We start from the raw sequence: 144,179 nt of genomic DNA, 5'->3' as shown, positions 1-144,179 counted from the left end.
CATAATCGTCCTTCTAATCTCATCGTCGTTTGGAATATAGCGCCTGGTGATTACGCGAAGAAACTGCGTAATTGGACGTCTTAACCCGGGCTTTTTCGGCTTATATTTTTAATTGTCCAATTATGTCTAATATTTTAATAAAGTGTCAAATTTAGTATTCTTGAGTTTCATTGCACAATTTATGAATTTTTGGTAATTTTTTGTCGCAGGAAAAGTACCGGGAGCCAATACCAATACCTGTTCGTATTTGGTGTATAACTTTTCCATCCAAGCTCCGATCGAGACGATTCAAATTTCTAGAGAAAGATGAAAGGATTATCTACAACTTTTATCTTTGAGTTTTATGAGAATTGGGCTCCAGGAAGGCCAAAATAGACCGTGTTCATGAAGAACAAAAACCAAAAATATATAAATATATATATATACTTGTGTTGATGTGACCCGGCCATGCATGGCCGGGTCGGGTCGGGTTAGCTACCAGCGGGTCATAGGTTTTTTTTTCCCTATCCTATTTAAACCTTCTTTCCTTCCCCTGTTCGGTGTGCCTCCGCTGCACCCTCTACACTCCCTCTCGTTTCCCCACCCTCTTTTCTCTTCCATGGCCTCCCTCGGTTTCCTTTGCTGCAACTTCCACCCGCAGCCCCTACTGCACAGCTTCGGCCTCCTCTCTAGCAGATACACAGTAGAGCACAACAGCTCTGCAAACTCCTCGGATCCCCTCTGCAACTCCCATTCACAGCCCCCAGGCCAGAGCTCCTCCTTCCAGCCTCCTCTCCAGTAGATACACAGCAGCTCTGCAACTCCGGCGATATCTCCACCACTGCCAGCCGAGCACAGCCCCTGCTACAGCAGCTACCTGCTGGAAGACCTGTCCACACCAACAGACAACTTTAGCCTCCAGCCCCACCACTCTTGCTCAACCTGCTGCAAGACCCGTGAAGCACCACAGCAAGCAAGCTGCCTCTGCACGTCTCTCCGGCCTGAAATTCCTCTGTTCTCTCTCTCTTATCTTTACTCTTTCTTTTATTACTACTAATTAATGAGTTGAAATATTGTTAACTTTTTATTTGAGTTTATTGTTATTTTTAGGTTTTGAATATTATATAGGGTGTTCCATTATTATTGAATTTTAATTGTTTTTTTTTATTCTCTTTCGGTTAAATATTTTTCCGTAGATTAGTTTAATGTTCCAAGTTATTTAATTAATTTAGTTAGGGTCAGTTCCGTCAAAGTTCATATTTTTTAGTTTTGTTAAAGTTCGTATTTTTATTTTTCGGTATCATTCAAAGTTTAGGTTTTTAATGTGTTTGCATTTTTGTTCGAGTTCTTGGTTTGAATTATTGATCCATATTAAAGGTTTGATTTTTAGTGTGTGTGTGTATGTTTGATTGAGTTTCCGTTGCATGTTTTAATTCCTTATTCGTAGTTGCCATCTTTACTAATATGTGTTTAGGTATTTCCTTAAGTAGACTAGGATTTCCATATTTGTTTTTTTTATTGCAAGCATGAGTGGCTAAGTTCAGTAACTCGGGTTGTGGGTCGATGTCGTTTGTGTTCCATGGTTTATTAGTTATCCTATAATATCACTGTTAAACTTTTATTTGGTTAAAACCGAAAATTGAAGGAATCGTTGATAAATCGCAAGCTCTTGCTTCTTGTTTTTTTGTTGACGTTAGGCACATCAAAACCTTGAATTAATCTAGGATTTTAATCAACTTATTTTTACATAAAAATTCGGTTGATGCGTAATAAGAGTTTTTATTTTCTTCCGTTTGGAAGTGGCCAATTTACTCGATCTTTAGTAACAAAATTTCATCTCATTAATGCCTTGATTGGATTAACAAGAAGAGGAGTAAGGCCTAGGAAATTAGTAAACGGTGGAAGCAAACAGACGTTGAACCCGTAACCCGAGTGTTTGGTAAAATTGTTTCAGTCAATCTGTTTAGTTTTGGTTGCGTTAGTAGGTTTACATTTTTGGGAAATTGATAAAATTTCATTCTCATTTTGATAGTTTACTCAAGCATCTCCCACTTTGTTTACTGTTTTCAAAAGCATAAAAGACCAAAAATATTTTCAACCCATATTTTACAGCAACAGGATTTCACTAAACTTTCACAAATACTTTGATACTCAGTGGTCCCTGTGGAATACGATCCTAGACTCATCCTTGATACAACTTGACACTTCTGCACTTGGAAGCATAACTCAGAACGAGTCACCTGGTTCCAAACCTCAACACCCTCTCTTAAAGATGTTAAATTCCATAGCCAACCTCTCATGTACTTTCTCTATAATCTCAGTCAACTTTGCATCACTAGCCTGCGCGGTTTTAATACGCTCAAATAAAGTCGACTGGATCACCAAACTAGCAATAAAAGCTTGATGATCACCAGACACCAACTCTATACCAAGGCTTTCCAGATCCAGTCTGATATGATGCTGGGCCACAACCGCAGATACTGCCGCAAGCTCTAACTTTCGATTCAACACATCGACCACCACATTAGTTTTTCCCGGGTGATAACTGATGGTGCAATCGTAGTCTTTAATCAGTTCAAGCCACCACCGCTGCCTCGTGTTCAACTCCTTCTACGTGAAAACGTACCTAAGACTTTTGTGATAAGTGAAAATCTTGCACTAAACACCATACAGGTAGTGTCGCGAGATCTTTAGTGCATATACTACAGCAGCCAATTCCAAATCATGCGTAGGGTAATTCTTCTCGTATTCCTTGAGTTGCCAAGAAGCATAAGCTATTACCTTACCCTATTGCATAAGCACACATCCCAAACCCTTCAGAGATACATCGCTATAGATCACAAAACTGTCATCCCCCGAAGGAATGGTCAAAACCGGAGTAGTAACCAATCGCTGCTTCAACTCCTGGAAACACTGCTCGCAATCCTCGGTCCAATAAAATTTCACCCCTTTCCTGGTCAATCATGTCAGAGGTCTAGAAAATTTAGAGAATCCATCCACAAATCAACGATAATACCCTGCCAGTCCTAGAAAACTCCAAACCTCCTGCACACTTTTCGATCTCACCTAGTCAACCACAACTTCAATCTTGCTAGGATCAACTGAGATACCACCTTTAGACACCACATGGCCTAAAAATGCAAAATGATTCAACAAAAACTCACACTTCTTCATCTTGGCATACACTTCCTCTCCCGTAGAATCTGTAGCACCAACCTCAAATGGTTTTCATGCTTTTCCGAACTCCTCGAATATACCAGAATGTCGTCAATGAACACTACTATGAACTGGTCTAGGTACTTATGGAAAACCCTATTAATCAGATCCATGAACACTGCTGGAGCATTCATCAACCCAAACGACATGACTAAAAACTCATAATGGCCGTATCTGGTTTGAAAAGCAGTCTTCGAAACATCTTCAGATCGAACCCTCACCTGATGATACCCTGACCGTAGGTTGATCTTCGAAAAGACCTGCGTCTCCTACAACTAGTTAAAGAGATCATCAATATGAGGCAATGAGTAATGATTCTTCATAGTCACTTTGTTGATCTCACGGTAATCAATGCACATGCGTATTGGCCCATCCTTCTTCTTCACAAACAAGACTGGAGCTCCCTAGAGTGAAACACTCGATCGGATAAAACCCTTGTCCAGTAATTCCTGCAACTGCTCTTTTAACTCCTGAAGTTCTGTTAGAGCCATCCGGTACAGAGCTTTAGAGATCAGTGTCTTTCCAGAAAGCAACTCTATCGCAAACTCCACCTCGCGATCCGGAGATAAAATGGGTAAATCTTCAAGAAACACATCCGGGAACTCGTTAACCACTCGAATATCTTCAAACTTCAACTCGTCTTGCGTCAGTTCCCTCATGCAAGCTAGGTACCCCTGACATCCGTCCAAGAGTAACCTCCTTGCCTGCAATGCCAATAGAACCTATGGCATCAAACGCACACATGATCCTACAAACTGGTACACCTGCTCCCCTAGAGATTTGAACACTACCACCTTTCCACGACAGTCGATCACAACATAACTAAAGGACAACCAATCCATCCCTAGTATGATATCGAACCCAGACATATCGTATACCACAAGATTCGCCGGTAGCAACCTTCCCTAAATTACCACTGGGCAGCTTTCTAACATCCTCCTACAAAATGATATGCACCTAGATGGTGTAGCTATAGACAATTCTTCATTCATGACTTAGGTCTCAACCCCACATAGTTTTACAAAATTAGTAGATATAAAAGAGTGGGTCGCACTCGAATCAAATAAAACCACAGCTCTAATTAAAAGCAACATCATAGTACCTGTCACCACATTCCCCGCATGCTCAGCATCCGTTAGAATAAGCGAGTATTCCCTTGTCGAAACTGTGTTCACCTGATACGTTTCCCGGGATACCTGATTACTCCCTCGATTCTAACTCGAAGTGGGCGTGCCCCTCTTTGGTGTGTGACAATCTCGAGCCATGTGACTTGACTGGACACAGTTGTAGTAGTTACCCTCAAACGGCTGGCATTCACCATCATGCCATTTGTGGCACCTGATACAACGATCACGCGACTGACTTACCTAGAAACTCTAACGCTCAGTATTCTGATGGTAACTCAAGCCCTTGTTCCTCTTCTTCCATGATCCTTGGCGAGATCCAGACTAAGAACCAGAAGGTACTTCCTGATCCACCTCATCCTCCCGGATGTCGGTCTCGATCACCGTGACCTTATCCACCAAAATCAAAAACTCACGGATCTAAAGCATACCCACTAGTTTGCGGATGTCCTTCCTCAGGCCCTTCTTGAACCTCCAAGTCTTCTCATACTCGCTCGAGATCAAGCACCACGTGAAACGGGATAGCTCTATATACCAAGCAGTATACCCCCACACCGTCATATCTCCCAGTGTCAGAGCAGAAAACTCATCCACCTTTGCATCACGTATGGAGACCGGGAAGTATCTCTCAAAGAACACTTCCTTGAAACGGCTCCATGTCATCTCTATAGGACCGGCTCTCTACTTCTCCAGCAGATTCACCGCAGTCCACCATCGTCCCGCCTCCCCAAACAGCTGGAAGGTAGCGTAGAGGACTCTCTGCTTATCTGTGTAGTGTAGGACCTCCAGAATTCTCTCGGTCATCTCAACCCAGTCCTCTGCTATCATCGGATCAAGTCCTACTGAGAACGTTGGAGGGTGCATACGTGTGAACCTCTCGATGGTACACCCCTCAACAATAAGAGAACGTTCGCGTCTCCTAACACTCCGCCCAATCTCCCGCATAACTTGCCTTGTCAACCCTTGAGGCACAGATGGAGACTTATCACTCGTAGTCTCCTCGGAGCCACTTTCCAAGTTGTTATCCTTGGGCTCCATTCTTAAAATACAATAGGAATATATTAGTACTCCTATGTCATGTACAGTTAATGCAATCATTTACAACTAATCATGTTAACTACCATCTCATGGGTCCATGTCTACCCTATAGCACCAACACGAAAATCATCAATGGTTTGCCATGATTTTACTGAAATCGTCATTCTAGGAAAAACACAAAACACCGCCAATAAGTCCCTGTCTAGCAAAAAAATAACCCTCGACCTACTCTACCTTTTTCGTACCTCCTATACTCTAGTATGTACACATAGCTACGCCTAACCAAGTCTACAAGACCTAGCAACTTGGTTATCTCTGATACCAAGCTATCACGCCCCAAACCCGGAAATGTAACCTAGGGGTGAATTAGTAACCTAACTTGTACCTGTATCAAACAAAACACCAATGATACACTAGAATGAATGAGGGTCTGACGCCGTGGGGTTTTCGTACACCCTATACACATTCACATATATGAAAATATGCAGTGGAAACTGTTCTTTCTATACATACATTGTACCATACCAGAATCTATACAAAAATGAGTCTAGCTCCATAATACAAAACATAAACCCGGGTGTCAGCCACAACCCAAAACAACAACTCAGTTACAGTCTTAGTACTGACACATGTACTTCCCGCAGAACACTGACCACTATGCTCCCAACACAAGGACACTAGTTTCGATTACTCGAAGGACCTAAAAAACATGTACGTACGATAAGGGTGAGACACTTCTCAGTAAGGCAGATCCAGGTTATATCAGTGTGTGGCATATGAGTGTTATCATGATATAAAACATACACAGATTAATATAGTTCCAGTATTTTAGCAAACAAAGCAATACGATCTGGCGTCGTCATACCCTTCGGCCTAAGCTGGACTGTCCAGTGGTATTTCACACCCTTCGGCAAAATCCGGTGCCCCCGGTAACCTAGCATAGCATAAGCCCACAACGTTGAACCGGTGCAGATGTGGTGTTTTCACACCCTTCAGTAAAAATTAGCCGATTTAGTGGTATTGCGCACTCTTTGGCAAAAGTCGGACATCAAAACCTAGAACAATTTGGAACCTCGTTCCTATTTCATTTCATCAAAACATAACTCATGCATGTTCACATAACAAATCAATCCACACTCATTTGGTAATCTCAACAATCATGATTTTCAAAAAATAGTTTAAAACAAGTCAAGGCATGGCCATCTCTGTAACACAATATATATATATATATATATATCACAATATATTCACGATTTTCCAATGAAACCAAAGATGCAACCCAATGCCCCCTTTTTTCCAAAACTATAACATGAAAAATCCATAAGTTTACCTATTAGATTTCCCCAAATGAGTAACCAAAACACACAGAGGACTGTGAACCATAGTTCTACCGAGTCCAATTTTTAAAAAAATTGACATAAACAGAATCCCCTTACCTTTCCCCAAATAACTAAACCCGAACTCTACGGCTCCTAAATAGCGAACTGAGTTCCCAAAACCTATAAATCATAGTACAAAATATACTCACAATTCCATTCCCTACAAAACTACCGGAACAAAAATGAAAATCGAGCCTTACCTCAATTTTGGGTCAAATCCTAAAAATGCTCGAAATGAAGGTCCGTTCCACAAATCTCGAAGAGAATCCTTCCCTGATCCTCGTAGTAACATCGGATCGTCGATTCTCAACGTAAGACGAAGAAATCTAGAGAGAAAAAGTGGAGTTCGAGTTCTTAGAGAGAGAGAGAATTTTGATCTCGTAGCCATGAAGAAATGGAAATGGATATTTATAGCCCTTTGACTCGGCCAACCTCATTGACGAGTCGACGAGCCAACGAAGGGAGTTCGTCAACGAAGCAGTGGCCTCGTCGACGAGCCTGAGATTTCTGGCGCCTCGTTGACGAGCCTGAGATTTCTAGATTTTCCAAAATCCCTCGGCTTCTCCTCATCAACGAACACCTAAAAGTCGTCGCCAAACAACAGAAGGGCCCTTGTCGACGAAGCCTGCTCAATTTACCATTTTACCCTTCTTTTATTTATTTATTCCGTATATCACAGTTCGGGTTCTTACACCCTATATACTCCAAATTACCAATAAAACCCTAAAATACCTTACTTACCCTGGTTTTTGGAGTGGAGCTTGGAAAGCCCAGATAAAAAATCCGCTCCACTGGACTTGTGAGGAATTTCTCCTAGATCGTTGTGGCGGCTTCTGATCGTCAAATCAGGCGATGAACGATGAGAAATCGTAGAGAGAGTGAGTGAGAGGCGTAGGTTTTGAGAGAGAGAGAGAGAGAGAGAGAGAGAGAGAAATGAAATTTCTTACTAAATAAGCAACCTAAAAATCTATTTATAAGTTGTTAACCCAGCATAATTCGTCGACGAGATGGAGCCTTCGTCGACTAACTGCAAAAGAACGTTCATCAACAAAAGAAGGGGTTCGTCGACGAACTGTATGTTTGAAATTCCTCTCGATATCTCTTTGTCGACGACGCTTGAATTTCGTCGACGAACTGTAGAAGGACATTCGTCGACGAAAGCAGGGAATTTGTCGATGAACTACTGCTTTCCTTTTTAAAATTTCCCTTTTTCCTTTTCTTTATTTATTTCCTTATTTCTCAGGTTTGGGTTTCTACACTTTGTATTGCAAACTCCTTAGTTGAATTTTAATTTCAGCAATATTTGCTTTTAGTAATTAATCAGCCTTTACAATTACTATTCTATTGATGATCAGTGTATATTCAACTCTAATTCAATTTTTTATATTGAAATCTAGCAAGTAAACTTCAAGAATCAAGTTAAGATAGTTTAGAAACAAACTTTAGCTTTTAAACTCAAACTCATAATTTATTCTTCTACTTCAATCAATGAAATACAATTTTTAGAGATTTGATTTTGTAAAACTTTTAGTTCAAATTACCTTTTCAGTTGTTTATTTTCAAAAATCATACTTTTTATTGAAAATATCAAACCAACCAACCATTTATAGTATGCTAGTTTCAAATAATGATCAAAACCAAGATTCCAACAATTTCCAAAGTTCAACAAGATATAAAAATCATACACGCATATAATATTCTTACAGAAAATTAAAGAGAGTGAGGAGAAGAGCTAAGAATTAAATTTTTTACAAGGTTTGGCCTTCAACCTTCGTCCTTACCCCAAGCAACCACTGTGAGGATTCTAACTTTCTTACTTAGGCAAAGTTACAACCTATCTCCTTCTCAGGTAGAGATCCCTCTCTAACAAGAATACCCTTTTTTGTTAGGCAACAATCCAACAACCCTGAATTGTAAAAAAGAAACAATACAAAGAAGCAAGTGTTGTGTCGTATAATAAACACTCTTAGTTAGAGCAGATTTGTACAAGTTAAAGATCAAAATACTACAACAAAATAACAATATAATGAATGAAGCTCAAGAAGATATCACCAGGGTTTTGTCTTTAGATTTGAAAATCTCAGTGAAATAGCAAGAATCGTAAACTTTTAATCAGCAAGAACTTTCAGCAAGTGTATTCATCAAGATAGCTTTGAATATATAAGAATAAGATTGATTGCTGCTTGTTGGTGTTTTTAATCCTTAGGTTTAACATGCATTTATAGATAGAAAAAGTGAATTTTCGTATTCACCAAGTTTCTTGCAATGTTTCCCAAGTTTTCTCAAAGTTTGGGGGCCAAGTAATCAATTTTGGAAACTTTCCCTCGCTGTTTTAAATTTGAAAATACAAAGGTTAGTCGACTGTGATTTACAGGGTTAGTCGCCTGATTCTTTATAATTTAGCAAATTTTCAAATACAGAATGAGGTGAGTCGACTATGCCTATGAGGTTAGTCACTTGATTCTATTATGTCTGCTCAATTTTTTTTTCAGCATAAAAATGTCAGTCAACTGATCGAATCAGGTCAGTCGCCTGATCTTACAACTTTCAAAAAACTTTGAATTTAAACACTTTAATCTTTAATCTTGGAAAATTTAAATGAGACTTTAAAATATTTTTCGGGGTTTTCAAAAACAGGTCTCTAAGTCAAATAATGGTTCCTAAGAGCTTCAAACATTTATATCGAAATTTGCAAAGTACTTACATGAGACTTCTTAAGACTATAACTTTCTAAACACTAAGTCTTCATGCCTTTGCTTCCATTCTTTGACTCTATCTTAACTTCCTTCTTCAATAGACTTTAGCTTTATCAAATCTTTTATCTTTGAGTCAAAGCTTTTAATGAACTTTATCAAGCACTTGATTGCTTGAACTTTTTATCAAAAACACTTGAATCCTGAAACATCACTTAACCAAATATGTTAAGCTCCCTTTATTTGTTATCATTAAAATAAGATTCTTAAGCTTTATTAGTCCAACAAGATGGATAAGATATCTAATTCCTAATAGGGTTGATTTAATTGAAAGAGTATACAAAGCAAAAAAAAAAATTTCAAAATTTGATATGAAATATGGGTTTTGGAAAATACAGGTTGCTGAAAAAGATAGGTACAAAACGGCTTTTACGGTATCATTTGGTCAATATGAATAAAATGTTATGTCATTCAGTCTCAAAAATACCCCTAGTGAATTCCTGAAGGTAATGAATGACATTTTCAATCCATTTACTCAATTTACAATAGTTTACATTGATAATGTTCTAGTTTTTTCAAAAAAAATTTACCAACATTTTAAACAAACAATTTGTTAGGATTGTCAAGGAAAATGAACTAGTAGTTTCTACCAAGAAAACAATCTAATTTCAAACAAAATTCCAGTTCCTTGGACACAGTGTTGAAAATGGAACAATAACCCCAATAAACAAAAGCTTAGAATTTGTTGATAAATTTCCTAGTGAAATAAAGGATAAAAAACAATTGCAAAGGTTTTTGGGTTGTTTAAACCATATCTCTAAATATTATAAGGATTTAATAATTATTTGTGGACCATTATTTGCAAAATTAAAACAGAATCCTCAAGATTGGACCAAGGAGCATAGTGAGGTAGTAAGGACAATAAAAACCCAAGTTAAGAGTTTACTGTGTATGAACATTTTCGATCCATATGCCTTCAAAATAGTTGAGACAGATGCAAGTGACCTTGGTTTCGGTGGAATTCTAAAACGAGTCAAGAATGGTAAGGAACGATTGGTAAGATTTCATTATGGTACGTGGAACAAACACAGAAAAAATATTCAATAGTTAAAAAAGAAATCTTAGCAATAGTCCTTTGTGTTACCAAATTTCAAGAAGATCTTTTAAATCAAATATTTTTTTGAGAGTTGATTGCAAGTCAACGAAATTTGTTTTAACCAAAGATGTGAAGAACTTGGCATCCAAGCATATTTTTGCTAGATGGCAAACCCTTCTCAGGTTGCTTGATTTTGATATTGAGCATATCAAAGGAAAAAGTAATTATCTTCCAGATTTTCTAATGAGAGAATTTTTACAGGGACATTCGTGATAGATTCTTCGAGGAAAGTTGGCTGAGACAAGTATGCTAAAAAAAGTTCTCCTACCAATCTTAGAGGAACAATTTATCTAACAATGCAGAAAACAATATGTTTCTCTTCTCGTTTAGAGGATTCTCCCTCAAACAATATCAGAAGAACAGTTGCCCCAATAGGTTTACCTGTAACAATTTCTTCAAAAAAACAAAAATCAGTATCTCCAAAAAGTTCTCAATCCCAAGCTATTTCAAGGCCTATATCAGCTATTGAATTAGCGAACTTTTTTTCCCCGTTAAAAGAAGGTTTCCCATCGATCCCTTCAAATTTTTAAAAACAATTTTTAAAGCTGCTATTGGAAAAGAAAGTCCTTCGTCATCTAAACTAGCTTTGCCATCTCCCAGCCAATCATTAGATTACAATCATCCTTATTTCCAGAAGGTTTATTTGAATTTTCAACAAATAAGGAGGTTGACTGGATCGGCGCAGGACAATTGGGTTTTTCTATTACACTGATTAACCATTCTAATTTTGATTTTCTTGTTTGTTTGATGCCGGAGGGGGATGATTTGAAAAAAATACGAGCTGGGTCTTATGGGAATTGTTGGATTTCGGAGTCGGGAGAGGAGATTGGGCATTGAAGAGTGACTGGGTTTTTGTTGGAGGCTGTTCTCGTTTTGTTTTGCTTTGCTTTCGTTTTTTTTTTTCTTTTTTTCTTGTGTAGAATTTTTTTGAGGGTGTGGTAGAGAAGGGACCAAGGGAATGGTAGTTCATGTAAATTTGGAGGTGATAAGAGATGGGTTTCTTCGAGTTTTTTACCAAAATATTTTAAAAAAAAAATCAAAAAACACAAATATGAAGGAAATTGGGAAAATTTACACAAATGTACCAAACTGACTTTTTGGTTTGGGCTTTAAAATAATAATAATAATAATAATAAAAGTCAGCCACAATTCTTGACTGTCAAAAAAAAAAAAATTAACAACCGACTTTCCATAAGTCGGTTTGGGCTTTAAAAAAAAAAAAAATCAGCCGCAATTCTTGACTGCCAAAATAAAAAAAAATTGAGAACCTACTTTTCAAAAGTCACCCCCCCAAAAACCAAATCCCAACCCCCCACCCAAAATCAAATAATAAAATATATATTATTTTTAATTTAAATAATAATAAAATATATATTATTTTTCAAATTTTAAGATTTATAAAAATTTGTAAATAAAAAAAATATTTTTAAGTGTCATTTAATATAAAAATATTTTCTACTTTTTATTTATTTTTTAAATGAATTAAAAAAATAAATAAATTTTTTAATTTCAAAATATTATATAAAAATGAATACAATAACAAAAAAATTGAAATAATTTATTTTTGAGAATAATAAGACAAAAAGGACATCTTACTTCCTAATTACATAAAAAAAATTATTTAAAAAAACTAACTTCCATTTTTTTCTCAAAATAGAAAATTTGTCTCTAATTTTAATTAATCTTTCCTTTCCCCGCTATTCTACTTTTCTTTCGAACCAAATAGGACCAATGCACTATAATGGAATCTATCATTTCTTCTACCAGTACAGCCCGAAGGGACCTATGTGGGGCAACATCGTTTGGGCTCACTCCATCTCCAAGGACCTCATCAACTAGGTCGCCCTTAACCCGACCATCTACCCGTCCAAGCCCTTCAACATAAATGGATGCTGGTCCGGATCTGCCATCATCCTCTTAGGCAACGAACCCGTCATCCTCTACACCAGACTCGACCCCTAGAACAGGCAAGTGCAAAACTACGCTGTACCCGCTAACCTATTCGACCCGTATCTCCGTGAATGGATCATACCCGACAACAACCCCCTTGTGGTTCCCACCTCGAACATGAACACGAGCGCGTTTCGTGACCCGACCACGGGCTGGATTGGGCGAGACGAGCACTGGAGAATGGTTGTCGGTAGCCAAAGGAAGCACCGGGGAATGACCTACTTGTACCAAAGCAGAGATGTTGTGAATTGGGTCAAGGTGAAGCACCCCTCCACTTTACTCCCAAAAACCGGAAATGTGGAATGCCCAAATTTTTACCCAATTGTAGTGCACGGGCGTCACGGGTTGGACACATCGGTGATGGGAGAACACGTGAAGCACGTGTTATAATTTTTTTATATCATTACATTTTTCTTCCATTCCATTATTTCATTCTAATTGTTTTTTGTGCCTAGATTTTTGTGCAAGCTTTTTGTTTTATTTTTTTTTTTTTACTCCAAACTGACTTTTGAAAAGTTGGTTAGGTAAGAAATATTAAATTTTAAAATTTTCCTATATAAAATATACATAAAATAATATGTTAAATAATTTTTTCATTCTTAATTATATATTAAATAATTTTTTTATGTAATTAGGAAGTAAAATGTCATTTTTTGTCTTAATATTCCCAAAAGTAAATTATTTCAAAATTTGTTGTTATTGTATTCATTTTTATATAATTTTTTGAAATTAAAAAATTAACTTACTTTTTTTAATTCATTTGAAAAATAAATAAAATGTAAAAAATAATTTTGTATTAAATGACACTTAAAAATATATTTTTTATTTATAACTTTTTATTTAAATATTAAAATTTGAAAAATAATATATATTTGAAAAGTCGGTTCTCAATTTTAATTTTTTTTTTATTTTGGCAATCAATAATTGCGGCTAACTTTTTTCTTTTCTTAAATTTGAAAGCCCAAACCGACTTTTGGAAAATCAATTCTCAATTTTTATTTTTATTTTTATTTTGGCAGTCAATAATTGTGGCTAACTTTTTTTTTTTTTTTTTTTTTAAAGCCCAAACCGACTTTTGGAAAGTCGGTCGGGTACATTTGTATAAATTTTTCCAATTTCCTTCATATTTGTGTTTTTTTATTATTTTTTAAATATTTTGGTAAAAAACTCAGGTTTCTTCGACACTATAATGGGCCTTATGGATTTGGATTTGGGGTGCCTGTGGGTCTTGTTATTGGGTATTATCTCTTCATCTACTTCCAGCCTACTGTCGTTGATGATCCTGTTGTTCATCCATTGGCTGAGCAAGACTCGCAAATTTTGCAACAGTTACTTCTAGAAATACCTCTTTGGGTGAAAAATCCATATTATGATCGTATTGATTGTTTGAACAAGTTTATAGAATATATGTGCCCTACCTGGACAAGGCAATTTGCAAAACTGCAAAGGACATTGCAAAGCACCTTATTGCTGAGCAAATTCCAAACTATAAAGTTGAGTCTGTTGAATTTGAAGAATTGACGTTTGGGTCTTTACCTCCAACTTTTCAAGTTGTCTCACCGTTGCAGCAGTGGAGTCGTCGGTGCTTGCGCGATCAATTTGATGAAGCCAATCGAATGGCGATTTCTTATCTGATCAAGGCAAAATTTTACTAGGTCATCTCTGATCCTTTTGCCTTAATTTTCACCATTCAAATTATGATTCTGAGCGTTACAACTTCATTTTAATTTCTTGGACAATCGTCTCGCCGCTGCAGCAATGGAGTTGTCGGCGCTTGCGCGATCAATTTGATGAAACCAATCAAATGGATATTTCTTATCCGATCAAGGTGAAATTTTAGGAAAAATTGCATGTTTAAATTAAATAAAATTTTTGGAAAGCAATCGAACCAGATTTTAGTTATACGCGCTTTTCCCCCAGCGGATTACTTAAATAAAAATTTTAACATATAAATTTGTTGAAATTATTATGGTATGTTATTGTGAGTATGTTACGTAATACTAGTTTATGGAAATATGTATATAGTGGGATTATTGTGAAATTATAAAATGACAGGTTTGATATGTATATGGGGATATGACAATTTAATTCCATTAATCATGAAATGGCAGGTTTGATGTGGATATGTGAATATGACATTTTAATTATGTTTTATGGTAAGTTAGATTTTGCATTTAATTGAAAAATATGAAGTGGTGATGCTTAGTATAGAAACTCTGTGTGAAGTCTATACTGATACCGAAGGTCTGTGTGGCGTATATATATAAAGTGGTGATGCTCAGTATAGAAATTCTGTGTGAAGTCTATATTGATGTCGAAAGCCTGTATGACATATAAATTGAAGTGGTGATGCTCAATATAAAAACTCTGCGTGAAGTCTATACTGATGTTGAAGGCCCGTGTGATGTATAAATTGAAGTGGTGATGCTCAGTATAGAAACTCTGTGTGAAGTCTATACTGATGTTGAAGGCCTGTGTGGCATATAAATTGAAGGAGAAGACTTGTGTGGCATATAGAAGTGCTATAGAAGTGTAAATTAAATTATTTGTGATATGTCGTAAACCTTACGCTAGTAGATTTATTATAAATTGTTTTACCTTGTGTGTGATATGTCGTAAAACTTACGTTAGTAGACTTATCTAACTGCATCATATTGATTATACTGATGTTGAGTATATTTAAGGGTAATATAAGAGAATATATAAATAATTGTCACAATATAACTCATCTGCCACACACTGATAATAATGTATTACGTCTTATTAAGACATGTCTCACTCCATCATTATATATCATTTTTCAGATGCCCTGCAGAGTATGACAGTAATCAGAGTAGCGCAATGGAAGCGTAGGTAGGATAAGGTTGTATTTAGAATGGATCTTTATTAAATTATGTTTTTGATATATTTAGAATTATAGGGGTATTAATTGTGATATTGGAAATGATATTGTTATATTGGGATAATTAGTACTCTAGTAATGTGTATTGGAGGTCTTCCGCTGTATGAAACTATTTATTTCATGTGGTATTAGAGAATTTTAAATATGAAATTTTTTTGGTCGCTACATAGGGGACTTTTGACATATCCCGAACATCACCGTCTGTCCTTGGGTATAAAGCGGTAGACAATTTACATTGATTATTCTTAAATTTACCCTAAGACAACCATAATCTCCCTATATTTTTGTCCACAAAGCCACCCTGAGATACCAATCTCCCTGCAGCCCTGTCCTTGCGAATCTCCAAACCAAGACTCTTCTTGGTTGTACCAAAAACCTTCATGTCAAAACTTTTTTCTCAACGTAGTTCCCAACTGATTAGCCTCATTCAAAGTCTTCGCATCAAATAACATGTTATCCATATAAAACAACGAAAACATCACCCCCTTGCATCCTATCACTCTCTTCCCTTCTAGAAGTTCCTCTAATTTCCACATTTCATTCTTTTGCAATAACTCCATCACCTCCACCATAGCACTCATCCATATATTTTTCCTTTTACTGTGACCGCATCTTGAAAAATAGTAGAAACCTTGCTAGTAGTAATGAATGCATAAGACATTAGAACATCAAATTCATACCTAAGTGGTGGCCTAATAGTGCATCTGGATTCATTGTGATTTTGCTGGTCTTCCATGAACAATGTCATCTTTGCCCTGAGTCTGTAACTCTACCTGCATCACATGTTCATTGCCGATACAATTTTCTAGCACTTGTTTTTTTTCCTTTACCTAAGTACACTACACCGTGGCTTTCTCACCAAAAACCACGTCTCCACTGATCACCACCTTGTTTGCCATTGGATCACACAGCTTGAACCCACATTTCTTATACCCCATTAAAATGTACCGTTTAGACATTTCACCAAGCTTAGATCTTACCTCACTAGAAATGTGCATGGCTGGACCTCCAAACTCTCTCGACCCATAGTAGTTTACTGCATAACTTGTCCAAACCTCTCCTGCAACTTTCCTATCTAGTGATACCCTTGGCGATCGATTAATCGAGAAACACGCCATACTAACTAACTCTACCAATAAGTTCATTGCGAGCCTTGCATACAACTTGACGTGCTGCTCACAAAACTCATTGAACTGAACCAACTTACTCAGTTCCAATGTCTGACATGATGATCTTTTTCCGATTTGGTTTTCCACCTCAGCCACAACTTAAACCTGGAAAACATCTCTAACTTGTATCACAAGAAGTACACCAAGACCTTTCGTGATAAACTTACGAAATACATATGTCCAACTAGTGATGCTACCATCACTGATCTTTAAACATATGAATAAATGTAGTCATCCATATGCCCTAACTGCACATGCCACAATAAAGTGTCATCTGACTCGAATTCATTACTGTAGCTCCACCTACAATTGTGGTACCCTGTAGTGTATAATTATTTTCCACTAACTTCTGTCCCTTCATCACCATCAAGTCGCCTTCACACACTTTCATTGTCCCACTTTCATACTTGTAAATATACTCATTATAATCTAAAGTGCCCAATGAAATCACATTCTTCTGTAAATTCGGTATATGCCTTACATCACATAAAGTTCTCACAGCACCATCATATATTTTAATTATGACATTTCTCATTCCAACTATTTTGCATGAAGTATAATTTTCCATTAGAACAAAACAATAATTAACTAACCTATAGGTGTTGAACCAATTTCTATTTAGTGTCATGTGAAAGAACATCGCGAATCTAGGATCCAAGAATCCATGAGGCGTTCTAAATTCGATGAAATAGAAAGCATATCACCATCATTGCTTCCTGAGTCTCCTTCTTCCACTACATTTGCAAATCTTGATGAACCCTCTTGATTTTTAGCATTCCCCTTCTTCCACTCCAGACACTTCGGTTTTATATGCCCAATTTTCTTGCACTTAAAACACCTTATGTCCTTCTTCTTCTCGGACTGCGACCGAGATCCGCTTCGAAACTTGATTCTCCCACGTTCCTAGTTACCCTTTATCACAAGCCCTTTACCATGTGAAATTTCATCGCTAACCTTCTTTCTTTGATGAAAACCCAACAGTGTGATTGTCACCTCTTCTAAATTCAGGGTTTATTTGCCCCATGTTAGAGTAGTAACCAAGTTCTCATACGTTTGAGATGCAGGTAGGGAATTCAATAACATGAGCACCTTGTCATCTTCTTCGAATTTCACATCAACCTGCATTAATTCACTTACAATCTGATTGAATGCATTGATGTATTGGTTCAAATCCAAACCTTCCACCATCTTAAGCCAATGCTGTCACGCCCCGAACCCACCAGGTGGAGCCCGGGGTGAGATGAAACCATTCACAATCTTTGATACCATTATCGCACCTAAAAATAGAGGACAACCTAAAATACCAGAGTACTATATACAACCCAAAAAGGAGTATCCATCCACATATATTACATAACCAGAAATTCTAAAACATAATTATACATATTTTAGTTCTTACTACCACCCGAAATTTACCCAAAATTCTCAGCCCTGCCCCTGAGCTTTCTAAGCTCGATCACCAGAATGACCTAAAAAGTCAATAATTCCTCAGGGTGAGACACCTCTTAGTAAGGAAAAAAATAAACTGTAATAGTGTGGGGCAGAGGAGTTTTAATATATATATATATATATATATATATAAAATATAAACTCATTAATTAATCAACAACAACTGGCAAGACACATACAAACTATAGTCACACAAATAAAACCAATATTTATAGCCAAAGTTCATGAGGATTAGGAAGATTACACGCCCATACATGTACCTTCCCTCTGCTTTGATACCATTTGTAATCGTACCCTTTGATTTGGGTATGGTTATAATTGATACCGATCAGGGCACTCACCTTTCACAGTAAGCCCTCGGGCGGAGATATTTACTTTACCATAAATATTTATGCATTTAAGTTCACACACCAATATACACACATATTCACATAAATCATTTCACATAGTTTGCAAACATATACGCCACAGTTCATTCATATAAGATACAATACATTCCATTGAGCTTAGTACGTGGCTCACCTAAGGCAGCTGCATACCTTGCAGTACGTGGCCCACATAGGGCTACAACGTACAACCCAGTATGTGGCCCACATAGGACAACTGCGTACTACACCATACGTGGCCCATGTAGGGAAGTTACATATTTCATTGTACATTTACGTACGTGGCCCACATAAGACTACTGCGTACCATCTCAGTACGTGGCCCACATAGGACAACTGCATACTACACCATTCGTGGCCCACGTAGGGCAGCTACGTGTCTCATTGCACGTTTATGTTCACAACGGATAGTATTCACAATCAACCTATATTCACCATCAAACAATGTTCACAGCCAAGCAATATTTACAAGCATACAGCATCCACAACCAATCAGTATTCACAATCAGGCAGTACTCACATCCAGACAGCACTAGCAAGCATACGGTATTCACAATCGTTCAATATTTACAACCAAATAATTAAAAAGGATTATTTTCATGCCACACGGTTTTTCCCAATTATGATTTATAATCAAAATCACTATTTTCAATTACCTAAATTGTTCAGAAAATCATACTATAATTATCCGGTCCCTATACTCGAAAATAACTGATTCAAATTTAATAAAAGGTCTGGTATAATTTTATTCCCCTTACCTATTCCTCCAAGCTCTGCCTAAATCGAACGAAAAACGAAACCCTGTATTCCAAAAATCCTTACTTAATCAGTTCAACCCCAGAATATTTATCATTTAACATCTCCTAAACTCACACACTCCCAATAATTAATTTAATATTAAAAATATCCTACTTACCCTAATTTTGGAGTGGTGCCCCAGAACTCCAAATCAAATTTCTGCTCCGGCTAACTTGGAGAGAATCACCCCAGGAACCTCATGGTGGTTTCCGATTGTCAAATCGGGCTAAATCCAAGCCAGCATTGAAGAAAGAAAGTGGTAGGTCCAAACCCTAGAGAGAAAGAGCGAGAAAGGAGAGAGAATATGCGGAAGAAAATGATCCAGAACCTAATTAAAAGCTGCCCTTCGTCAACAAGTCTAAAAGGTTTGTCGACGAACCGAAGAAGGACATTCGTCGACGAGAACATCAAGTTCATCGACGAATCCATTAAAAAATTGAATTTTCCCTATTCTCGGTATCTCTTCATCAATGAGCACGTAGACATATACCGGCTCTAAAATTTCTATCAAACAGCTGCAGGAGAATCCCTTTCCATGACATAATACAACACATCATCGGCCAAATAAAGCCTGATAGTCGCCACAACCTTTGTTTCCAATTCTTTCACACTTGTTTCATCCGTGCTTTTCTGTTGAACTCTGTATAAAGCATTCATCATACCTTACTACACTAACAGATCTTTAACCCTTCTCTGCCATAAACCGAAGTTTCTCGTTCCATCAAACTTGACAACATCGAACTTCGCATAAGAAGTTCTAGAGACCATTACAACAATGCTCTAATACCAATTTGTTGTGAAAAACGAATGCACATCAGAATAAATTGATCATACAACGCAGCACTCAACGATGAAATATACAGAATAACAATCACACAGATTATAATGAAAGCAATAACAACGACACAAATATAATGAAAGCAATAACAATGACACAGAGAATTACGTGGTTCGACAATGCCTACATCCGCGAGAGCAATCGATAATGTAATTCTTACTATCTTGTGTCCAAATACTTGAACATCATCCATATTTACAACATATACAACATATATATAAGATTTTCCGGAAGTTTTCCCTCTAAAACCCAACCTGTCCAACGTCCCTATTCAAAATTTGAAAACAAACGCCGAGTAACAGAGTCAAACCATGAACGATTTGTAGAGATATCGTTGATGATTTAATACCAAAAGCAAACAGTCGATGTAACAGACTCATAACCGTCAACTGTTTTACTGAATCTAGGCCAAACAGTTGACAGTTGTAGGGAAACCGTCGACAGTTTCCTCCTACAAGTCAGCATTCCTGTTTTCTTCATGTTTTTTCTTTGTACATGCCTTCCACTCAATCATGTGAGCCACATATTACAACAACTTTATTTCCCTTAAACAGTTATAGTTAAAGTTTGAGACCACTATTTACTATAGGGTAAATAATTGTGTTCACTAAGTGAAGGTTTAATGTAGAGCACACTTTCATTATGCATAATTATCCCTTTTTGGTTATTGACTTTCTACATGTATGTTACATGCATAATATTAAAATGAGGGGGGAATTGTTAGTATATTTTTATTATTTTAATATTATTATTTTATAAATTAAGTGAATGTGTCTTTGGGAAAGGATAGAAATGTATCTATATTTAGATGAGTTTTTAATTCATTTGTCTCATCAATCCATAAGTCACTTAAGTGAGTATATCTTAATTTTGGCTATGTATGTAATTTATATTAGATCCATCATATTTATTAAGTGCATGGGTAACGAAGTATCTAGTGTGCCTATAAATAAACCCCTATAGTCTTGGTTCTAAACAATATAATTTATACACAACAACTTCTTCACATCATTCTCATCATTATTCACGCTTAGAGAGCATGATAACTTACAAAATGTGTTATTTAGTGGAGCATTGGACTCTTCATTTTTGTGCGAAATTGTAGAGAATAATTTGATTCAAATCGGAATGTTGTATATTGGGGAAAGTAAGTCAAGTGTAGTTGTATTGCACTGGTTCGAGGGCAAAGTTGAAAAACTGCAGAGCGCTTGTGTAATGACTAGCCTAATTTACCATATTTTTTTTTACATAATAGCATGTCAATAATCATAATAACCATAAATATAATCCACGCAGACCCGTGGGTACTGGGGAATAAACCTGTCATATATCACTGACACGCTAGCAGCGGTAAACATACTTTATATACATAACAAACCAACTGTCCAAATACAATACCAGAGTTTTATAAACCCATCATATAAATATACACACATCCCAAAATGATCATAAAGTTCCCTAGGGTCACTACCAAAAAATGCATCAGACCCTAGCATAGCGACTTACCCTTTGGCAGGGTAGATCGAACGACCACTAACGCTGCGGAGCTCTATCTGCTCCTCTACCTAGATTCCTTAAAATGTTTTAGAGTTGAGGTGAGACACCTCTCAGTAAAGGAAATAAACTAATATCAGTGTGTGGCAACATGGGTATTTCACGTGTCATAAGCATATATTGTACATAAATCATATATGAGAAATCTGTCTGATAAATACTAAATAAACATATTTGAAAGCTCAATACATGTAAAACATCTTATATCACTGTATAATACATGAAATAAATCCCATAATGGATAGCTAGCTGATGCCATGTATTACCCCCACATGACTGGGTTGTGCGGTCCGAAGGTAGGACCTAGCACTGGCTGGCCGACCATGTTAGATCAATATAATTCTGTAAGTACGATGGGTCTACCTCACCCTGGTTTGGACTGCCAGGGGGACGTCTACAACTCTGCACTGAAGTCATAATCTAAATACATACATAGCTACGGTACCGTGCTTCTGAAAACTGAACTAAACTAAGCCATCCGGGTTCTAATATCATATACTATGTTTCATATGCTGAACATAACTGTTTCATTATAACATTTAACATAATTTTCATAAAATATTTCCTAAGCTTCCAATAATCTAAATAAATTGTTAAACTCCAAAATAATTAAATTACCTTGGTTTTCCTGAACTATGCCCGCAGGATCCCGAAATTACACTCGCGGCTCTTACCCAAGCCTTGAATCAAGAATCCTAATTCCATTAAATCTATCATAAATAAAATACTATTTTAATATTTCCTAAGCCCATAAATTTCAAATAAATAATTATACCATCAAATATAACCAATTTACTTAATTTTCCAAATTTCATTCTCGCTTTAGAATGGTACATAGGAAACCTAAATTGAAAATTTACTCGAGCCAAAATGATGACGATCACGACTAGGACCTTGTGGTGGTGCCCGATTGTCGATTTGGCTAAGATCTAAGGAGAAATTGAGAAAATATGAAAAAATTACCTTACCCTATGAATGGTGTCTACGTCGCTCCTATGACAAATCCATTTCGGTAGAAATGTCGGTGGTGAAACTAGGAACCCAACGGTATTTTGTTTTCCGGTCGACCAAATATTTGCCAATAAATTGAGGAAAGAGGGAGAGGAAACGAGGAGGGAGACGAGAGACGAAGAGTGAGAGAACGTTGGGGGCTCTATCTGCAGGAATGTTGATTTCAAATTTTGAAATACCCAAGGAAGAATTGTTTATATAAACAACTTAAGTTATAATAATTTTACATTATATACATACATATATATATATATATATATATATATCTTATCCTATTATTTATTTTATGAATTCAATTTAGTAATATTTAATTAATTCAATTTAATAATATTTAATTAATTAATTATAATTAATCTTTATTTATTTATATATATATTTTTTCTTTCATACTATTCCTTTTATTTGTTTATTTAATTAATTAATTTAATAATGTTTAATTAATTAATTAATTAATAATAATAATTACTTTTTTCCCGGTTACTATATTCTCCCCTCTTTAAAAGAATTTTGTCCTCGAAATTCGCTACCAGATCTCTTTTTTTTTTCACATTTATAAAATTTATTAACTCACTATATTTCATACAATCCAGTATATATATATATAGCTTCATATAAACTTCTATATCATCTACAATTAAATAAAAACATTATTTATCTTAAATATAAACTAGTACCTGCACCCTTGGCAATATCTACCTCAGTTGGGATCATTGAGTACACTCGTGCTTGACCACCTCCATCTCAGGATACTTGTTGGTTTCCTCTGATCTAGTTTGGTACAAGTGTCATAGGCAACGGTTCATGACAGTTCCTTCTAATGTGCCTCGGTTTACTACACCTATAGTAGTTAGAAGTCCTGATCCGGCATTCACTCTTATGCCTCTTATTACATCTCTAACATTGAGAGTAAGACAGATTATCCTGATAACCAGAATAACCTCGATAAATCATCTGGAAAGAATATCTAAAAATTCATCATCTATGGGTAAAGAAGTTTGGAATTCGTTAACTTATATATTTCTTTCATTGTTATTACAACCCTAGAGATGTGCCAAATTCTATCCTTTCACAAGCACTCAAGATGTCAAATATGAGAGCTTATTAGTTAAGAAAACCCTCACTCCATTTGGATTTTTGAATATTATTTTCTTTTAAAACAAACAACTAGGTGTATGATCAATAGATGACCACCAATGGTTAGCCTTATCTTAACTAGAGAACTTGCAATAATGACTCATACTCATCAAGGATCAAACCTGCTGGGACATCTCAGACTAGGATTGTAATCATTTACTCATTAGATCAATTGTATAAAAGACACTTCACACTCTCATCATAACTTGTGATTTGTTTGAGTAAAAGTTATATAAACTCCCAAACATTCCCTGTAATTCTAATAATCCAATTCCTTTCAATACCAAACTAATGCACGGGCTTACACTTTTAAATCAGGGTAAGGTATCATTTTCCTACTAAATTGGTTTCTAGATTTTTTTTCTTGCTTCCAATAGTTTAAGATTCCATTTTTAGTCTATATTGGCAAAAGTTGAATATCAAAATGTAGTTGGAAAATATCTTCAATGAAAAATAGGGATTGCAATTATGGCAAGTCTAAATTCTGGTATATTGACTTCAAGTAAACCATTATCTTGCTCCAGTGATTGGACAAATATGCAATAAACACGTACCTTGGTTTTTGGTACATAATACAATACTAAAGAAGTTATTTAGTCAGCTATGATCAGTGATCGGACATTGTCTGGCAGCATAAATCTTGTATAAAATGGACCAGGAAGGAAAGGGTGTCATTTAGAGAGTTACTAATGGTAGAAGGATTAGATTCTGAAGATGGCTTCAAAAGCCATATTCAACTACAAATAACCACAGAAGATTTCACATGAAACTGTATACAAGTTAAATCCCAATTGAGTTGATGCCTAAGCGGTTAAATTAGTATCCCACTGCCAAGTAGGATTTGCACAGGTTAAAGCGAAAAGATAAAGCTCCAGATCTTAGCATACATGGTTTTATGATTTTTCTTTAAGTAAGTTGATAAGGATGATTCTGCTAGGTGTTATTTGATTCACAGGATCCTTCAGGTTACTTGGCAATGTGATGCCCATGACATCTTTTTCTCAGGTTTGTTTTTAGCTTATGGTGATAGCATCACTTCCCAGAGAATAAGGAATTTCCATAAAACATAGAAGTCAAATTGTTGCCCACTTAGTATCTTACCATTTTATGGGCATCTTAATTTTAGGATTACACTGTCCTCACTATTTTGGCCGACTTATGGAAATATGAAAATATGTAGTCGATGCACACTCTCATCAACTCATCTTCCTTCCTTATAAAAAATACTAGCGCTCCCTAGGGTGACACGCTGGGCCTGAAAAACCTTTTATCTAACAATTTTTGCAACTGTTCTTTCATTTTTTTCAGCTCTGCCGGTGCCATTCTGGCGCTATTCTTAGAACTAAATCAATAGCAAATTCTACCTCATGTTCAAGAGGTAGTCCCCGCAAATCCTCAGAAAATATATCAGAAAAATCCCTCACTACCGGGATATCCTCAACCCTCGACTCCCCTTCTAGTACTTCCTTCACACAGGCCAAAAATCCCTGACAACCCTCCAACAAGAACCTCCTCGCCTGAATGGCGGATAACAACTGTGGTGGGGCGCGCACACATGGCCCCACAAATCTATACTCCTGTCCTCTTGGAGGTTCGAATACTACCTCTTTCTGATAATAGTTAATACTGGCCTAACTGACAGCTAGCCAGTCCATTGCCAAGATCAAAATAAACCAGTGCCTATAAAGCACTGCAAGACCAGCAGACAATATACTTCCCTAAATATCCACTGAACCATCCTTAAACACCCTTCTACATTTTTCCATTATTCCTATTGGTGTGGCTACAAATAATTTGATGTCTAATAATTAAGTTCCCATCTTACACAGTCTGATATATTCCTAAGAAATGAATGAACACATTGCTTCTAAATCACATAAAATAATAACTTTAACTAAAATTATAACTTTACTACCTATCACCATGTCTCCTGCCGCCTCAGTATCTCCCGGCGTCAGTGCGTAAACTTGCACCAGAGTAATATTTATCTGTTGTCTGCCTCGAGGTACTGAATAGCCTCCTCTATATGGTCAAGGAGCAGCCACTATCCCTGGAGGTGCCTGAAAGTTTCTCAAAATATGTCCAAGCTGATAGCACCGATAACAGACAACTTCCTTCACTCGACACTCTCCCGGGTGTCTACTGTAGCATTTGGGACAAGGAGGGGGCATTGGTCTATCTTTTACCGCTCGACCTCCCATCCCTTGTCTCTAACCTCCTCTGCTATCTTACCTCCTCCACTGCCCCCGGCTGAATCCTACCTAAAAATCTAGAGGCACGGTCCTCTTCCTTTGACTCTGTGCTGCAATACCTCTCTATAGGCCACTCTCAATCACTGTGGCTTTATCAACTATCTCCGAAAAGTCTGGGTCTAGAAACCTACAACCTGCTCATAAAATCCCTGAATTAGGCCTTCCTCAAACTTTCTTGCCTTCCTTCCTTATCTGGCACTAAGTGTGGGGCAAACCGGAATAACTAGATAAATCTAGCTATATGTTGCTGTACTGTCATATGCCCATGTGTCAAATACAGAACTGTGCCTCCTTCGCATTTCTAACAGTAGCGGGGAAGTATTGCTCTAAGAACAACTCCCTGAAGCAGCTCCAGGTCTCTACTCCTCTACCAGTCTCGTTGATCTCCACCAGCATTTGCTTCCCTAGCTAACTTGAATACAGCAAAGGACACTTTCTGCTCCTCAGTATAAGGAAGCTCTGCCAACATGTCCTTAATATCTTGAACCCGATTCTCAACCACTAATGGGTCAGCCCCTCCGAAAAACGACGAGGCTTCATATGCATGAACTGCTCAATCATGCAGCTCCGTTCCCTTAAACTCCTAGTCATTTCTGCCATGACCTGCTAGGTGACGCTACATAATACTACTAATACACTTAACACACTAGGATCCAAAAATAATCTTCTATGACCATTCATTTTATCATCCTCAATACCAATTTAGGATTCAATCCTACCACTCAGAAACAAGAACTGACGATAGTATCTATGGTTTTCCTGAAATCGTCACCCAAAAAAAAACACAGAAACAACCATGGAACTCCTGCCTCCAGGCCGCAAGATAGAATCCCAAATTTCTAATCTCATCCTCTAAAAATAACTTATTTATATTTCAATCTACCCATCTCATACTCTCATCAAAATCCATTCCTATACTCTGGTATTGTTTCCACTACACTCTAAAGTTTACAGAACCTAGCAACCTGGCTCTGATACCAAACTGTAATGACCTGCTTAATTTACCATATATATTTTTTTCACGTGATAGCATTTCAATAATCATGATAATCATAAACATAATCCACCTAGACCCATGGGTACTGGGGAATAAACCTGTCATATATCACTAACACCCTAGCAGCGGGAAACATACATCATATACATAACAAACCAACCGTACAAATACAATACCAGAGTTTTACAAACATGTCATATAAATATACACACGTCCCAAAATGATCATAAAGTTCCCTAGGGTCACTACCCAAAAACCCATCTGACCCTAGCATAGCAACTTACCCATCTGGTAGGGTAGATCGGGCGACCACTAACGCTGCGAAGCTCTATTTGCTCCTCTACCTAGATTCCCTAAAATGTTTTAGAGCTGGGGTGAGACACCTCTCAGTAAGGGAAATAAACTAATATCAGCATGTGACAACATGGGTATTTCACGGGTCATAAGCATATACTGTACATAAATCATATCTGAGAAATCTATATGATAAATATTGAATAAACATATTTGAAAGTAACATACATGTCATGCTATATATCTATACATGTAAAACATCTTATATCAATGTAAAATACGTGAAATAAATCTCAAGATGGATAGCTAGCTAATGCCATGTATTACCCTCATATGACTGGGTTGTGCGACCAGAAGTCAGGACCTAGCACTGGTTGGCCGACCATGATAGATCAATATAAGTTTGTAAGTACGATGGGCCTGCCCCACCCTGGTCCGGATTGTTAGGGGGACGTCTACAACTCTGCACTGAAGTCACATTGACTGCCAATATCTCACAGCCCCTTGTGGCATGTGGTAGCACTAACATAATCTAAATACATATATGGTTACGGTACCGTATTCCTGAAAATTGAACTAAACTAAGTCATCCGGATTCTGATATCATATACCATGTTTCGTATACTGAGCATAACTGTTTCATCATAATAACTGACATAATAATAATTTCATGAAAATAGCATATCATACATTACGGCCCTTGTGCCGGCATATTATGTCACATAAATTGTGGCCCTTGCGGCATTTTATATAAATTACGGCCCTTACGCCGTATCATATAAATTACGGTCCTTGCGCCGTTTTACATAAATTACAACCCTTACACCATTTCATAAATTACGACTCTTGCGCCTTTTCACATAAATTACGAAAAATATAATTCCCATACTGTTTTAACCATTTCCCGAAAATAATAATAGCATAAAGGTTCTAAAAACATAATATTTTGCTATCGCATAAATCATAAGATTTTATACCCATGCCACACAAATTAAACCATTTTCCCTAATAAAATATATATAAGCATTTCCTATAAATAGCAGTAATTTTTTCAAACATAATTTTATATCATACATAATTTTAGAAATAAAATGCTGTAGAATAATAAGTATTTTCATGAAAATTCTAACTTAATTTATTCCTTTACCTGACTTACTGAAATGCTCACATAGTTTAATCCTGAACCCGTGGCATTTTCCAACTCAAAATCTACAATTTCCATTTCCCCAAAACATTTAACATAATTTTCATAAAATATTTCCTAAGCTCCCAATAATCTAAATAAATTGTTAAACTCCAAAATAATCAAATTACCTTGATTTTCCTGAACTATGCTCGTAGGGTCTCAAAATTACACCCGCAGCGCTTACCCGAGTCCTGAATTAAGAATTCTAAGTCCATTAAATTAATCTTAAATAAAATACTATTTTAATATTTATTTGATTCATAAATTCCAAATAAATAATTATACCATCAAATATAGTCAATTTACTTAATTTCTAAATCTCACTCTCGTTTTGGAATGGTGCGTAGGAAACCTAAATTAAAATTTACTACGGCAAAAATGATGACGATCGCGACTAGGACCCTATGGCGGTGTCCGATCGTCGATTTGGTTGAAGATCTAAAGAAAAATTAAGAAAATAGGGAAAATTTATTTCACCCTAGGAATTGTGCCTACGCCGCTCCTATGACAAATCCGTTTCGATAGAAATGTTAGTAGCGGAACTAGGAACCCAATGGTATTTTCAGTTTTCCAATCGACCAAATATTTGTCAAAAAATTAAGGAGAAAGGGAGAGGAGACGAGGAGAGAGACGAAGAGTGAGAGAACATTGGGGGCTCTATTTGCAGGAATGTTAATTTCAAATTTTGAAATGCCTAAGGAAGCTTTCTAGCTTCCTTTGTTTATATAAACAACTTAAGTTATAATAATTTTATATTATATATATACATATATATATATATATATATATCTTATTCTATTATTTATTTTATGAATTCAATTTAGTAATCTTTAATTAATTCAATTTAATAATATTCAATTAATTAATTAATTATAAATAGTTTTATTTATTTATTTATATATATTATTTCATATTATTCCTTTTATTTAATTAATTAATTAATTAATTGATTAATAATAATAATTACTTTTTCCCCCCGGTTATTACAGCTTGAATCTCCTTAAAAAAATGAGATATTTTTGCCTTAACTTAATTGTGAATCATGTTTGTGTTTGATTTGAGTTTTTTTTTGTTTGTTAAATTTGTATTAAATTTCCTAACATAATATAAAACCACAAAACTATTTAAATACACGCTTAGAGGCACATGCTAATGCATCTATAAAATGCAATTACGTTGGGGTGATTTGGTATCATTGTCAAAAATTAGAAAAACAAAAACCAAAAACCAAAAATAGAAACTAAGAACTAGAAACCAAAAACCTGATTTGTTAATATTTATAAAACCAATACAAATTAAAAACATAATTATAAAATGCTCATTTTCATCTTTAAATCAAAATATTATAAAAATATGATTAAAATAATAAAATTACAAACAATATACATTAAAAAATTGCTATAATAAAAATTAAATTTATTATAATTATTTTACTTAATTGTTCTACTTTCAAAAATTACTTTACAATAAAAATTTTATTGGACACAACAATTGAAAAATAAAAAGAGTATTTTGTAATTGACTTTATTATTATTTTTTGAAATTTATATATATATTTTTAATTAAATAATTTAATCTAAAAAAATTATTTCTGAATATTAAAATTTTTGACAACATATTACCAAAACAATTAAAAATCATAAAATATGGTTTTTCAGTTTTAGGCAAATAGCTGAAAAATCGGCAACAGAAATAGAAAACCTATGATAGAAACAAACGTATTTTTGTAATATATTTTTTCATTATAGAGAAATAGAAATAGAAAACAAAAAGTAGCAATGATACTGAATAGGCCCATAATTTCTTGCGTCCCACACTTCCCATGATTCATTTATGCCTCTTCTATCAGCCAAATATGAAGAATTGTTAGATTTTATAAAGACTTTTATAACTTGCACAAATTTTTTGCATTTGTGTACTTCTTTAGGTCAAATTTATTTTATTCATCAACTATCCAACATCATCCACGAAAGTGCTTTAATAATTTGATTAAGAATTTTATAATTTACATAAATTCTTTGCACTTGCATGTTCCCCTTGATTTGCCCATGCTTTCTTACCTCTCGAAGGCCAAACATTCATTCATGAATGTTGATGCTACACTTTGGGTGACTACACAATCAAACTTTGATTTAACAAAATTAGAGTAGAAAATTTTGCTTTTAAAAAAATTATCTATTGTTTATTTATAACATTTTATAATATTATGCTTTTTTTTTTTATATTAATAAGTTTTGCAAATTTAATTTCACTGTTATATATTTTTGAGCATGTCCCTTCTCGATACAAGATCTCCAATAGAAATTATATATATAGATTTGTCTACCTAAGATCTTTGCAAAAAAAAAAAAAAAAAAAAATCTCATAACTTACTGAAAAATTCTTTAATTTTTTTTAAAATCATTTAATAGTGTAAATGCTTAATATAAACTTGGACCAACTTTACTTTTTTTATTTTATTTTATTTTTTTGCCCCCATGACATGGCGCTTTGGAAAGACATCAATTAGTAATAAGGAGTATTGGAGGTTTAATTTCATGTAGATACACTCACGGAGCCAACGGTACCTGTAGATGGTGAGAGTTTACTCTGTGAGCCAGTAGGGACCGTAGATGGTAAGAGTTCACTATATGAGTCAGTGGAGACCGTGGATGGTGAGAGTTTTCTATGAACCAACGGTGACCGTAGATGGTAATGAAAATGTGTCTCGAGAGTTGAGTTGACCGAACGTCCAATTGATGCACAGAAGTCGTGACCGTATCCGGATTTTACCCTGATTAGCGAGACCTGGAGGCAGAGGACGCTGATCCGTAGGTTTAGTGCCGCATTAGGGGGTCCAAAGAGCTCATTAGTGGCTCCGTAGAACAATTTTCTATGTAATTTAAAAAAAAAAAAAAAAAAAAGAACAATTTTTTTTTAACAGGGCCTCCGTAGAGTGCATAAAAATTATAAAATCGATGGGAACTCATTTACCTTCTTCTTCGCCTTCTTTTTTTAATCCAAAGCGGCGTCGTTTAAGATTTAGCCGGTCTTGCGAAATCAAAGAGCACAGAACAGTGAACAGAACCAATCCCAAATCGCAGCTGCAAACCCTCCTCCGTCGCGGCTGCCACCGCTGGCTCTGAATGGGAGCACCTGGAACAACCATGGAAGAAGTAAGCAAGAAGACGACGACGAAAATGAGGCCATGCTTTTGGACTTGGGCTCTAGCTTCTATCCTCTTCAGGCTTATTCTCATATACTTCCCCACAAATCTCAACTTGTCTTCTCGCCCCGAAGTCTCCACCCCTCTCACCAGCCTCCGTCGCCGTACTGTCCCCCTCCTCCCTGTCTCTCTCTCCTTATTTCTGTGACATTGTTCTAATTTTTTTTTTCTTTTACTTTTTAATTTCAGTGGCCGAAGGACACTGGTTGAAACTGTCATCAATGTCGCCTTACGCAGGTAACAGCTTCAAATGAAAACATTTGCATTTATTTGTTGGTATTGATTTATTTTATGATCAGTCTTGGATTCAGCTAGCAAATGTTTCTTTATTCGTTTGCTCGACAGGGTCCATGTACCATGGTTCCCCTTTGTTGCTGTCACTTCTTGGGCCGCTCACAGTTAAAAGGTGCCGGTTTAGCTTGAACAAATTATTAATTTTCATGCTCAGACGACGTTGGGGTCTTTTAGATTGACTGTGCCTGAAAATTCATTTCTGGGTTCAACTGTAGACGGGATTTTTATTGAACTATATTGTCTAATAAAACAATTCCAGTGCCTATTATATTGGTTTTGATATAATTTTTTTGCGCCGATGCAGAATTGAAGGGCAACCGAATTTTATTATTTGCAGGTGAGATGTTTGCTATGTTTCTATTACAATGTTTGTCTACCATCGAGTAATCCATTGTGATACATCCCGAAAAATAGCACTTATTTTAATTTTATTTACTGAAAGAAGTGTTTCTTTTAATTTTATTCCTTTTATTTCCCTTATTGATCCTTTCCTTAGTGCTTTTATGTCTTTATTGTTCATTTTCAAAAACTAAAAAACGACAAATGGCTAGAGGCCTTGATTACTGCTGATGCTCCTTGCCCCTCTCCAGTACCTCATGCTTAATACATTTGATGCCAATGTATGGATTATAAGTCTTTTTTTAAAAAAAATAAATAAATAAAAAGGGGAGGGTTTAGCAAGCCCGGGCTAACATTTATGTGATTCTTTACTTTTTAGAATTTTAAGGATATCGTGTTGACTAGCATGGTTGGTTGGTATTCCTTTATTGATATATTTCTAGAATTTCACTTACAAATTTGCTACCTCATCATCATTCTTTATGCAATGATAATATTTGAGCAGTTTGAAGCTTTTAGCAATGTATCTGCCCCTTGTACTGCATCAGTTTTTGTTTTAAATGAAACATTGAAACTTCTGCAAACAGTTGCTGCCATCAATCCTAATTGCCTGTTTATTTTCCCAAAAGCATTGAGATGGAATAGAAAACAGGTAAAGGGATTAGACAGTTTAAAGAAATTAAGTGTTGCCTTGTGGCTTTTTTTAGTACTTTGGACCCCTCGAAACCATTTTGACATGCTGCTGATCACTGTATGTGTCAACCGCTAGCCTTTGACTGCAGTTTTGGTGGAATTGCAATATAAAAGCTGAGGGGATCCCTTCCTGCACTTCCACTCCCAGCCATTGTTTTAGGTCACTGAAGTAAAATATAATTCAGTTAATATCTCTGGTTCTTTAATTTTGAAGATCTCAGCGAGCATTTCTTACCTTTTAATAATTTTATTATCTATTTTCAGTTTTTCAGGGGGGAGAAATTATTATTATTATTACTATTATTATTCTTATTATTGTGTTTTGTGAATAAATAGTATGATTTGTTTTATGCACCTATACTTATAAATTTTTTTATGCACGTGCTCTCTTTCAAATGGCTTTGTTCTTTGTCTTCCCATTATTTGTTTCTCTCATTTATTTATGCTGTTAATGTCAACGTAGTTTGGATACAGTTTGCTTTTTGTGATTGCAGATTCTTTCACTGCAATGCTTATCCGTGCAACTGGTCAGAATCTTCAGACAGCATATGCACAAACTTTGAAATCACTGGACATTGTGAAATTGCTGGGAAGTTCAGGTAATTTCCGTTTTTAAAGTGGCCTGAGGGCAATCAAAGTGTTGCGTAGCAAACTCAGATAAATAATTTTGTGGTTTTCCCTTTGCTACTCCTTTCTTCTTCCAGGTCTAAAGTATCATGCTTGATTCTGCTTCCTAAATTTTTTAGCAAACTTTTTTCTTTCCTCCGTGTCAATATTTTCCTGAGAACCTCTTTTTGAATAACAGCAAAAGTTGAACACTCGCGTTGGTTTCTTCAACTCCCCATAAAGCTTAGATCCTCCACTTCATGAAATCAGCAACTTGAGGATCAAGAATGGCTTTATTTATTTATTTTTCTCAATCAATCCTCTCATCTACCTCATGCTCATTAATCCTCCAGTAATATTTTCCTTGCTTCAACTACAATATGAAAATTTTTGTTTTCTGTTGATATAATTTGACACTTATACCCACTAACCTTCACACACACAAAAGCTGATAGTTACAGTGTTCATGCTATGTACAGAGGTGTTATCTTCTGGAGATATTGCTGCTCTCGTATACTTGTGGAATCCTCTTACAATAGTAGCATGTGTGGGTTCATCAACATCCCCGCTCGAAAATTTGATCATCATGTTGTCTCTCTATGGAGCATGTACACGTAAGTTGCTTACAAACATTTGTATTGTGGGCGTTTTAGTGTCTAAACTCTTGCTTTTATTTTGTAGTGAAGCCTGTCAATTCATGCATGTCTTCCTGGGTAAAAAATTTTTTTATATTTTTGTAAGATATTTCTCATTGTAATCCACGATGGGTTTTTGTTTTTTGAAGTGACTAATTGCTGTACTAGCCTTTTTACACGAGCTAATGCATGGTTCTTGCGTTGTGTTCTCTGTTTACTGCTTTGTAGTTTGTGCTTGTTGGATCCTAGATCAAGTCTGCAGCTAAATTTGTTGGAATTGGTGTATTCCCAAGAGCGGGGGTGAATTGGGTATTAAAAATTTTGTCTTAGGTTCAATGTCCAGCAATGGTATCATACAACCTAGAGTCTGTCTATGCAATCCAAAATGCGCAGATAAATATAATATACGGAAATCAAATCATGCGCAGCATTCACAGTCTAATGAAAATAACATACATGTGCAGTAAATAAATAGCGGAATTAATAAATAGACACACGATATGTTATCGGGGTTTGGCCAATACTGTTTACGTCCCCGTGTCAGCTTGCAAGCCTGAGAATTACCACTATTGCTTACTTAATGGGTGGAGCGGCACCATTTACAATTAGGTCAAATTACCAGGGCTGACCTCAACCTTTACAAGTTTTCCTTATGGGGCAGAGAAGGCCCTACCGATCCTTACGGGTTAGATCAAACCCCCTCAGGCCACGCCTGGAATACAACCAATTCAAAATATAAAGTGTGTACAAAATGAGTACTTCTCCAACAAGCAGATTTGTACCAATATCAATCAATGCACATCCACAAGATAAGAATTATAAGCTCAGTGCTATATGTGTGCAAAATACTCAATCTTATGTCAATATTCAATCAAGCACAAGTTTGTATTATTAAGCTTATCTTTGAAATAGTGTATAGATGTATATCTTAATCATAGTTTAGGGTTTCAAAGATTTCCAACAATAGTGATCAAAATATCTTTAAAAAGTATTTTCTCAAGATTCTAGCACAAAGAGATATTCCAAAAGTAAGCTTATGAAAACGATTTTTGCTTAAACAAAAGCACAAGTTAAGGTGTCTTGCAATTCGAATGCCAAGACCCACAAGCTTTAAGGTTTCCCACACAATATATTTATTAAATTAAATCGGGGGAAAACCTATGCTCAACTCTCAATCCAAAAATCAAACATACAATGAACACAATGAGAGTTTCTAGCAAGTTGGAATAACGTATAATCACTCAAAGTATTCTCACAAGGCTTGATTTAACAAAGGAATAGTAGTATGAGAGTGTATAGGTTTTGTGTTTGGAAAAAGCTCTCTTAAAGATACAGAGAATTTGTTTGCTAATCAAAATGTTAATTGCCCCTTAATTGAGCAAATGAACCTATATTTATAGTCATGGCCAAAATTATAACCGTTGGGGACACCAAGGGAATTATTAGAATTGTTTAATTGAGTTTTAAAAAATTAACCTTGTTTAACCCCAATTAACAAGTTAAAATTAGGCCAACCTGAGAGTTTCGGTCGACCGAGCCATAGGTTTGGTCACCCGAACAGACACATGAGTAAAAGTGAATTTTTCATTTTTGGGTGCCCGAAAATAAGTTCGGTCTGTTGGCCAAGGCGATTTTCCAAAATGTCTGAGGTTTGGTCGCCTGGACTCAAGTTCAGTCTGTCGAACTTCTCAGTTCGGTCGCCCAAGGGTATTTTGAACATGAGGTTCGGGAGCTCGAGTTGGTGGAAAAGTCAGGTTTAAATGTTTGGTCGACCGAGGATACTTTGTTCAAATTGGTTCGGTCGCCGTCAACACTTTTGACTTTTCCACGTTTGGTCGACCGAGGCAAACCCTTACACCCTTAAGCCTAGGTTCTGATTGAGAGTATAATTTTACCCTTGTTTTCATAGATATGATTTGTAAGTTTAAGAGGATTTTCCATAAAGTGCTTGTGCAAGGACCTAGGGACTTTCTAAGGTTTATGCTTCTTAATTTAGCCTAAAAACCTAGCGTCGGTCGACCGAAGTCTCGTCTAGGGTCTTTTGATTAACCTATGATCTGTCTATGACATTACTGAACTTATAGTCCTACCATGCATGCAGATGCATTAATTATTACAGACCTTGCATTATTATTACAGACCCAAAAGATAAAATGAAATATAAAAATACAACTTGAAACGGACAAGGGCTTCATGCTCTCCTCCTTAGCAATTCCATGGATTGCACCGAATGATGTGCTCGTTTGAGTGCTTCTCGGCTTCCATTTCTCATCTGTTATTCGTACTTAAAAAAGTAAACATGCTCAAATACTTAAAGCACACAGATGAGATATTGTGGTTTGTCATAATCAAAATAGGGATCTAACCAAAAAGTCAACAAAATTGCTTGAAACATTGTGAAGATGGTCTTCTATAGTTTTATTGCCCAAATGCTCGTCCAATAAGATTCCATCTTTTTGCAATTGTGTTTAGAGTATGTTAGGATTCGGGGAATAATGTAGTTGCTAAGAGGCTAAGAGATAGGGTATAGGACTTTTTTTTAGGGAATTTTCATAATATTTGGGACCAAGATTATTTTGTCTTTTTTTTGGGGGGTGGGGTGAAGTGGTGGTGGTGGGATCTTGTAATGATATTCTCTGGCTGATGCTGTCATAGCATGTAACACTAATTGAGCTGGTGTTTTAAATGTTTGGTCTGCAGCTATGACGAAGTAGAAAGGGAAATTATCTATCTCAATATGTAAGGAAGAGTCTCAAGAAACTTTCAACTTATCATACAGGCCTTGATCCGCCAACAATTGAGTTGGATATGCAAAAGTAGGATTATGCTAGAAAGGGCTGGTGGATATGCAAAAGTAGGATTATGCTAAAAAGGGCTTGTCCTTTTCCCATGTCAACTATTTGTCGTTTTGAAACTATAATGCGGAGGAACATGCTTTCTTGTTGTCAATTCCAGCATGCAGTTCTCATTGTCATTATTTGATAGAAATCAAAGTTATTTACTATGTGGAAACATTTTTGTCCCTCAAGAAAGTTATCATCTGTCAGGTTCAAAGGCTTGTGCCCATATGACAAGGACCATGCTTATGAAATGCTTTTATCTGCTCATATCGTCAAATGTACAAGTTTTCTTTCAAGCTATATTTGCAAAACTTTTCTTCCTAATGAGCATGTTTCTGAGAATAGTGTAGAAATAATTGAATGAGAGATTGATAGTTGTGCATTTGGAAGGAGGATTTTATGATCTATTTGTATGATACTGTATATTTTGATTCTGGTGAGTGCAGGACTAGTTCCTTTGGCAGCTTTTGGGTGGGTCATAGCGACACATTTATCTCTTTATCCTGCAATCTTAGTTATACCGGTATGCAGATCTTTTTTTTGCTTTTTTGTGATGTGAAAGTTTTGTACAAATATAAGTTGAATCACTTATTATGTCCTAGTCTCCTAGAAGTTTTCGTTCCTGCTTATGTAGAGTATTCTCCATTTGTCTGGGATATTCTGGGATATTAGTTCTTCACATGCGTGTGCGATAAAAGAAGAGATTTGCTAAGAGGAGGAGAAGGAAATGGTACAGGAAATAAGATATGGTGTCCTCTTTAAAGGAAGTTAAATAACTAAAACAACCGGGAAAAAAAAAACAGAATAATGTAGTAAAATTAAGATAAGATTTCCAATGCGTCTTCTCACCAGTTGAAGACATTCTGCTAAAGCCTCTAGAAGCCACATACATGAAGTGCATATAAAAAAACTACTTTGCAGCATAAAAATTAATAAATTTATTGGTTTCCTTTTGTTTCAGGTGATTCTTTTATTGGGATATGGCCCAGATGCTCCTCCAAGGAAATTGCTTTTGCAAAGGAACTTGAGTAAATCCAGAGTGAATTCCTCAAGTGATGGCTCTGGTTCAATGCCGTCAACGTTTTTCTCATGGAAGCCTGTGATGCATTTCATATTTTGGGCATCTACTGGGGCAATCTATTTGTTAGTTTTGTGTGGAGTTTCTGTAAATCCTTATGGTGGCTTGTGGGAGATGTTGAAAAGGTATCAGTCAATTGTCTACTCTGATTCTTTTTTTGGATCTAATTTTTGACATTTGGTGGCTGACTGTTTACTTTTATCTGTTGATCAATGTAATTAAGAATTTGTAACAAAATCAAAATTCTTCAGGTAGTAACCTTAAATAAACATCTTTTGGCTAAAACGGATGTTAGACTACCACTTTACCTAAAAACTTAAGCTATTAGGTTGTGGGCCAACAATTTATATCTATCCTTAACACTCCACTGCACATGCAGCCCGACATCGTGGGGAGAGAAAAACACATAAATGATAGCATCCATGATAGGGAATGCAGTAATTTTTAAAAAACCACACAATGAATGCAGGCAACAAGACTAGAACCGAGGACCTCCTTGTAACCACCTTTGATACCACGTTAGACTACCACTTTTTCTAAGAGTTTAAGCTATTAGGTTGTAGGCCAACAATGTATATCAAGCCTTAACAACGGAGAAGAGAGAATTGGTCAGTGGAGTGATGTCCTGTTCCGAAATTTTATTTATCTTTATAATAAACATCGGACAAGATGAAAGACTAAAATACCTTACAGAACCCATACTACAATATCTCAAACTGCACCTATAATTAGATGTATTCCTCCCCTTCAAGATGGAGCATACAAATCACCCATGCCTGGCAAAGACAAAACTGTTGAATATTCTTCTAAACAAATCTTAAGTGCAGCAAGAAGAATTAACAAAAGGAGAATTTACATTTGTGCAAGTCTGATGAAGTGGCAATCAATCTCAATATGTTTAGTCCTTTCATGAAACACAGATTACTAGCAATATAGATGGCAGCTTGATTGCCACAAATCATATCTGTAGGCGTGCTAATTGCAAAGTCAAGTTCTTGCGTAAGTGACCTAAGCCACATCATTTTACAAGCAGTATGAGCCATGGCTCTATGTTTTGATTCAGCACTTGTGTGGGTCACAGTAGTTTGTTGTTGCTTCTCCAAGTCACATGAACCAGTGGTTGACCTCTTGTGATTATCAGATTGAGCCCAATCTGCATCAGAGAAATCAACAATATCTAGATGTCAATATGGATTATGGATGAACACTTTACTAGGACTAGGAGCACTCTTCAGCGACGGTTTCACTAGATATCTGACAACTAGAATCCCTCTTTTTTCCTATCCTGTTCAGCCACCACCGTGAACCCCAGTTAGATTCAGGCATGATACACTTTTTAGTTATTGGGAGAACCGAAGTACTCCCTTTAGGATCCAGGAAACAACTCTCAGAGAACCTCCCAATTGGTTTTTCTATTAACTGACTTACTACAACAATGAGGAAATATCTGGTCGAACTACTGTCAAATAAATAAGCTCTCCAACCAGCGGCATGTGTCAGTGTTTGTCATCAAAATCCTTTCCATCATCAACTGAAAAATTTTAGATGAGGTTATGTAGTAGTATTCTGCTCCAAACATTCTCTGTTGATAAATGTAAAAAACACACTCCCACTGAGATAAACTAATACCTTTTTTTCTCCTGAGTCCTGACAATCTCAATACCAGGAAAATATCTTAAAGCACCCAAATTCTTCAGCTGGAAGTGTTTATTCAAATACAATTTCACTCCTATGCCAGCCATATCATGTCATCAACATACACCACCAGGTTCGTTCGTCCTAACGGTCCCAGATGATTTGTATAATACTGATTAAATCCATAATTGAGATGATTTGAGTTTGTGCAGGCAAGCATGAGGAGACAACATGCCCTAAATTGCTTTTGGAAGTTCACAAACCTTTCTTGAACCCTCTCCCATAGTGACAAACCTAGGAGGAGGAGGCTGCTCTGTCTGAACCTCCTCCAATAAGTGATACAATAATAAAGCACTCTTTCCAACTGAAACAGAGCATAGGCCAATGAAGTTTCACAACTAGGTAAATAAGCTTCTGAACAGAGTTTGGGCAAGTAGCAGGAAAAAATAAAAAAAGTCTCAAAACAGTTCATGCCACAAGTTTTTCTGATGCTTAGATTGAGTTGGGTACAAAGTTGGTGCTACATGGCATCTTGTGTGTATTCTTCATTGTAACAACGATGCTGAAAGTCGAGTTGTGTACAAAGTTGGTGCTACATGGAAAACAATCGTGCAACTTTTGTATAAAAAAACTGGAAAACAATGCAATTTTTTGCCACTGAACATTCACGGAAAATAATTTTATTTTCAATTTCCAAATTTTCAAATAATTGAAAAAATGCTACCTTTTTTTACAAATTTTCTAAATTTGTGTAAGAGAAGTCAGAAAACATCATTTTATTGTCTTCTAGATTTCTGATTTCTTATACAATTCTTGGAAAATTGAAAAACAAGATGTCATTTTTGTAATTACGTGGAAATCTATAAATGAAAAATGAAAACTGTTTTCCTCAACTAAACTGACCCTTTATTTTCTACCTTTTTATTACAATCTTAAAAAACCGAAAAATAGGCTTGCATTTTTATAATTCTTTGGAAAACTAAGAATGAAAAATGAAAATTGTTTTTCTCAACTAAACAAGCCTTGAACGGTTTCTAGAATCAGGCAGAAAACAACAAAGGAGAGCTTCCTTCTTGTATACCTTGTAAGTTGTTACCTTTAATCCTTCCAAGTAAATAAATAAAAAAGGAGAAATATAACCTTCTTTAGTAATTTTGTTGGCGCAAGTCATTGATTAATTATTTGAAATTATGCATAGAATAATCTCAGCGCTGAAATTAGCTTTTGGGAATATGCTATGTCACTCCCACGAGGAAAATGGGAGTGATGAATCATTTATTTGGATCAATGTTCTTTGTGCACCACCTATTTCTGTATTGGTTCCCAACTTTTTTATTCATGTTTTCCTATCTTGTGATATGGAGCTTATGCAGCAAAAATGGAGTGGATTTAGGTAATTATCAACTTTGTGGTTTGTCAAACATTTCATTACTTTTGGTCTTGTATGTCAAATATTTCATTTCTTTTGGGTTTTTGTGTTCAAAGCTCATTTTAACTCGCACAATCTATCAAAATGTTCCCATGCTTCTAGAAATCAGCCCTTAAAAATACATAGAAAAAACAAAAGAAGGCAAAATTATCAAACAAAAGCATGGATTTGGTAGGATGACAGTGGATGAAGTTTGCCCTGGGAGTTGAATTGAATTTTGAAATTGAGTATTGTTCAAGCGACACTAACACTGTTCAGGAGTCTTGTAGCAGAACTGTCACAGGGTATTTTGGGTTATTTTTATTTTTCTATGGGTCCTATTTTGAGGTATTTTGGTTTTTTATTTTTGAATTATTTTTGAAATGTTATTAATCTAGCCTATTATGTAGGGTCAAATTAGGGTTGGGCTAGCTAGAGTCATATTTAACTATATAATCTTTGAACTGATTTTCTATGTTGAACATGGTGAAGAATTTTCCTGGTTTGCTGCCAACACATTGTCCCCTCAATTTCCTTCACAAACCCCAACCGTAAATTCATTTCCCTAATTTCCCCTAATCATCCTCCACATGCATAACTTCATATTCTTATGCAGTTGCCCATCTCAGAGGTGGGATAAAAACAGTTCTTGTGGTCTCGAATGAAAATTCCCTAGCCAAGGCTGTTATATATTTTTCACTGTATAAATTTTCTGATATTTGGCTGCGGTTTGTCTTAAGTGCTTGGCTTGTACCTAAATGATTTCACAAATTACTTTCAAAGTTTATCTATGATCTTCAACATACTTTTGTTTAATAAAATGTTCTATATTATCGTTATTACCTTTTTTTTTTTAAAGAAAAAAGGAATCATAGCAGTTCCTGCATTATTTAGTTTTTTTTTTTTTTTTTTCAGCTGAATTGTGCAGGATATTGTTGTTTTTGCTGTTCTTGTTCTTTGGGGTTGTTTCTAAGGTCATCTTCAAAAACATGTGGCATAAAGTGAGGGATTTGGGGCTAGCTACTCCCATAACCAGGCTTTCACTCATCCAAACACATTTTATGTGAGGTTGCCGAGAAAGATTTGTATCTTCTTTGGAGACAAATATGGTAACAATGCAAAAAGTTTGATGATTATAGAACGGTCCACTGTGAACTGAACACTATTTGGAGACTGGTAATAAGAAGCAACCATCGCTTGCTTTTTGAGGTTTATCCTTGATTATTGGGATTAAGGAGTGGGGGATAAGCTATTTGAGTATCCAGTTTGTATGTTATGTCTTATGTGTGATAAATTCAGGAATGTCTCAGAGAATTTGTTCAGCTGCTTGTGGCAGCAAGTGGCTCTAATGTTCCTCATGTGTGCTTTAGGCCTATCTTATTAGTTTTTAAATTCAACTATCTTTTTCCGTGTCTGAGATGTGAATTCCCCACATACATGTTCATAGATTTATCTTTATTCATCTTGTTCTTTCATTTGCCGCAACATTTATAAAACATTGTTCTTCTGGCATTCAATTTGTGATTTCTCATCTTTACGAGGCTGATTATTTTTAAGCCTTGTGCTTCTCGATAGGATTAAAGACTTGTGTTAGGGCATTCAACAGAAGTACAAGTTAGTTGAAACTAAAAGTGATTGTTGTTTTTGACTCTATGCCCTTTGGAGGTGATATGTTCTGTAATATTCTTCTTATTTCACTAGTGTATTAATTAATGCTGGATTTTATTTTACCATGGAACTCAGATTTTAAAAACTGATTCTCACTTGACTGCATTGCATCTTTAGTCTAAGAAGAGACTGATTTCTCTTTCCTGTGCATTCATACTACCGAATGAAATCAACGGATCCACCAATATTTAGTAATTTTTTAACGCACAAATAGTTGTGGAACCCCATCTTTTTGCTATAGGTCTATGTGATTCTTAAGCTATGGGTTTAGTTTTCTTTGTATCCTTTGGAAAAAATTAATTTGGCTAATGCGGTTTATGGTAGAATGTTGAATGTTGTCATCATTTTTGCGATTAACTTCTATATTTCATGATTAAGTCATTTTAAACAAATATAGAGTATGTTTTTATTTGTTTGAGTAGAGTACATTGGTTTACTCTGGATTGTTATAAAAACAGATGTTTTAATCTGATTACTTCTTTAGTTTGTCCTGATTTTCTCATATTTATGGTTTCAGCACATATGGATTCATTCTTACTGTGGAAGATCTGTCCCCTAATATAGGTGTCTTATGGTGAGTCTTAAACTGTGTTATTTGTAGGCTGACATTATGACATCTAATATTGATTCTGTTGCAGTTATGTATTGAGATATTTGAATGCAGGTACTTCTTTGCTGAAGTTTTTGACTTTTTCAGAACTTTCTTCCTGATCGTCTTCCATGTGAATATTCTATTCATGGTATTGCCACTAGCCATACGGCTGAATCACCGGCCTTGCTTTTTGGCCTTTGCATACATCGCAATCTCTTCAATGCTTAAATCTTATCCTTCGGTAAGTTCTTACATCTACATATATTCTAGTTGAGTTGGATTTTTTAATTAGTGCTAGTTGCAGTAGTATTCTAGGGTCTAGTAGTCAGTTTGATGATCTTAGGCCGTTAAGACAATGTTCGTGGGTCTCAAGTTTGTTGATTACTTTCAAAAACTAATTATCTGGCTCTCTCATCCATTTCCAAGGCCAAGTTTTGGTACCCTTTGGTACTTGTTGCCATCAGATTGATTTGAATTTTGGAAAGTGTGCCATGAATATTTGATGTACGGTTGCTTTGGTAAACTTCATACGTTGGATATGGTTCATCTCAAACATCAACTCGACATTTTCTGCTTCAATTCAAAGTGCAAACACTCCAAAATAATTTGACATGCATTCTGTTATTTGATTATATGGTGACTAAAATAATAAAATGATACTTAAACTAATAAGAGAAACTGTTATGTAAAATATACTTATTATTATTTTCTAGAAAAAAAACTTGGGTGCTCTTTGATGATTTTAAATTTGGGCGCTGAAAATTTTCAATGTTGAGAATTCAGTCAGCAGTCCTAAGTGAGGTGTCTCTTAAGCTGAATAATTCGGACACCACATCTTCAGGGTCAATGATGTTGTGGAGAAACCATTGAATATGTTCAGTGTTTGGCAGTTATTATTGATTATCTTACAGGCTTTAGTTTTGCAATTGTTTGGTGAACTTCTTATAGAAGCCCTCTTCTATATATATATATATATATATATATATATATATATATATATTTATATTATTTGATAATTTGCCTTTAATTTGGGAGATGCATCCTTCTTGAAAGCTTAGGTGCCACATCATTTTTGTTTTTTATTTATTATTTCGTTGTGATACAAAGAAGAAATAGGTGATGACAATGCACATGTTTATGTTATTTTTTCTCTATGTTGGTTTTCAGCTGTTGTGGCAAAAATTGAAAATTATGATTCTCAGTTGCATCAATATGTTGCAATAGGTAATTTGCTTTTGTGGGTTAAATCATTTTATACACACTTTTAATTAAAAAAAATAAAAATAAAATAAAAATGATCTTGTGAATTTAAAACATAATTAAAATAATATCCATGAAATTCCTTGAAATGTGAAAAAATGAATTAAATAAAAAATTCCTTTTAACCATTTTTCAATTGTCATTGTTTTTGGAGAACTAAAAAGTGAGTTTAAAGATATAATGCTAAATTAAAATAATTATAATTATTTTTTAGTTTGGATTCTTTTTGTATTTTCATTATTTCAATTATTTTTTAATTGTTATTTAATTCAAGGACAAAATTGGATACACATTCAATTAAGTTCTTTGAATTTGTTTTTGTTTTGGAAATATTATCCATTACTAGTTTTCAGTTTTTAGTTGGGTTAAAGACAAGCGTGGTTACTGAACTTATCACTTAAATCCAATTCACTGTACTTTAATTCCTGCAATTGAAGTTATACAACTTCTGGAATTGGTTCAATGTCATCCAATATCCAACGTCCAATAAAAAGAGTGGATGGAATGCTGCATTGGCGTCTCATTCAACAGCCCTAAGATCCCAGTCAGCATCCATTCCTCATTTTCTCCTCTTTTCTTTTTCTTTTTCTTCTTCTTCTTCTTCTTCAACCCCATGTTCGATACAAGATCCCCCCAATAACGCCTATGCTGCATCTTCCATTTTGGCAAGAAGCGCCAGTAGCTGTCGCTACTTGATAGCAAGCACAGGGAGCAGCCGTCTGATCTCAGCGGTGAGTAGATCTAGCTCTACTCTGCAGTGATGTCAATGTTGTGGTTTGTGTACCAATAGCACTGCCAGCGAATGCCGTGGACGTGCAAAGAAGATCATTATTGATAACTTGTTATCTCTGCAAGAAACAGAACCAGAAGTTTACATGGACAAAATAATCTAGGGATTATACTAGTAATTGCTATGCAATTTGATTACCAGTTTATTTGTTCGATGACACATCGAGAAATTGAAGTTTCCCATTCCTGTCCAGTCCCTGAGGAATACCCCCAGTAAAGTTAATTTCACACAGCTGCAGAACCTCCAGCCTCAGAAAGTCCCAAATAAACTCTGGAATTGCTCTGTGGAGCTTGTTTTGAAATAGATACAACAGTGTCAGGTTCTTCAGCTGTGCAGAAGCCTCAGGAATCTCACCGAAGAGCATGTTATTTGATAGATACATGGATTTTAAACTCTTCAAATTCCCAAGCTCAGGCGTTAAAGGTTCGGATAGCTTGTTCACCTAAAGAAACAGTGTGTCTAGATTCCGAAGGTTACGGAGCTCTAACGGAATCTTGCCAGACAATCCACAGTTCACCATATCAATGCGAATTAACTCCGTCAAATCCCAGATCTCCATGGGAATGCCTCCGTCGTAGGTGTTGTATTAATCAAGATAGAGTTCTCTGAGCTTCATAAGTTCCTGATCTCCGTTGGGATGGGACCCACGAGCTCATTGGTGGTAACAGCTAAGTGCTCAAGGAACACAAACTTGCTGTACTCCCACTACTACAGCTGTGCAAAGCTTCTGAAGATCACACTGTCGGCAGCTTCGATGTGCTGTGGGAACAGTGTTAGACGTTAATGCGTGGGCAATTCACAGGGACCCTGAGCAGTATGCCCGAGAGGTTTGAAGATGGGTCTGGCAAAGGGCACAAGCTGGTTCCCTTGGGCGAGGAGGATTGCATCGGAGCAAAGACGGAGGACTCAAGACTGAAGTTTGTCGATCATCACCTCCAGCAGCAACGAGCTCCACAGTAGCTGGGAATGAGATGATGAAAGAAGAAGAAGAAGAAAAAAAGGAACAAGAGTGCAGAGAAAAAAGAGAAAGGAAAACAATGAATGAATGCTGATTGGATGCTTAGAGCTGCTGACTAGGATGTCAACGCAGCATTCCACCCACTCTCTTTAACAGGCGTTAGATTTTGGATGACATTGAACTAATTCCAGAAGGCAGATGACTTCAATATCAAGAATTAATGTCTGGTGATCAAATTGGATTTAAGTGATAAGTTCAGTGACCATGATTGTCTTTAACCTGTTTTTAGTTTTTGGTTTTTGTTTTCATAATTATGTACGGTGATGCCAATAACCTCTTAACAATCTTATAGCTGCTCGCCTGCTTTTGATGAAAATGACAGCCTCCAAAGGGCCCTGATCAAAATTGAAAGTTGGCCAATGTCATTTTACATATGCATACATCTTTAAAATTCACTTGAACTAGCCATGTGAGCAACTTGGTTATGATTATTGAGGTTTTTATTCATTTTTTTTTCGTATAATGAAGTGAATTTAATTGTAGTAACCTTTTTTTCCTGTTCAACTTTGTTTAGGTTGGCGATTCAGCTTTGTACTTGGGCCTATTGTGCTTATTTGTTAATGAATTATCAGGCAAGTTATATAGAAAGCTTCTGTTGCTAGATTATTTTTGGTTGTGTCGGCATCTAATTTTATCCATCTAATCAAATATGCAGATATGCAATTCTCTTTCTTCCTATTCTGTGGATATGTTGGTGTATTTCTCCTTAGTCCTGTGATGCACAACCTCTGGATATGGAGGGTAACTGTCTCTCTCTCTCCCTCACCCAGACACCCGCCCAGCTACACGTCTTCTTTTCAACATGTTTTATGACTTTGCAGGGCACTGGGAATGCAAACTTCTACTTTGCTACTGCAATGGTTTATGCTTGCTTGCAGGTTTGTCATTTACCGGTCAATTAAATATTAAATAGAGTTAATACCCTTGTATTTCAACTTTGCTATTCGGTAGTTCTAATTATTGGCCAAGTCAATATGATGATTTGATGTTCCTTGTGTTGGTCTCTTCGAGTTCCTTCCCAGATTATTCTAGTAGTTGAAAGCATAGGAGCGATGCTCAACCATGACAGGATGCTGAGAAAGCTTTCTGCCACAAAGCTATGAGACTGGCTAAATTTTCAGCACCTTCGAGATTATAATCACACGCATTCTGACATTCCCATCTTTCAGCTGCTTCTGCAAACGTCAGCCTGTCATGAACCATCTCATTTGGCAGGTTGGAGATTGGATCTCTCTTTGTTTAAACATTTATGCCTTCATTCTGGGGATGATATTTCTTTCTGTTCCTTCTCTGGACTGTGTATCACACAGTCTACAGAGAATGTTTGCATTGAAAGAAGATTGTTCCACATATTTTCTTGAATTTAAAAAACATGTTAATTGAATAATTTTGGCCAATCAGTAGTCTGATTCTGTACCCCCCCGCCCCTCCTGTGATGGTATTGCTGTGCCCTCTCGTGCTAAATATTAACTATATATATATCAATAAAAATATATAGTAGAAATTGTTCTTATAAATTTAAACTTTTACGATGCTCAAATAATGGGTGTCATTTATTTGGCTTTAAAATTGTTAGGACTAGGATAATATTCTAAGAGAGTTGAATCAAATGTCTCTGCTCGAAAAATTAAGACTCAAAAACTCCCTATAACTAAATTAAGCTTATAATTACTGAGTAAGAGGTTGACTTAATTGTAAGTTATTAAAATTTAAAATTTATTTAAAAATAATATATCACTTACAGAACGTGAAATATAATAAAAAATAAAAAATCAAATGGACTTTCAAATAATTATAATTGTGTTCAAATGCTCTTAAAACTCTACTTGTTTTACCTTTAAATATTTTAATTTTTTCTCAAAGAACCTCAATATGATTTGAGTTGAATCAAGTTATGGAACAAAGAGGATTTAAAAATTCATCATCGTTTGGCTAAGGTTTTAAAAGCATAGCCCAACCAAGGAAGGTAGGATCCCAATGAGTTGAGCCACTCAACACTTGACTCAATAATTGCTTACTATATCTCATTAATTGAGTTAATCGAGTTGAACTTGAGTTCAAATTTCAAACTCATAAAATAAATGAACTAAGTGATAGTCAGTTTGATAGGCTCACAAACTAGCTCATTTCTTAATTCGTGAGCTAGCTTGTTTAACTCATGAAGCAAGCTTGCAAGCTGCGTTCATTACTAGTTCATGAACTTGCACAATATAGTTAAGTCTCATTTAATGTTAAATTTATTTTTTAAAATATATTTTTTTCTCTAACTACCTTTATTAATTATCTATTAAATTAAATTACTTCAGTGGCTTGCCTCATTCATTAATTTGAAACAAGCTTCATTCAAATTAAGTTTGAACCTGAGATCCGGTCGAACTCTAACTATATATATATGTTAAACGAGCTTAATTCAAACAATATGCTTTTAAGTTTGAGACGAACTCGAGTTCTCCTTCTAGTAATCGAGCCAAACTTGAACCGGGCTCAGCTTGTTTGCAGCTCTCTCTTGACGAAGGGCCCGTTGAAGGCCGAGGCACGGGTTGGTCTGCCCAAATGGGCCATGCCTAAGCACCCTCCATGGGTGCCAAAGTCCAGCTTTTAGCCTTCTAAAATGGTTCTTGTTTTTGTGTAATGAGTTGGTGGGTTGCTCTTTTATCTTTGCCACCATTAAAAAGTCCCCAGTGTTCCAAAATCTTTTGACACTGTTTTTGTGTCATGAATAAAAACCCTAAATACTAAAATTCTCCAAAAAATAGTACGATCACCTTAGTATAGGAATACATATGTCCTATAATCGGACTAATTTATTAATATCATTATTCCATTTTAATTAGCAACATATCTACCAAAAAAAAAAAAACGGTCTATTTATAAAAAAAATGTATGATGGGTCTGAGAATAAATTTTTTTTTTCCCGTATAAACTCAAGTCTTGAATTTAAAATTATGAACCGTACAATTTAGAACATATATATAATTAATTTTATATTTTTCTTTATTGAAATTTACATTACTCAAATAATTTTAAATTTGAGATTAGTTGGGCCTTTTTTAAAATGCAACATTATTATTCAAAGTATAAATTACTATTTGATCGTTAGAATGAAATGAGGCGTATACCTAAATTATAAAAAAAAAAAAGTAATGCTATTTAATTTTGTTTCATTCTTGCATAAGAAATAAAACTCAATATTTTATACATTGAATGAGTGAATGGTGGCTTCAAGAGTTGCAGAAAGCTGATCGCGTGGGCTTGGGTGGGAGTGAATAACGAGGATTAATACGTGGTGTGCATGAATTAATGGACTGGTTTCTTTGCATATAAACTTTATGTTATAAATGATTCGATAATCAACATGTGTTTTGCGTTCAACAAATAATGCTAGCCAGCTACTTAATTTGTTTATTCAAATGATAATATGAAATGAGAGAGGCTTGCAGGTTGATGATGTATGGAACCTATGTTTAGGCCAGTTAGGATGCGAGGATATCAATCTAGCTTCAGCCTTTTTAAAAAAAAAATATTTTTTTAGTTGAGAGAGAGAGAGAGAGAGAGAGAGAGAGAGAGAGAGAGAGAGAGAGAGATGGTGTAAGTTTGACCTTATAGAAATAAAATGTTATGTATATATATGATAATATAATTTTTAAAACAATACTATGAATTTTGAAATAACGATAACAATATTTTAAATGAATGAGAGACATATGAATATGAAATAGCCAAAGAAAAAGATTCAATTGGTTGACCTTACACGATGGATTCCATTGTTAAGGTCTAAAGAGCTTGTGATATCAAAGAAGAGAATACTGCCACGGTTCGAAATCACGGTCGCGGGAAACGTCGCGTAACGGTCGCGGGTGTCGCGAGACGCGGGAGACGTGGGTGTTACGTAACGGGAAGCGGGCATAACGGTCATGATTTTTTTCACGCATGCACAACTATGCCAAAATCGAAAAATAAGCATGAAATCCATTAATACATGATTTTTAATGAATTTTAAAGGTCTTCATTCAACCTACAAATGCCTTTTAATAGTCATTATGATTTTTATATTAATTTTAGTGCACTGTTTAAAAAAAAACATATTTTTTAATAATTTACATTACTTTAAAATTTACAATTTAACAAAATAAATATGAAATTGTAAATCTTACAATTTAATTATTTAAATGGTAATAAACTTGAACTTGTGTCACTTAAGAGTTGAGACTTGACTAATTGTGCAAATTAGAATTTATTATAAATTATAGATCTAATATTAAATTATTAACTGTCAAGGACCTCAAGATATTTAAAAAAATAAATATGTAGAATATTAGTTAATAATTTTTTACTAAATATGTACTCTAAGTTTCTAAGTTCTAAATTCTAGGTTCTAACTCTCTAAGAGTTTAAGTAACTCTATAAATTTTATATTTTAAAAACTTTATACTAATTTTTTTTATTTTAATTAATAAATTCTACTTATACAATCATTAATAATTTATAATTGTTAATTTGTATTCTAATTAAATAATAAATAAACTAAATTTATATACTAATTATATTTATAAACTGAAATTATAAAACAAAATTTACAAGTTATATACTAATTAGTAATTAAATAAACTGAAATTTATAATTTAGATAAACTATAAAGTGAAATTATAAAACAAACTAAATTTAAAATTGAAATTTACAATTTATATACTAATTAAATGAACTGAAATTTACAATTTATATACTAATTATATAAACTAAAATTTAAAACAAACTGAAATTTACAATTTATATAAAACAATAAAGCATAAATTGAAATAATAAAACAACATACATATTACATACCCACTGGCCACCACCCACTACTCAGTTACCACTTACCCAAAACCCACTCCCGACTCCCACTCCCACGGAAGTTGCAAGCCTGCGACTGCGAGAGAGCTGCTGGCTTGCTGCAGCTGTAACCTGCAAGCCTCCAAATTTTGGAGGAATCGAAGGCTTGTTGATTTTTGGGTTCTTGGATAAAGGAGACGAATGACGGACTGAGGGAGACGAAACTGTACGAAGTAGATTTTGGAGGTTTTAGGGATTTCGAAACTTCAGATAAGTAGATCGAAGCTGTACATATGAAGGAGACGAAAAATCGAAGAGTGATTCAGGTGAAGAGGGAACTGAACTCAGCTTGCGGATGACAGATGTAAGGGTTCGAAGGCTCGAAGCTGCGTAACGGCCGTTACGTTTTCGTAACGGCCGTTACCCATGTGAATTTTTGGCTTGCTGCTAATGCGGCTTGAAACGGTATCGGAGACCTATTTTTCCGTTACGTAACGGCCGTTATTTAATACCATGAATATTGCGCCCTTCTCTTCTTTGGATGTGACTTAACGGGCAACAAACTTGAACTGAAGTGAGGGTGTTATTTATGGTGTGGCTCTTATACTTAGGATTTCATAAACAAATGAAGGAAGAAAAACATAAGGGTGCTACACAGTAGAGACTCGTCGATGAGTGCCCTGTCCTCGTCGACGAGGAGATACTGGGACCCAAGAAAATCTCAGAAAGTCAGAGACTCGTTGACAAGTGGACCACTAGTCGACGAGTGACCTTCTCGCTCTCGTCGACGAGTGCTCTGTTCTCGTCGATGAGTGCTTCTGTGCTGCAAGAAAATATTTGAATTTTGAATGTAAACGTTGTGACGGTTAGGGATTCAAAGGGAAGCTTCCGAGGGCTTGTTATATATGTTCTTCTGGGCATATTTTGACAAGTAAGAGAATAAGAGAGGCTAAAAGAAGGAGAGAGATCATTATATGTAATTGTATTGTGTATCTTTGATCTTAATAGTGAAATCTCTTGCTGGTTGCTCCGGTGAATATAGGCTTTTTCCGAACCACGTTATTTCTGGTGTCCTTGTTCTCATTATTGCTTTCTTTATGTTGCTATGATTGTGGAGTTGTTCTGTATTCACCATTTACATTGGACGCAAGTGTATAATTGATCCTTTTACAATAATATCATTATTCAGCTGTGCATTGTTGGAAGAGGCTTTATTTTGACAACAATTGGTATCAGAGCATGTTGTATGACCTCTGAATTGAAGGATCTTGAGCTTGTCCCACATTGGAAAATTAGAGTGGATGATGGGTGCTTATATACTTGATTGGGAACAAGACCCAATAGGCTTAAGCTTTTGGGTCAAGTTGGTGTTCACCCATGTGTATCAAGCCCACCCATGGGCTCCTTCGATCCTAATAAATGGTATCAGAGCCGACGGTTCGTAACTCTAGATAAGCGACATCGTAAAAATTTGAGACGTGAAGCTACTTCTCCTGATGTGCTAGCAGTTGGAGGACCAAGTGTGTGGCTGAGTCCAATAAGGATCATCTAGGCTGCGGATGGATCCGAATAGGGTCAAGATGTGAGAGGTAGGATTAGTTCGGAGGCATGTGGAATGCAATCCGATGCACGTAAGGTGCCAGTGGTAAGGCCCACTTGAGCAACTGTTGGAGAATTGAGCTTACTCCTAGAAGGGAGATGATTTCCGTTCAAGGGGGAGCAGTCAGAACTCACAAGTAAGGGGGAGATTGTTAAGAATTCTACTTGTGATCTTGTCCCACATTGGAAAATTAGAGTGGATGATGGGTGCTTATATACATTATTGGGCCCAAGACCTAATAGGCTTAAGCTTTTGGGTCAAGTTGGTGTTCACCCATGTGTATCAAGCCCACCTATAGGCTCCTCCGGTCCTAGCAGATCTCATGGTGCAGTAAGGCATGGTGAAGGGTTTATACAGAATTCAACTAGATAGCATAAATGCAGCGACTTGGAATGAATTGGGAGCAATCATTCGTCTTTGTTTGGCTAAGGACGTGTTGTATCGTGTCATGAATGAGAATTCTCCGTCATTAGTTTGGCAAAAACTGGTATGCCGATATATGTCTAAGGGTTTGTAAAAATCTGTAAGTGTAGTGGAGGAAAATTTAGATTGTAGTGATAAAGATATGCTATGTGTTTCATTGGGTGAGGAGTGCCTCACAAGTGATTTTTGGATTTTAGATACCGGATGCTTTTATTCTAGAAAATGGCTTGACACCTACAGGTCAGTTAATGATGATTGTATTTTGATGGAAAATGATATTTCAAGCAAAATATTTGTTGTTGGAAATGTCACAATCAGAATGTATGATGGTGTTGTAAAAGTCATATGTGATGTAAAACAGGAATCAGGTCTAAGGAAGAATGTTATTTTATTGGGTATTTTAGACTGTAATGGTTATTGTTACAAGTCTGAAAGTGGAGAAATGAAAGTGTGTGAAGGTGACTCGATAGTGATGAAAGGAGATAAAGTAGCGGGAAATATCTGTGGAGTCTCGAAAATTATAATTATTAAATGATAGAGAGAAGGAAAATTTTAAAAAGGACAAAGCAAGGTTTGTCGACGAACGCCCTGGTTTCGTCGACGAACTCCCTGTGGGATTCGTTAACGAAGTTCAGTATTTCGTAGACGAAGAGATATTGAGAGGGGGGTAATTCAAACCCATTGGTTCGTCAACAAGTTCTTTACCTTCGTCGAAGAACTCCCTTCTTTGGTTCATCGATGAGTACACGTGGCTTTTCGACGAAGTCACGTGTCAAGCCACCTATAAATACGTGGAAATTGGGTTTTTAGCGAAGGATTCAGCCTCTTTCATTTTCTCTCTCTAGAAACAGATTCTATGACTTCTCTTTAAGATTTCGGCCTTGTTTCTCCCGGGTTAGACAATCAGAAGCTACTACGATGATCCTGGGGAGATTCTTTACAACTTAGCCAGGGCAGAATTTTGGTTTGAGAAGTTTGGGCATCATCCCAAAATCAGGGTAAGTATGTTATTTTAGGGTTTTCATAGTTATCAAGCTTTTTTGAACCCAAATTTAGTATTAAATGTTGATATACTGGTATTTGGAATGATTAAACTAGGGTGTTATGATTTCAGGGTTTGGATTTCCAATCACTGCAAGCATGGGTTAAGGATCCCAGCGGGTGTTATCTTAGGAACCTAGGTAAAATGATAAATAGTTTATAGTTTAGAAATGTGAGTATGATAATTATTCTGGATATTCAGTTGGTTGACAGGGGGAAATATATCTATGTGTGTGTGTGTGTGTGTGTAATTTCAGGGTGTTGAAATTACGAACGCTACAATAGTGAAACAGGGAAATAATAAACAATTTGCAAGAAGTCTGGTAAGGGAAATATGCTATGCTAGTAAATTTAGAAATTTTATCAGTAAATTATAGTATTTGAATATGAGATATAGAGTATAAATTATACAGTTATACAAATTTCAGTATATGAGTTCTATTTATTAATTGTGTCGCTTGAGTCAGTATTTGTTCAGTATAATATTTATATAGTTTTCAGAATATCATGATCTACAATATTTATGCACAGAAATATGTTTTACTAGATTTATAGAATTATGATTTACAATATATACACATACAGATATTTTACAGTATTCACAGAATACCATGATTACAAAACCATAACACTCAGATATTACAGTTTATTCAGTTCAAATATTACAGGTCATACAGATAAGATATTATAGATATTTTAGCTCAAATAACACAGTTTATTTAGATCAGTTTTATAGTATTATGGTTATACAAAATCATGATGAAACAGTAAGATATATATATAGAATAGTATTATACAGTATCAGACCCTGATGAATCATATCAGTTATTAGAGGACGGTACCGTAGCTATTTCAGTTCAGAGTGCAACCATACGTCTCAGATAGAGTATGAAACAGTCGATTGTGCCACAGGTAGTGTAGAATGCTCCCTAGCGTCTGGACCAGTTGGAGTGGGCCTTTCGTGCTACAAGCATGTTTATGCATATAGTTAGACTATTACTGGTAGGCCAACCAGTGTTTAGTCCCGCTTATGGGCCGCACAACCAGTCATAAGTGGTTAAATCATGACATACAATTTTTCAGGGCAGTTTTCACAGTTATTTATATGTATACAAATTTACAGAATAACAACAGATATATTATAATACTAGAACTATGAATAATAGAAAGCTCAAATATTACAGTTGTATTTTAAGCCACATAGGTGTGGGTTATACTGTATATTATTTTACATGCTATCTAGGTTTCAGTTATTTATCAGTATATTATTCATGTAAACTCAGTTGCCACACACTGGTAATAGCATATTTCGTCTTATTGAGCGTTGTCTCATCCCAGTAATTTAACATTTTTTAGGTGAATCGGTTAGACGAGCAGATCAGGCTCGGAGATAGAGAGAATATTTATACTGCTCTATCTGTAGGGTAAGTGTTTTAGGGAGATGCATTCTTGAGTAGATCTTAGGAGGTTTGGCGGATGTTTCTAGAGTGATGTGTATGTATATTTTGGGGAAAATACTGAAATTATGGTATTGTATTTATATTATTATGATCTTATGTTTTTCGTTGCATAGGTGTGTTATCTTATGAACAGGTATTCCTTGGTGCCCACCTTGGGACTGAGATGTTATAGTAGATTTTTATTAAGAGTATTAGAGTAATATAATTTTATAGTATAAAAAAAAATGGTATGAATTTTCAGGTCGTTACAATATCTATGCACTACAGGATGTTACAGTTGTAGGTGAAGTTGCAGCCGTTGAATTTGTGTCAGATATCTTGTGGCATATGCGGTTAAAGCATATAAGTGACTACATGTATTCAGATGTTTGGGAACCAATGATGATAGCATCAAGGGATAGACATATGTATTTTGTGGATTTATCACGAAGGGTCTTGGTGTACTTCATGCGGTGGCTAAGGTGGAGAACCAGACCGGTAGAGATATTTTCAAGTCAAACATTGGGGCTGAGTACGTTGATTTTGTTCAAAGAGTGTTGTGAGCATGATAGATCATATACAGGGCTTGCAAGATACTTCTTGGGGAAGTTAGTGAGTATGGTGCGTTTCTCGAGTAACCGATCACCAAAGTTATCGTAAGACGAAAAATTTGTAGGTGAATTGTGGGCATGTTTTGCGGTAGACTACTCGAATGTGAGTGAATGTCCACTGGTGCACTATTCTAGTGATGGAGGATCTTGGCTTGGTGTTATGTTCAGATGGTACACTTTTCTGGGGTATAAGAAAGTGGGTGCAAGCTGGGTGATCCAATGGCAAACCAATGGGTGATTGAGGACATGACTTTTGGTGATAAAGTCATGGGGCGGCGTACTCAGGTAAAGGAAGAGAAACAAATGCTAGAAAACTGCAGTGGTAGCAATTATGTTATTCAGATGGAGTTAGGGACTCAGGGAAGAAATGCGGAGAGTTTTATCTCGGGTCAACAATACCACGGTATAAATGGGTATGTGATGTAGGTGGAGCAACATACTCAGGGCAGAGATGACATAGTTCATATTGTAGGGAGTTTTTAGCTCGGGAGACCAGCAAGATCACGGTGGGCTCATGTGTACTATCAAATCACTACTCAGGTGTGTGAGTTGGTGAGGCTTCCAGTTTGGAAGAGGGGTGATAGGATTCCGTAGAGTGATGTATCTGTGTTGTGTGAATAACATGTTATTGGCTGGAAAGGTTTTGACTGAGGCTAATCAATTGGAAACTCTATTGAAAGGTTTTGACATGAATGTGTTGGGTACGACCAAGATGGGTCTTGGTTTGCTGATTCCCATGGACAAAACTACAGGGAGATTGGTATTATCTCAGGGTGGTTTTGTGGATAGGGCTATAGGGAGATTGGTGTTATCTCAGGGTGGCTTTATGGACAGAACCGTGGGGAGACTTTGTTTGCCGTCTTAGGGGGGTTATGTGGAGAATCAATGTGGAATGTCTACCGCTCGGTACCTAAGGACGAGTTGTGATGTCCGGGATATGTCAAAGGTTCCCCATGATTGCAATTGGGTGTTTTAGTAGGCAACAAAGTGAACCGTCAGTTGTTAGTTTTGTTGAAGACTATACATGGTGCATTGGTGATATAAGGCTTGTAGCAGCGTTTGTGTTTTCTATTGTGGAAAGGTCTTGTTGGAAGCTTAGGGTGAAGTCTTCAGGTGTTGAATCTACATCTGTATCGGGGTTGATGGTAGAAGCTAAAGCTGCCATTGGCAAGTTCAAGCGGCGTTGCTTGGACTTGGTGCATGTCTCTAAGTGCTAGAAAGGAGACGGTCCCAACCGAATGTTCTAAGTTCAAGGTGTAGCAAATCAGATATGTTTTTCAGGTTCTCTTAAGGGGCGTATAATCACTAAGGTGGAGATTGTTGTTTATGGTGTGACTCTTACACTTGAGGTTTCATAAACAAATGAAGGAAGAAAAACATAAGGGTGCTGCACAGCAGAGACTCGTCAACGAGTGCCCTGTCCTCGTTGACGAGGAGATACCAAGACCAGGAAAATATCAGAAAGTCATAGACTCGTCGATGAGTGACCTTCTCGCTCTCGTCAACGAGTGCTTCTGGGCTATGAGAAAATATTTGAATTTTAAATGTAAACGTTGTGACAGTTGGGGATTCGGAGGGAAGCTTCCAAAACTTGTTATATATGTTCTTTTGGGCATATTTTGACAAGTAAGAGAATAAGAGGGGGTAAGAGAAGGAGAGAGATCATTATATGTAATTGTATTGTGTATCTTTGATCTTCATAGTGAAATCTCTTGCCGATTGCTCCTGTGGATATAGGTTTTGCCGAACCAAGTTATTTTTGGTGTCATTGTTCTTATTGTTGCTTTCTTTATGTTGTTATGGTTGTGGAATGATTCTTTATTCACCATTTACATTGTATGCAAGTGTATGATTGATCCTTTTACAACAATATCAATATTCCACTGTGCATTGTTGGAAGAGGCCTTATTTTGACAACAGAGGGCAAGACTTCTCCTTATTGCTTAAATATTAACATAAGAAAACCCTATCCATCACTAGCTTTTTATGCAAATAAGGTTCGCATAAATATACCAAAATCTCATGAAGAAGTATTCTCATGAACTGGTGCTTTAAGCACATAACCAAAATATGGTGATCATTTACCATATGACCCAAAAATATTAGACCCCAAAATGTTCGACATGCTTTTAGTTTAGGTTTTTATAGAATTGATTATGTATGTACTCCACAAAATTCCGTTGAAATATTTTTTAAAAATATATTTAAAGTTATGTGGGTTTGTCCCACATTAGAAAAAGTCAAAAAGGAAAAGTCATTAATAAATGATAAGGTGGAATATTCTCTTAAAATTGATTAAGAGATAGTGTGTACCCTAAGCATCGTCCGCACACGCCCGCGCGCGTGGGGGGCGTGGGCTGTAGGGCGCTAGTGGTGAATTTAGATTGTGACCGTTGATCATGATCGGATGACTTAAAATTAATCTTATAATTTTTATAAAATCAAGTGGTGCGATCTGAATCGTATAAATAATCTAACGGTAAGAATAATTGACTTTCCAAAATGTCTCGACCAAGGCGCAACCAGGAGACCTTGGAAATGTGACCAGATCTTCTGAGCATGAAGAATTATTGGTTTTCTAGAATGTGTCGACCAATGCTCGACTAGGTTGATGTCTACTGCCTTTTTAGAAATTTGCTTCGCGAATGAATAGATGTAACCTTTCGGAAATGGTATAATTATGTCTATTTAAAGACATAATTCACTCCAAGAATAATATAGAAATTTCATCATTCTCTCATTCACTTTCTCACATAAAATTTCCAAAACTTATATCTTCTTCAAATCTGGGTTTTGTTTTCTACAGAAATAGAACACTAGAAATTTATTTCAAATTCTTCTAAGGGTGTTTGTGATCTGTTTTCGTTTGTGTATAACACAAACTGATATCAGAATTATATTCTGGGTTTCATTGTATCCTGGAAACGTATTTGCCGACTCAATACACACCGATTTGGTGGGGGCAAATAACGTTTTAAAGTGTAACGTGCCTTGAAGCATTTTTTGTTCTGCAACATTTTCTCTATTTATTTTTTTTTACAAATTTCTAGTAATATGTATAATATTGTTCAAATTTCATATAATTTCAAATTCAAGAGTTTATATACGTTCTCAAATGCGACCAAGTTGAAAACTCAAGTGTCACAAGTAAAATGGCAGAACCATAAAAGATGAATACAATCACTTAAACATTGTATAGGTTTTTTGACCTTACACTTTCTTCTTAATGCAATATGGTTTTAAAAAAATAAAAACAAAATAACTCTCTTGAAAAAATGAACTCAATTTATAATAAAAATGCACTTAAAATAAAATCTACTTTAATTAAACTTTTTAAAAAACAATCACTTGCAATAATGTATTACTGAATTACTCGTACTCCCAATTTTAAGGTGACAATCTTTTATAATTAGTTTTTAATTTGGGTCGAAGTCTCACCACATTTACTCCTTCTAGCAAACAGATATTAAATGGCACTTTCAAGTTTCATCTTATACTCCGACTCGCCTAGATGTAGCGTATTTCATCTTCAAAACCACAAGCAACCACATATTCATTTTTTGCTTGTCCATCTTTTTGTTATATTCTAACTAGCAAATTAACTTGCCGATTGCCTTTTTTCTACCAAAAAATAAAAAATAAAAATTCAAAAGTGATCTTGCGTATGAAAGATATTAATGTTGCATTTAGAAGCATGAATTTGAGATTCTGGATTTGCATTTAAGTGAATTTAAACAAAGTGCTAAATAATTTTATATTACATCTCATATAAATTCAATACAAATCTATATTTAAGGTATTTTTAAAGATTGGTGAAGGTTTTTCATGTCACTCAATATTCTACATGTGTCAATTTGCAAAGAATAAGTTATCTATATCTAATTAATGCCAAAGTAGTAATGTTTCTATTGTGCAATTTCACTAGTTATGGAAAGTTTAATCAGTCACTTTATATTATTGTCTATATTATGTGTGTGTGCATGTATATAAAAATCAACAGCAGAGAATATGTGAACGTGGCACCAGGCACACCTCTACTATATAATATCCACTTGATGCAGAGAGAGAGAGAGAGAGAGAGAGAGAGAGAGAGAGAGAGAGAGAGTTTTAGTATTTATTTTTTCAAAGGGATTTACGTGCATTGCAACCAGAAGAAGTCAACAGGCCTTAACAATAAAGAGGAGAAGGGGTAGACATCTGTGTAATTAATTGCCTAATTGGACTTCATGAAGACCTTTCATCATTAAATTATAAACTTTTTAAAAACCCAAGGACTTGGGACTTGATTATTATTATTATTATTATTATTATTAATGGTAATACATCTTAAGCATTAAATATAATATTTTCTACGTATAATTAGTGAATTTTTACGTCTTTACACTTGGACCTCCTCCCTTCGATTATTGTGAGAGTGCCGTATTAAATAATGACAACAACAATAATAAGGTTTACAAGCCAGTAGTTCAATGTTAGAAGTTTCTTAACTACTTTTTATCAAGTAATCCCAACTTAGCATAACATTTGCTTAATAATAATAATAATAATAATGTTATTTTTATACCAACGTTAAAAATAGTTGGGAAAAATATGTCCTTAAATTTACGTTTGATTTATGAAATATCTGCTTAGAAGTGATTAAATAATTTCACCAAATGATTCATTACAATCATAAAATAAATAATAGTGCAAAATTTTTATGAATTAGTCACACGAATAGATAAAGAATTTATATTATTTTCCAATTTTTTATGTTGGATGGAATAAAACACAAACAAGTTTTTGAAATAATCGATATTTTTAAAAAAAGATTCATATAACTGATCCCACATCGGGAGACTTAAGGATTGGTTTTGTTGTTATTTGGTTGTTCAACAAAAACAAAGAACTCATAACTAGTTATTCGATGACTTACGTAGATTTAGATAAATTTTAATATAATTTTATATTATATTTTATCTAAGTCCAATATAAATTCAAATATCAAATTTTTTTCAATATGGAGTTGGTCCAAATCAATATTTCAACATCAATAGATTCATGATGTGAATCATTCATTGTACATGTGGGCCATACGCAATTAGATTTGTGCCATAGTAACAATGAGGACAGGTAGGACCTGTAACCGGTCATGGGCATTCTTCTTGCAATATTTTTTGTTTAATAAAAGGTAGCTTTGAAAGGTCAGAAAACAGGACTGCATATTGTATTGTATAATTTATTTTATAGGGTTTCAGAATAAGAGCACATTGAGCTGTCATTGTTTGTGCATCCCCCAAAGGAGACCTTTTCACACAACACCCTTGCCAAGCAGTTAAGCAATCCGTGTCATCCTTTCAACCAGATCAATTTTCCTGTAAAAAGAAAAAAAAAAAGAGACACCTATTTGCTGCATAGCCAAAAAAGAAAAGGAAAGAAAAGAAAAGAAAAAACCCGAGCATTTGAAAATCTATCAAAGAAAGAAACTGTATATAGGTGGCTCTTGAATGTACCCATTAGCAACTTATTCATCTTTAGAGCTTTAGAATAGCAGATTAGCTTTAATTTTGAATGCATTCATATGCCAAATGTTGAAGGAATCACATTCACAAAGCCCCCATGGCTACAGACAAAAGATTTATGATCCCCATGTTCATGTTTTGTCCCTCCAAATTCCATTTCTGAACTCTATGCATGCATGGAAGTTCTCCACATATTCTAATAATATGAAAGTGCCAAAAGCTATGTGCTTAATCCCAAGTTAACAGTGGTTACACAGTGAGCCACCTTTGTAAAAAAATAAAAGTAGCAGTTGCCTGCAGGGTTCAAGTCCGTGGCTCAATGGACCGGAGCGGTGCTCTATGTGCGAAAAAAGGGTTAACCTTATCACCAACTAGCTTAGCTTAGCATACATATTCTGGCAGCTGGAAGAGGGAAAATCAACAACTATTAATAAATAAGCCAAAGGATCAAGAAACAAATACAGTAGTTGCATGCATATCTAGAACACCACATCTGAAAAGCACAATTCACCAGTGATGTAGTCACTAGGATTGGGAAGAGATTATGTTTACACCCAAAGAATATCTAGGAAAAGATCTAATATTAGGTCTAAGAGAGAAAGAAGGGCAATTATATATATTTATATAGGAGGACATTTGTGTCATCATGTCTCATTGCATCAACATCACAGGGATACTGTAGAATTTAGCAAAGATATTGGGGAGGGAGATCTTAGGAAGTTGGTGAAACCCCATTAGATTCTAGCTACTACTATTAAATGATACACAAATTCTAGATTAATTTTGTGACACTGTTCTGGTCAGACAGATTTTTTGAACCTCTTTCTCTCAAAACTAGGGAAGAGTTAACTCTGTTTCTTTCTGCTCATCCTCCTTAAAAAAATGCCTCATTTCAGCCTCGTGCTTCTTCAGCTTCGTGTTCTATGTACTACAGTATCTAGCATAATGCATCAACACACACACAGAGGAGAGAGAGAGAGAGAGAGAGATGAACCATCCTGCAAGTTTCTCGTCATGCTAGGCTCTCACAGATTTTTAAGTATGCCGTGCATTGACAAGGGATAAGGAGTGGTCCGTAGACAAAAGTATTCTAAATTATTCCATTTTTCAATTACTCTATTCTTTCTCCAACTACTTGTACAGCTCCTTGAGCAAGCCAACTTCACAAAAACAGAGGGAGAGAGAGAGAGAGAGGAGCCAAGTTATTAATATTATTTTTTCAAACTAGTTGTAAGCTAATATGGGCTGCCTATTTAAGTAGTTTCTCCTCATGGGTGCTGATACACATGCCAGCGTTCGCTTCCTCTCCTTGTTGTCACACCTTTCCACCTCAACTCCTCACTTCTTCTAATCTTAACCTGTCCATTTCCTATTCTCTTAAACCTGGCCATTTTCAGAAATCAATACACTAGTTCTTCCTTCAACTCAGCAAGTACGTCCCCCCTCAAGATTGCCCTCATATTTTAAGTAAAATGTGGGCGTTCTGTGTTGGTGTTTTGGTTTTTATAAGCATCTCACATTGGGTATACAGCTGGAGGAATCCCAGATGCAATGGAAAACTCCCACCAGGTTCAATGGGATTCCCTCTTCTTGGCGAGTCCCTTCAGTTTTTTGCTCCTAACACTTCCTCCGATATTTCTCCCTTCATCAAAGAGAGAATGAAAAGGTAACAAAATTAATGTTAACCCATCAACCTTTCTTCTTTAAGTGTTCAACAATCTTATTCTTCTTCTTAACATATATATTCCTCTGCTGTCAATTCTCAGATATGGGCCAATATTTAGAACAAATTTAGTGGGACGGCCAGTTGTGATATCGACTGACCCGGATCTTAATCATTTTATCTTCCAACAAGAAGGGAAGTTGTTTCAGAGCTGGTATCCAGATACCTTCACAGAAATCTTTGGACGACAAAATGTTGGTTCCTTACATGGGTTCATGTACAAGTACCTAAAGAACATGGTACTGAATCTCTTTGGTGTTGAAGCCTTGAAAAAGCTACTTCCTGAAGTTGAGCAAGTGGCATGTAGAAATTTACATCAATGGTCATGTGAAGACACTGTTGAATTAAAGGAGGCGACTGCCAGTGTAAATTCAGGCTAACTTGTTTTTTGGCTTAATTGGTGATTTCATTATACAAAAAATTTTCAGGTGTGGAGTCTGATAATATGTATAATATGGTTTTTGCAGATGATATTTGATCTGACTGCAAAGAAACTGATCAGTTATGATCCAGAAAACTCCTCAGAGAATCTAAGGGAGAACTTTGTTGCTTTCATACGGGGATTAATCTCCTTCCCCCTGGACATTCCTGGAACAGCTTACCACAAATGTCTACAGGTAAATTAGATGTAGAACCAACTTACCAATCTCAATCATTCGAAATGTAGTCTTTCCTCTCTCCATTACTCCTCCAACCAAAACAGTACTCAGCAAAAATAATCTATGCCCTGACTTCATTTCCTTACTCAAAACACTGGTAAATGCAAATAAATTAGCTCATAAAACTTTGATTTCCCTAGAATGAGACACCTAAATACCCCACAAAACTGGAAGTATTTTTTTAATTTTCCCAATCCTGGTCTTGACTCTCCTGAATTTGTCCAGGGAAGAAAGAAGGCAATGCGGATGCTGAAGAACATACTAGAAGAGAGATGCACAATGCCCAGGAAGCGCCAGCTAGATTTTTTCGATTATGTACTTGAAGAACTTGAGAAAGAGGGAACAATTCTCACAGAAGCAATTGCTCTGGATTTAATGTTTGTGCTTCTGTTTGCTAGCTTTGAGACAACCTCCCTAGCTCTAACTCTGGCTATCAAGTTCCTTTCAGACCATCCTTTAGTGCTGAAGGAATTAATGGTTGGTGAAAATAAAAATTTACCTCATCATCTCTCTTTCAAAACTTTTATTATTTCCAGAGCTAATGTCTCCACTCCCCCACCCCTGGCCATCAGGAAGAGCATGAAGCAATTATAAGAAAGCGGCAAAATGTGGATTCAGGACTCACATGGAAAGAGTACAAATCAATGACATTTACATTTCAGGTGGGTCTAGTAGTCTAATTCTTCCCTTGTGAACTTTATGAGAAAAAAGGACAAATCATTCTAACCAGATGACCAATTCAACTAGCAGTTCATCAATGAGACAGTAAGGCTGGCAAATATAGTTCCAGGAATTTTCAGAAAAGCACTGAGAGAAATCCAGTTTAAGGGTATGGAATGACCAAAATTGCTAAATATGTCTTCTTTCCAGTTGATTACTCCAGATTTATTTATGCTGGGAAAACATTACACACATACGGATATACTCCACAAATTGATATGGATGCAGGATATACCATTCCAGCAGGTTGGGCAGTCATGGTGTGTCCTCCAGCTGTACACTTGAATCCAGTAAAATATGAAGAACCCCTTGTTTTTAATCCATGGAGATGGGAGGTGGGTTGAGCACCTGAGAATATCTTGTGCTTCTTGCCTGCATGCTGATAACTGCAATTAAAACATTGAGCTTAGGCTTTTACTTTAAAGGTGGCTCCATTTGGTCGGGTGGAAAATCCTTTTCAACAGAAAACAGGAAGTGTTTTTCAAGAAAAGAAAAATGTATCTTTCCTTATATTTTCCTTGTTTGTTTGGAGACAAAATTGCTTTTTTCTTTTCTTTGGGGCAGTTGATTTCTACTTATAGATAGATTTTTCTTTTTTTCCATCTTTAAATGTGGTACCAAACAAAGGAAAATTGGAAATTAATTTCTAAAAAAATATCTACCCCCAACCAAACAGAGCATTGAACTTTCTCCTAAAATCTCAAATTATATTTAAAAAATGCATGACATACAGGGAGTGGAATTAAATGGCGCGTCCAAACATTTCATGGCTTTTGGTGGTGGTATGAGATTTTGCGTTGGAACGGAATTTACCAAGATGCAGATGGCTGTCTTTCTCCATTGCCTGGTCACTAAGTACAGGTAAGGAGCATCCTACAATATGTGTGTGGGTGCGTTGGCGGGTGTGGGCGTCTCTGCGTGTGTGCGTGTATGTGTGTGTGTGGTGAGAAAGAGAGAGAGAGATAGAGAGACTAACTGATTTCTGAACTGCAGGTGGTTAACAATCAAAGGGGGAGATATTATCAGAACTCCTGGTCTACAATTTCCAAATGGTTTTCATATACAGATCATGGATAAAAACATAGGAAAACAGGAAACAATTAACTCTATATAAATAGCAAATCATTTGGAAGGCTAGAAGAGCAATACCAAGCAATTACAAGTTGGCATTTCACTAAACATCTCTGTTCTCAAGCTGCAAATGGCAACAGTCTAGTAATCTTGAAATGTGGAAGGTAATTACACCAGTTTTTTCCAAACCAAGAGTGAGCTACAAATTGTTTGCTCTGGTCACGTACAAAGTTTCGTCCTTTAAAGTTCATGTTCTCTCAACATACAACTGTGGAAGAAAGAAGAGTAAAACACAGTGTACTTAATTACATATGTTAACAGTGTAAATGTTTTCATTGTCATCCCTTTTGTGCAAATCAGCTAAACTGTTGTTAAAAGTTCTGCATTGCTTCATCGCCATCTAACCAATGCTTTTTCTTTGAAAGTTCAAAAAATACAACTACAAAGAAATTTTCTTTGAAATGAATGAGGTATGATACGCAGTGATGGCAATAATATCAATGCTACTCCCACTATTGTCTCTGTTTAGGATGCAGCTCACGTTTATGCTTGTTTAATTTGTGCTGTCTCTCTTCACCTTCACTATTAAGGATCGGTTTGGGTTGTCCTTTCAAATTCTGCCTTTCTTTTCTGCGTCTGTGATGCCCAACATTGCTCTCCTCCCAATCCAAGTAGTCTTGTTGCAGAATACTTGAATTCTTGCTTCTCCTGTGTTTCTGCTTGTCTTTGTGAACATGGTGAAGACGATAATAATAATCACTATCCCCTTCTGAGCGGTTATGCCTGTGCTCATGATGAATTCTTCTTTGCTTATTTCGAGCTTCATGCTTATGCCTTGCTTCCTGCTTGTGATGTTTTTTGACATAAATATGTGGGCGGTCAACATCAATTCTATGCTTCTGGGCAATTAGAATTCTTCTTCCTTCATCTGAAAAATGATCTTCCCACCAGTCGTAAAGAGGATCAAAGAGTCCTTTTTGATGTAAAAGCCAGAGTAACACAATCACTGAAATTAAAAAAAAATTGTATACATTCACTTATTGCTCACTCTAAATCAATGATTCTTGTCATCAAATTTCCAAGCAAAAGGTAGATTACCTGTTGGGAATAGAGCCAAAAGTAGGCCAAACATCACTATCCAGCTCATGCATATATACTGCATATGGCAGCTGAAGTCAAAAAAACCTGAGCATTTACTTCTGCAGAAGGAAAAACATTGAAATCTAAGACGCAGAAGCACAACTTTTTCTTGTAAAGAATCTAACGATTGAAAAAAATTTAGCCTACGAGACTTAAAAAGTAAGCACATGATATGAATGCATGGGGAATAATTTGTATCTAAACTGCTAAAATAATATGGACTACTTTTTATCTGATTTACCTTGATTTATAGATATGCATCGCTGAATATCTAATCATTAAAATATAAAAGATACATTACTGGATAATGCAAATGGTGCTTCAGACATGTGAGTCACATGTCCACGAATATGAAAGGTGCTTCAGACATGAAGACTACAAACATGCTTCAAGTCTGTAGCAGAGTCACACTGGTCAAATTACAAATAAGTAGATGAACAATTGTAACAATACATGGCTTTGTGTTTATATGGTCTCCTATCATTTTCCATAGAACTAGATATATATGAAGCTAGAAACTAGAGTTATCAGTGCTATGAAAGTGTAGAGATCATAAGGCCTAAGTACTAACTCCTTCAATTAAGAGTTTCTCAAAACCATCTTCTTCCACCTTTTTTGTTCCCCAATCTGTTAATAGGTGAAACAATAGGGTGATCCCATTACCACTACATATTTTATAACTTGTTAATTTATGGCATTCCCCAAATACAGGGACATAAAACATGACACAGCCAAACATGCACATGTGTGGAGTGAACACTCAACTAAGCCCTCAATTCCCACTCACTTTCCTTTTTCCATTTATCTAAAGACAATTTCCTCTGTTAAATCATGTGTCTAGTTAAGGAATCACAAACCAAACTAAACTCAAAATCCTTTCTTACAGTTTCATATAAAATTTGTCTATTTCTCTGACTCCTAGTCCAGTGATATACATCAGTTTCATTTGTAGTTAAGGCATAGGGTCTCAGCAATCATAGGCTCATAGCCAAGCTAATTTGGAAAGGGAAAAAAAATCATCTTTCACAATCACATAAAATTGGTTCATGCCTTCATAAATACTCCAAGGATTAGTTCAAAACAAATTTATACCAATTCCACATGTAGCTGGATCACTTGTGCACAAATCTGCTCTTGCACAACCACATTATACAGTTGATGTGTACATGCTTTAATTTACAGCTTTGCCCCAATCATGAATTTTCCCCAATATTGGACTTGTATTCATATAGTATTATTGAATTTCTGATTATCACTTGCTTGCACCTTCATAGGAGGCTGGACTCACCATGCATGACCTCTCGGGATTTGTCATGGATGTGGTATGGTCCCCAATTATCTTGCTCCTGGGATGTTTTAGAGAGTTTTGGTGTGCTTGGCTCAAATAAGGATTTGTTAACCAGGCTTGGCCACGTTAACTTCTCCTTAGGCTGCTCAAGCATCTACCATGTGTTGCTCATAATGTCTCCTCCTGCTTCCCAAACCCTGATCGCATGTTATCATCCAATTGGGCCTACAAACATCTTACTTCTCATTGGTTGCAACACCCTAACCTAGCAAACTTTCATTGGAAGGCACCACACCCTACATAAATGCCTGTATCCTCCTTTCATTTTGGGTTTTTAGAACACTATTACTGTCCAATTCTCCCTCCCCCCTTGTGTAATCTTCCTAACTATTAGATTCCTTCTAGGAACCTGAACTCCCTCACCACCATTGGTGGAACCACACATTGCTGAGTGTGGGCAATTGCCCTTACTCACCTCAAGCAAAAACATACTTAACTATGCTTCTTTTTCACATAATCTTATAGCGTTCTCCATTATGCCCCCACAAGAGAAATAGATGTGAGATCAGTTTAAGAGATGATATGGATTTTGTACTAAAATGAAAAGTTTTCTAATTAAAAAAATGATAAATATTTGCAGTAAAGTAGTCAATTTTATTTATTTTTAAAATAGGTTAGTGAAAGAGAGTCACATAGGCAAGGAGAAAAAATTACTATGTTAGAGTCAATTAGACTGCCTAACATATAATCATTAATTGAATATCCAATAATCTAAGAATTTGATTGATTATCTAAAACATGATGTGGTTAGGCAATTGTAAATTCAAGATGCTCAACATAGAAGGATATGATTGGTTGTCAGATCCCTTAGACCACCTCGACACCTTAAAAATGTTAATGCAATTGTAAGGTGCACTTGATGTCATTATGTGCTGAGCATTTGTAGCAGCCTTGAAGGGGAATGCTAGGGCATGGTACCAGACATTGAAGTCTGGCTCGGTTGGGTCTTTTCTTGAGATGGAGCAGCAATTTGTGGGGCCTTTCGTCGGTAGCTAAAAATGGCGAAGACTTCGACCCACCTGATGAGCCTTGTTCAAGGAGAGGAAGAGATGTTCAAAGAGTTCATGTGCCGTTTTATCAATGCAAAACTAGAGGCCAGAAACCTAGACCACGGAATAACAGTGGCCACCTTGACAATAGCCCTGCAACATTATGACTTTCTGACTTCTATATGGAAAAAACCCTCGACCGACATTGGAGAACTAATGGCGCAACCCCAAAAATATATCAACTTGGAGGAGTTTATCACCACAAAAAGAAGTAGATCAGATTTGAAGAGGAAACATACTAGAGACGCTAATGAAATCTTTGAGGTAGGAGTATGGAAACATACCTCCAGTAAATACTTTCCTTCCAAGTATAGAGAATAAGAGAAGGGGAAAGGGACTATTTATAAGAGAAAAAAAAAGGTGGAATAGACCACGAGGCTTCATGAGATGCAAACATGCAGGAAAAATTTACCCAGAAAATGGGCATTGTTTGGTAAAAAAGTAGCCCATTTGATGAACACCGCTTATAAGACCCAAAAATACCCATATGATGAGCACTGCTCGTGGGAGAACAAGAGGATATTGCTTGGCAAAAATTTGACCAATCTGATAAGTGCTGCTCGTGAGACCCAAAAATGCCCATATGATGAGCACCACTTATGAAGCAATGAGAGACGGACGCTGCTCGAAAAAAAATAGTCCATCTGATGAGCACTGCATGTAAGATCCAAAGATGCCCATCTGACAAGCACTGATTATGAGGCAACAAGAGATTGACCTTGCTCGACAAAAACTTGACCCATATGATGAGCATTGCTCATGAGGCCCAAAAATGTCCATCTGATGAGCACTGCTCATGAGGCAGCAAAAGACGGTCACTGCACAACAAAGTACAAGCCCATCTCATGAGCACTGCTTATAAGGCAACAAGAAATGGGCACTGCTCGGAAAATTACAAGCCCATTTCATAAGCACTGCTCATGAGGCAATAAGAAACAGACACTACTTGGTAGAGTATTGGCCCATCTAATGAGCACTGTTTATGAGGCCCAAAGATGCCCTTCCGATGACTTAATCCAAATCTCATGATAATAAAATGACTTATAGTAAATGCAATATACTCTCAAGCCAAAAAGGTAACTCTAAGACTCGAGAGTAGGGGGTTAACTGATATAACCAAAAACAGACCCCAATGTTAAACTCGGCATTCACTTATTAAGACCCAAAAAAAAAAAGCATCAAGAGATCAATAGAAAAGAGGTAACGTCCATTAATTAAACAAGGGGTTAGCAATTAGCACACTACTTTTTATTCCCTAGTAACATATCCATAGCCAAAATGTAACCCTTACAATCTAAATAAATATCCATTGGTAGGGAAATCAATAAGTAGGTATCTCGAATGCCGACTCCCTAAGGAAGGTAAGACACCTGATCTCATTTTCATTCACTCCTTTACTATTGCAATCGCATAATCCTTCCATATTCCCGGACTTAGGCATTAGAGCAGTCCCGCGGGGCACACCCCTGGTCCTCTAAGTTGTTTTCCTTTCATTCTTGGCAGCTGATCAAAGTCGTGAGTGATCCAAATTCTTCAAGAAAAATTTTACAATAACAGTTTTTTGTAATATTAACTGCATAATTAATTGTATATGATATTCTCTGGAAATTGATTGCTTAAGTATGAAATCTATTGAAAAAGATATATTTTGTAAAAAAGGAACCAAAAATGTTACCTACAATGCAAATTGTTATGATTCAAGGAACATGAATGGGATTGTAATATGACACATGCTTTAGAATGTGGAAAGTAAGGGGTATACATATATGGATATATTGGTGAAGAATATGCACTTGTATTTTGGGGAGGATATTAAAGTGTTTTTCAAAATCTAAAAGAGATTTTCTTTTGTGAAATGGATAAATAATGAATTAGGATGGAATTATAATGTGATAATTCTTCCCTTTAACTAATAAAAATATCTTATGTAAGAAATATTGAAATAAAACTTAGGATTGTCAGATTTATTGCTCTAGAACGAAAATGTACCACATTTCAGAATGTTTGTAGCCATACGTGGTTCACTAGGGCGCTAGAATTTTATGGTAACTATGGATTAAATATACAATGCCAAAGCTTAAAATCAATTGAAGGCAACTCTAAAATTATTTGTTTTAAAATGGTTGTGTAAAACCAAGTCTATCTCAATTTTCATTGTAGTTTCTCTCAGATTACAATAAAGTTAATGTTTAAAGTAGTGCCTTATTGTAAATGGAGGCTTTTGAACTTTTAATAGCTTAAAATAATCTAATACAAAAATGGTGGCACCCACTGATCAAAGGTCCTAGCTCTGCCCCTGCTCACCACCACCCTCCACACTTGAGCTTCTTAAGGATTGTCTAGTTCTCCTTTTTGGGCCCTCTTTACTACTTATATTGCTTGTGTAAGACATGATCTCTCATTCCTGACATGAGAACTCCTTCTCACCTGATGAAATTCCTACTGTAAGCATGATTATGGCACAGGACTACGAAACAGTTCTAGAGGTATCAACTCTTAGAAAATGGAGTGCCTTTCTTAAGATTGAAATCAATAAAAAAAATTATCCCAACCACTAAATCCTTCATTACCAACCTCATCAATATGAACAATTAAAGCTTGAAAAAACATGCAAATTTTCATTCAGAGACATGATTCTGAATATTTCCATATCTAGGTTCCTTTCTAAAGCAATACCTGCATGTCTTTCCAGTGATGAAGTCTATCAGATCATCCCAAAAGTTGTTCCATATAGTTTCAATAGACTCAAAGAAACCATTTATAGTCGACTTTGGTGGTTGAAAAGGACCAATCTGCAATAAGAAATGAGAAATACTCCAATCACAAAGACCGAATGGTTACAATATTTCAGAGAAACACATAAACACTTGTTGGCTGCAATTAAGGCGGGGAAAAAAAAATGAAAGTGATTAATTTTCTCAACTACAGAGTGAATTTTGCACATTTTTTTCGCATAGAATTTCTATCTCCTACAAATATGCGGCATAAAAAGTTTCTCTGAAACTACAGGCAAACCTGGGTTCCATTGTCAAGAATAGTAGCTGTAGTAGTGAATTGGCACTCAGCTCTGTCAACTTCATTAAAATCAGAGTCCTTTAGTATAGCTGCATATTAAAGCATAAGAATATTTAGACTGAGATTTAATATTCTTTTAAATTTTATGTATCATACCAGGAAGAAACTAAATAAGCTAATGCGAACCTTCCATCAATCTTACCTGCACATACATATTTTGTTGCTTGATCTGTTGTTGGGTATAGCTTGAAGGATCGAGTTGTAATTTCTTTTGGTTTCATTATGAAAAATTGCTCCTGAAACCATAAAAACTTTCATAACAATAAAGGCTTGCATGAATTTATAACCAAGATTCCAAGACAGTTGTGTGCATAGAAAGCAGATGGAAATTTTCTCAAATAATTAGTACCTCCATAAGTGTGACACCACTCAAGCAATTAAACTGCAAGACAAAAAAATGGTCAAAGGCATTTTGCAATAAACAGTTCATTACAGCAATAGGTATACACTATGACATCAATAAAAAACAGCTATGTAAAAATGTAACACTGAGCGCACAAGGTTCCCATACCATATCCAGGTCTGTGGAGGGCACAATGTATGCAGCTAGCAGTCTGACCTCCAAATTTGGAGATGCTACTTTTGTGATTCAAACCTATGCCCCCAAGTTTTGAGTGTAAGACCCTCACAATTGTGTCAAGGGTTGCCCCCAACAAACAGCTACATTGAATCATAGAATTGCTAAATTTTCTTCAAAATTGCATTTGTTTCTTGTTCATGCTATTATAAATAGAGGGAGAGACCTATCATTGAGTTTGGGTCTTCCATTTCACCCAATTATTCAACATGGTATCAGAGCAAGATTTTGAGACCTAAACCCTAATTATCACAGCCATCATCAAACTGAAAGCCCAAAACCCTAAATCTGCTACATGTCTACCATTGTAGAAGAATTTCCAGCAACACTATAGCCCTAAAAAAAGGCCAGCAGCTGCCGGAAGCCAGAGAAGTTGCAGGAAAATTCCTGGGCGACACTGCCAGTTCAGGAACACAAGATCTACAATATATTTTTCAAGAAAAATACCATAGTCACCCACAGACACTACCGATCTGCTCCCTACTGAATTCGCATCTCCAGCAGCTTCCCCACGCGCCCTCAAGCGCTGGTCAAAGGCTGCCAGGGACGACCTCATGCGCCGGTGTGTGGAGCAAATTTCAGGCATGTTTCTGACCTGAATTCTTACAGCAGGTCTTGATCCCTCTATAGACATATTATTGAAGTTTTTCATGATGTTTCTTGTTCAAAGATCTTACCTTTTTAAGTTGCTCATTAACGACATCTGAGAAATGGTTGTTAGGTGCTTCTCGAAATTGTTTGTCATGTTTATTGAGTTTATCAAGCCTCAAAGTGGTATTTGCTGTGTTTTTTGATTGGTACATTGTGGGCTTGTGGTTTGCATCAGTTGTCGAAGGTTGTTTATGCTGGGATCGAGTCGGTGAATTTGAAAAACATGGTGCCCGCTGTGTGTTTTTTTTTTGCTGCTCTATCAAGGTTGTAGTTGTGTTGGGATGGAGGTCTCAAATCCCAAGCATGTGTCTCCCTCATCAGTTGCTTGTTTGAGTGAACAGTGTATTATAGCTGTTTCAGAGGAAGAGTATTTAAAGTTCCTGTAGTATCAGTCATCCCAACAAGCATCTCATCACAATGCATCTTTTGCTCAGAAAAGTAACCATACCGTCTGTATGTCGTCTGGTATCTCTCCCACTAGTCCCTAGGTTATCGACTCTGCTGCTACTGACCATATGACCGGTGTCACCAACTTCTTTTCTTCTCTCTATTATTCTACAAATTTACCTCAGAGTTACCCTTGCTGATGGGTCCAATACTGCTGCTAAGGGCATAGGAACAGTAAATCCTTCTCTCTCCATCTCTCTTTCTTTTGTTCTCTACATTCCTAAATCTCCCTTTAATCTTATGTTTGTTAGTAAAATTACAAAGTCACTAAATCAATCTGTAACCTTCTTTCCTAATTCTGTTTTTATTCAGGATTTGAAGACAAGGAAGATGATTGGCACAGGACATGAGACTGATGGACTTTACTACTTTGAGTCGCTTTCTTCTCCCATAGCCTGTAGTGTTGCTGTCACACCACATCAAATCCATTGTCACCTTGGTCATCCATCATTGGACAAGTTAAAACAACTAGTTCCTACTTTGAGTTCCGTGTCTACTCTCGATTGTGAGTCTTGTCAATTAGGAAAACATCATTGTGTTTCCTTTGCCTCTCGAGGCAATAAAATTGTTGTCAGCCCTTTTATGTTAGTCCATTCCAATGTTTGGGGTCCTAGTCGTGTCACGTCAAAGTTGGGGTTTCGATGCTTTCACTTTTTTCGATGAATATTCCAGAATGACTTGGTTGTATTTGATGAAAGATCACTCTGAGTTGTTTAATATATTTTGTGCCTTTTGTTCTCAAATAAGAACTTAGTTTCATATGCCACTCCAAAACTTCGTAGTGATGATGCTAAAGAGTACTTCAACACTCAATTCATTACCTATATGACAAACTCTGTCATGATCCATCAATCATCTTGTGTCCACACTCCACAAAAATATGGAGTTGCGGAGAGAAAAAATAGACATATTCTTGAAGTCACTCAAACCCTTTTGTATCAAATGAATGTCCCCAAAGTTTTTTGGAGAGATGCTGTCCTCACTGCTTGCTCCCTCATCAATAAAATGCCATCTTTTGTCCTTGGTGGTAAAATCCCATATTCAATTATCTTCCCCGAGGCTCCTTTGTTCTCCCTTTCTCCTCATATATTTGATTGTGTGCCCTTTGTTCATCAGTTAAATCTAAGAAGGGATAAATTGGAACCTCGTGCTATGAAATGTATTTTTCTGAGTTATTCCTATATTCAAAAAGGATATCGATGTTACAGTCCCACTTTACATTGATTCTTTGTCTCTGCTGATGTCACCTTTTTTGAGTTTGCACCATACTATTCTGATTCCTTGAGTTTTGTCAACCTTGATGAGTCTTTTCCTCTACCTAGCATTCTTGATCCTAACTTATTTCTCTCGTCTAGTCCTCCTGCATCTTCAACCAGTTTGAGTCCTTCTCATCGCTTGGATCCCAATCTACAAGTGTACATACGACGACTCAAGGGAGGAGAGCCTCCTCTAGCTTCCACTTTTACGCCTCTAGTTTCCTCGTCAGATGATCCTCTTACCTAAGTGGTTGATCCTCCTATTGCTGTTTGAAAAGGTAAACGCACATGTACCCAACATCCAATCTCTAATTTTGTTTCTTATGATTTCTTGTTACCCTCATACTACTATTTTGTTAGTACCCTACCTCCTATTGCTCTTCCCAAGCCTATTTTTGAAGCTTTCTCCCATTCTGGTGGAGGAATGATAAAAGAGATGGATGCTTTACAAGATAATGATACTTGGGACTTGGTAATTCTTCCTTCTGATAAGTGCATGGTTGGTTGTCATTGGGTGTATATTGTGAAGGTTAATCCAGATGGTTCCTTAGCTCGATCCAAAGTCCACCTTACTTCTAAGGGATATACTCAAGTGTATGGCTTAGACTATTTAGACACGTTCTCCCCTGTAGCAGAACTTGCCTTAGTACGTTTGTTCATCTCCTTAGCCACCACCTATCACTAGCCTTTACACAAATTAGACATGAAGAATGCTTTCCTACATGGTGATCTTTAGGAGGAGATCTATATGGAACAATCACCTTGGTTTGTTGCTCAAGAGAAGTCAGGCTTAGTGTGTTGGCTCAAGAAGTCACTATATGGTTTAAAACAGTCTCCGAGGGCATGGTTTGGTCGCTTCAGTGCTGTAGTACTTGAATTTGGCCTTCAACAGTGTGCAGTAGATCACTCTATATTTTATCGTCGTACTCCACTCAAAAGGATTTTACTTATTATGCATGTATATGATATTGTGATTACTGGTGATGATGATCAAGGTATTCAAAGCTTAAAGCATTTCCTGCAAACTAAGTTTCAGACAGGATTTGAGACCATTGAAGTACTTCTTGTGTAGACTTGTTAAAGCGGATTGAGTCAAATAATCCGTGGCGGATTAAATTGGATAATCTATGGCAGATTAGGCAGATTATCGGGTGATGATATTACAATCTATATTCTACTCATTTAGGTGATGATATTACAATCTATATTCTACTCATCTAAGCTGCGTATTTATAGCGGTTCGAATTGGATAATCAATGGCGGATGGTGGATAATCCATCATTTCCATCCCTAATATAATTTTTTTCCCATCCGATAAACAATTTATTTTAAAACATAATAACTAAAGTTATTTTTTAATTTTATAATTTGGTAATTTTTAAACATTTAATGACTAATTACAAATTATAAATTTTTTTAGACCATGAATTTATAGGCTTTTGTTTTGATCATGAGAAAATTAAGTATTTAGACTTGAGTTTGAATGTGGGCATAGGCAGACCCAGAGGTGCATACAAGAATGCAAGAGTTTGGAGTGTGGGACTATTATTTAGCCAATAAAACTTATACTAATTGAATCGATGCCTAATAAGCATGGGCATATGGGATTATCAATCAATTTAAACATTAGTTGTTAAGGGATAGGCAGATATCCATAAGATAAAATCCTAAATTCGCCAACCAACTCAATTAGAGGCAAATAAAAAAAGTATAAACCATATTCAACTCATTTAATGTGCGAATCAGTTATGAATCGGTTTAAGCAAGTTGGATTTGGTTCGGATTAACAAATTTTTATCCATTTTTCCAAGTCTATTCTTGGGTATAGAAGTATTGAGATCCTGTACCGGGATCTTCTTGTCACAGAGGAAGTATGCTCTTGATCCTTTAGATGAGACTAGACTGTTGGGATCCAAACCTGTTGATTCATCTATGGATTCTAATAACAAGCTAGTGCTAGATATGGGTGATTTGCTACCCAACCTAGGACAATATCAGAGGCTTGTTGGAAAATTGAATAATCTCAGTCACTCGGCCATATATATCTTTCGCAACAAGTGTTGTGAGTTAGTTTCTTGATTTTTTGAGAACAAGTCACTGGGATGCAGTAATTTGCATCTTGAGATATCTTAAAAGTGCACCTAGGAGAGGTCTCTAAAATCAAGATCAAGGTCACACTAATATTTAGGGATATACTGATGTAGATTAAGCCGGATTACCTTCTAATAGAAGATCCACAACCATGTATTGTATCTTTTTTGTGGTAATTTGGTTTCTTGGAAAAGTAAGAAACAAAGTGTGTGGCCAGGTCAAGTGCTAAGTCTGAGTATAGGGCTATGGCACACACTACATGTGAACTTGTTTGGTTGGAGAACATGTTGAAAGAACTAGGTTTTCCACATTCTCAGCCTATGGAGTTGATGTTTGATAATCGAGCTGCTATTCATATTGCCTCTAACCCGATCTTCCATAAGCGGACAAAGCACATTGAAGTTGATTGCCACTTTATACAAGAGAAACTTGTACAGAAGCTCATTGCAACCACTCATGTGAAATTTGAGTTTCAGCTTGCTGATTTGTTCACTAAAGCCTTGGGAGGTGCTCATGTGAAATTCATTTGTAACAAGCTAGAAGCAAATGATATATATGCTCTAGCTTGAGGGGGAGTGTTGATGGTTATTTAGTCATTTAGTATTATTATTATTATTATTATTATTATGTGTGAGAGTTTTGTTAGTAATAAGTGAGTTAGTAAGGGTATTATGGTCATTCTTTTTGTAATTTACATATATTATAAATAGAGTGAGAGACCTATCATTGAGTTTGGGTCTTCCATTTCACCCAATTATTCAACACATGTTATTCATGTATAGATAAAATATTACATATAATACATATTTTTTTAAATTACACATAATATGTTATCTGACATCCTTCTTTCTGGGGATTTGAAAAAAAGACTATGAAGATTCTGCAACAACAGAAAAAACATCTAAATATTAAAATTCTTAATAGGCTTAATCAAACTAAAATACCCTTCAACTCCTGCCCATTTTCTAATACTTGGTCTGGTTTTTGAATGCCCAAAACACCCCTATAACAACACCATTACTGCTGTATAACAACCCAAAAAAGATAAAATTATAAAAAGAGCCTATTTATAATTATAAATACAATAAAATTAACTCAGCAGCAAAATAAACTAAGTATATTTGGACTTATTGAAATACAATAAAATTAACTCAATGGTAAAATAAACTGAGTCTATTTGTACTAATTGATACTTAATTCTTGAATTAAAATTAATGGATTGAATTGTAAAAGAAAAAAAGTTAAGTGGGTTTTTATGACTTTAACCCATTATTTTTTACAAAATTTTGATAGAGTGGTTGATTCAGTTAATCGTAACAGTTAGTAGGTCTTTTCCCACCGAATTCAAATAAATGGACTAATTTATAACTGACAAAAAATTATTGGATTTAATTGATTTTAATCCATAAAAAAATTACTACTACTAGACATTTTTGTCTAAGGACTTACAATATAATTCATAATTTTTCTGCTTATTATTCTTTCCGATTTACCAAAAGTAATGCTTCTACGTTGTCCACAAGTGACATTAGAGTCACTTGCTACCTGCGCCTTCTGTTTTTTGTCTTCCAACTCCCTTTAAGATTGCTTCACGTGTTACTTGCACATGCATAGAGTTAGTCTGATCCCTATTCTCCATCACTATAGGAGCTTATGTTAAGATTCCCAAATCAATTGGGATTTCTAATTAATATGATTCCCAAATCAATTAGGATTCTATTTAATGTAGGATTATTTAATGTTTGTTAGGATTCACAAATCAATTAGGATTCTAATTAATATAGGATCATTTAATGTTTGTTACAATTCCCAAATCAATTAGGATTCAAGGGGATATATTACAGTCCTAATAAGAGTAAGTTACTCTACCCTACATAAATGTGACCCCTATGGGGCTTTTAGCATTCGAGCAAGCAATGAAGCAATAACATAATTCATAGTCTTTGACTATTTGGAGGTAGATCCCCTCAAAGTGATCAAACCCTATTTCTCTTATTATTTTCCATTCTTTAAATCTCCCTAATTTCTCCACGATAAAACCCAGGGTCTTATCATTTGGTATCAAAGTCGGCATTCTTGTGGATGTCATTTCACCCGCCAACAAAAGCAAGATCTTGGAATTCATGATCTTCACTCATATGCAATGGCCTCAGAAAATTCAGCAACAGTCCCAAATGGAAGCTAGGCTAAAGGCTGAACTTAGCAATATGTTTAAGTCTCAATTTGAAGAGATCCAGGCATTGCTCTCTAAACTACTCAATACACCTTCCCATAAAGAGAGAGAAGATGATGTCTCTACATCAGCTAATCGTGGGGAGCAGCTGTACATTTGTGAAGGAGGTTAACAAGGAGTGCGTGATCATGGTCCTTCTCGTATGAAGGTGCAATTTCCTCAATAGGACAGTGATGACCCTAGTGATTGGATTTCTAGGGTTGAAAAATAATTTCGCTTTTACCGCACTCCAGAAATATCTAAAGTTGAGATTGCCTTTATTAGTCTGGAAGGTGATACTATTCAATGGTATGATTGGTTTGAAGCTCATTATGGAATGCCTTCATAGTGCAGAATTTGTTTTTGGATTACTTGTCCGATTTGGGCCCACTGGATATAAGAATTTGATGGAGAGCTTGCTAAAATATGCCAAACTAGCATTGTCTTGGAGTATCAAACACAATTTGAGCAGCTATCAAACAGGACTAAAGATTGGAATGAAAGCCAACTTGTCAGTACTTTTACTAAAGGTCTCCTACCTAGATTCAGTGTGAGCTCAAAGTGCATCAGCCACGAACTATGACACTTCCAATTTACTTTGCATAGGTAGAAGAAGAAAAGTTGGGAGAAGAACTACGTCACTGTAACAAGACCATTAGCAAGCAGAATGACAACAGCACTATCACACCATTTTTCCTCAGAATCCCCCTACTAAGTGATTGACTCAAGAAGAACTTAAAGAGAGAATGACAAAAGGACTATGTTGGCATTGTGATGAAAAATAGTATAGAGGGCAGCATTGCAAAAAAGGGTATCTCTTGATGATTGAACCATTAGAGGAGCTAGAAGAGGTTGACGATGACCCCCTTATTCAGATAATGTAGGCATGAAATCTAATGATAATGATGAATTTATCACTTCTTCAGTTCATGCTTTAGTTGGTTAAGTTAATCCTCAAACCATGAAAATTAGTGGCTTCCTAAAACGCTAACCTGTTACTATCTTAATTGATACAGATAGCACTAATAATTTCATGGACACTAAAATTGCTAAACAACTAGTCTACATGTGGAGCAATGTCAAAAGTTTGATGTGAAGGTTGCAGATGAAAGGACCTTGACATGTCAAAGCAAGTATCCGAAGGTTAAACTTACTATGCAAAATCATGTGTTATCTGTTGATTTCTTTTTGCTGCTACAGGAAGCCTATGAAGTAGTTTTGGGTATCAAACGGTTAAGGACTTTAGGTGATATAGCTTGGAATTTTTCTAAATTGGTTATGAAGTTCACCATGAATGGACAAATAGTGACTCTTAAAGGCAAACATTGTGGTAATGTCACTACAATTTCAAGCCATCGCATGGAGATGTGGAGCCACAGGGATTGTCACCTTGGCGAATGATCACTGCATTCCTCTATTGTTAGATGAGTTGGGAGGTGCCCAGCAGTTCACCAAACTCAACTTGAGATCAGGCTATCACCAGATTCGAGTACACGAGGATGACATTCAAAAGACTGTGTAGAACTCACAATGAACGTTACTAGTTCTTGGTTATGCCTTTTGGGTTAACCAATGCACCTTCGACCTTACAAAGTCTCAGGAATGATATTTTTCAACCTTACCTACACTATAGCCTATTCCACAAACAATGAAAATGTTGCGAGGTTTTTTGGGGTTGATTGGTTACTACCACAAGTTTGTCAAGGATTATGGAACGATTAACGCTCCACTGACCGCTTTACTGAAAAAGGATGCATTCAAGTAGAGTAAGGAAGCTGAACAAGCCTTTATCAAGCTTAAGCATGCAATGTTAACCACACTAGTTCTTGCCTTGCTAGATTTCAATGAGGAGTTCATCATTGAGTCTTATGCATCGGGAGATGACAATTTAGTGCAGTTTTAATGCAAGACAGATGCCCATTGCTTTTCCCAATAAGGCTTTTTCTCCATCCCACATTGGAATGACTAACAAAGATATGCTAGCCATTGTGCATGTAGCTACAAAGTGGAGAGATTCTCGGAGTTTATTGATCCTCAGCCTTAAGAACAAGGTTGATTTGAAGGAGGTGGGAATATTAGGATTCCCAAATCAATTGGGATTTATAATTAATATGATTCCCAAATCAATTAAAATTCCATTTAATGTTGTATTATTTAATGTTTTTTAGGATTCACAAATCAATTAGGATTCTAATTAATATAGGATTATTTAATGTTTGTTAGGATTCCCAAATCAATTAGGGATTCGAGGGGATATTTTACAGTCCTAATAGGATAGGTTTCTCTATCCTATATATATCTGACCCCTACGGGCTTTTGGCATTCAACCAAGGAATCAAGTAATAATATAATTCATAGCCTTTGGCTAGGAAGATCCCCTCAAAGTGATAAAACCCTATTTCTCTTATTATTTTCCATTCTTTAAATTTCCCTAATTTATCCACAATAAAATAGGGTCTTATCAATTTGCTTATCATCTTTGTTTATGAGGCCAACCCTACTAATGGGTGGATTGTAGAAAACTTTTGTATTTATGTTTTATTTTCTATTTTCCATTACTATCTTTTGCTCTTTTCTTTGCATGCTCTTCAGGCCAAATTAAGACCTTGCATTAGCCAAAACTAATATAAAATTTCAAGATTAAAAAAATAATAAAATTAATTAAAAAAAACAATAGAAAACAGGTCAAAATTATCAATAGAAAAATAGACTATTAAAAAAAAAAAATGGCATTATGACGTCCATGACACGGACAAGGTAGGGCCTTTCTCAAAATCTAAACCAACACATGCATCAAAATCCAACTGTCGACAATGAAATAGAAAAAAGTTACGATCCGTTTAATTTTGGAAAACATTTTCCATTTTCCAATTTTTAGCTTTCCAAAGAATTATAAAAAAAAAAAATAGTTTATTTTTAATTTTCAATATTTTTATAAAAAGGGTAGAAACTAAAGAGTTTGTTTAAATGCACAAAAAATTTGTCATTTATTATTTTTAGGTTTTAAAATAATCACAAAAGACAATTTTTTTTCCAATTTTTCAAATTTTATAAAAGGTAATATTTGGAATCATAGATTTTGGGGCTTGAATTTGGATTTGTGTGGATTTAGAAGAAATTCTATATATAATTCACACAAATTAAAGTCCAAGATCTGAATCTCATGCTCTCATACGCAAAGTAAGAATTGAATATTTAGAAAAATAATGAAGAGATGTCTTCCAACTTTTCTATAAAAATTTGGAAAATTGGAAAACTAGGCGGCATTTTTGTAATTATTTGAAAAATTAGAAATGAAAAATAAAACTAATTTCACAAGTAAATAGTGAGAAAACTGTTTATTGTTATTCATTTATTTCATACAAATGCTGTAAAAAAGAAAAAAATTACCTAAGTTTCTTGTAATTTGTTAGAAAACTAAAATGAAAAATAAAAACCATTCTCCAAAAATAAACGGGCCCTTATTTTTTATACATGCCCCGCGGCTCAACAAAAATTGTACTGAGACATTATAATAATATGACAGGACAGGAAACACAGAGAAAAAGGTTTCATAGAAATACTGTTAAGCTGTATGATGCTTCAACTTCACCAATGTTCTCAGTTGTAATTGTAGCAACCCCAACTTGAGTAAGAGCTTCAAAGTTTGGGATAGTTATGTTTAGGATTTTTCCAGGACTCCTGCCAAAAGATTGAAATACATATATTATAGCTGTAAAAAGACATTAAAAAAAAAAAAAAAGGAAAGAACTTACAGAAAGTTAAAAAGAAAAAAAAAAAAAAAAGCTGGGTAGTAAGCCATAGTTCTAATGTCATCTTGCAAGTTGCAACAAAATTTTTGGACCAAAATTCAAATTCAATTAAAAGCCAAAAACTCAAAACAAGTAAACCTTAATACAAACGACCGGGTATCAACTATATGAATTCGTTTTCAGCAATTCACTCTGAAAGGCCATATTTTCCATTTAAAAAAGTCAATTTATTATGCACCAAACCCTACCCATAAATATTGTATACCACAGAGCATTAAATCCACAAAAAATAAAATCAAGAAACAAGTTTCTTATCAATTAATTTCAAACAAATATTACATCTGTCTGTGAAGGATGTAAATATCATTCAATAACTGTAAGTTTATGTTTGGATACTATTAAACCAGTCAAATCACCAAACCACTTATAAGCATATCCTCAGATAATGGAAAATCAATCACATAAGTCACTTGCCAAACAAACTATTCTATGAAAATGAATACAAACCTTTGGTAGACATACTCTATATCATCAGCACTTAGTTCTATCAAGAGATTAGAATTAAGTACTTCAGTGATCCCTATAGAGAATGAATGAGTCCCTGCATTCTGCACAAGGTTGCAAATAATTCAAAATTTAAACAAAGGATATCCTTGCAAATGGAAAATTGATAATAACTGAAATTTAACTGGATGCTGATTGATCCTTTCAAACCGTCCTTCCACACCATAAAGTGGCGACTGCTTCCTACTTATTCGATTCTGGTCAGCCTGTCAGACAGAACATACTGTCTTCTCAGTTCAAAACATTTATGAGAATCCTACATGCCAAGTTTAGCAGGCATGTATTAAACAGTCAAAAGTCTCTCAAATAAGAGATCAGAGAAGCATGGAGATAAGCATGAATTAAAATGAATACTATATGTTTTTCATAAGATGGACATCTTCATCTTTTATAATTTGGAACAGATTTTCTTCGCTTGGAAAATTGTTTTTTCATTTAAGATTTTAATTTACATATGATAAGGTATTCTCATTATCTGCTATTTGATTAGCTTTTTTGAATTCTAAAGAATTTTCATGATGACCACAGATATCATAAGCATCATTGAAAGGAAACCTCAACCTCCATATGACAGTTGCTTTTAAGGAAGCTTTGTAGGTGGTGGGCTTAGGAGATCTAGACTATTGCTTCACATGCCAAGGGGGTTGGGGCCGCCCTTCCAGAGGACAAGATTCTGGCATTTCTAAAAAGTTTAACACAAACTAAAACTCAAGTGTTAAAAAATTTATGAGTGAATGAATTAATCCAATATCGCAAAAAAAAGTGAAGATTAATGGTGCTCATCTTCCATGGTAAAAAGTGGTTCTTGACCTCATATGAATCATGATACTGTAACAATCAGCCTCTCTTAGATCTTGATGTCCACTATCTAGGTAGATCACACCAGAGGGAATTAAAATTTTCTACTGGAAATGTCATTCCTCCTTAGCTTCTAGAGTCCAAACTTCTTGTGTGTTTTTTTTTTCTTTTTTTAGTTTTTTTATTTAGTAGTTCTTTGCACTTCCTCCTGCAGTCCAATGTTAAAAGAACTAAGAGAACTATAATGGTTAGTTTAAAAAAGCCAAATCAAATCATCTTATCGGATGCTCAACTAGATTATGCTCTTGAAAACTATAAGCACACTTTACAATTATTATTTTTTTGGATACCACAAGAAATGAATTGTTCAATAACTTAAAAAGAAGAAGAAGAAGAAGCTACTCATGGGACCGAAAAACAGATTTTTTAAAACATACTATATATTTAAACAAAAACATCACTATATAATGTGCACACACACACATATATGCATCTATGTTTGTGTGTGGGGGTGTGTGTGTGTATAGAGAAACAAGAAATCATTAAAGAAGGATGAAAAATTGCAACTTAAAAAAACAAAGGTGCTCCTAGTTTGTATACTAACCTCCCAGAAATTCCACAACTGATTATGCAAGCAGCTCCAGAATGGTGAGGAGCAGAAGTTCGGCTGCCCATTGAAAGCCTCATAGCCAACACCAATTTTATTACATTCAAGACCATCTAAGGTAAATCTGACTCTTTCAAGAAGCATCCACATGGAAAAATTCCTCCCCAAGTCTTGTGGTTGGCCTGGGGCACCCTGAAAAAGAAGCAGAAAACTCTTAGCAACATTTCACTGCCAAGAGCACATAGTCTTGGTTATTAAGAAAATAATATTTAAACACACACAAGCTGATCAGCTAAAATGTTTTAGAAAGAAAACAGTTACAAATATTAAGAGAACATAAAACCATGTTAAATCGGCATTCGACAAGACCATGGTATGACATGCAAGATAGAAATACTGAGCATTATTGTTCTGAAAGTTCAAAAAATTAAGTACTGTTGGCTTGACCTGTTGCAAACTCATAACTGCTGTAAATATGGTTTATGCATTTACTTCCATGCAGCTTTTCTGATCCAGTTCATAGCTGATCCAGTTATAATACTATTATATGACATTATTAAAATCTCTAGAAGGGACTGCCATTGCGTTCTTCCAATTACAGTGATAGAATAATCAATTAATCATTTCCACATAAGCCAACACGGATGGATGGAACCTAATTGCAATAAGTTCTCATGTGCCTAATAAACAGAAAAATAATATATAGTTAAGAGAAGCCATTCAGCCAACTATTCTGCTTCTAGTGTTTGATAAACCAATAAATACACATCACACTTAAATCAGTGAAGCAAGCATACCTGCCTTGGAATAACAAGGTAAAAATCCTCAAATGTTGGAATATTTGTGTATCCACCAAAATCTCCAACAAGATTAACTCTCAGAAAATTATCACTGGATATTACAGTTCTATTTTCAGGACCCACTATCACTGCCTGCCAGAAAGCCCAAAAAAAAATTCTTGTTAATGCACTTCATTGGAACTTTCATATAATTTCATATAGCTTTTAAATCTTATCAACTGTGGATACATGCTAGTATTTAACTGGATCAGTATAACTTTCACTTCAAATAAAATTGGGACAAGCCAAAAACGGTTTTTATTGGCTAGTTTTAACAAACAAGGGAGCTGCATGGCGGCTTAAGTACAGCCCAAGCCCATGTGCATCCTATAAGGAGCGTTTATAGAACATCACAATTTTATATATTTTCAACTTGTTCAAAATTTAAAATTCATCAATGTTTCTTGAATCCGCAACTACTATAAGTTTCAAGCTGACCCCTTTTGGAAGGAAGTGATTTATTTTTGATAGGTCAAAGGAAATGTTAATTGTGGTTCCCTTGTGATTCAAGGGATATGAACATAAATCTCCTACTTAATTGGACGAAAATATAGAAGAAGAAGAGCATCATGGCAAACAATATATGATTGTACAAGCATGGAAAAAAACTACATACTGATGCTTTGGAATCCGTCTTCACCTCAATTCGAACAACAAAACCCAGTGATCGCTGTCCAATACCAAAAACATGGAACCTAAGGGCACAAAATAGAGTATTTCACATTCTAGGATTCACAAAAGTCTGAAGGAAGGAAAGAAAATCAAAAGCGCCAATAAACAATAAAATAAATAAGATTACAAACAACATACCACTCACAGTACCAAATTTTTAGGGCTGTCAAAAAAATGTTATCAATCTATTCCTGTCAAAAAGTAGTGTGATAGGCCCTTGCTGAGCACACGCACTTAGCTTGATGTCTGCAGTGTTGATATAATGATATACATGCTGACCTTTATTTACTTGATAAATACATAGAAAGTCAGTGCCTTCTGTTGTCGAAACAAACACATAATTCTTACCTTTATCATTTTCTGTGGAATTACCAGATACATGAACAGACACACACAAATAAATATACACGTTTCATAGGGTACAGACAAAATACACACACATCTATAGCTGTGTCTTAGTGTCAAGATTTGGCATATGAAAGACCACGAAATAGTCGAAATTTTCGTTAAAATTTCTGCCTTCCATCACCCTCGAAATTGAAATGGCAGTTGATTTCCATCTTACATAATTTCTGTCAAAATTTCAACGAATCATCCAAAATTTATCAAAATCTCGAAATTTTAACGAAACTAGTCAAAATTTTAACTACAAAATGAAATTGCGCTTTGGTGTTGAAAAGATTATTACAAGGGCTTTTGAAATTATATGAAAAAATTAAACTTACAACAACATTTCATTTAACCATTCATGTCTAAATTATATTTATTTGTATAATAAATCATACTCAATTAATTCATGAATTTCATTTATATTAAACAATTATGTTTAATACACATTATGTTATGAAAATGTTTAATGCGCATTATGTTATGAAAAATGTTTAATACACATTATATTACAACTATTGCACCTTATACACAACATAGATGTATTTAGTTTGTAATATATATTAGTCCTAAAACTAACATTATTATGTCTATTACCAATTTCTAAAGTTTCAAAAAAGAAGTCCACGCTTTACTATTAATTTCCATCATTTTTTTCAAATTGAAATCGAAATCAAAATCGACATTGAAATCAAAATTTCCATAGAAATTTCCGTACTTTTGGAGCTTCAAGATTTTAGTCGAGATCGAAATTTAAGACCTTGGTTGTGAGAAGCTATAATGATGATACTTGTGGTAAACTACATGATTAATCCTACATTAAAGAAATTGTTTACATGAGATTAAATTGAGTAAAAAAACAATTTTGAAACATTTTGGCCAAACAATGAAGCGCACTCTTGAGGAGCTTAACATCGTGCAACCTATATCTATCGACATTCATGAGATGAAGATCAAATGGAGCAAATGACAGTTTTTCAGGTTCTAGTGGGGTTGAAACCCAAGTTTGAGGCAGTTCGGTCCCAAATGCTTAGTAGTGCAGAGTTGCCATCATTTATTAATGTTTATTCTCGTGTCCTTAGTGCTTATTTTAGCACACATTATCCTACTCTTGCATCTGGATCTAAAAGGACAATCTTTGCTACATAGGGTGATTCTAGTTCTTTACCAAACAACCGCAAAAGTTATCAAGGTGGTTCGAGTGGTCGTGGTGGTAGAGATGGACAAAGTAGAGGCACTCCTCGCAAGTGCTCTCATTGTGGATGAAGTAATCATACTATTGAGCAGTGTTGGGATCTCCATGGTAGACCATCACGTGTTGGCAATGCAACCACCACCGACTCCACACCTTTAGGGCCTAGTGGGGGGCAACATACTGTATCCATGTCAAAGGAAGAGTATTCCAAGTTCCAGCAGTATCAAACGTCACAACAAATTTCTTTTCCCATTGCATCTCTTAGTCAAATAGGTAATCCCATAGTATGTCTGTCATCAAGTACTTCTCGTCCTAGTCCTTGGGTCATAGACTCCGCTACCACTAATCATACTGATTAAGTGTCAAATATTGCATAATTAGGTGTTTAAATGTGTTTATTGGTTATTACAAATTGGATTAAATGCCCAAGTTATGCACATTATTTTAATGGAGCTCAATTTATAACATTAAGATTTTTATTCTATTTTGCCCGTAAATTTACGAGCACTTGTGTTTAATTATTGCCGGGCATTTTCGAGAATTAAAGGAGTAACGAAAAAACGGCAACTGAAAGGCAGTCGTGAGTGAAGCCATGCGTGCATGTGTGTAAGGTGATGGGCTGGGCCCAATTTCAAAAGAGTGCAGCAAATTGATTTAAAATTAGAAGCAAGGAAGGGCAGCCTTTGATAATTTGAATATCCAATTAATGGGCCATGCAAGAATTAATAACAGCAACACGTGAAGCTTTGCATGGATTGGGGAATAAAAAAAGTATAAACACAAGGGGGCTTTTGGAGAAGGCCGTGCACAAGGAAGCTATTGGAGATGGCCATGCGGTCAAAGGAGGACCACCATGTATGGACCATGCAAAAGGAGGGGCAGTAAAGTAAATGAAGCAAAAAGCAAAAAGGGGCTTTAGGTTACTTTTTGGGGAGGAATATAAAAAGGATAATAGAATAGGGTTTAGGGGGAGGAGGCCATGCGGCTGTTCAAAAAGGAAGAAGAGCCATGCGCCTACCAAGCAATGGGAGACCCTCCATTCGGCCATATGGGATTTTTTTCCCACTTTTTATCTTTTTACTTTCTTCTTCTCCTCCTCTCTTCTTTTGTCTTTATTCCTTTACTTTTATGGTCATTTATTCGTATTGTTTTCAATGATTTGTTTTGGTTTTAAGTTGTTTCGAAAATTTTGAACTACAACCATGCTAGGCTAGATTTTTATCTTGAGATTCAAGGAGTAACTCGTGAATGTTTTGGGTTGAATTTTCTCCTTTTCCCTAGAACTTTAATATTTAATTTAATGGATTGTATTTTTCTTTATGTTTAGATAATATTAAAATTCTCTGTTCTAAGTTTTGATCAGTTGTAGACGTGAAGGCACAATTGATGCTTGAATGGGTAACCGGATTTTAATAGTTCCTAGCAAATTCTCTGTTCCTGGGTTTTGATCAGTTGCAGACGTGAAGACACAACTGATGCTTGAATTAGTATTGTTGAATTTGTTATACAATCTGTTAAGTAATTTGGATTATACTGAAATTGCGGGCTTGAATGTTATATCATCCGGTCATGATCTCCAGGAATGGGTAAGTGATTGAGAGAAGAGGAAATGAGAGGAATATCCATTACCAAATCGGAAACAGGTGAAACTTGCATCTCAAGTGTTTAATTAATTGTTTCTTTTAATTGCAGTTTAATTTCTACGCGTTTCTTTTGAGTTGTTTAGTTATTGGTAATTTTAGATCCTTAGATTCATCATCACCTTCAAATCCTATTTGTGCTTGAACCTCATTATTTTTATCTTTCGTTTCCCTGATTATTATTTTAACCTGTTAGTTAATTATTTGTTTTAAGAATTCCTGTCACCATAAATAATAATTTGATTTCTTGGGTTATAATTGAAACGTTAATGCTTGCACATTTCCCATTGTTCCCGTGAATTCGATCCTGGGGCTCACCCTTGTATATTACTTTGACAACTTCTCTGCTTGGAAGTCAAAAACAATAAAAATTAGTTGATTACATACCTATACTTAATTTCTTCTCCACTTTTCAATATCCTGCAAACTTACCTTGTGCTACTCCTGCTGATGGATCCACCATTGCTGTAATGATCCGAAAATTTAAACTAAATAAATAATTAGGAAATATCATAAATAAAATGGATTAATGGATAATAAGGGAAAAAGGAAAGAAATTAGAAGAAGAAATAACAGGCCTCGTCGATGAGGGTTCTGTCTTCGTCGATGAGTGTCCTTCTAGAGATTGTCGACGAAGTCTGCTTCTCATCGACGAAAGAATCCCGAGAGAGTACATTTTGAACTCTGAATTTCGTCGACGAAGTATCTTCAGTGGCTCGTCGATGAACACACGTGTCTCGTCGACGAATCCACGTGGCAGCAGCGTTTATAAAAAGGTTCAAGGTTGCTTCCACACGAAGAAAATGAATTCTCTTCGTTTCTCTCTCTAGAAATTCGGTTTCTCTCCCTTCTCTCTTCGATTTCAGGCCGGATTTAACTCGGTTTGACGATCCGAAACCACCACGAGGTTCGTAGGATCGTTCTTTGCAAGGCTGTAGGAGCTGATCATTGGTTTGAGAGGTTTGGGAAACATCCCAAAATCAGGGTAAGCGAGTTATTTTGGGAATTTTTTAATGAATATTGTTATTTGGAGTCTAGGAAGTATTAAATAAGTATTTTTCTTAAGATCTGAGTCAATTGGGATTTATTCAATTAAACTAAGATTTTTGGATTTAGGGTCCAAGTGAATGTCGTGGGTATCAATTCGGGGATCCTGCCGGCGTAGTTCAGAAGTCAGGTAAGTGGAAATTATATATTAAATCAGGTTTTTATGAATTAAATAAAAATGGACTATGTTATATGTGTATATGAGTTTTCATGTGGGTATAAAATGCCAATCACGTAAATTATGTTTTCTGAACTTAGGGCTGCTTATTTAGTTATGCATATATGAAAATGAACCAATGAAAGTGAATAATATTTTCAGGATAATTATGTAAGAAATGAAAGGTATATTTTCAGTATATGAACATTAAAAGTTGATTGGCCTACTTTATAGGTATATGTATGAATTTTACTGCTAAATTGTGTGACATGAGTACATGTAAGTTCTGTGCAAATATATGTTAAATGTATGAGATGTAGGTTAAGTAAGTAATGCATTAAGAATGAAATATGATACGAACTATGCTGCTTGTGTATGCTAATGCAACCATGTAAATGAAAGACAGCTGAAAAGAGTCGTGTTAGCAGATTCTAGCGCATTTCTATGTGGACTAATTGATGACAGCTAAAAGGAGCTGTGTTAGTAGATTTTAGCGCATTTCTATGTGGACTAACTGATGACGGCTAAAGACCAACTGTAGTACGAATGAATGAAATGAAAACGGAATGAAATGGTAATGAAATGATAATGGAATGAAATGTAAAATGTGAACGATGAAAATGGGAAAGAGTCACTTAAAGTGAAATATAATGTAATGTTAAAGTTATGAATATGAATAGATGTGAATGATTAAATAATCATAGAAAGAATAATGTACTATGATATTAGAAGTATCTATATACGTAGAACATGTTACGATTAGGCAAGGCGTACTCTTTGCCCGAGGGCTTGCTGAGAAAGGCGAGTGCACTAGTAACTTCAGATGTGACAGTAGCTGCACTACGAAAAAGGGAATCTACTTGTATGGGCAGGTAGATTTTCCTATCTTTGGGGCTTTCGCTGGTAAACCTTTGTTTGAACTGTGTGAGTATGAGATCAATCTAATATTTGAGGGCTTACTGAGTAAGGTGAGTGTCCTGGTATGCTTCAATAGTGACCCTGGGGTTGCCTAAATATCAGAGCATAGGGGTGCTACTTGTATGGGCGGGTAATCACCCATATCTTCAGGTAATCTCGTGGGTTAAATCTTTTGCATGTGATTGATTAGGTTCAGAGAATGATTTCAGTGTTATGGTAATGTTTTGAAAATGTTATTAAAATGATATTTATAAACCTCATGTTAGCCACACGCTGTTTTTAATATATTGTTTCTTCCCTTACTGAGATGTGTCTCACCCGAATATGACTATTTCTTTTTCAGGACATCCTCGAGGTCGGGCTTAGAAGGCTCGAGAGTTTTTAGCATTTTTGAGGATTATAAAGAGAAAGGGCATATTTTTTATAACAATTTGGGGATGTATATATTTTAAGTTATGTTTTTATGTTTTAAGTCTGCTGAGAAAGGAATGATTGTGAATATTGAAATGTTTTGGAGATATGTGTATATATGGAAATGCAGGTGATGAACGGATAATATGGATTGTAGATAGGAAATAGTAAACTCTGGTATTATATGTATGGAGTTTATGTTTAGGTTTTCCACTGCGTATGTATTGATTTATGGATTATCAGGATTTTATTAGGTATAACGCACCAGACCGGGTTTAAGGATTCGGGGCGTTACATTTTGGTATCAGAGCAATGGTTTTGGGATTTTGAGAATTTAGGAAATGATTTATACCAGAGTATAGGAATGAGTTAAGATGAAAAATAGGAGATGGGTAGGTTAGGTGTTGAGAAGTAGGTATGGTGTAGGGAAGTATAGGATTTTGTCTTATAGCTTGGAGGCAGAAATCCCTTGGCGGACTTCTATGATTTTCTGATTCAGTTGACGGTCTAAGAAAACCACGATAAATCCATCGACGGTGATGTTTCTTAGCCGTGAGATTGGTCCTTATATGGAGATTTTGGATTTTTATTGGATTTAATTTAATGATTATGTTGTTTGGGGTTATGATATGAAATTCTTATCTCTTTTCTCTCCTATTTTTAGGATGGATTCTGGAGATGAGAATGTAGAGGTTGAAGGAAGGAAGGATTCAGTGACTTCTAGTGAAGAAGAAACAGATACCTCTAAGGTGTTGCGGGGTATCATCCGTCAGATTAAGGCAGAGATGAAGAAGGATCCAAAAGAACAGAACTGTCCACCTGCAGGACATGGCTGCAACATTAAGGAGTTTATGAGGATCAACCCTCCAGCCTTTACAAAAGGACCTGATCTAGTGACTGCAGAGAATTGGATACAGAAGATAGAAGAGATCATGGTCGTACTCGGCTGCATAGACGAATAGAAGGTCAGTTATGCTGCATTCAAAATGACTGGAGAGGTGAAGCGCTGGTGGCTTTTTGCGAAGCTACTAGAGGATCATAGGGTGGTAAAGATAGCTCTTACTTGGGAAAGATTCAAGGAGCTATTATTTGACAGGTATTTTCCTTCGTCTGTCAAAGAAGAAAAGATTGAGAAGTTTACTAATTTGACCTAGGGGGATATGATGGTTGCGGAGTACGCGGCTATACTTGTGGAATTGTCGTGTTTCGCTCCATTTCTGATCCCAAATGAGGTAAGGAAAGCCAGGAAATTTGAGAAAGGCCTAAGGCGCAGAATCTACGAGCTGATGGTCGAGTTTCAGGTCCAGAGTTTTTCAGAACTAGTTGATAAGGCCTCGGTGTTGGAGAAGAGTATCCAGAGCAGTACTGAGTCTTTAGAGCAGAAGAAGAGACCTGCACCATCTAGTTTTCAGTCTAAGGCCAGTTAAGGATTAGCGAAGAAAGGAAAAGAGACAGTGGACTCTATATGCCCGAAGTGTAATTAAAGACATAGGGGTGAATGCTGGTTTGGCACTCCGAATTGTTACAGGTGCAGCAAGCTAGGGCATATCAAGAAAAATTGTCGGAAACCATTGCCTATGGTATTTGTTCAGAACCACGACCGGGGAAAACAGCAGGTACCACTTGGGAGAGGTGCTCCACCCCGACTGTATACACTTTAGGCTGAGGAGGATGTCATTAGGGATACAGGTATGAGATTATATTTAAGATAGTGATGATTTAATTTAATGAAGAATGATTGAATGATTTATATGATGATATGCATGCTGAATTCTTATAATTATAGTTAGCAAATGAATTCAAGTAATGTGAAAGGATGATTAGTTAGTAAAATTTTGAGAACAAAATTTCTTAAGGAGGGGAGAATGTAATGACCCGAAAATTTAAATTAAATAAATAATTAGGAAATATCATAAATGAAATGGATTAATGGAAAATAAGGGAAAAAGGAAAGAAATTAGAAGAAGAAATAGCAGGCCTCGTTGACGAATGTTCTGTCTTCGTCGACGAGTGTCTTTCTAGAGATCGTCGACGAAGTCTGTTTCTTGTCGACGAAGGAATCTCGAGAGAGTACATTTTGAACTCTGAATTTCGTCGACGAAAGTGTCTTCTCGTCAACGAAGTATCTTTAGTGGCTCGTCGACGAAGCCACGTGTCTCGTCAACAAATCCACGTGGCAACAGCGTCTATAAAAAGGTCCAAGATTGCTTCCACGCAAAGAAAATGAATTCTCTTCGTTTCTCTCTCTAGAAATTTGGTTTTTCTCCCTTCTCTCTTTAATTTCAGGCCGGATTTAACTCGATTTGACGATCCGGAACCATCAGGGGGTTCGTAGGATCGTTCTTTGTAAGGCTGTAGGAGTTGATCGTTGGTTTGAGAGGTTTGGGAAACATCCCAAAATCAGGGTAAGTGAGTTATTTTGGGAATTTATTAATGAATATTGTTATTTGGAGTTTAGGAAGTATTAAATAAGTATTTTTCTTAAGATCTGAGTCAATTGGGATTTATTTAATTAAACTAAGATTTTTGGATTTAGGGTCCAAGTGAACGTTGAGGGTATCAGTTCGGGGATCCTGCCGGAAGAGTTCAGAAGTCAGGTAAGTGGAAATTATATATTAAATCAGGTTTTTATGAATTAAATAAAAATGGACTATGTTATATATGTATATGAGTTTTAATGCGGGCATAAAATGCCAATCACGTGAATTATGTTTTCTAAGCTTAAGGCTGCTTATTTAGTTATGTATATGTGAAAATGAACCAACGAAAGTGAATAATATTTTCAGGATAATTATGTAAGAAATGAAAAGTATATTTTCAGTATATGAACATTAAAAGTTGATTTGCCTACTTTATAGGTATATATGTATGAATTTTACTGCTAAATGTGCGGCATAAGTACATATAAGTTCTGTGCAAATATATGTTAAATGTATGAGATGCAGGTTAAGTAAGTAATGCATTAAGAATGAAATATGATACGAACTATGCTGCTTGTGTTTGTTAATGCAATCATGTAAATGTAAGACAGCTGAAAAGAGTTGTGTTAGTAGATTCTAGCGCATTTCTATGTGGACTAATTGATGACAACTAAAAGGAGCTGTGTTAGCAAATTCTAGCGCATTTCTATGTGGACTAACTGATGACGGCTAAAGACCAACTGTAGTACAAATGAATGAAATGAAAACGGAATGAAATGGCAATGACATGACAATGGAATGAAATGTAAAATGTGAACGATGAAAATGGGAAAGAGTCACTTAAAGTGAAATGTAATGCAATGTTAAAGTTATGAACATGAATAGATGTGAATGATTGAATAATGATAAAAAGAATAATGTATTATGATATTAGAAGTATCTATGTACGTAGAACATGTTACGATTGGGCGAGGTACTCTTCGCCTGAGGGCTTGCTGAGAAAGGCGAGTGCACTAGTAACTTCAGATGTGGCAGTAGCTGCATAATGTACTAGGGAAGAAGGAACCTACTTGTATGGGCGGGCAGATTTCCCTATCTTTGGGGCTTTCGTTGGTAAACCTTTGTTTGAACTGTGAGTACGAGATCAATCTAATACTTGAGGGCTTACTGAGTAAGGTGAGTGCCCTGGTATGTTTCAGTAGTGACCCTGGGGTTGCCTAAGTATTAGAGCAGAGGGGTGCTACTTGTATGGGTAGGTAATCACCCCTATCTTCAAGTACTTTCGTGGGTTAAATCTTTTGCATGTGATTGATTAGGTTCAGAGAATGATTTCAGTGTTATGGTAATGTTTTGAAAATGTTATTAAAATGATATTTATAAACCTCATGTTAGCCACACGCTGTTTTTAATATATTGTTTCTTCCCTTACTGAGATGTGTCTCACCCGAATATGACTATTTCTTTTTCAGGACATCCTCGAGGTCGGGCTTAGAAGGCTCGAGAGTTTTTAGCATTTTTGAGGATTATAAAGAGAAAGGGCATATTTTTTATAACAATTTGGGGATGTATATATTTTAAGTTATGTTTTTATGTTTTAAGTCTGCTGAGAAAGAAATGATTGTGAATACTAAAATGTTTTGGAGATATGTGTATATATGGAAATGCAGGTGATGAAAGGATAATATGGATTGTAGATAAGAAATAATAAACTCTGGTATTATATGTATGGAGATTATGTTTATGTTTTCCGTTGCGTATGTATTGATTTATGGATTATCAGGATTTTATCAGGTATAACGCACCGAACTGGGTTTAAGGGTTCGGGGTGTTACAATTGCAGTCAAGGGAATTGGGACTATAAATCCCTTTTCTTCTAGTTCTTTTCCTTCGGTTTTGTATTATTCTTAAGTTTCCGTTCAATATTATGTCCATTATCAAGACTACTAAATCCACTAAATGTTCAGCAACATTCTTCCCTAATTTTCTGGTTATTCGGGATTTGAAGACGAGGAAAATGATTGGTGAAAGCGTGAAGCTGGTGGACTTTATCACTTTGAGCCGCTATCTCCTTCTACCACCTGCACTACTGCTGGCACACCTCTCCAAATTCATTGTCATCTTGGTCATCCTTTACTAGAAAAGTTGAAACATCTTGTTCCCAATTTGAGTTCTTTGTCTAGTTTGATTGTGACTCTTGTCAATTAGGAAAGCACCATTGTGTCCCTTTCGCTTCCTGAGTCAATAAAGAGGCTGCAAGCCCATTTTTGTTAGTCCATTATGATGTTTGGGGTCCTAGTAGAGTTGTGTCCAAGTTGGGTTTTCGATACTTTGTAACCTTTGTGGATGATTATTCAAGAATGACTAGGCTATATTAATAAAAGATATTTCTAAGTTATTTTATATATTTTGTGCCTTTGGTTCCAAAATAAAGACTCAATTTGGTTTGCTAGTTCAAAGTGATAATGCTAAAGAGTATTTCAGTTCACAATTCACTACTTATATGACTCATTTTGATATGTCCATCAATTATCCTGTGCCCATACTCCTCAACAAAATAGGGTTGTAGAGAGGAAAAATGGACATATCCTTGAAATCACCCACACCTTACTTTATCAAATGCATGTACCTAAAGCGTTTTGGAGTGATGTTGTACTTATTGCTTGCTATCTAATCAACATGATGCTATCCTCTTTTCTAAGTGGTAAAATTCCCTACTTCATTCTCTTTCCTAATTCACCTTTATTCTCTCTCCCTTCCCGTATATTCGGGGATGTGTCCTTTGTTCATCAACTAACTCCTAGGATGGATAAGTTGGATCCTCGTGCTTTAAAATGTGTCTTTCTGAGTTGCACATATACTCAAAATGGATATTGTTGTTATAGTCCTGTGTTGCATTGCTTCTTTGTTTTTGCATATGTTACCTTCTTTGATTCTACACCTTACTACACCCAGTCCCTAAGTGCTTATGAGCTCAATGAGTCTCTTCTTCTGCCGAATCTTCCAAATTCTACTTTGCTGTCCTTGCCCAGCCAAATATCTGAGTCTCAGTGTAGTTTGAGTCATTCTCATCGTTTTGATCATCCTAATTTACAGGTGTATGCACAACAGCAGCTCCAAGGAAGAGTCCCCTCTAGCTTCTACTACCATGCATTTGGTTTCCTCATTTGATGATCATATTTCCTATGATATTGATCCTCCCATTGCTGTTCGTAAAGGTAAATGCACATAGACCCAACATCCTAGTTCCAACTATATTTGTTATGACTTCTTATCACACTCTTGTTATTGTTTTGTTACTACTTTATCATCTACTGTGTTTCCTAAATCTGTTTCAAAAGCCTTAGCCCACTTTGGGTGGTGAAATACTATGGTTGAAGAGATGAATGCTTTACAGAACAATGGCACTTAGGACTTTGGTATCTCTTCCTCCTGACAAGTCTATGGTTGGTTGTCATTGGGCATACTGTGACGACTTTCTACCATTATTTTTTTTCCTAACAAACAACAATAATTAATCAATATCACAAACATCTCTGATACCATATGTCGATATGACTCGACCCGAAATGGGGTACTGGGTGATCAGTCCATCCAGAATCACAATACTCATGCAGTGGAATATATATCATAACTGAGCCCAGTATACAATACCAACCAAATACAATACAATACTAGAGTACCACCCATATATACATACACATATACAACTCCAAGAATCCACCCAGATATGCCAGGGAATTTCACAAATCACATTTCCCAACTCAAAACACTTACCCTGTCTATCAGGGTACCAACTCCCCTCTATCTTGGAGCTCTCTCTACTGATCTGTCCTAATCTCCTGAAATATTTAGATTTTGGATGAGACACCTCTCAGTAAGACTTGATAAATTATTGACAGTGTGTGGCACATGAGTTTTGATATATTATACACATCCATTTAAATAAGTATATCCGCTGAGAAAAGTATACAGATATGCACTCATAATCATATATGTATGTAAAACATATTTTCAAAAGCTTTCATATCATTTTCATAATCATATACATAAATTTTCATTTTCGCAAATCTTATTCATGTGCTTTCAAATCTCATATCATATACATACTCGTTTATTCTCATTTCATTTACATACTTTCTCATTCCTCATAATCATGTTCATATTCTTTCATGTTCCATATTCATATTCACATTTCCTAGCCTATGGGTGTCCACGCGTCTGTAACCCACAACTCTTCATTTCTCACATCAATTCCACATTCTTTCATTACTCATATTCATATTCACATTTTCTAGCCCATGGGTATCCACCAGCCTATAGCACGATGCGACTATAACCCATGGCTATTCATTTTACTTTTAACTTTTCATAACATTTTCTAACTCATAAGCATCCACCAGTATATAATACACGTCGCGTTTGTAGCTCATGGCTGCCCTGAGGATATTCACATCATCATGTATTCACCCCACATGACTGGGTTGTCTGGCCAGAAGAGTGGACCTAACCGCGGTTGGCCTACCCGGTTAGATCAAAACAGGGAATGCGTCTGTAGTACGATTGGCCTGCCCAATCCTGGTCCGAACTCCAAGGGGCAACACTACCCTTCTCATTGGCCCAATCAACTGTCTCACCACACTTTGTACCAAACGTGTAGTTGCACTAAAACAATGCTAGCAACAGTACCGTGCTCTGTATACTATGATCCATCAGGGTTCTCATTTTCACATTTCTGTATTTATATTTCATTATGCTTGTACATCTCATCATATCAGTAATATTTTCATCATTTTCTATTTCATCTTCATCATATCAGTATATAACTCAATTCAATATTTCTATATAAAACATCTCTGTACAAACATATCTTTATATCACGTATATCATCCTTTCAGTAAGACATATCCATATAACACATTTTATCATATCTCTGCATTAACATATCCATATATCACCATTCATCATCATTTTCCTAGTAAAACATATCTATTTTCACATTTTATCATATCTCTGCAAAAACCATATCTATATAAATCTTATATCTGAATAAAACATATCAGAGTTTCTCATATATTCATATTCATACAAAATACTCAGTATATCTCACATTATCATTTTTGTATAAAAACATAATCATATAATACATATACAAATTCCATTTCATCACGTTCCCAGTATAAAACAATCATTTCATTATTTCTCCACACAGTTATTAACTGATAATCATAATATTCACAAGGAAAATATTCATATCTTAATTTCCAAAACTACTTACCATATTCGCATTTCACATATTTTAATCAATCATTTAATTCCCCAAAAAACTACTGTTATAATTTATTCCCCTTACCTAACTTACTAAGAGGCCTGCTAAAATCCCTAATTCCACACCCGCGTCCACAGTTATTAACTGATAATCATAATATTCACAAGGAAAATATTCATATCTTAATTTCCAAAACTACTTACCATATTCGCATTTCACATATTTTAATCAATCATTTAATTCCCCAAAAAACTACTGTTATAATTTAATTCCCTTACCTAGCTTACTGAAAGGCCTGCTAAAATCCCTAATTCCTCACCCGCGGCGTTAGGAGCTCAAAACCCTAAAATCACATTTTCCCAATTCAATCAACTCAACCCCAGAATTACAATCATCTTAATATTCCTAGGCTCACACGCTCCTATTAACCGGTTAAATTCTAAAAATGTGGGTTCGATCCACTTTCCATATTCAAGTTTAATTTCTATCATATTTAAAAATACCAATATGATCAAAACCCCGCAATTTAATCTAATTCCAAAATATTTCCCAAAAATCTGATATAATCAAACTCCAATTTAATAATCACATATTATAATTTAACCGGTTGAATTTCTAAAATAATTGACATAATTTGTACTCCTCACCTTAGCCTTAGAGTGGTGCCTAGGATTCCCAAATCAAAAATCTGCTCTGACTAACATAACAAGGATCGAACCTAAGACCCTGTGGTGGTGTCTTATCGTCAATTTGGCTGAAGAATTGAGAGAAATTGAGGAGAGAGAGAGAGAGATTACCTTATCCCAGGAGTGGTGCCTATGACGCTCCTACGATAAATCCACTCCGATTAAAATGTCGGTGGTGGAGAATGGAACTAAGGAGTATTTTCCATTCTTCGATCAGCGCACGTTTGGCCAAGGAAATCGAGGAGAGAGAGAGAGGGATTGAGGAGGGAGAAAGTAGAGAGAGAGAGAGATAGAGTTGAATTTGGCCAGGGGTGGGATAGAAATCAAATTGCATCTCCTAAAAGCTTCAAGATGCATATACATATATATAACTTTATAATATTATATTATATTATGTTATTTAATTAATAATTAATAATTAATTAATTATTTATTTATTTATTTTGAATCACTACATATACATTGTGAAAGTCAACCTTAATGGTTATATGGCTCGTCTAAAGGCTCATCTTGTTGCTAAGGGGTATACTTAGGTATATGGTTTGGATTATTCTGACACCTTTTCTCCAGTTGCCAAACTTACATTGGTACGTTTGTTCAACTCCTTGGCTACTACTTGTCACTGGCCTCTACATGAGTTAGATGTGAAGAATGTCTTCTTGCATGGTGATCTTAAGGAGGAGGTCTATATGGAGCAACTACCTGGGTTTGTTGCTCAAGGGAAGTTAGGCTTAGTGTGTCGGCTTAATAAGGCACTATATGGTTTAAAACGGTCTACCAGAACATGGTTTGGTCATTCAAGTGTTGTAGTACTTGAGTTTGGTCTTCAACGGTGTGCAGTGGATCATTCTATGTTTTATCGTCTGGTAGGATCCTTCTTGTTGTTTATGCGGATGATATTGCTATTACAGGTGATGATGATAAAGGTATTCAGAGTCTTAAACTTTTTCTACAGACTAAGTTTCAAACCAAAGATTTGGGGCCATTGAAATATTTCTTCGGTATAAAAGTATCTAGATCTCATATGGGAATTGTTTTGTCATAGAGGAATTATGTTCTTGATCTGTTAGATGAAACTAGATTGTTGGGATCCAAACCGGTTGACACATAATGGAACCTAACAGCAAGTTAGTGTTGGATATGGATGATTTTCTACCTAATCCTAGACAATATCGGAGGCTTATTGGAAAGTCGAATTATCTCACAATCACTCGGACGGATATATCATTTGCAACAAGTATTGTGCGTCAATTTCTAGATTCTCCGAGGACAAGTCTGAGGACGCAATAATTTGCATCTTGAGATCTCTCAAAGGTGCACCTAGGAGAGGTCTTTATATTGTGATCAGGGTCACACTTATATTCATGGATATATAGATGCAGATTGGGCTTGGTCACGTTCCAACCGAAGATCCACAATCAATTAGTGCATCTTGGTTGGTGGTAATTTAATTTCTTGGAAGAGTAAGAAACAAATTGTGTTGGCCAGGTCAAGCATTGAATCAGAATATAGAGTTATGGCTCACACTACTTGTGAACTTTTCTGGTTGAAGAATATGTTGGAAGACTTAGGTTTTTCACATTCTTAGCCTATGAAGTTGACGTATGATAATCAAGTTGCTCTTCATCTTGCCTCCAACTTGGTCTTTCATGAGTGGATGAAACACATTGACGTTGATTGCCACTTTGTTTAGGAGAAACTTTTGCAGAAGCTCATTACTACCACTTATGTGAAGTCTGCTATGCAGCTTGCTGATTGTTTACCAAAGCTTTGGGGGTTGCTCATGTTAAACTTATTTGGAACAAGCTAGGAGCATATGAAACTTATGCAGTTATGCTCCAGCATAAGGGGGAGTGTTAGTGGTTATTTATGTCTTTTAGTATTATTATTAAGTGTGTTAGTATGTTAATTAGTGAGAGTTAGTAAGGGTATTATTGTCACTAGAATGTATTTGATTTGTATTATAAATAGAGGGAGAGACCTATCTTCAAATTAGGTCATTCATTTAATCAAAATCTCAACAATTAGTTTCCAAACTCTTTCTTTATTGGTAATGCGCTTGTCGGTTAAATATGCATTCATGCTATTGGTATTTAAGGAAAAAAAAAGAAAGACAAGACAATATTCATACCAATCACTTGGAAATCGTAGACAATGTGCAGTGTTGATCTTTCCTTTCATCACCTTGTCAACTAATTTAAAAAAAAAAAAGGTAAAATCAACCACGTCAAAATGCAGGGAGGATCCTAGAATGGAATACAAAAAATTGCTGAAAAGCCAATATGAATGCCCTTACAAAAGCTTCCACATGATGAAGGCATCCGGCGTTGGGTGCCACAAGGACAACAGATAGGCTATGCAAAAAGAATTGATTGAGAAGAAAAGAAATGAGTAAGAAACACAAAATGGTTTAGTAATAATGAGAATTAATATCTAATGGAGTTTTAAATGCAATTGCTAATATGCTTCATTAAATGTTAAATATTAATATCACAAATAAATGTCTAACTTTTTCAAGAAAATACAAGTGAACTATCACCAACAAAAGAAGTACATGCTCTCTCTATCTCTATCAAAATACTAATGTGCTATCATCAACAAAAGCGGTATAAGCGCTCTCTCTCTCTCAATTAATATCTAAAGACAAAGAGAAATATAAGTGTACTATCACAAACAAATGTGGCATAAGCTCTCTCACCATGGACAGGCATAATCTACATAAAGAATACAGATCATCAAATCTAAAAGGAATATGCAATTTCTGTCATAAAATATCTTAAAGAATACAGATCATAATCTAAAAGGAACCCATGGTTTCTGTAGTAAAATTAATATTAAAGCTTATATTACTAAGTATTTATACAATTCAACAATGCAGCAACAAACAAAATCATCAAATGATCAAATTCATTAAAAAAACAACACATAAAGAGGAAATGAGCATAAGAAGCCATTATTATCTCAGCATGCACAAGGTACAAACAAGAACTTTCCACGCAGCAAAGGTGTTAAAGGTTCATTTCCAACTAAGAAATCTATTGTTAACTTTCAGTAGGTATGCGATCATGTAAACGATTACAGAAGTACTAATGATACTGAGAAAAATGCATAATTACTTACAAATTAAAAGGTGATCCAACCCATTACCTGAGTGTGCTCAATAATGTGGCCATTTTCATCTCGCAACCTATGAAGAGCATGTAAAGGTTGTTATTGAGATAGAAAATTTTTGGAAGCTGTGTCAACTATGTATTAAAACAGGAGGAAAAGTGAATAAATCATAGGCCACACACGTTAATTGCACATTAAACGAATAAGAACATCACCTCATCTGTATAGCACCTTAGATTGAATTGAAAAGGTTCATACAAATTAAATGTGCTATACTACAATGCACCATTACATTCTTAACAACAACCAACACCAATCATTTGGTGTATAGTTGGTAAGCAATAACTGGTTACAAAGAAGAGGAATAATGATTAGTCATCTTTGCGAAGAGGCATAATGATTATTCATGTTTCTTTTCTACTTTGTGAGACTACTATTTAAAGATATTTTTGAATATCATGCCCATTTTCGTCTAGAAATTGCATTAAAATTGTTACCAAAAAAACAACAAGTATACATATATTCAAGCATTAGAACAAAATAATATTGCATAAAGCCATAAAATTATGAATCAAATTAAACAAAACATCATATAGAATAAAATGAAAAATTGGAAGCAAGATAGTACTTGCCTCTCACATATCTTCACAACTTCTGCACTTGCATCTGGCTCACATTTACGCGTCTTAACGTAAAACTCATGGGGTTTATAGGGAACATCCTGGAAATGCCATATTCACTCTTACCAAACTGAATGTGTCAAAACATTTGAAGGGAGGAAAAAATAGAGACCATACGAGAACCAAGTTTAAAATGGAATAAAAAGTTTTAAAAAAAACTGACACGTTAGGGAACCCATTTGTCCTCTCACTATGGTTGAGCCACCACTTTAGGAAAAAATAGAGACCATACAAGAACCAAGTTTTCAGTGGAATAAAAAGTTTTAAAACAACTAACATGTTAGAGCACCCATTGTCCTCTCACTATTATTAAGCCACCACTTTACCTAAAGGCTTAAACTGTTAGGTTGTGAGTTGCAAGTGATAATTAAAAACCAATCTTGGAGCCACAACTAACTGCTTAAGGTTTTAGGTGATTAAGCTCTTCCCCATGTGCCAACAATATATATCACCCACACTTAACATACATCCGCATGTGCGTTTTGATGCAGATGAAATAAGCATATAGATGATGAATAACACCCATTATTTGGAGTATGAAAAATTTAATAAATTCATGACAAATGGGAGCAAGAGTAAAGCCTAGGACTTCTATGACTTTCATACCATGTTAAACCACCATCTTTCCTAGAACTCAAAAGTTGTTTGTTTGTGGGCCAACAATGTAAGTCAAGCCTTTATATCAACCATGTAAAACATATCAAGACATTCATAAAATATTGCTTCTCATTTCTGGCATTGAAAAGTTTGATAGAGAATTTGCTCAGTACAGCAAGTCAGCAAACTGTACATTTCGCTGACTTCAGCCAACTATGGCCAGTAACCACTCTTGTTTTCTACATTATGTCTTCAATAGTGAAGCATTAGCTGCCAGCAAAAAAAAAAAAAAATGGTTATCCACTTTAATATATCAACAAGATAGTTCCCTTACTCGAATATATGTTATCTCGTAGAGGGCGTATGCAGCAGATTTGTTAATTGTTATCTCAGGTGGAATTCGCACAGTCTGCATCTTGTTTGTTGAATTCTCTTCTACCTCCGCTATTTCAGCAACAATAGACGCCTCCCCACCACTCTGAAAAAAAATAATTAAGAGAATAAATTACATACAATTTCAAATTTAAAGGGGGCAAGTCCAGTTTTCTTGAAAAACTAGCGTTATTTAATAATAAAATAGCGATTATGACATCAAATTAGGGCATGAAACACATAAAGAGATCTAGAATCAACCGAAACAGATCAATTTCTGATGGAAAAAATGAATTGGGTACTGCGGGGCTACAAAAAACCATCTCAGAAGGGAAAGTGTTGCTTAATAAGAAGAAGGTTACCGATCCACTGGGCACCGCCATGTTCAAGACGATCTTCTTAGTGCAATTCAGATTATCGGAGTCGGAACCCTTCTCGCACTTCTCGAGCTTCGATTTCGCCAAGATCTCAGCGGCGAAGACGTAATTCAGATCGAGAAAGACGAGGAAAACGCATAAAATCGCCGTGATGAGTCCGGTAAGTGTGCGTACGATCATATTCTGATTCTGGGTCCTCATTTTTGGACGAATTGGTGCAACCTTTGCGATTTCTGATAAAGATTTGAGCTCTCTGACATGGATTAAAAGTTGATCGGGGAATTTAAGTGCGGCGGTTGGCTTTGGCGGGGAGGCTGAGACTGGGTAGTTTTGTAACTGCCGCAACAGTTGTATTTTTCAAATGTGTTACTGTTGGATTTCGTCTCTTTGAATTTCCCCCCTTTTCTTCAATTCGGTTCCGAGATGCTCTGCCTCACTGCCCTGAGACTATAGGTCAACGGATGATTAATATATAAATCTAAATATGTTCGTTTAATAAACGGGTGACTCGTTAAAAAAATAATTTATAAATTTTAATTTTTTCTTAATGTGTTTTTAAAGAGAAGCACTCATTATTTTATTTATTAAATCTTAAAAAAACATAAAATGAAAAGAAAAAATACACATCTCTTTGAGATGAGTAAGATAGAAACTGAGAGAGAGATTGTGAGAGCCGAGAGGGAGACTGAGAGTGAGACGGACTGAGGGACCGTCACGCTAACCTGTGAGGCTATGACTGTAAGAGCAAGAGCCAAAGTTGAGTGGTGAGATAATCTATAGAGGGGAGAGCAGCGACAGAAACACAGGGGAGGGAGAGGCTTCTGCGCCGTGTGCTGGTCTTGGTGCAACATAAGTAGCCTATTCATTTCCCATTTTCCTGAAAGCCGAAAGGACACATTCCCCCCTCCATCAAATTATGTTCAACACTTCCTACCTCCACCTAGCTTTCGTTCTACATCTCTGAAAATGACAAAGTGTCGCTTGCACTACTGCTAGTGCTAGGGTTAGAATATAAAGTGTGTATATATGTATAAACGAATCACCTATCCGGCGACTTGACTATATATATATATATATGCAGATAAACGAATCACCTATCCGGTGACCCGACTTGAACCCACCTAACTCGTTTAATAAACGGGTCGGGTTTGGACTGACTCGTTTATAAACGGATTAACTTGCATTAACCCAAACTCAATTTAAACAGGTGGGTCACAGGTCACCTTTCGGGTTTCGACCCATTTTGCCACCCCTGTCCGAGACATTGAAATCAAAATCAAAATCGGAATAAGAACATACTCCAATCAAAACCAAAATCAAAATCAAAATAAGTGGAACCAAAAGTTATGGCATTTGGTATATGAAAATAGAAATAGGAAACAATTTATATTTTTAATTATATTATACCACTATAATATGAATTTATGTAATTTAATGTAATATAAAAATAATAATATCATACATTAATACATTGTTATATAACAATTAAGTTATGTTAATTAATATTAAAATGACTATCATTATTTATTTTATTATTCTTTGCATATATTATATTACTTTACTATCATTCTATCTTAATATGACTATTTTATTAGTATTTCATTCAATAGTATAACATATTATATTCTTTTAATACAACTTATTATTTAATTTTAACTGACCATGGACATGCACTATATGCGTGCTCCATGATTCTTTATAAATAGTTATAAGAATATTTTGAGATAATTATGAATAATTATAGGGATAAATTAAACGTAATAATAAGGATATTTTGGGATAATTATGGGTAGTTATAGGGATAAATTTGATATTTTTTAAAGATAACACCAAAGGGAGAATTCCCTTTAGGATCCTTTGGATTAAAGATTTTACTTGGAAAAAGGAAAAAAAAAAATGAAACAAAACTCATTTTTCATTATATTTTTTTTCTATATGAAATTATATTAAAAAAATAAATTTTGTTTTTATATGATTAAAAATTTAGAAAACTTAAATATTAATGATGTGCAAAATAAAAATTTTGTTCATAAATTTGATATATATATATATATATATATATATATATGTAACGCCCGACCCTTTATATGGGTCCGGAGTACTACTAATCCATTCATTTACCCGATAATTTATATTCTAATATCATGTACACAACAGAAAACATAAATATAATCTCCCAAAAAATATAATACCTGAGTTTTCTAAATCTATCTACACACCATAATAAATCATGCATCTACTTGTATTTACATATATATACATATCTCCAAAACATAACCTATACTTCCTGTTAGTATACTTCCTAAGTTACCCTTGTATCCTTGTATAGCTCCTAAGTTACCCTTGTACCCTTGTATAAAGCCTTGTATAGTGTTAATAAGATTTACGGTGTGTTTCTCTTCTATCATGGTATCAAAGCCTACTAGGGTTCTTTAATTTTTTTTCCGCCACCGCCATCCTGTGAAGCCAGCACCAGCAGCCTCCCGTGCATTCCGCCACCGTCTCCAGCCACCCGAGCTCCTCGGCCAGCCGTGACAGCCAGCACCCGAACCACCATCTCTCCTGCAGCAATAGACCGTCGTGGTCTGTTCGTGGTTCCCTCTCGGTGTTCTCCAGGCGTCGTCTCCGTTCTCCACCGTCTCGCGTCTCCTTCTCCGGTGTCGTCTCTGCACTCGTCGTGGTTATGTTCTATTCGTGGCATCTTGGTTCGTTGTCTCCTTCTCCGGCGTCGTCTCTGTTTCTCCGGTGTCGTCTTCGTTCGTCGTCTCTACACTCGTGTTGGTCGTGGTCTTCCGTTCTCAGCTGTCTTGGTTGTGGTCCTTCTTGATTCTCCGGCGACCTTGCTTATCGGCGTCGTCTCATCGGCTTTGTCCCTCCGGCAACACCAGCATCGGTTCCACTACTGCACCTTCTGCGGTCCCTCTACACGGCCGTCTGTGCTCCACTGCAAGTCACCAGAGAAGCACCCCTTCTCTCTTTATAGTGCTACCATTTTTTTTTTCCTACTCTCCAATAGAAGCCCACTACTAAACACAAAAAAAAAAATCTGCCAAGTTCTTACTCTCCTTCCTGTGCTTCAAATTTTCCACCATTGTCCTTGCATTTATTATTATTATTATTTAATGGCGTCTTTCACTGATGTTGCTCGCCCTATAGAGATTATTTTGAATGGCTCCAACTACAATGCGTGGGCTCAACAAATGTCAGTTTTTTTTATTGGTCGACGATTATGGCGTTTTGTCACTGGAACAAAACCGAAACCTACCAAAACTGCCACACAATCCACAGAGGAGTTTGATGAGGCTCTTGATGAATGGGAAAGTACTCACTGTAAGATTCTTTCTTGGTTTATTAATACCTCTGTTCCTACTATTCAAAGTCTCCTTCCTAGGTTTCGTAATGCCAAACTTGCTTGGGATTTTTTAGCCAAACGATACAACTGTGGCAGTGATGGTGCTCTCGGGTTTCAGTTGGAAACTAGGCTTTCTCATATGCATTAGGCACCTGGACAGTCTATTGCAGAGTTTCATGCTCAGGTTAGTGGCATTTGGGATTAGCTTTCTCATGCTGACCCTGCTTTTTCTGATGAGCAATCAATTCGGCTTTTTGCGGCATATCGGGATCGCCGTTAGTTCCTATACTTTATGATGCATATCCGGGATGAATTTGAGACTACTCAAGCTTCTTTGTTACATCGATCTCCTCTTCCTACACTTGAAGTTGCTCTTGCGGAGCTCATTTCTGAGGAGACACGACAACAGACTCGTCGGGTTTATTCTACCGATATGATCTTGGCTACTGCTTCATCTAGTTCATCTACTCCTGCTGCGGCTGTTGCTTCTTCTAGACCGCAACGTTTTAATGGCTAGTGCCACTATTGTAAGGAGGAAGGTCACCGTATTTATGATTGTCCTAAGAAGTAGGCCAAGGACGCTAGGGATGCTCTCAAGGCTAAGACATCTTCCTCTTCTAGGCCTGTTGCTGCTGTCTCCACCAGCTCCTCAGTTTCTACTCCATCTCTTGCACCTCCTTTGTCGTCTCTTTCTGCAGCTGACCTTGAGGCAATTGTCACCCAGGTTCTCTCTCGCACTTCTACTGCCTTATCAGTATCCACAGGTGTCTCTTCACCTTGGTTTATTGATTCTGTCTGTTGCAATCATATGACCTCTGATTCCTCTTTAGTGATGCATAAGCAGTCTCTAACTCCTGTTCCCTTGATTTATACTACTAATGGTTCGCATATGTCTGTTAGTCATCTTGGTCATGTTTCTACTCTTGTTTTTTTCTATACCTAACACATATATTGTGCCTAACTTGTCTCTCAATCTCCTTTCTGTTGGTCAACTTGTTGAGAGTGGTTTGATTTTAACCTTTTCTCACAAAGGTTGTGATGTGCAGGATCCGAAGACGAGCCAGCTTGTTGGGACCGGGCATAAAATTGGTCGCCTTTTCGAGCTCACATCTCTGCATTTGCCTCATTCGTGTTCTCCCCCATCTATTTTTGCTGCAGTGTCTCCCGTGTTTGGCATTCTCGTCTCGGTCATACCTCATTACCTCGTGTTCAGTCTTTAGCTTCTAGTGGTTGCTTGGGAAATGTTAAGTTTGAACTTTTTGATTGTATGTCTTGTCAACTTGGGAAACAAAAAGCTTTACCTTTTAATGAAAGTACTTCTCTGTCTTCTTCACCTTTTGATTTGGTTCATTCTGATATTTGGGGACCTGCTCCTGTCCCTACTAAGGGTGGGTCTCGTTACTTTGTTATTTTTATCGATGACTACTCTCGGTTTACATGGATTTATCTTTTTGCATGATCGCACTGGGTTACTTACTGTTTTTCGTGACTTTAAGAAAATGATTAAAACTTAATTTAATCGCAACATTAAAGTCTTTCGGTCCGACAATACCCTAGAATATACTTCTACTACTTTCATTGCAGAACTTCACGAGGCTGGCACCTTATCCCATCGATCCTGTACATTCACCTCCCAACAGAATGGTCGTGCTAAACGTAAGCATTGCCACATCCTTGACACTATTCGCTCTCAACTCTTCTCTGCATCCCTCCCAGAATCCTTTTAGGGAGAAGCTGCTCTTACAGCTGTTTACACTATTAATCGGGTTCCCACCCCTACTCTTTCTAATAAATCCCCATATGAGGCTCTCCATGGAAAGGTACCTGATTATTCTCTTCTCAGAGTATTTGGTTATGCTTGCTTTGTTTTGCTCCCACCTCATGAACATACAAAACTTGAACCTCGTTCTCGTCTCTGTTGCTTTCTTGGTTATGGCATTAAACACAAGGGTTATCGGTGCTACGAGCCCATAGCCAAGCGTCTTTGAGTCTCTCGACATGTTCAGTTTTGGGAACACAAAATGTTCACTAGTATCTCTTCATTTTCTTCTAATTGTCCCTCATACTCTCCTATTTTCACTGACCCTGCCATCAATCTCTCTCCCGAATTTTCCTCTAGTGCAGGTCATGACAGCTCATCAGGTGATCACTCCGTGTCTAACTCTATCGAACCTAGCCCGTCTGATGATCATGCCATCGCATCCACTCCGCTTGAGTCCTATGATTTGGATGTCCGTCATTCTAGTCTTGTAAGGGCACCTCCTACCTATCTTAGTGATTATCACTGCTTTTCTACTCTTGACTCCCTTCACGAGCCTCGCGATTATCGTGAAGCTTGTTCTGTTCCTGTTTGGCAGCAAGCTATGTCTGAAGAACTAGACGCCCTTCACAAAACTCATACTTGGCACTTGGTTGACCTGCCTCCTAGAAAGACTGTAGTTGGGAACAAATGGGTGTATAAACAGAAAACGAACTCCGACAATTCTGAAGTAAGATATAAAGCTCATTTAGTGGCAAAGGTTTTTACTCAGGAATATGGCATTGATTATGAGGAGACATTTGCTCTTGTTGCTCATATTACCTCCATTCACTCACTGTTGGCTATTGCCTCTGCTTGCTGATGGCCTTTATTTCAGATGGATGTTAAGAATGCCTTCTTACATGGTGATTTGGCTGAGGAGGTATATATGCAGCCCCCTCCGGGATATCCTCATCCTTCTAGTAAGGTTTGTTGTCTCCGTCGTGCTTTATATGGGCTTAAGCAAGCTCCTCGTGCTTGGTTTGCCAAGTTCAGCTCCACTATTGCACAACTTGGGTTTGCCTCTAGCCCTTTTTACCCGTCACACAGCTACTGACATCACTATTTTACTACTTTATGTTGATGATATGATCATTACTGGTGATGATACTACTGGTATTCATGAGCTTAAGCAATTTCTGTGTCAGCAGTTTGAGATGAAAGACCTCGGTTCTCTTCGCTACTTCCTTGGCTTAGAAGTGTCTCCTACCTCTAATGGCTACTATTTGACTCAAGCTAAATATGCTTCTGATCTTCTGACACGTGCCGGTATCATAGATTGTAAGATCACTGATAGTGCGCTGGAGCCCAATATCAAACTCCATCCTACTGATGGGGAGCTTCTTCCTGATGCCACTCATTACCAACAACTTGTTGGGAGCTTGATTTATCTCACTGTCACCAGACCAGACATTGCCTATGCAGTGCACCTTGTTAGCCAGTTTATGTCAGCTCCTCGTTCCATTCACTATGCAGTTGTTCTTCACATCTTACGATATGTGAAGGGAACCCTATTTCATGGGCTTTTCTTTTCCTCTCACTCATCCTTGATGTTGAAGGTTTATTCAGATGTTGATTGGGCAGGGGACCTTACTGATCGTCGATCTACCACTGGTTTTATTTTTCTACTTGGTCACTCTTTTATCTCTTGGCGAAGCAAAAAGCAGACTGTTGTTGCTCGCTCTAGTACTGAGGCTGAGTATCGGGCTCTTGCTGATACAACTTCTAAGCTTCTTTGGCTTCGTTGGCTTCTCCACGATATGGGTGTTCCTCAGCCCTCACGCACTCCGCTTTACTGTGACAATCACAGTGCTGTCTAGATCGCTCACAATGATGTTTTTCATGAACGCACCAAACACATCGAGATCGATTGTCATTTCGTGCGTCATCATCTTCAGGAAGGGACACTTCGCCTCCTGTCAGTTCCTTCGACTGATCAATTGACTGATATCTTCACAAAGGCTCATCCACCTAGTCGCCATCGTGCTTTAGTATGCAAACTCCAGTTGACATCTTCAATACCACCTTGAGTTTGAGGGGGGATGTTAGTATACTTCCTAAGTTACCCTTATATCCTTGTATATTTCCTAAGTTACCCTTGTACCCTTGTATAAAGCCTTGTATAGTGTTAATAAGATTTACAGTGTGTTTCTCTTCTATCACTTCTAATATTCACAACCATCAATTTCTCAAAAGACTTAAAACATAGAACATAGAACATAAATTTATACATCTCAAAATAATATAAAAATATACCCTTTTCTCTTTTTATTTCCCAAAATACTATAAAACCTCGAATTCTCTAAGTTCGATCTCGAGGAAATCCTGAAAAGATAAATTTATATTCGGGTGAGAAACATCTCAGTAAGGGAAGAAACAATATATTAAAACAGCGTGTGACTAACATGAGTTTATATAACAACATAATATTTAACATTTGAAAATCGTTAACATAATTTTTTAAATCATTCTTGGAGTCTAACCAAATACATGCAAAATATTTAACCCACGAAATTCCAAGGATAGGGGTGATTATCCTCCTATACAAGTAGCACCCCTCTGCTCTAATACTTAGGCAATCCTAGGGTCACTGCTGAAGCATATCAGGGCACTCATATTACTCAGTAAGCTCTCAAGTATTAGATTGATCACTTACTCACACAGTTCAAACAAAGGTTTACCAGTGAAGGCCCCAAGGATAGGGAAATATACCCGCCCATACAAGTAAGTTCCCTCTGCCTTAGTACATTATGCAGTCTATTGTTACATCTGATACTGCTAACGCACTCACCTTTCTCAGCAAGCCCTCAGGTGAAGAGTATGTCCCGTCTCAACGTAGCATGTTCTACTAGCATAAATATTGATAATATCATAATACATTATTTTGTTTGTCATTATTCTGCATTTCTCAACTGTTCACGTTTTCATTTTTTACTTTTCATTTCATTTTACTTTAAGTGGTTCTTTCCCATTTTACATTGTTCACATTTCACATTTCATTTCCGTTTCATTCATTTCCATTTTTATTTCATTTCATTTCATACCAGCATCTTTCAATTGTTTTACCTAGCATTTTTCAGCTATTTTACCCAGCATCTTTCAACTATTTTACCCAACATTTTTCAACTGTTTTACTCAGTATCTTTCAACTGTTTTACCCAACATCTTTCAACTGTTTTACATGGTTGTATTAACACTCACATGTAACATATTTCATATAACATTTTCATACTCGGTTCATTTCTTGTACATCCTACATCTCATATATATAACATATTTCCACACAGCATTCCTTTTTACTCATGTCACACTATTTAGGAGTAAAATTCATATATATTTCCTATAAACTAAGCTAACTCATATTTAACATTCACATTTTAAAATAATACCTTTAATTTCTTGTATAATTATTTTAAAAATATTTTACTTTCATTAGTTCAATTTCACATATACGTATCGAATAAAATAGTCCTAGGCTCAGAAAGCATAATTTAAAGGGTTGACATTTTAAACTCATATCGAAACATACACACGTATATATACCACAATTCTTTTTCTATTAAATTCATAAAAATTCTAATTTAATATATATTTTTTTTCTTACCTGATTTCTTGAACTACGCCAACAGGGATCCTGAAAAATACCTGCGGCGCTCACCCGGACCCTGAATAAAAAATCCTAATTTCATTAAATTAATCATAAATAAAATACTATTTTAACATTTTTTAAGCTCATAAATTCTAAATAAATAATTATACCCTCAAATATAACCAATTTACCCAAATTTTTTAAATTTCACTCTTGCTTTAAAGTGGGGCTTAGAAAACTCCAATTAAAAATTACTCACGGTAAAATGATAACAATCGTGACTAGGACCCTGTAGTGGTGTCTGATCGTCGATTTAATAGCAGATTTAAGGAGAAATTAAAGATTTAGAGGAAATATACATTTCTTCAGGAGTGGTGCCTACACTGCTCTTATGACAAATCCACTCTAGTAGAAATGTCGGTGGCAAAAATAGGAATCCAACGACACATTTTGTTTCCCGATTGGTCGAATATCCATCGAGAAAATGAGGAGAGAGGGAGAAGAAACGAGAAGAGAGACGAAAAGTGAGAGAGAGAACAAGAAAAGCTTGGGGGGATCCAATTTGAGATTATAATATCACCAAGCAATATATATAATTTTATAATCATTACTTTATTATATTATATAATCTTTTTTATATATATATATATATATTATTTTAATTAATTAATTAATCAATAATTACTCTTAACTTTTTTTTTCATACTATTTTATTTATTTAATACATTAATTTAATAATGTTTAACTAATTAATTAATTAATAATTTTAATTAATTCATTTTTTAATCAATTTTTTTTTAAAATATTACAATATATATATATATATATATATATATATTTCTTACTTTCCTCAATAACCAAACATAGAAGTGTGGATTTTTTGATATTTTCCTTTCTTTTTCCTAATATTATCGAGTTCCAAACGGAACCTTATAGTATTAGAGATACAATAAGAAGACATTTAGTAATTGAAAATTGATTTAAAGAATCAAAATCAAACTAATTAATCTTAATTTCTAATATATATTTTGTGATAATATCATTTTAATTTTTGTTCTGCATAGGCATGAGATTTTTCAGTCTAAAATCAAACATTAATTCCTGAAAATGTGGGTATTTAGATCCAAATTTGGATTATTGAATCCGGATGTAGGTAATCAATCTGGATTAAAATTCTGACTTACGTTCAAATCACAAAATTTTGAATTTAAAATTTTGCAATTTTAATTATCCAAGAAATTAAACAGAATGTCGCAACGTTCCCAGAGAAGGGTTCAGAATTGCAAGGATTAATAACATTTAAAATTTAATGAAATTACCACTAACTTGTTATTTACCCAGGTGCGATTAGTTCACCTAATTACTACTCGCTGATTGATCTTTTAGACTAATCTTAGGCCAAGAATTAATAGCCTCAGTCTGTATTAACTAGAGTTGGAATCGAGAGTTCGGTTATACGAGGGGAAGGCACTAGCAGCCGCTGCACTTAGGAATTAGAAATTATTTTCAATGTAAACATTTATTTTCCCTGTATTCATAAATTTTGCTTGTATTTTTTTTTTTTCTCATTTTATGAAATTAATAAATTTTGTTTAGTTTTTGTTATATAAACCGCAAACAAAATAGGATGCTACAATAGGAATCATAAATGAGTTTAATTTATCAATTGTAACATCATAATATAAAAATTTATTCAATAAATTTAACACGAAATAACATTATAAATATATAAACATTAAATAATATTATTTTATTGAATTATACAATAAATAATTTTTTAAAATAAAATCATTTTGATAATCATATACTTCATTATACTTTGCATGCTATATCATATTTTTTATTATTAGTGTTTTTTTACTATATTATTAATATTACATTTTATCTTATATTTTATAATAATTAGATTTTAATATGTAATTTATTACGTGTAGATAAAAATCTAAAATATTATAATATTATAACATAATTTACTACTTAATATAAATAATAAAATAATAAAACAACAACCTAGTATTATATTATATTATATATTATATTATTATTATTAACTTTTACTATTATGTATTTACATTAATGATTTTAATAATTAATATTTAATAATATAATAAATAATCATACCACAATAATGCACAATAGTATCATATTCTCTTGGATATTATATCATTATTAAATTTTACTATTATATATTTATATTAATGATTCTAATAATAAATATTTTATCTTATTTTAAGATTATATATAATAATATAATAACTAATCATACCATAATTATACTGTAGCAAATTTATAAATTGATACTATTCTATTATTTTTTTATGTCTTGTAATTTTATTATATATAAAATAAATATTCATGATAATAGTTATAATATTATATAATAAAAAATATTATTTTATATTAAAAATATTAACGATATCATAATATTAATATTATTTTGTAAATTTATTTTAATATATATTATATAATATTAATATTAATATTATTTTTTTAAAACTTTTTTTATATATTATATTATATGCGCACCCATGAATATTTATTATACAATAGTATAATATTCTTTATAACATTATACCATTATTAAATTTTATTTCTATATATTTATAATTGATATAATAATAAATATTTTATTTTATTTTTAGGATAATAAATAATAATATAATAAATTAATATTCATACCATATTTATATCAATACCATTCCATTAATTTTATATGTTATAATATCATTATATATAATAATAAATATTAATAGTAATGGTTTAATATTTATATTAAAATATATTATGTATTTATATTTAATGATGTCATAATGTTAATATTACTTTTAAAATTGCCGCTAGCATGTCCCCAATAAGACCTTTTCTTGTCCTTTTCTTCAAGTAAAATTGCCCCTCATTTTTAATCACTGACATTTGTCTGTAGAATAAGATTCTCTGAAGATGGAATAATTAAAGACGGTGGATTCTCTGTAGCCTTTTTGAGATATTGGACAACTTTTGTCTGATCTGGGCCCCATGGTGGAGGTTTTTTCTTCGAGAGTTTTGTCAGGGCACCAGTGTAATGACTAGCGTGAGGAATAAAGTCTTTGACACAATTAATGATTCCAAGAAATTGTTGAATTTGCTTTATCGAAAGATGATCGTTAGGAAATTGTAATAATTCCTCAGCGAGATGGGGTCTTAGACAGATGGTTCCATGACATATCTTCATTCCCAAAAAATCAATTTCATTTTGTCCGATAATGCTTTTCTTTTCTGAGAGCATAATCTCATACTATGTGGCAAGATGTTGGAACAATTTGAGAAGATGGTAGTGATTTCTTGGGATTTAGAGAATAGTAAGATATCATCAATGTATATCAAAGTACTGTGAATGATCGGAATAAAGATTCTGGTCATCGCCTTTTGGAATAGGGAAGGAGCTATCTTTAGACCAAAGGGTAACACAGTTCATTGAAATTGTTCATTTGGAATGCAAAAAACAATTTTGTATCTGTCATCTGGATGAATTCCAAGTTGCCAAAAAGCACCTTTTAGATCAAATTTTTAGAAAATCGTTGCTTTAGCAAGATGAATAAACTATGTTCTGTCTTTTGGAATAAGAAATTTATCATCCTTTATGAAGGTATTGAGGGGCTTATAATCAATGACTAATCTTTTCTTTTCCCTGATCCTTTCCGATCTTTTTTCAACATAGAATGCTTGGCATGCCCAGGAAGAACTCCTTGGTTCAATAAGCCCTTGCTTTAATAAAGATCGACATTCTTCTCTTGCAAGCTTTAGATCTGAAGGAGTCATACCAGGATGAGAAGCTTTAGTTGGACTGACATCTTCATTTAACTTGAAGGGAATATGGATAAAGAAGTCTGGTTTTTTCCAAAGAGGATAATCATGAAGAAATTGATCATGACTTTCAGCACATAACTTCAGCAATTATTCTTGGATGGGTTGAAAATTTGGAGAGGAATGAATAGGAGAATAAATTTTTGTTAAAGAAGTGAAGGGTTTAAATTCTCTTCTGCACCTGATTCCCGTGGGAAGAATTCTTAGGGATTTAGAAAGACAATAAACATCCCATCTTAAAAGAAAATCCTTCTGAGGAAGAGCACTTCCAATGACATGGGTCCATATAATGCAGTTGGGAAGAAGTTTAATCCCAATTTTCTCTTTAGAAACCAAAGTGGTAGTAAAAATTTGATCATTTGCAGCTTTGCAAAACTGAGTGTGTGATGACCAACAATCAGGAGGAAGAACTTTAGGATCAACCATGGTTTTATGAGAACCAATATCGATGTATGCAACAACAGATATGGGTTTACCATATTTCTCAGGGAAGAGTTGAATTTGAACATGAGGACTTATCTGTGATTGTTCTGAAGAGAGCAGGGGTTGAACATTGAATATTTCCTTCATATCAGAATTTAAGTAAGAATCTCCTGAATCAGAATCTTCTGAATCAGTTATAACCAGAATTGTATCCTCATTTATTTCTTCTTATTCTGAAAGAATAGATTCAATATCAGCTTCTATGTCTTCAGTCTGTACCTGTTAGGCCATCTTTGCAGATTTTGCATGATTTTCAAGACATTGTTTAGCATAATGGCCTTTCTTCTTACAAATGAAGCATCGAGGGGATTTATGGTGTCCCCGCTTAGATTTCTTTTTGAAATATTTGAATCTCTTTGGCTTTCCAAAATTCTTTGGTTTATCAAAGCTTCGATACTCCTTGAAATGCTTTTTCTTCTTTAGACTGCATACACAATCTTTCTCTTTGCATTTGATCTGCAGATATGGCTTCTTGCAATACTTGGTAAACTTATGATTTTGCTTCATCATTTTTTAGAAAAGTTGATGCGTATCACATAGCTTCTCTAAAGAAGATAGGGCAAGCTGATGGATCTCTCCAATAGAAATAAGTTGTCGTCTGAGAGAGGAGATCTTTCTTTGGAGTTCATGCTGAATATCTTTTGGTAAAGAATTAATGTAAACTTGTCTAAGATTTTCATCATTAAAACCTTCAAGAAGATAATATCGTCTGGACATTCTTTAATAGTGAAAATCAAGGTCTTTCCTTTTTAATAAGCAACATCTTATTTCAAAATACTCTTGTCTTACTTCATTGGCATGAGCATCAGGATCTCCAATGAATTCTCGATAAAGAGTTCCCAAAGCATGAGAAGGAGTCTGAGACCTTATGAACTAGAGTTGCTTGTAATCTCCAAGGCTTTGAAACCAATCTCTTTTAGAGTATTTTCGGGTTTGGATAGTTGGAGATCAATCCATGCACCAAATTCCCCAATTCAATCTCTCCATGTAGTAGGAGAAATTCCTTCGAAAGAGAACCAGGGACCATTCGTAGGGTTTGGTGGTGCAGATTTCTTAGTGGCTGAATCAACTTCTATAGGTTCTTCCACAATAGGGGTTGTGGTGTCAGTTCCTTCATCGAATTCTTGTGTTATGGATGTTCTTGGGTCAGTAGGAGTGGCTATAAGCATCTGTGTGAGGTCTGTAATTTCTTGGTCTGAGACTAACAAAGTCTCTGAGGCTGATAGAGTTTCATTGGAAGTAGCATTACTGCTATCATCATCGGAGAAGGTTTCAAGGAAGATAGGGATTTTATCAGCAAGCAATGAAGGTGGTTGAGGTTTTTGATGAATGGAAACAGGTTTAGAAGAGAAAGATTTAGCCAAGGTTGGTGGAGTTGGTGGCTTTGATGGTATAGACTTTGGCTGGACAAGAGAATGTTTTCTAAGGATTTCAGTTGTTGACTTGAAGTGTTTAGAATAGTCCGGTGAATAAGAAGATGAAGATGGTGGATATGGTGATGTAAAAAGGGAATAAGACGGTGCATATGGAAACGCTTTGGAAATATATGCAGGTGGAGGAGATGGGTGGATATCTTGTTCCATTTGAGACAACTGTGCTGTGAGCCTTTTGATTTTTGCTTCCTTCTCATCAAACTTTGACCCATAGTAACCTAAGCTAATGTAGTGACGGAGCTCAACATCAAGACTATTGATATTCCTTTTTAGATCTAAATACATAGCCTCAAGTCTGGAATCAATATAACCGATGTGTTGGTCCATCTGTGTACCATGAGATATGAGTTTATCAACTTTATGATCAATGGCACATAAGGTCGTATTTTGAGATCTGGCATTCTGAGTTTGCTAGTTTAAGACTTGCTCTGCTTGTGAAGGCAGCTTTCTGGACTCGTCTGGTTTAACCTTTGTGGGTTGGATAAACGGTTTAGAGTGAAGGGTTGACTCTGGATGAGCTCTTGGTTCAAAAGGTGGGAAGTGTTTATCTTAAGAGGAAGTCATGAAGCAAGGAATAGGTTGAGATATTGAACATGGAGTTTGGTTATGCCTTTTAGATAAACTAGGGTTTGGAACCGAATTTTGTACTGGAGGAAGTAAGCCTTCTTGTTTAAGAATTTCAAGAGCTCTTTCATAGATCCAGAGAGGCTTAGGCTTCGTAGATGGACTTCAGAGTCCTATCCAAGGGCTGTTTGGGTCATTTGGCATTTGTGAGTAGGAGTTCTGCATGAAGCTTGGGTCTCATACTTGTATGTAGATTTATGGCAATCACATTCTAGATCACACATAGAAGGATCAACGTCCCAGATAAAGTGTCCCTCAATTTTGTCAGTATAAATGGGTGTTCCATCTGCTTCAACGCTACTTAGAGGGATATCTCCTTCAAAAGTGACTGATTTTATCTTCAAGGATTGGAAAATGGGTCGAGTGCTGGAGGAAGCAACAACTTTTGGTTTAAAGACTGTTTTCACCATTCCATCAGAGAGCCTCTCGAACTTGGAATCTGAGAAATGGACTGGTGCTGTTTGTTGATGAAGTTGTTTATAACTGGTGATCCATTCCAAAGGAATAAGTTCTTTCATTTCTTCTCTAGGAATTTGTCTTAGAATCTAGAGAATGGTAGACACATCTTCTTCTCTTTCAGCAATGATGAGTATTGTATCTTGAGATTGCCCTGGAAGAGGAAGATCAATAACATGATCTTGAAGTCTGTAGAATAGTTGATGATGAAGAGTAGCCATATATGCAGTGGCTACTTGTGGGACACCTGTGATTTGTAGCTGGACCTTTATGCAATTCCTCAAGTTTTTATCTCTCAGAGGAATATTAAAATTTGGGAAGAAGGTGAGGCAAACACTACTAGCGTGGAGGGCGGTAAGAGAAGTTCCAATAGCAGCATGTTCATACTGAGTGTAAGTAGTATTTAGGAGGGTAATTCTGGCTGTATAGAGAGTCCCTTATGGCCATGAAGGGTGAGAAGTAGTCGAACTGCTCCAAAGTGAAGGTGGGTATAAGCTTCCCTGATCCATTGATTAATCAAGTCTTGATCAAGCTCAAGATCAACATATTGTTCTTTGGAAGATGTTGGGATAAGGCATTTATCAAGGGCAATGGTCTGGACATATTCTTTGACATGGGGTCTGTTATGAGATATGAGAAGAGTACGAACTTGACTGGCAAGGGATTTTTTTTCTTTTGAAAATATTATAGGGATTTACAAGAGGAAGAGAGGTTTCTTGAATCTGGGCAGAGGCAGGAATATAAGAGTACTCAACAAGGTTGGTGATTTTATAAGAGGTGGTCCTTTTAACAGAAGAAGGAAGAGATATGGAAGAAGAAAGTCTAGCAGGGGTTAATTCGGAATCTTGTGAAAGAGAATCCATGATAACAAATTTCCCTATTCACTATCTGTACCTCGTTCTTATGTGATCACCTCTATGATCTTAACTTCTTGGACTCCATGTTAGAACTTGGCTCTGATACCACACAGAGTGAGGAACCCCTAGATTTATTCCATTGTCAAACATTGTACAAGGCCCTTTCTCCAACACTATCCTTCACACGGATTCAAACAGAGACTCTGGGTTACCAATGTTTACCAAGGAAGATCAAAGGGGATCGTACAATCTTTCTGATGTGCAGGATCCTCCTAGGAGGCAAGCACATAGCATACTTGATAGCCAAAACAAAATTACAAGCTCATAGAGGTAAAGCACAAAAGCCCTTTGGACAAATAGTTTTAGGGAATAAAGAGGCTTAGAAAGCCATAGATAAATACACACAGATTTTATTTCACTTTAAACATATTCTGCCTTATAAATGGGAAGACAGTCCCTTATATAGATGAACAAAGCTTAATGACAGATGGACAACTGGCATGCAACAGTGACATGCTATAGTGACAAGCTACAGTTGACGTGCTATAGTGATAAGCTACAGTGACGTGCTATAGTGACAAGCTATATGTGATGAGAGGGAGATGAGTTCAGATTAATATAATCTTCATCAGTTATCTCTCCATGAACAGGGTGATAATAAGTGGGAGTAATGAAGGGGTTATTCGTCTCCATCGGATCTTAAGAGTCTTGTAAAAGATCTTTGTAGGATGGTAGCTTAGGCGGCGGTATAATGTCTGGGATAGCATGAAGGATCTCGTTGCAGAACTTGAAATCATTCATTTCACAAAGAAACTTAAGAAGAGGAAGTTTATAATTTGGCCATGAGTTGGGAAAATCATAGAGAGTGTCTCATTCGTAAGCATAGTTTTGTGACCATAGAAGATTTTTGAGTGGATTGTAGAATATGGCCTGTGAAGGATAAGAACAATGTGAACTGTTGATGCAACTTGAGGATCAAGCTTCCAAAGGTTGTGATTTCCCATGAGATTGGTTAGCTTCTTTCTCCAAGTGAGAAGTGGGTCAAACCATTGTAAGAGACTCCATAGGGGAGAACTTTGATTAGCAGGATCATGGAGATGAGTATAAAGCTCTTGTAGAGGAACAATGACCGCATGGACTTGCATAATAGAAACATACCAGATATACCATATAGCATTAGTATCAAAAGATGAGGGAGTGATGATGTATGGGTTCAAGAAAGGATAAGATGGAAAGGTAAGGTGGTGGTTTATTCGGTTGGCATATGATCTAAAGTGGGCCATGGCAAAGGTTTTTAACTGGTCTGCATTATTGTTTTGTGTAGGGATTTCTGGGGGAAAGGTCATCTGGGTAGTAGCACTTAGGTGAAGGATTTCTGATGGTGATGCCATGAAAATCAATGGGATAACTTGATGACTTGAGATCAGGGAGGAAGTTTTCCTAGGGCGAGAGAGCATATCAGCAAGGACATTGTGGGTGCCTTTTATATTTTTTTACCGAGAAGTCATATTGGGAAAACCATTCTTTCATTATGAGAATTTGCGGATTTGGAAGAACCTTATTTTTGAATTCAAAGATTTTAGGAAAAGATGAGTTGTCTATCTCAACAGTAAAGTGCTTTGTCCTGACATAAAAATCAAATTTCTGAATCCCATTTCTTACGGCAAGGATTTCTTTGAAGACATCATGATGATGCTTCTGGGATTCTTTGAATTCGCCGCTAGCATGTCCACAATAAGACCTTGGTAAGCATGAGTGTATATATGTATATATATGCATTATAATGAGGAGGGTAATAAATTCTCATGAATCAAAATTTGATTTTTGAATAAGACATAGGAATCAAAAAGTAGACAAAAGGGAATCTCATTTCTGCATGGAATGGGAATCTCGAATCACAATGTATCTATCATATGTATATATACGCAAATGATATAATATTTTATATAGTAAATGTATATTATTACCTACATTCAAAAATAATATTAGTACCACAATATGTCGCTAAATATAAATATGTAATATTATATTTTAATATAAATATCATCTAAATAAAAATAATATTAATATTATGATTTCACTAAATTGGAATATATAATAAATATTTTAATATAGAATATCATAATCATTATTCTATATTATATGATATAATTGTGGTATGATTATTGATTCATTACATTGTTATTTAAAATCTTAAAATAAAGTAAAACATTTATTAAGTAATATCATTAATTATAATTATATGACTACAAAATTTAGAAATGATATAAATATACAAAAAAACATAATACTATTGTATAAATAAAATATAATACTATGGTTACTCTATTACATTATTATTTTATGTTAAATAATAAATTATATTATAATAATATAACAAATTACATATTAAAGGCATGGTAATAAAAAATATAAGATAAATTGTAATATTAATAATATAGTTAAGAAATATATTAATGACAAAAAATACGATAAAAGATACTATGTAAAGTATAATCAAGTATAATGATGTTGTTATAAAAATTAATTATTACATGATTTTAAAAAAGTATATTATATAATAACTATATATTTATAATATTGTTATTTTATGTTAAATTACTTGTATTAGTTTTTCATAGTACATAGTATCATAATTGATAAACTAGACTCATGAAAAATGAAACTGTAGGGGTGTACAATCGGTTGGTTCGGCTAATTTGGCCAATTAACCAAATTAATCGAATTTTTTCGGTTGACCCCACCCATAATTGAACCGATCGAATCAAGCTCTTTAACCAAACCGTACTCGACCGAACCAAATTATTGAGTAATTCGGTTAATTGAATTTAACCGAATAAAATTAAAATTAATTATAAAAAAAATATGAATGTATAATTTGTATGCTGTGATGGGAATGGTCGAATAGAACATTAGAAGTTTGGAACCCTATCCTAAAATCATATAATTTAATAATTTATATTTAATTAATAATTAATTAAACTTTAGGTAATTTGGTTAACTGAAGTACATTTTTCCCATAACCGAACTGAAAACTGAATACCCAATTTTACCCTGTTATGAAATCGTACTGAACCGAACTACAAATTAACCGAACCAAACCGATCGAATTCGGTCGGCTAATTTGGTTAAAACTGAATTTTGCTCATCCCTACATGAAAGGAAACTAAAATTCTAAAGTGGGTGGCTAAAAAAGTTACAAACTAAAATTGTAAAGTGGCTTATAATATAATATATTAAGTAACTTGTTTTAAAACAAGTTATCATATAAACAAAATTTAGATGCTTCCACATAACCAATTCCTGAGATTCTTTAAATGAACTAGAGATTATGGTATATTAGATTTTATTTTATAATAATTGAGCTTGTTTTGGTACTTTATTAAATATCTACTCGTGAGAGGAGTTCTTTCATAAAATGATAGTAATAAAGACTAAATAGCATGCAATTATTGTATTGCTGTAACGTCTCGAACCCTTAAACCTGGGTCTGGCGCGTTATACCTAATAAAATCCCTGATAATTCATAATCAACGTATACGCAACGGAAAACATAATTATAATCTTCAAAAAAATATAATACCAGAGTTTACTACATCCTATCTAAATTTCACAATATCCATCAAACACCTGCTTTTCCATATATATATATACATTTCCAAAACATTTCAGTATTTTCACAACCATTCCACCCTTAAAAGACTTAAAACATAACAACATAAATAATTACATCCAAAATATCATCAACATATACCTTGTTTCTTTATATTTATCAAAAAGACTAAATACCCTCGAGCTCCCTAAGCCCGACCTCGAGGATGTCCTAAAAAAGAAACATTCATATTCGGGTGAGACACATCTCTCTAAGGGAAGAAACATACATATTAAAATAACGTGTGACCAACATGAGGTAAATAGATATCATTTTTATTTCATTTGCAAATTATCATATAACATTGAAATCGTTTTCTGAACCTAAACAATCACATGCAAATATTTAACCCACGAGATTACCCAAGGATAGGGGTGATTACCCGCCCATACAAGTAGCACCCCTATGCTATGATACTTAGGTAACCCTAAGGTCACAATTAAAACATACCAGAGCACTCACCTTACTCAGTAAGCCCTCAAGTGTTAGATTAATCTCGTATTCACACAGTTCAACAATAGTTTACTAGAAAAGGCCCTAAGAATAGAGAAATCTACCCGCCCATACAAGTAGGTTCCCTCTACTCTAGTACGTTATGTGGCTACTGTCACATCTGTAGCTACTAGTGCACTCGCCTTACTCAGCAAGCCCTCAGGCGAAAGGTACGCCTCGCCCAATCGTAACATGTTTTACGTATATACATACTTCTAATATCATAATACATCATTCTTTCTATCATTATTCAATCATACACATCTGTTCATATTCATAGCTTAACATTGCATTGCATTTCACTTTAAATGACTCTTTCCCATTTGTATCATTCACGTTTCACATTTCATTTCATTGCATTGTCATTCCATTATCATTTCATTACATAACATTTTTTTTTTCATTCCTTCGTACTACAGCTAGTGTTTAGCCATCATTTGTTAGTCCACATAAAAATGCGCTAGAATCCGCTACAGTTAGTCCACATAGAAATGCGCTAGAATCTGCTAACATGACTGTCTTTCTGCTGTCTTACATTTACATGGTTGCATTTAACATACACAGCAACGTAATCCATATCATATTTTATTCATAGTATTTTACTTATTTAACCTGCATCTCATATATTTAACATATATATGCACAGAATCTCATGCCACACAATTTAACAATAAAATTCATATACATTCCTTACAAAATAAGCCAACCCATAATTAATATTTATATACTATAAATGCATTTCATTTCTTATTTAATTCATTAGAAATTTTTTTCACATTCATTCGTTTACTTTCACATATACATAACAATACCGACAATCCTAGGCTCAGAAAATATAAATTTCATAGCTGGCATTTTAAACTCACATAAAAACATATAAACATAAATAACACATAATCATTTTTAATTCATAAAAACTTGATTTAATACATAAATTTCCCCCTTACCCGAATTCTCGAACTACACCGACAGGAATCCCACACAGATGCCACGGCGCTCACCCGGACCCTAATTCAAAAATCCTAATTCCATTTAAATTATTCCTAAATAAATACTATTTAAATATTTTCTAGGGTCATAATTTTCAAATTAACAGTTATACCCGCAAATTTAACTAATTTGCCAAATTTCTCAAATTTCACTCTCGCTTTGGAGTGGGGCCTAGAAAACCCTAATTAGAAGTTTACCTACGTCAAAATGACGACAATCGTGACTAGGACCACATGGTGGTACTCGATCGTCAATTCAACCACATATTTACAGAGAAATTGGGAAAATGAGGAAAAGTTACATTTCCCAAGGAACAGTGCCTAAGCCGTTCCCACAACAAATCTGCTCCAATAGAAATGTCGGTGGCGGAGCCAGGAATCCAACGACACATTCTGTTTTCCGATCTGCCCCAAACTCGTCGAGAAATTGAAAGAGAGAGAGACGAAGATGGAGAGCGAGCGTTGGAGCGCAGAAGGAATTCTCAGCGTGGGGCGTGTCTTCCGTTCTGCCAAATCCAATTTCAATCTGGATGATAAGCATCGAGATTGAATATATAACATATAATATAATATCTTATATTATAATATTATAATACTATACCTCTTTTCAATATACATATATATATATATTATTTCAATTAGTTTTTTTTTAAATCCAATGTAATAATGTTTAATTTAATAACTAATTATTTAATTTATCTTAATCTAATTTAATTTAATTTTTTTTAATTTTTTTTCTTTTTCCCACGCCATTCCTTTTATTTATTTATTTGTTATTTAATCTTTTTTTATTATTATTTCATTCATTTTAATTTTCCGGGTCTTTACATTCTCCCCTCCTTAAGAAATTTCGTCCTTGAAATTTTACTAACTAATCATCCCTTCATATTACTTAAATTCATTTGCTAACTACCATCATAAGAACTCAACATATATATCATCATATTAATAATTCAATCATTCATCATTAAATTAAATTATCATTATCTTAAATATAATTTCATACTTGCATCCTTGATAGCATCCTCCTCAGCCGGAAGTGTGTACAGTCGGGGTGGACCGCCTCTTCCAAGTGGTACCTGTTGTTTTCCCCGGTCCTGATTTTGAGTAGCTACCATAGGCAAGGGTTCTCGGCAATTCTTCCTAATATGCCCTGGCTTACCTCACCTGAAGCAATTCAGAGTGCCAAACCAGCATTCGCCTCTATGTCTCTTATTACACTTTGGACATACAGAGTCCATTGCTTCCTTTCCTTTCTTTGCTAATCCCTTACTGGCCTCAGACTAAAAACTAGATGGTGCAGGTCTTTTCTTCTGCTCTCAAGGCTCAGTGCTGCCTTGGATACTCTTCTCCAATACTGAGACCTTATCAACTAGTTCTAAAAAACTCTGAACTTGAAACCCGACCACTAGCTCGTAAATCCTGTGCCTCAGGCCCTTTTCAAATTTTCTAACCTTCCTTGCTTCATTTGGGATAAAAAATGGAGCAAAACACGACAGTTCCACAAATTTAGCCACATACTCTGCAACTGTCCTAACCTCTTGGGTTAGATTAGTAAACTCCTCAATCTTCTCCTTTTTGACAGATGAAGGAAAATACCTGTCAAAGAATAACTCTTTGAATCTCTCCCACGTAAGAGCTATCCTCACACCCTCTGATCCTCTAGCAGCTTCGTAGAAAGCTACCAGCGTTTTTCCTCTCCAATCATCTTGAATGCAGCATAACAAACCTTCTGCTCGTCCGTGCAGTCGAGTACAACCATGATTTCCTCTATCTCTTGTACCCAATTTTATACTACCACTGGATCAGGTCCTCCTGTAAAGGTCGGAGGGTTCATCCTCATAAACTCTTTAATACTGTAGCCCTGACCTGTAGGTGGACAGTTCTGTTATTTAGGTTCCTTCTTCATCTCTGCCCTAACTTGGTGGACTATACCCTGCAGCACCTTAAAGGTATCTATGTCTCACTAGAAGTATCAGAACCTTCCTTTTCTTCAACCCCTACATTTTCATCTCCAGAATCCATCCTGAAAAAGGACAGAGAAGAGATAAGAATTCCATATTATTACTTCAAACAACATAATCATTAAATTAAATCCAATAAAATCCAAAATCCCCCTATAAGGACCAATCTCACGGCTAGGAAACATCACCATCGATGGATTTGCCGTGATTTTTCTAAAACCGTCAACTGAATCAGAAAATCACAGAAGTCGGCCAAGGGATTTCTTCCTCCAAGCTATAAGACAAAATCCTATACTTCCCTACACGATACCTACTCCTCAACGCTTAACCTACCCATCTCCTATTTCTCATCCTAACTCATTCCTATACTATGGTACAAATCGTTTCCTAAATTCTCAAAATCCCAAAATCATTGCTCTGATACCATAATGTAACGCCCTGAACCCTTAAACATGGGTCTGGTGCGTTATACCTGATAAAATCCCTGATAATCCATAATCAACATATACGCAGTGAAAAACATAATTATAATCTTCCAAAAAATATAATACCAGAGTTTACTATGTCCTATCTAAATTTCACAATATCCATCAAACACCTGCTTTTCCATATATACTTACATTTCCAAAACATTTCAGTATTTTCACAACCATTTCACCCTTAAAAGACTTAAAACATAACAACACAAATAATTACGTCCAAAATATCATCAACATATACCCTGTTTCTTTATATTCCTCAAAAAGACTAAATACCCTTGAGCTCCCTAAGCCCGACCTCGAGGATGTCCTGAAAAAGAAACATTCATATTCAGGTGAGACATATCTTAGTAAGGGAAGAAACATACATATTAAAATAGCGTGTGACCAACATGAGGTAAATAGATATCATTTTTATTTCATTTGCAAATCATCATATAACATTGAAATTGTTTTTTGAACCTAAACAATCACATGCAAATATTTAAACCACGAGATTACCCAAGGATAGAGGTGATTACCCGCCTATACAAGTAGCACCCCTCTGCTTTGATACTTAGGTAACCTTAAGTTCACAATTAAAACATACCAGAGCACTTACCTTACTCAATAAACCCTCAAGTGTTAGATTAATTTCGTACTTACACAGTTCAACAATAGTTTACCAATAAAGGCACTAAGGATAGGGGAATCTACCCGCCCATACAAATAGGTTTCCTCTGCCCTATTACGTTATGCGGCTATTGCCACATCTGTAGCTACTAGTGCATTCGCCTTACTCAGTAAGCCCTCAGGCGAAAGGTACGCCTTGCCCAATCGTAACATGTTTTACATACATATATACTTCTAATATCATAATACATCATTCTTTTTATCATTATTCAATCATACACATCTGTTCATATTCATAACTTAACATTGCATTGCATTTCACTTTAAGTGACTCTTTCTCATTTGTATCATTCACATTTCACATTTCATTTCATTGCATTGTCATTCCATTATCATTTTATTACATAATATTTTTTTTTTATTCCTTCATACTACAGTTAGTCTTTAGCCATCATTTGTTATTCCACGTAGAAATGCGCTAGAATCTGCTAACATGGCTATCTTTCAGCTGTCTTACATTTACATGATTGTATTTAACATACACAGGCAACGTAATCCATATCATATTTTATTCATAGTATTTTACTTATTTAACCTGCATCTCATACATTTAACATATATGCACAGAATCTAATGCCATACAATTTAACAATAAAATTCATATACATTCCTTACAAAATAAGCCAACCCATAATTAATATTTTTACACTGTAAATACATTTCATTTCTTATTTAATTCATCAGAAATTTTTTTTCACTTTCATTCGTTTACTTTCACATATACATAACTATACCGACAATCTTAGGCTCAGAAAACATAAATTTCATGGCTGACATTTTAAATCCATAAAAACATATAAACATAAATAATACATAATCATTTTTAATTCATAAAAACCTGATTTAATACATAAATTTCCTCCTTACCTGAATTCTCGAACTACACCGACAGGAATCTCACACAGATGCCTGCGGCGCTCACCTAGACCCTAATTCAAAAATCCTAATTCCATTTAAATTATTCCTAAATAAATACTTTTTAAATATTTTCTAGGGTTATAATTTTCAAATTAACAGTTATACTCGCAAATTTAACTAATTTGCCAAATTTCCTAAATCTCACTCTCGCTTTGGAGTGGCGCCTAGAAAACTCCAATTGGAAGTTTTCCTACATCAAAATGACGACAATCGCGACTAGGACCACGTGGTGGTACCCTATCGTCGATTTAACCGCATATTTACAGAGAAATTGGAAAAATGGGGAAAATTTTTCTTTCCCCAAGAACAGTGCCTCAGCTATTCCCACGACAAATCTGCTTCAGTAGAAATGTCGGTGGCGGAACCAGGAATCCAATGACACCTTCTGTTTTTTGATCCGCCGCAAACTCATTAAGAAATTGAGAGAGAGAGAGACGGAAACGGAGAGCGAGCGTTGGAGCACAGAAGGAATTCTCGGGGGGGGGGGGGCGTGTCTTTTGTTATGCCAAATCCAATTTCAATCTGGATGATAAGCATCCAGATTATAATACTATACCTCTTTTCAATATACATATATATATATATATACATATCTCATTTCAATTAGTTTTTTTTTTTAAATCTAATGTTTAATTTAATAAAAAATTATTTAATTATTTAATTTATCTTAATTTAATTTAATTTTTTTATTTTTTTTATTTTTCCCACGCCATTCCTTTTATTTATTTATCTGTTATTTTATATATATTTTTTTATTTTAATCATTTTAATTTTTCGGATCTTTACAATTGCACTAACCAATCTATTTTGTTTACTTTCTTAAACTTTAATGGTGTCAATTGCACACACGTTTCACATATAGTCTTCCATTAGATGTGTAATAGAGTGATCTTATTTATATAAGGACAAATTATGTTTTAATCATGTGAAATGTCTTTTGTAGCGCAACATCGTGTAAATTTTAATGGGCCAAAAAATAGAAAAATTTTATTGAAGCTAAGCCGAGATCTTACACTAAATGTGTGTATACACACATACACACACCAAGCACGACTAGGATTGTTTAAAAATATTTGAAAATTGATCCGATTTGAAAAATCGATTTGAATTGAGTCAAAATTTCGGTTAATTAATTTGTTCAGTTCTAATTTTGTTCATTTTTTTTTTTTACAATTTTTTGCCCATGAACCGATATATCTATTTATTTACAATATTTATTATTTCTATTATATATTTTTATACATAAGATATCTTAAAGTTATAAAATAGTATGCATAAATATTTTTTGGATTATTAATTTATATAAATAAAGTGTAAATTACATACTAAATCAGAACCCAAGTAAAATATCTTTAAAAAAAAAAAAAAGATTATAATGGTTCAAAAATTGGTTCAGATCAAATAACTAAACCGAATCATCAGTTAATCGAAGGGTCCGGATTGATTTTGTTCACAATAATACAAAACCAAATCATGGGCTAATCAAAGGTTTAGATAAATTTCATTTACAAAAACATTGAAAAAAAAAAAAAATGTTTACTTCAATTTGGTTTCTAGAGGCCCCTAATTAGACACAATAATATCGTGGGTCTCACCATTGAAAGTGTGTGAGACCTTAACACCTAAAAGTTAGCATGCCCCAAATATATAATTTACCATAATGCTTTTCTTTTTTGATTAGATAGGAACTCTAATCACCAACAAGCTCTTCGAACCCCCTGGTGCGACATCAAATTTACGGATCAGCGTCCTCTCCCTAGGTCTCGTTGATAAGGTAAAATCCGGAATGCGGATATGACTTTTGTGCATCAGTTGGATGTTCAACCTACTCGACCCTCGGGACACATCTCCATTACCATTCATGATCCTCGCTTGCTCACAGAGAACTCTCACCATCCACGGTCCTCGTTGGCTCACAGAGCGAACTCTCTCTATCCACGTTCTCCATTGGCTCACAGAGTAAATTCTTACCATCTACAGGTACCGCTGGCCCCGTGAGTGTATATATCTAGAATTGAACCTCCGATGCTCCTTCTTATGTACTGATGCCTTTCCACCACGCCATGCCCATGGGGGCACCATAATGCTTTTTTTTTTTTTTTGGATATCGCTCGGGTGTCCACGTTCGTTTTACGGTTCGTGACTAATCCCACGCCCCATGGCACTGGCCTCACAACACCATGAGGAGGTAAATCAAGAGCCCAGGGAAAGAATCAAACCCGAGAGGCGCAATTGCTGACCTCGTGAGAGGCACTCCTAGCGTCTGATCTTACCACCTGAATCACGCCCTGGGGCCACCATAATGCTTTCTTGGTTATATTATTGTTTGCCTTCAACTATTAAGGCTAATTTTGTCCCATAAAGTTTCAAATATGCTTTCATACTATCATATACACATCTAATATAAAATCAATATGCTTAACTTTTAGTTTTTAGGCACATTATTCCACCTTATATAGTAGTTAAGTCCATTCATATTTGAGCTCGCACCTTCAACCTACAGACTCAATACTTGTTACAATTAATAATTATATTTTTAATAAGCTCTCTCACAAGAAAAAATTAACGGAAAATAATTACAAAAATTTAAAATTTACATTTTTAAATATAAACTTATTCAAATTTATCTATATTCATACCAATCTAAATTTAAAATGTGAAAGGTTGTACATATTTTAATCTTCACTTTCAAACTCCCTTATCGTATTCACTTTCATAGCACGAAAATAAATATTGAAAGCTCCACGCCCGAAAAGGATGGCCCACCCACGGACACCCCTCATTTCCAAAAGCACTACGCTCACATGACTTTGAATGACACTCCTATATATAATAAAATACCACTTCTAATTTCGGATCCTCCAATTTGATCTTCCCAAACCAACCCCATCTGATCCAATGGCACCCAATCACCAAATCAATCCGACGGCTTACACTTTCAATCAAACCCCATTGACTTCTTAATCCGCCACCTTGATGGTTGACATAGATTGACTACAACCCTTATGGTGTGGTCTACAATATCCGATCCATTCCCCCGGGGTAATTTTGACCCGATACATTTCTCCAACTTTGTAAAATAATGTAATCATTTTTATACCCTTTGTGTGTAAGCAACTTAGCAACCTAACCCATTACCTCGAACAATTTTATTTAAACCAAAAGGCGGCAAGTTGGCTTTTCCGTAATATTACCCCAAAAGTAGGGGCAATTCGGGAACAACGCACCCTGCAATTTCCTCGGTTGCGGCGAGTAATGCCCAGAGAGCGAGCGTCCCGAAAATTATATTTCCCGATTCGTCCCTGGTCCCGCGACACTCGTCCGCGCGCGATTGCTTCCCCTGGCCGGCACCCCCACGCCACGTCTGGCGAATGTAAGTAAAATGGTGGCCGTCACCTGTACCGTTCGGCAGCGCTATGTCTGCGTGTCTGCGCATTGAGGACGGCGTCGCCACCGCCGCCGACGAGGTTTCGTCGCGGGCCATGGACGCCAGCGGGTCGCGTTCCGCTCAGTACCGGGTTCTGCTGGATCGGTTCCGGAGTTTGGAGGCGAGTCACGCGAGGCTGAAGGAGGAGCTCGAGGCGCTGATCAAGGAGAAAGGGATGGGGGATGAGGAGTCGTCGGATTCCGGCGAGACGTCGCCGGAGTATGGGTGGGGAAACATGCCGGGGTGTTTCTCGGTGACGGGTTATTTCTTGAACGTCTTGCAGTGTATGGGTCATGCCGTTCATGTTTGCTCTGCTTTGTCTGGAGAGATCTTATTCTGGTAAACCAATTAAACTCAAGTCAACCAACTTCGTCATTTGATTAAGCTGCGATTCTCTTTTCCATTTTTAGTTATTATATATATGATTAATCACGGGAACATGGTCATATGTTTTAGTTTTATTTTTGTTGAAATTTACACAATTTCAAATTCGATGCTTGAACTCTGCGATGTTATTCATTATGTTCACCCACTTTCTGTATCGATGGTTGGACTTGATATTCAAATTTTGAGATTATTACTTGTTACTTTTAGTATCTAATTTTTACTTAATTGATTGTCATTGTAATATGACATCTGACAAAATCAGCATAAAAAACGTAGCGCTTTTTCTTGGGTTGAAGTTTTTGTTGGGTGAATTCTCATTAGAAACTCAAGTAATATGTGAGGGATTTCATGTCATTAATTTACAATAGATTACCAACTTCTTGTTTTGGCAACTATTAATGGCCAAGACATGATTTGGTAACTGTAATTTTCTCCAAAAATTTTGCTCGAATTTTTAATTTTTTAAAAAAGCTCATTGCAACCAAGTTGGTTAGGGAAGAATTTGAGCAGATAACTTGTACTGAGATGACAATATCCAGTTTTTTTTTTCCTCTTTGACTCCTCTTATGTAGCATTTTTGAGAACATGAATTTGAAGCTATGAATTCCAAAAGTGTTCCAAAATGCAACATGAAGTTATGTGCTCTGTGTGTATGTGATAATTTTATTAAAGAAGTGCATATTGAGAGAGACATCTCCTGCTTCGGGTAATTTCAGTTTGTACATGTATGAGTTTCATCCAACTTCAGTTCAATCTTAACAGAATTCATCGAATTCAGGAATCGTTCAGCTGAAGAACTGTATGGATGGAAGCACTATGAAGTGGTGGGACAAAGAGTTGTAGACCTGCTTATTGACGAAGAACACTTTATCACTATCAAGAAAATCTTCGAAAGAGTGAGCTCTGGGCAGTCATGGTCAGGTCAGTTCCCTTTTAGGAAGAGGTCTGGTGAGATATTTATGGCGCTAGTGACAAAAAGCCCATTATATGAGGAAGAAGATGGTAGGTTTGTTCTTGGTGGTGTTATCATTGTCTCCAGTGATGCAGCTGTATTTAATGGTACGAGGTCAGAAATATTGAAACAATATCATGATCGCGGCAATGGCCAACAAAGAGTATGGGGATTAAACCTGAAAAGGATTCAGTGGCAAACACCGCCACAAATTGCATCATCTGTTTCCAATCTGGTGCTTATATGTTTGACGCTTTAACACCTGTGATTAATATTATTATACTATTTGCTCTTAGTATTTTTCTTGTTTCATGTCATCCCAGTTTCTGAAAGGCTTTTGGTGCACTTAATGCTTTTGAACCGATCAGGCATCGAAAGTTCTATCTCGGATACGTGAAGATGATATAAGCAATGGAAGTGCAACTGCTGGGGACAGAGAGGATGCTCGACTAGACACAGGGGATGAAAATTCAGACAAGCCTAAAATGGTGAGCCATGAACTTATTGATATGGCTCCATTTTCTTTGATTCCTCAATTTCTGTAATAAACAGTTTCAAGTGGGAATGTTTCTAATTTCTAACAGGCAGTGAAGGCTACTATCGAATTGCTTAAGGGGAAGAGTGCCTGCAATGATGAATCTACATTTGAGCTTCCTCAACCTTCCAAATTCGTAACTAATAATCTCTCTATTGAGTCTTTTGAAGTTACTTTGAACTACCCAGCATAGTTGTTGCCATGATTTTCATGTTCTCCATTAGCAAAGAATAATTTGGAATTCAGGAGTTAATGGAAAAAATATCCCGCAAGATTCTGGGAACTTGTCTAAACAATGAAAATTTGGTAAAACATTTTAGGAAAAACACAGAAATCTCAGTATGAACTCAATTGGGTGTTAATTGCAGTCATTCTTGGCCTTTGCGGAATAATTTAGCAATTCTTTTTTAAAAAAGTGTGATGATTTATTAAACATACACTATATTTCTGAAATGACTTCAAATATTTATCAGATCTTGCTTACCCACCTGCTGAATACACTAGTCCTAAACCCTGAATCTAATTTATCTTTATAGTTTAGTGGGCTCTGCTTTGGAAACCATTTCTTCTAAACTACTCGTGTGCGATTACTGTAGGCAGCAAAAGTGCTAGCAAAGTTGCAGATCAGGGGATCAGTGGATTATGCAAAGGCAAAGGATACAAGTGCTAAACAGCGTGCTTCAAATGATGGTTTGGTAAGCAAAGAAGTGAAAAATGAGCAGAAATCCCCAGCTGGTTTGGAGGCAACAACTTCATACCAGTACATGGTTGAAGTGGAGGAAAATGGAGGAATCCCCCATAAAAGGAATCATCCCTCTGACAATAGAAGTGCATGTTTAATTAGAAATGGACATGGGATCCACAATGCTTTTAAGGAAAATCATTCTGCCTCAGCCTCTTACTGTCAGGAGTGTTATGGGGTCCTTGGAGTGGGATCTCAATTGGGCGCAAAGGAGATAGTGCAGGGTTTACAGAATTTAAAAGTGTTGGAGATAGAAGATGTGGAACAACAGGCTGATGTCAAACAGTGTCCAAGCTCAGGGGAAGGTGGTGCTGGAAGCCATGTAAGTTCATCAACCAAAGGGGATAATGAGTCGAACCCAATAACAGATTGTGAAGTTTGCTGGGAAGACTTGCATTTGAAGGAGGAAATTGGGCAAGGTAAAATTTGAGGGTCTTGTTCTTCTGGAATTGTCTTTGAAGCTATGCTTGGTGAATGCTGAAATTATTTTCTGATGCTTGGACTTCAAAGATATTCAATGAAATTTTGAAGTGATAGAAAAACACCTTCTTCAATTCTGGCCTGAACCTTTTTTATGGATAAAAAAAAAATGCTTCATCCCCATTTGATGTGATCGTTACATTAGGTTCAAGAAGATGTACATGCCAGTGGGAATTCATTCTGTCTTTTTCTTTTAAAATTTGTTTTGTTCCAGGTTCATGTGCTGTCGTTTATTGTGGAATTTGGCATGGATCGGTAATTTGTTCATATCAAACCATCCTTCTAATTTTTCCTCCAACGTGAAAAAAAAAAAAAAAAAAAATCCTAAATCTCAGCATTGAGGTGGTATATTTATTTTTATGTTCATCAGGATGTTGCTGTTAAGGTATATTTTGGAAATGACTACCATGAAGGGACTTTAATTACCTACAAAAAAGAGGTATTTGAAACTCCCAGTAAGCAACTTAAATGTCTATAATATTCTAATTTATTGAAAAAGAAAGAACTGATATGAAGATCTTAATATGTGCATACTTTAGATTGATATAATGAGAAGGTTGAGACATCCAAATGTATTGCTTTTTATGGGAGCAGTGTGTTCACAGGAGAGACTAGCCATAGTTACAGAGTTCTTACCCAGGTATTATAAGCCCCTCTTGCCAAGAAATTCTTACAAAAATAAGACTTAATACTGTATCTGCATTGCACAATAATTGAGTAATTTTGGTCTCATGTTTATTTTCTTCTCGTGGAGATATGGTACATAAACTATACATGCTGATTTTTGTTTCATTTCATCAGGGGAAGCCTCTTCAGAATACTTCACAAAAGCAATCAAGTTTTAGACATCAGAAGACGTCTAAGGATGGCCCTTGATGTTGTGCGTATTCTTTGTTTAAACATAAGCTTCTTCTTCTTCTCTCTCTCTCTCTCTCTCTCTCTCTCTCTCTCTCACACACACACACACACACAAACACACACACACTGACACACAAGCACCCTCACACACATCCACATTCATGCCCACATACGAGTATGTCACATAAAAAGGTTAGATTATTGGGCATATCTGTTATCTGAGAGAGGCTTTTTCATTTTTTTTTCTTCGGCTGCAGGCTAGAGGCATGAATTATTTGCATCACAGAAATCCACCCATAGTACACAGAGATCTGAAATCTTCTAACCTGCTTGTTGATAAAAACTGGACTGTCAAGGTGGATATGCTGATTGATGCTTTTATGTCATTTTTAACAGACTGAAAATTTAATAGCCGTTTGGGAATATGTGTTTGATTTTTCCCCCTGCCAGGTTGGGGATTTTGGCCTGTCAAGGTTGAAGAATGCGACCTTCCTAACCACAAAATCTGGGAGAGGAACGGTACGGACCTTCATGTGTTTTTAATTCAATATCTATTATAATTTCTTTTTATTTTGAATAATCTTATTTTGATGGAAATTCTTGTTATGGATTTTACTGTCATTGGTTTGGTTATTGTGCGTATAATTTATAAATTGTCAATGTTTTTTTTTTTTGACTCGATTCTCGTTCAATGCAGCCTCAGTGGATGGCTCCTGAAATCCTTCGCAACGAACCTTCAAATGAAAAGTAATCGCCATAAACTGAGCTAAAAAAAGTTATCTACTCGAAGTCAATGGAGTCTTGCATTGTTACGGTCCAAAAATAAGCTGTTTAGATGATATGTAAACTCTCTCCCATTTGAGCATTGCATCCTTGAATTGGGGGTAGCAATCATAGAACCTTTCACAAATATAAGCATGACCATTCAAATAATGTTTCTAAGATATGATCTTTAACCATTCCTTTTGACAGATCTGATGTGTTCAGTTTTGGTGTCATCTTATGGGAACTGATGACTCAGTCCATTCCATGGGCCAAGCTAAATTCTTTACAGGTTCTCTCTTTCCCTCTCTCTCTCTCTCTCTCTCTGAATGTGTGTTCTCTAATACCTATTTATACTTTTTTTTTTTTCATTTGAAAAGGTTGTTGGGGTGGTTGGGTTCATGAATAGAAGGCTAGACCTACCAGAAGGGCTTGATCCCAGAGTCTCATCCATCATCCATGACTGCTGGAGAAGGTAATTTAGCCTTGTTAGGGATCATTTTTTTCATGCTGCTATCCAAACATGCAACTTAAAACTGTACCTAAACTTTTGATAAGCAGTGACCCGGAACAGCGCCCATCGTTTGAAGACATAATTCAGAGCATAACAAGCCTAATCCCAAGAGTTTCAGAAGCAGTAGCAGCATCCATTGGACAAAGCTCAGTATCGTAAAATGGCATGTGGCTAATTAGTTGGGTGTACATGCTTTCCTAAATCATAAAGGAGGTCAGTCTGAACAAGCTTTGGACAAGTGACGTGGTAAAAAAAGGAAAACAGTTTTAGGCGGTATTATTTTGTTAGTTTAAAGTCTGTGCAGAGTAGAGGTAAATGTTCTGTGTTGGAAAGAAAGTTGCTGTAATAACTCTTTGTGCTTGCTTCTGTATAATATCAAGCTGTTGAAAAATAATGTAGGTTTGCACTTATGAGGTGACTACATTTATTTTTTTAATTTTAATTTTAATTTTTTTTTATGTTTAATTATAAGAGAAGTGCGGACAAAAATAAAATATAGCAAAATAGTAAATAAAGTTTTGTTTAGCATTTAATTTTTCTTAATTTTCATCGTATGAGCATGGGTATATGCAATGCATGGGCTGTTGGAAAGAAACGAGATTTTCCAAAAAATCGCGGTAGCACAACTAGGAGTCTTTTTCTCCCAATTTAATAAAATCAGTTTTTATGATATGACAATAACATAAAAGTATATATATTTTTCAGTAGTACAAAATCAGTCCAAAATTAATCACAAATGTCAATCACATGAAATATACAATTTTACGTGAAAAATTCCTTCAAATCAAAGGGTAAAAATTACATAACTTTAGAGTTTACTTAAAAATATTACTAAGATAAAAGTGTGGGTGAGAGATCTCAATTTTCAACTATCATAATGAGTACATAACTTTGTTTTTGGTTGACAATAAGAGATCTTAAAAATCAAATAGGGAAAGTTGATAATTTCACAAAAAATGTGAGTTATTATTCAAACTAAATATCTAATGCTATAGTGTTTAGACGACCAATTTGACCGTTCAAAAATTGCATTTATGAGTCCTCTATCTACTGACAAAAAAATCAATTTGATTGGACTACGGATGCCCCTTCAATTTTCGGTTGATCAAAATTGCACACTATATAAAAAATCTATATTTACTCTTATGCTTTTCCCTCTTTCTGTCGCACACTTTCTCACACTTTTTTGATGGAATTTTACACTGTCAATCCTAATTTTCTTTACTTAATAAGGTGTAAAAAGGTCTCTAAAAAAAGCCCAATAAAGAGTCCAAAGAAAATGGGCTAAAGGGTTGAATGTGTTTCTCCACATAAGAGCGATATCCAAACCCAACAAATCTCCCTCTCTCAACTATGTGGAGGTGCTCACCATCACAACGATCAAACAACAAGTTTCAAACTTTCCTCTTAGTAAGACTATAATCAACATATCAACACCATTATCATTAGTATGAATTTTCTTGAGTTTTAATAGTTTAGCATCTAGAACATCTCGTATCCAAAGATACCTTACATCAATATGCTTAAATCTAGCATCAAAGGTTGAATTGTTATCAAGATGAATAACACTTTGCTATATCACAAAACAACACGTACCTCTCCTATGTAATGCCAAATTCTTGCATAAATCTCTTCATCCAAATCAACTCCTTGGACGTTTTGGTCACTGCTATAAGCTCTAACTCAGTAGTGGACAATGCAACACATTTTTGCAATATGAATTGCCAAGCCACAACTCCCAAGATCAAGTAACCCAAAGTAGATTTTTTGGAGTCAAAATCTCCAGTCATATTAGAATTTGTATAACCAACTAGAACAAATTTCTCATTACCAAAATAGAGTTTCAAGTTGGAGGTACCTCGAAAATATCTCATAATCCACTTCACTCAATTCCAATGCTCTCCACCTGGGTTAGAAAGAAACTAACTGGCTCTACCAACAAAATAGGCTAAGTTAGGTCTTGTGCATACCATTGCACACATCAAAATACCCACGATTGAAGCATGAGGAACTTTTTGCATGTCTTCCTTCTCTTTTTTTGTGGAAGGAATTTTCTTGACACTCTGTCTAAATTTTGTAGCAAGAGGAGTGCTCATTATTTTAACTTTGTCCATATTGAACCTTTGAAGTACTTTTTCAATGTACTTCTCTTGTGATAACTATAACTTATTGGTCTTTCTATCACGTTTTATCCTTATACCAAGGATTTACTTTATTAGTCCCAAGTCCTTCATCGCAAACGACTTGCTCAATATTGCTTCAATATGTCAATTCTAGAAGCATTAAAACCAAGAATTTCTGAACAAAAACACAATGATCAGAAGTAGTCTTCTTATAGCCATGCTCCCCCGTAATATACTCAAACTTTTTATACCATTATCTCAGAGCCTGCTTCAAGCCATATAAACTCTTCTTCAATTTGCACACATAGTCCCTTTTTCCTTGTGCACTAAAACCCTCTGGCTGCTCCATGTTAAGCTCTTCTTCGAAAGTTACCATGAAGAAAAACAGTTTTCATATCCATTTGTTCAATCTCTTAATCATAGTAGGTTGCCAAACTCAATATGGTTCTGATAGATTACAACTGAAGAGAATATTTACTTAAAATCAATCCCCTTTTCTGACTAAAACCCTTAACGACCAATATGGATTTGTATTGTGGACTTAAAGAATTCTCATCTTGCTTTAACCTGTAAACCCATTGATTTTTCAAAGTTCTCTTACCCTTAGGCAGTTTCACCAGCTCAAATGTATGGTTGTCATGTAAAGATTTAAGTTCATCTTTCATAGCATCAACCCACTGATATTTGTAGTCACTTTCCATAGCCTCTTCAGAACACTCTAGTTCTCCTCCATTAGTTAAAAGAACATATTGGTAAGAAGAATATCTCATAGAGGGCTATCGGTCTCTAGTAGACCTTTGAAGTGGAATTGCTAGTGGATTCATAGGTGCTTGGGGTTGAGCATCCACAACATCATCTATGGGAGCATTAAGTTCACCTATTTCCTATTGGTCATCATCAACATCTTCTTGCATGTCATTCTCAATTGGAATTGGCAAAGGGGTTAAAGGAATTGGATTCATACTTGTCACGCCCCAAACCCAGAAATGGGCCCCAGGGTATGAATTAGTAACCTAACCTGTTCCTATATCATACGATCGTCCTTAATACCATACAATCCAAGGGTCCGACCCCGTAGGGTTCATGTATACCCTATCCCCAATCACATATACCATATACACAGTGGAATAATTCAATCGAATACATTTATAAAAACATACCAAAGTCTATACAAAATAGGATCAAATCCCCAAAATATAATGCATACCATGGGTGTCTACATAACCCAAAATGACAACTCGACCAGAAACAGTATTTACACAAGTACTCCTACACAGCTAACCAACAACC

At 35.6% G+C, this 144,179-nt stretch overlaps 4 protein-coding genes and 1 pseudogene across 5 annotated transcripts; 4 read left to right on the top strand and 1 right to left on the bottom strand.

Annotated features, from left to right (window-relative positions):
• Positions 1-31,512: 31,512 nt before the first annotated feature.
• Positions 31,513-47,963, top strand: LOC131164467 (uncharacterized). 2 transcript variants are annotated; one of them, XM_058121674.1, is made up of 14 exons: positions 31,513-31,814; positions 31,900-31,947; positions 32,056-32,116; positions 32,309-32,341; positions 33,511-33,635; positions 34,122-34,256; positions 37,564-37,640; positions 38,079-38,320; positions 43,424-43,480; positions 43,571-43,739; positions 47,081-47,138; positions 47,222-47,307; positions 47,388-47,444; positions 47,589-47,963. In XM_058121674.1, exons 1-14 carry the CDS (start codon positions 31,631-31,633, stop codon positions 47,667-47,669), a joined length of 1,413 nt encoding a protein of 470 aa, XP_057977657.1. In that variant the 5' UTR covers positions 31,513-31,630; the 3' UTR covers positions 47,670-47,963. The 2 variants fall into 2 exon arrangements, with proteins under 2 accessions (XP_057977657.1, XP_057977658.1); XM_058121675.1 differs by having other exon boundaries at positions 31,784-31,814; positions 33,531-33,635.
• Positions 47,964-63,465: 15,502 nt separating this feature from the next.
• LOC131163513 (cytochrome P450 87A3) lies at positions 63,466-66,209 on the top strand. The gene is made up of 9 exons (XM_058120106.1): positions 63,466-63,659; positions 63,760-64,081; positions 64,184-64,333; positions 64,601-64,852; positions 64,948-65,037; positions 65,126-65,204; positions 65,324-65,430; positions 65,829-65,956; positions 66,089-66,209. Exons 1-9 carry the CDS (start codon positions 63,466-63,468, stop codon positions 66,207-66,209), a joined length of 1,443 nt encoding a protein of 480 aa, XP_057976089.1.
• A 239-nt stretch (positions 66,210-66,448) lies between these two features.
• LOC131164856 (protein HAPLESS 2) lies at positions 66,449-106,951 on the bottom strand. The gene is made up of 18 exons (XM_058122368.1): positions 106,494-106,951; positions 106,094-106,237; positions 105,115-105,203; positions 104,519-104,558; positions 103,668-103,725; positions 103,503-103,563; positions 87,189-87,267; positions 86,531-86,665; positions 85,731-85,925; positions 84,454-84,534; positions 84,272-84,372; positions 83,576-83,693; positions 73,128-73,160; positions 72,921-73,014; positions 72,719-72,807; positions 72,380-72,495; positions 67,265-67,365; positions 66,449-67,172 (listed from the first exon to the last, which is right to left on the bottom strand). The coding sequence occupies exons 1-18, from the start codon at positions 106,707-106,709 to the stop codon at positions 66,679-66,681; spliced, it is 2,244 nt and encodes a 747-aa protein (XP_057978351.1). The 5' UTR covers positions 106,710-106,951; the 3' UTR covers positions 66,449-66,678.
• A 5,545-nt stretch (positions 106,952-112,496) lies between these two features.
• Positions 112,497-113,688, top strand: LOC131163512 (uncharacterized mitochondrial protein AtMg00810-like; annotated as a pseudogene).
• Positions 113,689-135,319: 21,631 nt separating this feature from the next.
• Positions 135,320-141,214, top strand: LOC131164855 (uncharacterized). Its single transcript, XM_058122367.1, has 15 exons — positions 135,320-135,875; positions 136,702-137,110; positions 137,244-137,363; positions 137,460-137,546; positions 138,007-138,571; positions 138,847-138,887; positions 139,003-139,071; positions 139,172-139,272; positions 139,434-139,512; positions 139,748-139,846; positions 139,941-140,009; positions 140,188-140,237; positions 140,463-140,544; positions 140,633-140,727; positions 140,814-141,214. Exons 1-15 carry the CDS (start codon positions 135,526-135,528, stop codon positions 140,923-140,925), a joined length of 2,328 nt encoding a protein of 775 aa, XP_057978350.1. The 5' UTR covers positions 135,320-135,525; the 3' UTR covers positions 140,926-141,214.
• Positions 141,215-144,179: the final 2,965 nt, after the last annotated feature.

The sequence above is a fragment of the Malania oleifera genome, chromosome 9 (genome assembly GCF_029873635.1).
Source record: "Malania oleifera isolate guangnan ecotype guangnan chromosome 9, ASM2987363v1, whole genome shotgun sequence".
Classification (NCBI taxonomy): domain Eukaryota; kingdom Viridiplantae; phylum Streptophyta; class Magnoliopsida; order Santalales; family Ximeniaceae; genus Malania; species Malania oleifera.
This window is presented reverse-complemented; position numbering and strand designations above follow the sequence as displayed.

Excerpts from the sequence above, each read along its gene's own strand:
- LOC131164467 (XM_058121674.1), top strand. The coding sequence starts at position 31,631 with ATGGGAGCACCTGGAACAACCATGGAAGAAGTAAGCAAGAAGACGACG. Across the intron at positions 34,257-37,563 it reads TCTCTATGGAGCATGTACAC|GACTAGTTCCTTTGGCAGCT; the intron begins GTAAGTTGCTTA and ends TGGTGAGTGCAG. Across the intron at positions 37,641-38,078 it reads CTGCAATCTTAGTTATACCG|GTGATTCTTTTATTGGGATA; the intron begins GTATGCAGATCT and ends CTTTTGTTTCAG.
- LOC131163513 (XM_058120106.1), top strand. The coding sequence starts at position 63,466 with ATGTGGGCGTTCTGTGTTGGTGTTTTGGTTTTTATAAGCATCTCACAT. Across the intron at positions 65,205-65,323 it reads GAGAGAAATCCAGTTTAAGG|GATATACCATTCCAGCAGGT; the intron begins GTATGGAATGAC and ends ATATGGATGCAG. Across the intron at positions 65,957-66,088 it reads TGCCTGGTCACTAAGTACAG|GTGGTTAACAATCAAAGGGG; the intron begins GTAAGGAGCATC and ends TCTGAACTGCAG.
- LOC131164856 (XM_058122368.1), bottom strand. The coding sequence starts at position 106,709 with ATGAGGACCCAGAATCAGAATATGATCGTACGCACACTTACCGGACTC. Across the intron at positions 85,926-86,530 it reads ACCTTGTTATTCCAAGGCAG|GGTGCCCCAGGCCAACCACA; the intron begins GTATGCTTGCTT and ends CTTCTTTTTCAG. Across the intron at positions 84,535-85,730 it reads AGTTGTGGAATTTCTGGGAG|GCTGACCAGAATCGAATAAG; the intron begins GTTAGTATACAA and ends TCTGTCTGACAG.
- LOC131164855 (XM_058122367.1), top strand. The coding sequence starts at position 135,526 with ATGTCTGCGTGTCTGCGCATTGAGGACGGCGTCGCCACCGCCGCCGAC. Across the intron at positions 135,876-136,701 it reads TCTGGAGAGATCTTATTCTG|GAATCGTTCAGCTGAAGAAC; the intron begins GTAAACCAATTA and ends CATCGAATTCAG. Across the intron at positions 139,513-139,747 it reads TAAGGATGGCCCTTGATGTT|GCTAGAGGCATGAATTATTT; the intron begins GTGCGTATTCTT and ends CTTCGGCTGCAG.